The sequence below is a fragment of the Myxine glutinosa genome, chromosome 4, assembly GCF_964187855.1.
Source record: "Myxine glutinosa chromosome 4, kmMyxGlut1.1, whole genome shotgun sequence".
Classification (NCBI taxonomy): domain Eukaryota; kingdom Metazoa; phylum Chordata; class Myxini; order Myxiniformes; family Myxinidae; genus Myxine; species Myxine glutinosa.
Genome location: NC_136264.1, coordinates 64,454,480 through 64,570,680, shown reverse-complemented (window position 1 = coordinate 64,570,680; position 116,201 = coordinate 64,454,480). Strand labels below are relative to the sequence as shown.

The following is a 116,201-nucleotide window of genomic DNA, read 5'->3' as shown; positions in this document are numbered from 1 at the left end:
GTACGCCGTATCCCTGCGTGTCGTAAGAGGCGACTAAGAGGGTTGGCGTCAGGATGGGCATCCGGCCATAAAAACATTGCCTCAAAAAGAGAACCATGACAATTACAACTACATGGGGGCTAGGGTGCATCAAACGCCCCTATGTCAAGAAAACAATCTGTCCCCAATTTTATTTTGTTCCAGTCATAAAATAAAGTTCCTATGCAAAATTTGGTGAGGTTTTGATATCATCTTCTGGGTCCACCTCAGCAAATTAGATTTTGAGTCGGTAGTATCAGAGTCAGAAATTTGACACGCAGCTGTTTTGAAGTCCATAAATAAAAATGAAAGGATTGACCGATTGCTACATACAATAGCTCTTTGGAAAGGTATTATTGTGCCCTGTAGCAATATATAATCATCATAGAGATAGGGATATAATTCACTTATACACAAATAGTCAAAATCATGATTTTATTGGTATAATCATATGTATTATAGATACCAGAATGATATAATTTTTATTACAGTAGAATCATATATACACAATCTTAGCATTTATCATCTTAATACGAGTACATCTGACTGTGGATGAACATGAAAATAGAAACAAAACAAAGATACTGTAGTTTTCATGGATATTTCTGACAGTTTAGTCTTGAGCTGCTCGCTTTCGAAGATTCGGTTTCTCCTTGCGGTTGTGCTCAACAACTTGTAGCACATTTTGGTAGTGGTCTTCACTTCTGGCTGCTGAAAGGAAGTCAGAGCTAAGCTTAACTCCCCTTTCTGCAGAGTCATTCACCACATTCAAGGCTTCAACATTAGTCCATGATGTCTGGTAGGCTGCAGAGTTAGTCCATTCTTGAACATCGGTAACTAGAAATGCCCAGTCAAGCTTCAGATGATGAAATAGGTACCATGAATCTGGTCCAACAAAATCAGCCAGAGTGGTCTTCTCAGTCAAGTCATCAGGAAATCTGGGCTTTCCAAACCCAGTACCAAACCGTCCTTGTGGGTTGGTTACTGGAAAATCTGGCTGAACCTCCAGAAGTCTGTCTGCCAGAGCACGGCGATGGTCACGAGGAACAACTGAGCTGAAGAGGGCAAGTGGAACCATCTCTTCTGTGAGGTACCAGAGATGTCGTTTGAAGGCTTTCAGGGCACTTCTTGAGGTTCCAGCATTGACAGCTTCATACTGTTTCAGTTTGGAGATGAGCTGCAGGTCATTCCATGGGGCATCGGTGACAGAGGTACATGTCATCCACCAGGAGCTGTATACTAGAGTGACAAACGTGACAAATTCTCTGATCTTTGGCACTTGTTTTTCTGTGGTAATTGTACCTGCTGGAAGATCAGCGATTTGTTTTTCGAAGAGACATAATTTGATTGAGTAGAGGAGCTTCGCCATCCATCTGGCTTTATGCAGTGCACCAGGACGCTTGAAGGTTATTTGATGTTCAGCTACTTCACCATCAAGGAATACAGTACACAGATCAACAAATTCCAAATAATCATCACGTCTTAGAGATTGCTCGGTGTGACAGAGTCTGAGAACATTATTTTGCCAGTCACTTGTCAAACTTGTCACTTTGTCATTTTGTCAAAGTCACTTTGCCAGCCATCTGAAAGAAAAGGTAGTATTAGTAACAATAATGTCATTTCATAATTATGTACAACAAATAAATCAATTATCCAATTTTATTAGAGTATAGCCTAATAATTGTTTTAATCATCTTGTCTAGTTAAAAGATCTCTGTAAAGACAAGATGACTACAACATTCAGGATATTCTTTAATTTATATATTATATTTTAAAAATACTCTTCATTTAGCTTTATATCCATATTTTGAAAAAAATCATTATTTTGACTATTTGTATATAAATGAATTATATCCCTATCCCTATGATGATGATATATTGCTACAGAGCACAATAATACCTTTACAAAGAGTTATTATATGTAGCAATCAGTCAATCCTTTCATTTTTATTTATGGGCCTCAAAACAGCTGCGTGTCAAATTTCCAACTCTGATACCACCGACTCAAAATATGAAATGGTGAGGTGGACCCAGAAGATGATGTCCAAACCTTACCAAATTTTGCATAGCAACTTTATTTTATGATTGGAACAAAATAAAATTTGGGACAGATCAATCCAACATCTTTTTAAAAATAGTTGGGCGTTTGATGCACCCTAATGGGGGCAGGGTACAGCCCGAAGTGGATATCGGTTTCTGAGGTTTGGGACATGGAATGTAGGGACAATGACAGGGAGATCAGGAGAAGTGGTGGAAGTATTGGTCAGAAGAAGAGTGGACATATGTTGTGTGCAAGAGACGAGATGGAAGGGAAGTGGTGTGAATGGTGAAGGGTAGGCAGGGACAGAAATACAAGTTTGTGTGGCAAGGGTGCCTGGAGGGCGTGAATGGTGTTGGTGTCCTGTTTTCTGAGGAGTTTGTAGACAGTGTGGTGAGTGTGACTAGAGTGAGTGATAGGTTGATGATGGTGAAAATGATGATTGGAAAGCTCTTGGTGAACGTCATCTCGGGATATGCTCCGCAGGTTGGTCGAAGCGATGAAGAGAAGGACAAGTTCTGGTGTGCTATAGAGAAGCTGATGGAAAAAGTGAAAGATGGGGAAGTTGTTGTGGTAGGAGGAGACCTAAATGGACATGTGGGAAGGAGTATGGATGGTTTTGACGGAGTTCATGGGGGTTACGGATATGGTGTCAGAAATGGAGAAGGTGAAAGGATTTTGGAGTTTGCTGATGGAGCTGATTTGTTGATTTGTAATACTCAGTTCCAGAAAGAGGATAATAAGCTTGTTACATACACGTCAGGTGGGTCGACGACAACCGTTGACGACCTGATGGTGCGTAGGCGAGATAGGGGGCACCTCCGGGACACAAAGGTGATCCCGGAGGAGGAGGCTGTTTCACAACACCACTTGGTTGTCTGCGACGTAAGGGTGAAAGGTGCGAGGAGAGCTCGGCGGGTGAAGTACCAACCGAGAATGAAGGTGTGGAGGTTGAAAGAGGTGACAGTAAGGGAGGCATTAAAAGAGAGGCTGAGTAGGGTCGAGGATGATGTGGTTGAGCTTGAAAGTGGTTGGATGTCAATGAAAGCTAGTCTGTTGGGAGCCGTTGGTGAGGTATGTGGATGGACAAAAGGACCACCGAGGCACTCGGAAACATGGTGGTGGGATGATGAAGTTGGAAAGAGGATTGACGAGAAGAGGCAGAAGTTCAAGGAGTTGGCAGAAGGCGAAGGGTATGGGAGCAGAAACAGCAGAGCATGAAAGTTATAAGGCAGCCAGGAAGGCTGCAAAGAAAGAGGTAGCAAAGGCGCAGGAGGCATATAGGAAAATGTTCGGAGAACGCTTGGATTCGGAAGAGGGTCAGAAAGCAGTATTCAGGATTGCAAAGCAGATAGCGAAAGAGAGGTGTGATGTGATGGGGGTGAGTTGCTTGAAGGATGAAGTGGGACAAATCGTTGTCGAACCAGATGGAATTAAAGGAAGATGGAAAAGATATATGGAAATGCTGTTGAATACAGAGAATGAATGGGATGGCAACATAGAGAGTAACCCAGTTTTAGGACTGGCAGAGAAGATAACTGAGAAGGAAGTTGAGGAAGCGATAAAAGCAATGAAGGGTAGAAAAGCGGGAGGGCCGACTGGAGTTGTGGGAGATATGTTGAAGGCAGCAGGAAGTTGGGTGTGAAGAGAATGACAGAGATCTGTAATCTGGTGGTGAAAGAAGGCCGCATTCCAGTGGATTGGGAACTGCGTACCCTTGTCCCTCTATACAAGGGGAAAGGTGACCCTCTGGAGTGTGGCTCGTACCGAGCGATAAAGTTATTGGAGCATGGAATGAAGGTATTGGAAAGGGTGTTGGAGAGGAGGATAAGGAAGAAAGTGAAGATCGACGAAATGCAGTTTGGATTCATGCCAGGAAGAGGAACGGCAGACGCACTTTTCATTGTGAGGCAGTTGCAGGAGAAGTACATGGAGAAGAGGAAGAAGTTGTTTCTTGGGTTTGTTGATCTGGAGAAAGCATTCGATCGGGTTCCACGCAAAGTATTGACATGGGCATTGAGGAAGTTAGGAGTGGAGGAATGGTTGATCAGAGTAGTGATGGCAATGTACAAAAGAGCGCGCACAGCTGTAAGGACGAAGGACGGGAACAGTGGTGAGTTTGAGGTGAAGGTGGGAGTGCATCAGGGGTCGGTACTAAGTCCATTACTATTTGTAGCTGTGATGGAGGTGCTGGCTCAGAACGTAAAGGAGGGTTTACCGTGGGAGTTGTTGTATGCAGATGATCTGGTGTTGATTGCGGAAAGTATGGATGGACTGAAGGAAAAGATGAACACGTGGAAGGAATGTATGGAGACAAAAGGTCTGAAGGTGAATATCGGAAAGACGAAGGTGATGGCAAGTGGTAAAGCATGTGGTGAGGTGGAAAGAACTGGGAGGTGGCCCTGTGCTGTGTGTAGGAAGGGTGTCGGAGTGAACTCCATTCAGTGTACAATGTGCGCTGAGTGGGTTCATCAAAAATGTAGTGGTCTGAGAGGGTCTTTAACCAGTGTGGCAGCTATATTCAAATGTAAGGTGTGCACAGAGGGAGCTGCAGATGGAGGAAATGTTGAGTTGGATCTTGGAGATGGCGTGAAGCTGGAAGGTGTGAAAACATTTTGCTACCTCGGAGACATGCTGAATGGAGAAGGTGGATCAGACTCGGCAACGGTTGCTCGAGTGAGATGTGCATGGAAGAAGTTTCGGGAATTGAGTGGCGTGCTGATGATGAGGGGAGTGTCGTTGAAGCTGAAGGGAAAGGTGTATGCTGCATGTGTGAGAAGTGTTATGATTTATGGGAGCGAGACATGATATGGGGAATGAACGTAGAGCAGCAACGAAGGTTGGAAAGGGTGGAAATGCGAATGGTTCGACGGATGTGCGGAGTATCGTTGAGAGAGAGGAAGACAAATGATGAATTGTGAAAGATGATGGGAATAGAGCCTGTGATTGATGCTGTGAAGAGGAACAGGTTGAGATGGTTTGGTCAATGGTTGAGGAAGGATGAAAGTGACTGGTTGAGAAGAGTGATGGAAATGAATGTAGAAGGAAGTAGAAGACGGGGAAGACCGAGAAAGACTTGGCTAAAGATGGTGGAAGAAGAAATGCGGGCAAGGGGGTTAACAAGGAGAGATGCAGAAAATAGGGCAAAATGGAGAAGATTGTCATGGGGACCGCAAGACTAACCCCCGCTCTAGCAGGGAAAATGGCCTTTAAAATGCATGTTGTTGTATTCAGTATACTGAATATGTCCGTGAGGTAAGCCACATCATGCTCAATCGCATTCACTTTCTCCGATAGCTCCGTATCAATTTCCAACAGAAACTCGACCACTGTTGAGAAGAGGGCATGGAAACGGGTCAAACAAGCGCCTTTGGACAACCATCAAACTTCAGTATGCAACAGGAGCCGCTCGAATGCCTCATCGTTCTCCTGGCAAAGCTGACGAAACAGCTGATCATGCAGAGACGACGCCTTGATTTTATTCACTGCTTTGATTACTGTTTGGAGTGATGTATGAAGTCTGGTGCTGAGAGCTTTTGCTACAAGATGCTGGCGGTGCACGACACAGTGAATAGCGAACACAGACGGTACCTGGTTCTTCAGAAGCGCAATAATACCACGCTGGTGGCCAGCCATTGCTGGTGCCTCGTCCATCGCGCAAGCGAGAATGTTCTCCATCGGTATGTTCTTATCAGTAAAGTACTTCTCCAACGTTTGGAAGATGGAAGAACCTTTCGTATCGGTTTGGAGAGAGCGGGCAAACAACATTTCTTCCACCATTTCCTGATCACGGATGAAGTGAACGTAGCAGAGTAACAGAGCTTCACTGTCATGCAAAGTGGACTCATCCAGCTGGATGGCGAAGTGTGTGCTTCTCAGCTCACTACACAGCTTATCTTCTACATCTGATGACATTTCATCAATCCGCCTGGCCACGGAATCATTGCTGAGCACAATCGACTAGAGAACTGGATTCGGATCCTGGCCCATAACGGTTTTTATCACTTCCCCAACAGCTGGTTTGATCAACTATTCGCCGATTGAATACGGTTTTCCAGATCTGGCGATGAGCAACGACAGCTTATACGACGCTTCCAGTCCTTTATCCACGAGCTTTTGGCTGGCTTTGAACATCGTCGTTGCCGTGGATCGCTTCTCAAATTTCTCTTTCAGCGATTGGAAATAGCTGACCTCTGCGTGAGCCTTATCACTGTGCTTTTTACTCAGGTGCTCGCTCAGTCGAGATGGTTTCATTGCTTCATTGGACAGCGTGATACCACACAACAAACACATCGGTAACTGTTTATTCGTCGGAGATGGAATGAATCCATACTTGATGTATTCAACGGAATACTGACGACACTTTTTCTTTGAGGCCGACATCTTGAAGCCGACCGGACGTGAAGCTTTTTTGAATAACGAAATCAACACGCCAAAATGTCGAAAGACTAACACCAGCGCTAACACTGACTGTTCATACCTTGCCCAATGTCTGTGCTGGCAAGGCCAGGCTGTAAAGTTGAACCAGGCACGTTGAATAGTCCAGCACGAATAGAGTGTATTATATCCCGCATAAAAAGATTCTTGTGAAGGAGCTGCGCTCCAACGCGAGTCGAAAGAATTGACGCGACCAAAGACGGAATTCGTCCGAGTTGCTTTATTGAAACAAAACAGCTCAGGTATTCTGACAAGCCCGTTTATCGGGCAGCAATATATATACACATTTATGCCGGGGCGTTTGCCCGGGAAAACCGAGACCGGGCATGCCCGGGTGTCAAGGGCGAGTCCTGGAAAGGCGAGTCTGGACATGCCCGGGCGTCCTGGACGTGGCCTGGCAAGTCGAGGCTGGGCGTGCCCGAGCGCTCTGGGCGAGCCCTGGAAAGGCGAGAGCGGGCATGCCCGGACGCTCTGGGCGAGCCCTGGAAAGGCGAGTCTGGACATGCCCGGGCGTCCTGGACGCGGCCTGGCAAGTCGAGGCTGGGCGAGCCCTGGAAAGGCGAGAGCGGGCATGCCCGGGAAAGACGAGACCGGGCGTGCCCGGGAGGTTTGGGCGTGCCTGGGAACAGCGAGTCCGGGCATGCCCAGGAGAGGTGCGTCTGGGCCCGTCCGGCCGAGCCCGGCATGGCGATCGCGCCCTGGCCGCGTCCTGGCAGGTGCAAGGCGGTTGTGTTCATTCAGCGGGAACCGCTACACTTGCAAGCCGATTGGTTGAAATGGCACCACGTGACAAAAAATAGTGTTGTACTATTGGCCGCATTGGTGGCTAATAGTATTTCGCTGGTGTCATACACTATCATGTTTGTTGCGTAAGCATGTATGGATAAGAAAATACCTACACAACATCAGCGAATATACAACAGGCATTTTAAAGGCCATTTTCCCTGCAAGAGCGGGGGTTAGCCTTGCGGTCCCCATGACAATCTTCTCCATTTTGCCCTATTTTCTGCATTTCCCCTTGTTAACCCCCTTGCCCGCATTTCTTCTTCCACCATCTTTAGCCAAGTCTTTCTCGGTCTTCCCCGTCCTCTACGTCCTTCCACATTCATTTCCATCACTCTTCTCAACCAGTCACTTTCATCCTTCCTCAACACTTGACCAAACCATCTCAAACTGTTTCTCTTCACAGCATCCATCACAGGCTCTATTCCCATCATCTTTCGCAATTCAGCATTTGGCTTCCTCTCTCTCAACGATACTCCACACATCCACCGAGCCATTCGCATTTCCACCCTTTCCAGCCTTCTTTGCTGCTCTACGTTCATTACCCACGTCTTGCTCCCATAAATCATAACACTTCTCACACATGCAGCATACACCTTTCCCTTCAGCTTCAACGACACTCCCTTCCTTGTCAGCACGCCACTCAGTTCCCGAAACTTCTTTCTTGCACATCTCACTCGAGCAACCGTTGCCGAGTCTGATCCACCTTCTCCATTCAGCATGTCTCCTAGGTAACAAAATGCTTTCACACCTTCCAGCTTCACGCCGTCTCCAAGATCCAACTCAACATTTCCTCCATCTGCAGCTCCCTCTGTGCACACCTATTGAATGTAGCTGCCACACTGGTTAATGACACTCTCAAACCACTACATTTTTGATGAACCCACTCAGCGCACATTGTACATTGAATTGAGTTCACTCTGACACCCTTCCTGCACATAGCACATGGCCACTTCCCAGTTCTTTCCACCTCACCACATGCTTTACCACTTGCCATCACCTTTGTTTTTCCGATATTCACCTTCAGACCTTTCGTCTCCATACATTCCTTCCACTTGTTCATCTTCTCCTTCAGTCCATCCATACTTTCTGCAATCAACACCAGATCATCTGCATACAACAACTCCCACGGTAAACCCTCCTTTACGTTCCGAGCCAGCACCTCCATCACAGCTACAAATAGTAGTGGACTTAGTACTGTTGACTAATTTCTTTGTTCTACTAAATGACTACACAAACTTCCAAGAAACTCGTTTAACAAAACAGTGTTTTATTGACTTTTGAGAGTTTTGCTGTATTAATAAACGTACTAATTAGATATTAATGACGTTGTTCTGCCGGTCGTAGCTGTAGCTCCTTCTGTAGGTCTTTGTTGAACCTCGTTCAGTAGTTGACCAGTCTCCAGTTGGTTGATCAGGTCAACTGGTCTTCAGTTGTTCACTCCTCTTCAGTCACTCTCCCAGTCCACTCCCCCAGTCCACTCTTCTCTTGGTTATATAGGAACAAACTCCTTCATCCAAAAGCCTTATTTGGCTCCTTTGGCCAGCTTTCTATGTTGAGAGACTGAGAGCACTACATTATTTCTGTTCAAGAGGTCAATTCCTATGACCTGTTTGAGGGAGAATTTGCCCAGCATTTGGGTTTGTCAAAGATGAGAAAAGCTATTTCTATCAATAGCACACTTCTGTTCTGACTCCATAAATGGAACAGAGTCTATTTGGAACTGCACACATGCTGTCTTTAATTCTATTGCTCTAGTCCCATGCTCTTGGCTCATTTGTAAAGTAAAACATATTTCACTTTACACAAGATCACATTGAGATATATTCTAGCAATATTGTCAATAAGAATATTTATTCCACAACAGTCCCCGGTTTTTCTCTTTTATGTTTATATTAACCATTAATCTAAACATTACCACATTAAATATTCAAACCACTAATCTGGTAATTCAATTTCCTAAGGCATACACCATCATTCTGGAAGAATTTTGATCACAATACATTTCCTTGTTCATTGACTCTTTCTATGTTGATAATTCAATTCAACTCATTTGCATAAAGATCACAAAACATTTCACCTTTACCAAAACGCAATAATTTCAGTTCATCATTAAATAATAAAGCATCTGCAACATTTGGCAAGATGTTTGCCTTTAATCAAATATTGACTTTCTTTGTTTGAAAAAAGGGGCGGATCACTTGTGTTTGAAATTCCAGCATGAAACATTTTTTCTTCTGATGTCTTCATAACACCTACACTATTTGCATAGGATTTTCTGCTGTTGTGATAGCTGGGCAGAGTCATAGACTGACCCTGCTCTCCATGCGGCATCCTTGCCACTCTTGCTGTGAGCCATAGTAGATTTGAACAAGGCCTCCATCCAGTTGTAGTCGACTTGCCTCCTCACTCATCGTGAGCATGGAGCAAGTGTTGATGTGATGTTGATTTGCCAGCAAGATGTGGAGCAGGGATGCCGGATGCATCCGCAATGATGATGTTGGGACCATGGTACTCAATTGTCCATGGTCCATACCAGGAGCAGCAGAATCGTGCACAGCTGTTGTGAAGGAAAAGGCGCAGCCGTTCGCTTGCAGCTCCATGCTGGCTCCCTGGAAGTTGGTGAAGTAATGACACACGTCACCGTATCCCGTAGACGTTGCAGGTAAAATGTCGTCGTCCTGCAATTGCTGATGTGATGAATGTTCGAGGTATTCGAACAAAAGTAAGTGATCGCCCTTTTTCATATGTTGCAGTGTGATCCAGACAAATGGTCACATAATTTTCCCTTGGTGAAGGTAAACATCCATCTTACAAAGGAGTATTTCTTCATCATTCTTTGAGAAAGAGGGTGTATGCCAGGATTAACTTCATTTTCACAAATTTTCCTTTCTCAAACTTCTTCCCAGATGTCGTTATCACTCCATTTGGGATGTGGTCTTGTCTTTCCTTTACTTAGCCACATTTATATCTGCTCTCCACACAGATTGAATCAGATGGGGTACATTGTAACATGAAATCACTATATTTATAACAACTTCTTTTATAACAACTTTATAACAACAAAATCAAAAATTAAACTCATGCAGGTATTGTAACACAACTTCAAAGAAAATAAATGCATTAATAATGAGTATATATGATTGAAATCACAAACAGGAATATCTAATTTCCAACCAGCAAACTATGCATAATGTATTATTAGCATAGTCCTCCCCGCTTTTTGTTTTTCTTTAACAGTGTAACTTGTGGTGATATGAGTTCATCGATCTTGTAAAACGGACATAGTTCACAACATTTTGTTATGCCCTTATTTTAACTCTACTGTATTCATTTGCAAGATCACTTGATTCAATCGTTGAATCTCAGTATTCATGTCGCCATAGAAGTCTTCCTCTTGTGGTTCCACATTAATTTCCTCATTTGTTGCTTTGTTTATTTCCTCTTTTGTGGCTGCTTGCACTATCATAGTGTTGTTTGTTATCTTATTCAAACCCACCGTCACTAAGGTTTTCAAGCAAGCCACTACTAAAACTATTGCCAATATAACCAGTAATCCAATAAACAAATATTGGAGTATCTCAGCTGCTACTCCTCGTATATGTTCATACCTATAACATAATTATATGTCAATGACATTCAACATTATATACCAAACTAACAAACTTCTTAAAATGTGACTAAAGAAAAATCCCTTAATATGTAACATAAATCTGATTATGTGCCTTATCCTGATGCCCCTATCTCCCGGGGTCCATATTTGTTTCTATTCTTATCAACTTCCTATGATCTGTGAATTCGTTCCAAAATACCACAACCATAGGTTTTAACAAAGCTCTACCAAACTATTTCCAATGTGAACTCAAAATGCCAGTGCAACAATGATTTGAAGAATTAACTTCAAGGGGTCAATAAATTCATTCTAGAACCAGATCTAATTTTCCCATCCAATAGTTTGCCTTGACACATGTCATATTATAACACTTTAATAAACCTTCAGAAATGTTTCCCATCGCAACAACTTCCCTTTTACAAATAGCCATGTGTAAATTACTTATTTAACTACAATTTCCTCTCAATTTATTTGGCCTAAATGGCCGCAAAAGTGGCTGCCAACATGCAGTACCTTTTTTTTACCAAGTAAGTGCTCGTCCACATAAGACCTCTTCCAAAATGTTGTTTGTAAAAACAAATCTGGGATTTCTAATTACATGGATGCACACTCTCAGGACATTGCAGGCTGCTGCTAACAATCCATTACGATAAAATAATTCCTTTACCCACAATCAAATAATTAACACAAATTGAGGATATTATCCCTATCACATTCATTTATAGATTCATTATGTTGGATCTAGTTCTCTCTTTTCCCACTGCTATAAGGAAGAACAGTAGCTCTTATAAGTCTTTGTAATATCTCATTAAATTTACCCAGCATTGAAGAATTTATTTACTATCCATTTCCCTTCTGTTTACCAGTAACTTTGTTTAAACTCTATAACTTAATTTGATAAATCCCATGTGTACAGCTACCACTTATTGAAACCCCTACTTTTGTAGAAAATATCCAAATAAGTGGTTGTATGCTCCCTTAAAAGTTGCTCATCCATTTCATGCAACTAGTGAATACTACTGACACCAGTATGCCAATATAGGTGTGGCAGATTAACAAAATACGTTGCAGGTACATGTAACATCGTGTTCTGAGTGTAAAAAAACATAACAGCGCGTTCATGTCTGCCCCTTGGTTTTAAGATTCACAATGCATTTCCTTTTAAAACTCACTATAGTTGAATTCAGCAAGATTGTTTTTACTATGTTCCATATCATCTATGCCTAAGACACATCCATACATACAGCACAATTTATATGCTGATAAAGGTCAAGTTTATATATGTAAAAATCCATGAGCAGGGTACTCTGGAAAGTCAGTGTAAGACCTCTTCCCAATTTGGCTAATTTTGTACCCACTCATCTTTTTTATTTTTTTATGAAGCTCCTATCCATAAATAGCTGTTATTCTCATATAAATTCTATCAAAAATGGAATCCCAAAATTACTCACAATTTTACTATTAATTAATGGCTGCTCATAACCTAGCACATCAAATCTGTATATTCCATCGCCCTTGACAAAAGAGATAATGTTCATAATCAAATTATATTCCTATTTTATTTTACGAATTTTCTGGATATTCTTGTAAGATTGACACACAAAACAAAAACACAACATTGACACACAAACATACACAAACCCAAGCATTATGTATATTTGTTTGCATTGGAACCATCATTAACAGATCAAGATGGGTGTCAATTTCATTTCAATTTCGTAAAATGTATCCTTTAATGTTAGAAACGCTAATACACAAATAGACAAAAAGTTTATTTTTAGAAAACCCCTATAATGTCACATTGAAATTACACTTTTTTGGTCCCACAATAATTTATCCAAATTTGACAACACATCCATTTAGCATGTCAGTCGACCACTGACCTATCAGCATGCAAAATAATAGTCCAAAATGCCCACCTGCTGATCATGTGATGCTTGTCACTTGGTTTCCAAAAAATTTTGCAAAGCAATGTTCCACACTTTGGTAATTGTTTTGTTGTAAAAAAATTGTTTTGCCCAAAATACTCCCTAAAACGACATTTATAATTGGCAAATATGAGGCTTCCAGAATGAACTCTAATTCTGGATCTTTTAATTCATGTTCCAAAAAAAATCCAATTTTGGCATTTGATCAATTAATTATTAATTTGCTAATAAGCAAAAAGTAAAATCAATTCTTGCTCCGAAAATTTTTCAGACACAAGAAGCATCAACAGTTATTCATGTTGGTCTGATGATTTAATCTGTTGAGGCCTGTCGTCATTTGGGATCTGCAGCAATGAAGGCCTAATCGTTATCTGAGGTACCGGTAAGCACTGGTACCCTTGATCTTGGTTCGTCCTATGAACTAGTCTTCCTATTTGAATATGGACAACGTCGTTTCCAGTGTCCAATATTTCCACAATTAAAACATCGATTTCTGTCATTGGCTGGTCTGTCCACCTGTTCACTTGTTTCGCTGGGCTGCATCTCCAGATCCCTGAGTTGCCACCGCAACCTCTGGTTATCTCCTGAAACACGAAAAAATTCTCTGTACCGTCCTTTTTGGGGAGACAAATGGGAATCAGATGGGACAACTGTCACTTTTATGCCTATTTTGGAGGGCAGTTGTGCATTTATCTCCTCCAATGTATCCTTCATCGTTTTTATTTTAAGTTCTAGGTCCAATATACGTCCTTGCTGTGCCCTTTTCCTGGATTCAACATCCCAATAATGGAAGGCCAGCCAGTCTACTTTGACCTTCTGTCTCCTCCTGGCTTTCAATTCTTCTCTGAGTGTTTCCAATATGTTCCTGTCAAAAGTGCCATCCCGTGGGAATTCCCTTTCTCGTCCTTTAGTCCATTCATGCCAGGATTCCACATCTTTAAGTGATTCTGCACCATATTTCTGATACATGGAGTTGATACAAGTACCTCTTTGACTCAAGTCTAATTGACCTTGTTTATTCTTGCAGAGTCCACTTCCCATCTTTTCTGTGTGTGAGTAACACTCTATACTCACTCAATGTACCAAATAACTACTAGGACTACACAACGGACTACACCTATACCCACTATCAACTGTGTGTACTGCAAAAATCTCTGAAGTTTGTTCCACCTTATTCAGAGTAGCGTTGAATACGTTGTTTTCTAGCTTATCCCTATAAGCTCCACTCTGTGGTCTCCCAGGATCTCCACCGGATCGAAGTATCTCTCCACCTTTTCAATCGATGACTTCAGGTGATTTCCAGAGAGTCTCCCTGTCCTGTGGCTTTTCCACACCCCAATCTCACTGATCGGTGTTGCAGATGAGTGTGGATCAGTAAGTCCTGTTGAGGGGGGATCAAACAAAAATAACCACATATAATATAACGATATAACTATAGACTCACGACCTTGCTCAATTTCCAAGGTTGTCTTCACATTGATGTTTCACAAATATCTCAACGCTTCTTTCTTGAGACCGCACTTTTTATTCATCCATCAATTGACTTGATTAAATTAAATTTAAATTAAATCAGATCAGATTAAATCAATCAGATCAGAATCAATCAGATCAAAATCAATCAGATCAAAATCAGAATCAATTCAATTATGCAATTTCAATCAATTTATCAATATTAATCAATAAAATTCTAATAATAATATATAATAAAATATCATAAATGATAATATCAAAATTCACATTTATCAGTCTGATACTGAATTGAAACCAATGTCTGATACTGAACTATGATATGGGATCATTACTCTATACCTAAACCTTTTTCCAATGTTGCCAAAACAGTTCCGTCCACTGACGGGGAAATATGATCATCGGTCGTCACCTTTTGACCCATATCTGCCGTCAATTTGCCGTCAATATCATATCTGCCGTCAAATGACCCATATCTGACCCCTGATGCACTCCCACCTTCACCTGAAACTCACCACTGTTCCCGTCCTTCGTCCTTACAGCTGTGCGCGCTCTTTTGTACATTGCCATCACTACTCTGATCAACCATTCCTCCACTCCTAACTTCCTCAATGCCCATGTCACTACTTCACGTGGGACCCTATCGAATGCTTTCTCCAGATCAACAAACCCAAGAAACAATTTCTTCCTCTTCTCCATGTACTTCTCCTGCAACTGCCTCACAATAAAAAGTGCGTCTGTCGTTCCTCTTCCTGGCATAAATCCAAACTGCATTTCGTCAATCTTCACTTTCTTCCTTATCCTCCTCTCCAACACCCTTTCCAATACCTTCATTCCATGCTCCAATAACTTTATCGCTCGATACGAGCCACAGTCCAGAGGGTCACCTTTCCCCTTGTATAGAGGGACGAGGGTACTCAGTTCCCAATCCACTGGAATGCGGCCTTCTTTCACCACCAGATTGCAGATCTCTATCATTCTCTTCACACCCCAATTTCCCGCTGCCTTCAACATATCTCCCACAACTCCCATCGGCCCTCCCGCTTTTCTACTCTTCATTGCTTTAATCACTTCCTCAACTTCCTTCTCGGTTATCTTCTCTGCCAGTCCTAAAACTGTGTTACTCTCTATGTTGCCATCCCATTCATTCTCTGCAATATGTGATCATAAAAACCATGCGAAGGGGGAAAGAATGTGGTCGTTGATTGGATGGCCAATTTGCCGAATGGCGCCAGGTAACCTGTTCAGACTGCAGGAAGCCCAATGAGCGCTCCAAATCGCCGCTGCTCCTCTAAATCGCCAGTGCCCCCCAAATCATTGCCAGCACCCCCCTACCGCCCGTGGACTCTCGAGCGCCCCCCTGAAAGTTCCCAGCGCCCACTGGGGGGCGGTAGGGACCACTTTGAGAACCTATCGTGTAAATGATGATGATGATTAAGAGTAGTAGAGGATTGTGACCGCTGATGACTGGTAATACTGTGCTCAATGTCTCTATAGAGGTCATGGTACTGTGCGTCACATGTCTCTGGTTCCGTCGTCATGTCTTATGAACAATAACAATACATTAAAGTTTCTTAGTTTGACCTTTGATCTTCATTTTGACCTTGACATTGACCCCGTATCCAAAAAATAACTCCAGAAATGGACTCCCCGTACTCTGAAACCCCTAGAAAGAGGTATTACACGACCCTCTAGGTCATCGAGATCAAAAGTTGAAAATTGGCCAACATCCAAGATAGTGGCGGCCGCCATCTTGAATTCTGAGAAATGCTGAACGTTGCACAAGTAGCAACCAAGCTAATTTGACTCATCTAACTATATAGAACACATTTCCGTGAAAAAAGTTTGCAGTAGTTAACATTGCAGGGTCTCATAAAGGACATATAAGGGCGGCAACTAGACTACAGGATATCTCAATGTTTTGGATGGGTTCGGACAAAATTTGATGGATAGGTTGGGTGTGAGAAAAGAAAAGAAAGACCGTTATGTCGATTTTGTCGTTATGTCGTTATGTTCGTTATTCGATTTTGATGAAAATCCAAATTCGGATCCGGATACGATAATTTTTAATTTCTTTAAGCGAATCTTCACCATTGAGAGATGGTGGCAAAACCTCAAATATATAGCACGATATCTCAAAAAGTTGTGGATGACTTGTGACAAAACTGGGTGGATGAGTTGGTTAGGCAACGAGAACAAGCTGATTAGATTTTGGTTCAGGTCCGAATCCAGATCCGGCCTATGAGTGGGATACAAAACATAAACTGTTCATCCTGGTGGAGATATGCTCTCTACTGAGGCCCGTTATTGTTTTTGTTTGCTTTTATAGTCATCACACAGGTGCAAGATTGCTGGATGAATTGAATTTGTGGCGTGAGGTATGGCGAGAGACGCTGTGCGTGGCATGGTGTTGGCACGACAAAGTGGGGGTTTTGGGGGAAAGGAGCGATGGAGAACAGTAGGGAAGCTTGACATAAAAGCGGGGGGAGGGTATGACAGAGTGGGGGATGAGGGAGGTGCGATAGGGTGGGGAAAGGGGAGCTGAGACAAAGGGGTGAGGCGCGACGGAGCAGGGAGGGTGAGATGAAGGGATGAGCTGCGGGGAGGAGGAGCGAGGCAGAGTGGAGGGGAAAGGCAAAACAAGGCAGGGGAGAGATGCGTGGAACACGGACGGCACATAACGCATGGCATGTGATGAGGATGTTGACAAGGCACGGAAAGACTTAATAATAATAAGACTTAAGAATATGAAGTAGATGGTATTCATAGAATACTAACCCCACACAGTTTTTAGAAGGACTTCATGCGAGCCAACTCTTCTGTTTTTTTGTTTGTTTGTTTGTTTTTGCGGGGTTTTTTTCCTTTGATCCAATATGGCTGCCAGACTACACGACCTATGATGTCAAATTTACATTCTCCAACATAATTGTTGCATAGATCACACTCAATAAATTTCAAACTGATCGGATTGAGCGTTGTACTTCTCGAATTATGACATCATAATGAAGGTACTGGTGATGTCATATTTAACAACACTTATTCCCCATGCAGAGTTCTTTACAATGAGCCACATTTCAGTTTTTCTCCATGAAGCGGTTTCGGAGATATAGATGTCCAAAGTTTTTCGTTTACAAGCCGATTAGATTTTGGTTCAGGTCCGAATCCAGATCCAGCCTATCAGTGGGATACAAAACATAAACTGTTCAGCCTGGTGGAGGCATCCATTATACTGAGCGCCGTTCTAGTTTATACTTATAAAAATTTTTTAAAAGGCGAATGACATGAACATGGATGCATTTATGTTCACAGCCATATTTGAAACGAGCCCATCAGGACTTTACGACGTTCAAGGAACAGAAGCAGCGTTTCCTGTCATCCCTATCTCCGGAGGAAAAGAGTGAATTGCAAAGTTTGAGCGATGCCAAGTTGGCAAAAAATTTGTCACGCCAACGTAAGGCGGTGAGTCAGGATGTGTACTCATTTCACATGTTGAAATAAAAGGTATCTATCGATTTAACTTTCATAACTTTCAATATCCTCTGCAGATTCATGCAGCATTTTTGGTTATTCTGAGGCAACAATTTAGTTTGCCAGTGTAGATAATTGCAAGCCAAGTCTTTGTGTTACTCTGTGGGTCACAGTTGCATCTTGGTATTTGTCTTACAAGGCGTTATGTGACGTCACAAGGAATAACAGAACGTAAGTAGGATTTTTTTTATGTGCTGGCATGTGCAGGAACGTGCTGCCCTTGGAGTGCCGAAACGATTTCGAAATCCTTACATTTTCTTCTTCTCTGAGAATTATGAGAATGCTCAGGGTGTCCTACCACAAGTAAGTGACCAACTAGGATATGTTGAGGTTTTATAAGTGTTGTGGACCGCAGACTCTTTGACTAAATGTGAGTGTGAGAAATGCTTTGAAATACAGGTAGGGGACAAAAAAAATGGAAACTCCAACAGAATGTCACTTTTGTAGGGTCTTGGGACACCACGTACATCCAGGAACTGCTCGGGTCTGGAACTGTTAACTGCATGACTGGCACCATTCTTCCAGAAGGAAGTCTTCCAATTCACATCGGTTTGATTGAGACAGAAACTGCTGTTTTAGAAGCCTCCCCAACCACCCCACAAATATTCTATGGGATTGGGTGCGGAAATTGGGAGGGCCATGGATGATGGGTAATTAAGTCCTTGTGCTCCTCAAACCACCCTGTGACAACCCATTCCCTGTGGGCTGGAGCAATGTCATTGTCACTCCTCCCAGCAGGGAAGAAATGCTGCATCATGGGATGCAGATGATGACTCAGGTAACAGTACAGTGGCGTAGCACGCTGCATCAACCCTGCCTTCTTATGGAACCAGTGGACCCAAGCCATGCCAAAACAACGCTTCCCACACCATTGTGGAACTCCCAGAACCTTTTACTGTTGAAACCAGGTACTCAGGGCTGTCATCACACGTCCATTTGAAGTGAAGATGGTGAAGGATGACTCATCAGACCTTCCTCCACTGCTCAACAGTCCATTGCCCTTGCATCATTGGACCCATAAAGGAGAGTTGCCAGGTGTTATGAGTGGGTTGTGCATAGCAACCTGGCTGTGGTATTCCATCCTGAGAAGTTCCCTTCTGACTGTTTTCAACGATACAGGATGCTCAAAACCCACATTGAACTTCGCACACAATTTGTCTGCCATTGCTCTCCTGTTTCGCCTTGCAGTCCAGACTGATGCCCGTGCATCACGCATGTTGAGTATGTGCTTCCACCCACTGTTGCACTTTCATGACGTTTTTCCTCGTTTTTCCCAGGTTCACATGAATCTCGAGATAGTTCCTCTTGACATGCGAGCAATTTCCGCAGCCTTTGCTGGCGAAGCGCCTGCCGTACAACACAACAACAACAACAACATGCATTTTAAGGCCATTTTCCCTGCTAGAGCGGGGGTTAGCCTTGCGGTCCCCATGACAATCTTCTCCATTTGCCATATTTTCTGCATCTCCCCTTGTTAACCCCCTTGCCCACATTTCTTCTTCCACCATCTTTAGCCAAGTCTTTCTCGGTCTTCCCCGTCCTCTACTTCCTTCTACATTCATTTCCATCACTCTTCTCAACCAGTCACTTTCATCCTTCCTCAACACATGACCAAACCATCTCAACCTGATTTATGGGATTTATGGTTTCTCTTCACAGCATCAATCACAGGCTCTATTCCCATAATCTTTCGCAATTCATCATTTGTCTTCCTCTCTCTCAACGATACTCCGCACATCCACCAAACCATTTGCATTTCCACCCTTTCCAGCCTTCGTTGCTGCTCTACGTTCATTACCCATGTCTCGCTCCCATCAATCATAACACTTCTCACACATGCAGCATACACCTTTCCCTTCAGCTTCAACGACACTCCCCTCCTCATCAGCACGCCACTCAGGTCCCGAAACTTCTTCCATGCACATCTAACTCTAGCAACCGTTGCCGAGTCTGATCCACCTTCTCCATTCAGCATGTCTCCGAGGTAGCAAAATGTTTTCACACCTTCCAGCTTCACGCCGTCTCCAAGATCCAACTCAACATTTCCTCCATCTGCAGCTCCCTCTGTGCACACCTTACACTTGAATGTAGCTGCCACACTGGTTAATGACCCTCTCAGACCATGACATTTTTGATGAACCCACTCAGCGCACATTGTACATTGAATTGAGTTCACTCCGACACCCTTCCTGCACACAGCACACGGCCACTTCCCAGTTCTTTCCACCTCACTGCATGCTTTACCACTTGCCATCACCTTCGTCTTTCCGATGCCTGCCGTACACACACCAACAATTAATCATACCCGTTAGAATTTGATGTCTCCGCTTGTGACCTTATTGGCTCTTGATAACCGACAAGCTACAGGCCGCTTATATATATATATATATATATATATATATATATATATATATATATATACACGATGAGTGGACTGCCGGGAAGAGATTTCCATATTCCACGTGCCGGTCATGTACATGTGGTGGACCCATACTTTAAATTATCTCTTTTCAATCCCTGGAAGAAAAAAAAAATCGATATACAGTGCATAGTTATCTGTGAGCAGGATATCCCAAACCGTTATGGACATGTTTGGACGGAACTTGGTCGACAGGTTGGATGTGTGACAAGGACGAATTGATTCGATTTTGGCGAAGATCCGGATACTAGAATTTTCAATGAAGATCTGGATTTGGATCTGGATATTATAATTTTCCAAGTGATTCTTCACCATTGAGAGATAGGGCCAAAAACTATATTTTACATAATATCTCAAAGTAATGGATTGATTTGGATGAAACTTTGTGGACAGGTTGGGTGTGTGAAAGGGACCAATTGATTCGATTTTGGTGAAAATTCCTGTCTGGATTCGATAGATATATATATATATTTTTTTTTTTGCTGAATGATTCTTATCCATTGAGAGATGGGGCCAATAACGACATACAGGGTGAAACAGAAAGGACTAGATATTTTTATATACCAAACTAGATAGGTTATTGTTTACTCTTTCTCATAACGGATTAATTCGTCAGTTAAAGCTGTAAAATAAATTGGAGCTAATTGCTACATTTACGTGGTAATATTGTTGTTTAATGTAAGCCCTCTCCCTCCCACACATCTCCCTGCTCTTAAATGTTGTGTGCTCTCAAGTGTTTGTGTGCTTCCCATTCTCTTGTCTTCCGCTCCCTCTTTTTATATATTTTGTTTGTCTGGTTGATTTGTTTGTGAAGTAAATGTCAGCTCTTTCACGAGCCTCGATTCAGTATACAAAAAATGTAATTGCTCTTGGATAAATATTTAACTTACGTTTAATGAAATGTTTTTTGTAGTGAATTGTCAGATATATTAACGTTTATATGTGTACACAATCAATGGACAAACCTTGTACTCGTTTAGAAAAATACATGGATATGCACAGGCCTAATAGTAATATTGCCTGAGTTGATCTTGTTGTTTGGGTGCTGTGATGAAATAGTTCGAATGTCACTGTTTTTTGTGCACAGAATAAGGCACTCCATCTGGCTTCGGAGTGGAAGCGGCTCACTACGATGGAAAGACAGGTAATGTTGCCGGTTATATCGCCTTTTCTCTCTTTTTGCTCTTGTCTTCTATTTGCCATTGTCAGTTTAAAACATGCTTGCAAAGTAAACTCGAGCGAAGTCGGTGGCACACTATCGCAAATGCCCATGCTTCCCATTGAAAGCAAAGTTGAAAGATGGCAAAAAGTTCCACCAAGAATGACCCAATATCAAATTGTGAGTTAAAAATAATCGGTTTTGGCCCCTGTGACCTCAAGTCCCCCATCCCCTGGGCCCCAGGGCCTGGGGCATGAACCAGAGGTCAAATCCAAAACATCGTTGTGCCTGTAATGTGTTCCTATGTGCATGTGTCTTTGGGCCTCGGTGTATACGCTCCTGGATGCACGTGCCTCTGTGCACCGATGCACGCTCGAGTGCCTGTGTGAATTTTGTTTGTGCCCGTAATTGCATTTTTTGGTATTTGACCATTTGACCCCACCCCGGGATCTCAGGGGGCAGGGCCAAAATGATGCTGCTCTCACACCTTCTTGCCATGTGGTGTTCATAACCACCATGTTTTGTGAATTTCTGCACAACCATTTAGGGGGAGATAGCATGATGGACAGAGAGACAGACGGAGTTTATTACAATAGGATTTGTTGATGGAAACTAGATTTGTCGCCCACTTCCCTGCATTGCATGACGTCTTATAATTTATTTCTTTTCAAAAAGTGTGGGATATCATTTCAAACTGCACAGGTTTCACTCACATCAGCTCAAAAAAAAGATATATAAAGCAATCCAAACGAGATTCCAAACTTCAAATCACTTGTTACCTTGGATATTGGTCGTGCAACAAGTAAACAATATTGGGTGTCATCTGACATAACTTTGAGCTATATTATTAAAAGCCTGGGCCACAAGGAACATACAATTTTATATTAAAAAAAAAAAAACACCTTTAGAGGCCATTTTTCCCCGCAAGCGGGGGTTGGCCTTTTTCGGGAACCATGGTTGTTGTTGTTTTTCGGTCCCCTTTTTGAAGCAATGTTTTACGGCCGGATGCCCTTCCTGACGCCAACCCTTTTTGCCGCCTTTAACGACAAGCAGGGAATTACCAGTGAACTGGTACTCAATTTGCCGACCTCGGAAGGATGACAGGCTGAGTCAAATTTTATATGAACCAATGAAATCATTTAACAATATCCCAGTTATTTATTTTTTTATTTTTTTATTTTTTTTGTATACAGAATCGAGGCTCGTGAAAGAGCTAACATTTATTTCACAAACAAATCAAACAGACAAACAAAATATATAAAAAGAGGGAGTGGAAGACAAGATGGGGAGAGAAGGGGAAGCACACAAACACAACATTTGAGAGCAGGGAGATGTGTGGGAGGGAGAGGGCTTGGGGGGAGGAGGCGTGGGAAGGCGGTGTGGGGGGGTTGGGGGGGTGGGAGGGAGAAGTATAAAATACAAGGATACCAAGGACTTCCAGGACAGAAGTTGGTATTTCAAAAAAGTGGATTTGGGGTGAAATTAGTGGGGGTAGAAAAGATCAAGGTTTTGGATGGGGGAAGATAAGAGATGGTGGTGAACAGCTGTTTTAAAGACCTGGAGGGTGGAGTGGGATTGAAGAGAGTGAGGGAGTTTGTTCCAGAGGTGGGAGAAAAGAGGAATGAAGGAGTGAAAGTGAGCAGAGAGTCTTGATTTTGGCAGTTTAACCATAAGAGGGTTGCAGGCAGATCTTGTGCGACCTGTAGGAATATTTGGGGGACAGAGCCCAGAGAGAGCTGGGGGGGCAAGGCCAGAGAGGAGTCGGTAGAAGACGGAAAGACCACCAACCTGCCTGCGGTGAGTGAGTGAAAGGCCCTTGGAGTTAGGTTCATCGCGGGAGATTCCAATGATTCTGAACGCTTTGGTTTCAACAGCGTGAAGACGAGCTAGGTGTGAGGCAGGAGCACCAGCCTAGAGGGGAGGGTAGTATTCCATTGAGCTGCGGGATGAAAGCCTTGTATGTGGTGAGGAGCTCAGGTGTGCCAAGGAAGGACTTCGCATGACGGAGGATGCCCAGTCGGCGACTGGCTTTGGAGGCCAGATTTGAAATGTGGTTTTTCCAGGAAAGATAATGCCAGATAGTGAGACCCAAAAGCTTGAGTGACAGAACTTCTTGGAGAGGATTATTCAGAAAGTGGATGAGAGGGTTGTCCAGTCGGTCTTTTCGGAGAGACATTGTAAGAGTGTGAGATTTGTCAGGATTGAAAGACATCTTCCAATTGTTTGTCCAGTCTGTGATTTTGTCCACGTCTGCAGAGAGTGAGGAGGCTGCAGACTGCCGATCTGAGGGATGAGGAATGGAGCGACAGAGAGTAGAGTCATCAGCAAAGAGATAGAGAGGATTTTCAAGAGAGTCAGAGAGATCATTGATGAAGACCAGAAAAAGCACAGGGCCCAGAACACTGCCTTGGGGAACTCCAGACTGAACAGGAAGAGGAGATGAGAGAAACCCATTCAGGGCCACACGTTGACTACGACTAGAGAGGAAGTCCGCCAGCCATGCGTGGAGATTTCCATGGATACCAAAGGAGGAGAGTTTGGTGAGCAGGGCGGGGTGCCAGACCGTATCGAAGGCACATGATATGTCAAGGGAGACAGCTCTAATTTCCTGTTTGGCATTGAGGACCTCCATCCATTGCTGAGAAAGCAGAAGCAGCATGTCCAGAGTAGAGTGACCAGGTCTGAAACCAAATTGATGATCAGAGATCAAGCCATTGGAGAAGAGGATAGATTTCATTTCAAGAAATAAACACACCGTCTTTCCTCAAAGAAGGTTTATAGTAAATTTTAAAATTCCAAATTACAGGAAATCTGCCCACAAACAAATACGCTCATCACAGAACATGCTCATAAACAATGCCTGAAAGTGCTCCAGTAATGTAAGCCTGTAGATTGGTGAGCAAATTTTTGCAGGGGAAAATATGCTGTGTTGATAAAATATTATCGACTGCATGGATTTATTGCACGAAGAAATATGACAGCATTGCATACAACAACAATAACAATAACAATAACCCAGCCAGTATGCAATGTATGCAATGCACAGCCAGTTCGTGAAAGACTGGCCAAAAATGCATGTTCCTGTGTGCGTGCATGTGCTTGTGCCCGTTTCTGCAGGCGGGCCTCTGCGCTCGCCTATGTGCATGCGTCTGTGCTTGTGCCTTTGTGCGTGTATTTTTTTGCCTGTGTGCTTACGCACCTGAATGCATGTGCCTCTTTACCTCTGTGCACCGATGCATACTTGCGCGCTTATGTACCAGTGTATTTTGCTTTTTTCTCGTGCACACACCTGGTTTCCCCCCCCCCCCCCCTCATATAAACAATGCAGCATGCTCCTGAAGTATTTTTTTTGGTTTTTTTGTTGTGTAAAATCATGGTTATTTTTTTGCTTCAGCCACTAGTACAGCGTTAGTTTCTCCATAAGTCAATTGCATTTAAGCTGAATATATATATATATTTTTTGTTCTTACAAAAACTTGTTCATCTAAAGCCACGTGTTTTCTTTAATCATTTGTTTCTTAATCCCCGTACCCTTTTGTACTTCCTTCCCCCTTTCCCTCTTTTCTCACACATAAAATCATTGCTGACCCACAATTTTCAGAAGTACCAAAAGTTAGCAGAAAAGGACTTTACAAGATACCAGAAAGAACGAAGTGCATGGGAGGAACAGATGCTTGCTGAGGGACACCAAGCCATTCTGAAAACTCAACGAGATAAGAAAATCACAAGAACTTTCACTCAAACTGGCAAAACAACAAGAAAAACAATATCAACTGGTCAGGAAAAGGGTAAGAGCTCAGTGAAAGATCAGATGGCTAAAGAAGAGTAGAAAAGGCCTGGACATCATGCCAATCAGAAAAAAAAGGAGTCAAGGGGGCTCTTCCATGCCCTTTGCAATACAAGAATGTTTATTCCAAAATAGTGAAAGTTTGCTTGTTTGCCTTGTAGCCGACACTTAAGTTCTTCCTCCCCATGGCTTTATTATTTTTGCTTTGTTTGCTTTGTGTTTATTATATTATCATATTGTTTCCTTCTTGTCAGTTAAACCAGCTGTTATCGTTTTGTTTTTGTCACAATAAATGAACAAACCATTGATGTCGCTGCCTTTCTGGTCTGTTCATGTGTCATCTGCTAATGGAGTACTCTGTGATGGAGTGCTCCCCGACTGCTCCACAATGGAGCACACTGCAAACGAAGTACTCCGTAATGGAGTGCTCTCTCGGCTGCCCCCACAATGGAGCACTCTGTTAATTGTGGAGTAATCCAACATGGTGTGTGCGGGAGAGTACTCCACTCATTGTACTCCACTCATTGTGGAGTGCCCTATTATGAGGCGTTCGGGAGAGTGCTCCATTGATTTTTGGCCTGTCCGAGGTTGTAGGCCTGTCCGAGCCTCTTTACTGCCTGTTCTGTTCATTCATTTTCCTACCCTTCCCTTGTCCATCAATAAAGTCCATCAACCATTGGCTGCCTTGTTTCAGTGGCTTGTGGTGCAGAAGTTTGTGATTTAATAAAATTGTTCTTCTCTTCAGCTTCTTTACATTATATTGCATATATTCAGTTCAGAAAGCTTGTTGGCATAACGGTTAAGGTGGCTGACTTGAGATCTTAGGGTTTGAGTTTGAGCTCCGGCCATGCTGTTAAATAAAACGAGGTGGGTTGAGGTGGCCTGTCATCCTTCCGAGGTCGACAATATGAGAATCAGCTTATTGGTGGCAGGGGCACAGCTGCGCAGGCTGATGAAGTGTCCCATACATTATGATTTCTTCCTGTTTTTTGGGGGGGTTTTACTCAAATGTCCAGCGTCCTGTTTCAAACCTTCCCGGGACAAATGGTCTTTTCAGTCCTCCGAACAATATTTGAAAAGGGAAAGGAAATGGGGTGCTGGTGCATACGCCTCCATCATGGCAACAATATGCCATCAATAAGGCCAATTAGCAGCCAGAAACACTGCATTGGCGTCATGGGGCTAATCACACGGGACTGGGAGTGATGTGACCTTAAAGGGGCAAAACGTTCACCAAAAACATAGGAAGATGACCACAAAAAGGATGTGTGTCTTTTGTGATGAATGGCTACTTTTCACCACTTATGACTGGTTTATGAAAGATAGACAATTGTCACGGAGCTTACTGTACAGTATGCTCAGAGTTTCTCCATTTTCCGATATCAAGCTGCAGGAAGCACACACAAGGCTAAACTGAGGGTCTCCGCAACAAGACAAGGGATCAAATCTTTCTTCACTGCAAAAGACGTCAGAAGCAGAAAAGGTAAGGATAATAAACATTCTAAATAAAGTTTGGTAATTTTTTACTTTTTCACATAAAAATGTCCTGATTATCATTTTCTCACCAAACTTTAACATGAACTTTCGCTCTTTCACGAGCCTCGATCTTGTATACGAAACAAAACAAAAAAACTACCAGCATTTTTCCAATTTTTGTGTAAGTTTCCATTTGGAAACAGGATACCAGATCCGATGCACCTTGTATAAACTTGCTGGTGATCAGAAATCTGCAATTACAAACAACTTCATCGCCTACCCTGAGAAGCTGTTTGACCTAAGCCCAAACAATCCATTTTTTCCCCTAAAATGTCTCAACTTAGTGGGAGAGAACCTCCAGTTTGACAGTGGTTCAAAGCATTAAAAGTTTGAAACTTCAAGACAAGCTTTCAATGGATGGGTCTCTATGATGAATATTGAACTTGCTTACCAATGATGAAGGGTGTTGATCAAGATAAAAAGGTTTCAGAAAAATTGAAGCAGGTATTTGCAGCAAGCAAGGAGTTGACAACCTGGACACCGATTTAATTTGTCTTGAGAATGCCCCCATCACATGTTGATGTTGAGCGAATGTTCTCGCTTGTGGGATGGAAGTGAAGTGGTTGTCGGAGCAGTTGTAATGTTGATCTCATGAAAGATGAACTGCAGGTAACATGCAATGTAATGATTTCATGGCCTTTGCAAGATCAAACCCTGGTCTGCTTAGCTGCAGCAACAAATGTAAAGTAAAGGAAATAAATGTGTGGACACAACAAAGAAGCCCTGCACAAACCATCTGATATACATATGGTGTTATGCCTGAACAATTGCTCAAATTTACCTTTTGGTAGAGTTATGCTTGAGTTTTTCATCAGGTTGCAATTGCACTCTGAAACCTTGACAAAATGGTGATGTATGGTAGGACTATTCTGTATTTTGTCAAAAAGCAAAAAATGTACTTCAAGCTGTAATTGTTTTTAAATTAAAGTTTCACCCTCATATTTTGAACACTTAAACAACCCATATTGTTTGTACGTTTGCCACAATGACCTGCACATTCATTCACATTGGGGCACAAGCATTGCACAAACTTGATGGGCCGATACAATGTCTTCCTCCTGTGTTGAATGAAGTTCCTCGTAAGGAATTCCTTCTAAAGTACGATGAATAATTTTAAAATAATGCCTCCGACCACCTTCGGAGTGGAGGCATAAAAATTCACAAAACTTACAAATTCACAAAATTCACGGACAACATTGTTTCAATGTACTATTGTTTTTTACCTGCGACATGTCACAGGTCGACAAGAGCTCTGCGTGGTTGTTGGTGTTGTGCATGTTGTTGGGGGTCGATTTTTAAATTGTGCATCCATTGGTCGGAGAGTTGCCGGATTCCAACCACATTTGTCGCTTGACTCCACCCACAATTGTCACGACTCCACCCACATTTGTCGCTTGACTCCACCCACATTTGTCACTTGACTCCACCCATATTTGTCACTTGACTCCACCCATATTTGTTACTTGACCACCAATATATGTTACTTGACTCCACCCATATTTGTCGCTTGACTCCACCCACATTTGTCACGACTCCACCCACATTTGTCACTTGACTCCACCCACATTTGCCACTTGACCACCCATATTTGTTACTTGACTCCACCTACATTTGTCACTTGACTCCACCCATATTTGTTACTTGACTCCACCCATATTTGTTACTTGACTCCACCCATATTTGTCACTTGACCACCCATATTTGTCACTTGACTCCACCCACATTTGTCACTTGACAACCCATATTTGTTACTTGACTCCACCCACATTTGTCACTTGACTCCACCCATATATGTTACTTGACGCCACCCATATTTGTCGCTGGACTCCACCCACATTTGTTACTTGACTCCACCCATATTTGTTGCTTGATTCCACCCACATTTTGTCTCTTGACTCCACACACCATACTCGAATTCAGAATCACTGCTCAGATCTTTCCTCCAGGTTTTCAAAAAGACTTCACCACCATCTCGGATCACCCACCACAACCCTACCCAAACAAGCATCTTTCCTGCCAAGTTATAACCACTCCCTTCTCCACCCACCCCAACGACTTACAAAGTCTGCTTCTAATTTGTCCCTCAAATCTGCTATTTGCATTCCACACTCTTGCTCCTCTTCCTTTTGCATTGTTGCACCGTGATCCATTATGTGCCCTAGCTCTTCTATGAGCCTTGACTTTGCATACAAATTTTCCCCCAAATTCCTGCTCCAACCTATCTGAGGGACACGACCGGTGCTTCCGAGCAATGATCCAAACCATGCAGTAGCTCCACGTGTTGCGCACAAATGGGTGGTACTGTATGTTTGGGGAAAACATCCTGTGTGTGTTACAGAGACAACCACCAAGTCACAACTAGTGGGGCGGATATGTGTAAAAAGCCACCAGGATTGTGGGTTTGGTGGTAAAAGCACCAAAATTGGCATATATGTTGCCAAGATGGTACTAATTAACTTGAGATATGGTACCAAGCTGGATTTTTTCCGAGAAGCCCGTAAAGTGCGAAAATTCAAAATGGCCGCCGCCGGAATTGAAAATATCTATTAATTGCTGTATCTTTGTGAATAGTTAACATATAAACTTAAATAAAGTATCCTTTTGTATGTTTTCAGACATGCAGAATCCAATGGAACCATCATTTGGTTGAAAAAATGCATATATATCAACATAGTGGTCAACTCTATGCTAAAATTCAAAATAGCCGCCATTCGAATTGTTGATATCTACCACCCAAATCATATAATACCAAGTAAATTTGTCATAAAACATAGATCAAGTTTATTTATTAATATATTTCAGGCATAATGGCACCATCAATTAAAACAATACAAATGCATCGTGAACCACCTTCAGTTGTTGTTAAATGTTATGATTACGAGCGTCCGAATTCCCAAAAGCGACCGGTTATCAGATGAGAAAAGTAGACCGAGCAGCTAGCTATACTTGTGCAAAACAAAATCATATTTAGAACAAAGTGAAACATTTTATACATCTCCAATTATAATGTGCAGAATAACCTTTATACATTGCATACTATCAGTAGGCCCTATACATTTATACACCCATGACACCAGTACACATTGCATACTAACAATTATACCATACATTGGCGTGACATGCATTCACAGAGCAGTGGGTTTGGCAAAAATCATTATACTATTTTCATAAGTCGGAATATTTCAGCACTTCATTTATGCGTCTAGATTATGACACACTAGTATGGGGCATGGTGTGTAGAAGTGCATAATCAGTTCCTACATTGCGAACATTATGTGATATACTAGTAGCTTCTCTCCAGTGTGAATGTTCATGACGATGTACATGTCATAATGTAACAACTTTTAGTTGCCCTCATTGTGATCACAATTGTCACTGCAACGGCAGAGTGATGTACACTTAAAAGCAGCCCTGACACATTTGCAGAGTCCCCTACAACCTTTCTGACATCCACATCGCAGCAACTCTGAACAAGACGCCACAGCTTCTGGTAGTGTTGTCCACACCGGTTGCCAGCCCTGCATGGCACTCTTTTGCCAAGCACATGCCTCTGGAGATGGAACTACTGGGGAACGCACAAGGGCCTGTCCCCATACATGTCCACCCTGGTATATCGCCCGTTTTGTATGCTGTAACAGTGCTGCTCCTGTGGGCGGTATAGATTCGATGGGCCTAGCTTTGGTAGTGAAGATGTGCTTCCTGGCTGAGTCGACAGTAGTTTCTGTGCATGTGCGGTCATACAGTAGAACGACATACGTCTCCAGAGCAGACATGCAGTCGTCATTGAACTTTGATGGATCCATCGACAAAGTAGAGAATACCGGCGTCACTTCGTCGAAAGACTTCCAAATGGCAAATGCGGTCTTTTTCCCCCTGCCAGCAAACGATGATACTGTATCACAGCCTGTGAAGGCGTGAAGCATAGGAAGTGCACGTGCCTTCTACTTCCAAGCTGTGAGGCGATATCGTGAGTAGGAATGTACCTGAAATGGTTCCCAGTGCCAAAAGCGACCCACATTTCTGTGTGTTCAAGCAGTGCCACAGTTGAGACGGCCAGGACGAGCACGTCGGTGTCCACAGTTCGTAGCACGATTCTGCGATACCCTCTGTTTACGGCATCGACTGCATGAAGTAGCATTCGCGTGTCCGCCTCTTCGTGGGTACATGGTGCTAGGGATGTAGTGTCCTGGTGAACTCTTGTGCAGAGAGCACATTCTCACCGCATGTGGTGTAGATGTCCTTCTCTGACGTCAGATTTTCTACAACCTAAGATGGCCAATAAAACAAGCCTGATTAAACTGTATGTCATGACGGATATTGCACATAAAGTGATGTCGGAATTACACTCGGTCGTTATCATCCACATATTTTGAAGTGTATACTCGATGATACGTGTATATGGTTTGCGAAAAACAATCATGCAATACTGGATGGAGTCTGACCTGGTGTGCCAAGAAGTCGAATAGCTCTGTCTTGTCTGCCAATCTCAAGAACTCCTGCCAATTTCCGGGAATCTTGTTGCATGGCGCAACACGCCGCCGAACACCTTTTCCACGGTTCTCTCTCGCAGTGGATTTCAAACTGTCTTCCAGGTACACATCCCAAATGATGTCGAGTCTGTTCACGTTTCGCAGCTGCGCTTTGACGTAAGGGAGAAACACCTGTGTGGCATATTCTTGGAATGTTTTGATGCCGATGGGCTTCAGCATGTTGATGATTGCAGCACCATCCAATATGACATCAACTGATGGGGCATCTCCACATGATGTGCAGTAGTTCTCGAGACATTCGAAACTGATCATCATCAAAACTGAGCATGACATCCCGGCCTTGTTTGTATGCACGAAGCCCTGGCATGTTTGCGAGTATTCGATTTTTCAAATCAGTGGAGTGTATACGTCCACTTATTGCAACTCCCAGTTCTGCCAGTCGGTCGGTGTATAACTGTAGAAGATCCACCAGTTTGAAAACAGGTGCAATAGCCTTGTCACTCAATTTCTCTTCTATGTATCCCATAAGTTCCACCAATGCTATACCATGAGACACTCGGTCAACGTTCTCTTTTTCTCCCTGCTCTGTCTTCCTGTTGCTGGCATTGTACAATTTGACAAGACAATTGGCATGGTACTTCGCTTCCTGGGCCACAAGGTCACGAGAACTGATTTGTGCAATTAACTTTTGATCCTGCAGTTTCAATGCACATTGCCTAACCCTCTGTGTGAGTCGTGGTGTCATTGCTTCATGCAGAGGTATCGCCTCCGTTCCAGCTTCATCACAGAAGAAACTTGAAATCTTCTAGAGGATCTGTACGTTCAGCCTGCCGTAACATGTAAGGTCCTCCTAGTAGTCCTTGAGCCAACCGGCCATTTTTTGAAGTGAATGCTCCGGGGGGGGGAGTAATTCTCATTATGATTTTCCATTAGACCAATGTCTCAAGTGTCAGAAAAGGTGTGATGGACATCTGAGAACGGTAGCTTAGTGCCCGGATGGACGCCATCTTTGAAACCACCCAGCTCGAAAATGCCCATTTGGTGGGGTACATTGTTGCACGTGTATCTGGACTTCTATACTAGCTATCGATGTGCGGTTGACGACTAAATATACGTCCGATGTGTACCGTCTAAATAAAAAATAATATGAAGCATTTTGTTTTAGATTAATTATTATAAAAATCAATTATCGAAAAAAAATCATATATTTTTCAATATTTTATTATTAGACTTGTACTTTTTTTAGTGAAACAACACTGGTATGATTTTCCAAATTATGCATTGTGCTACACCGTTTATCTGTCTATAAAAATAACTCAAAAACTAAAACATATCATCCACCACGAGTGTACACAAAAAATATATGAAAAGGCATGCACTTTCCACAAACCGAAACTATGTCAGTTGGAATTTCCCGCCGATAATCAACCCACAGAACCCAGTGCCGAAAGTGACGTCAGTCTATTCTATATCTATATTCTATATTCTATATCTCAGTCTGAGATTTGTTGCGGTGACCTGATTAATTTCTGAGGGGGGGGGGGGGGGGGGTGGGTGGCTTAAGAACTAAAAGTGAACATGTTAGATGGCGCCACATACAACTCTATTATAGAGTTGTATTGTGGCGCCATCTAACATGTTCACTGACTTGGATGAGTATGTCTATGTAAGCTGGCGAGCTTTTCGGATATCGGAGTAATCTAACGTCAGTCTTTTTGTTCTTTCAGCTGAGATGGCTGGTGTCGAGGCGAAACGGGCGAAGATTGAACCTGAGTCCGGAACGTGCATCCTGTGCAGCAAGAAGTCGCCACTCTCTGAACTAAGCAAGGCAGCGGGCAACAGTTCTTGGAAGACATTGTGTGACGCAGCCGCAGTTAGAAACTTTTATCCAATTCTAAAGCTAGTCCAAGAAGGCGCAGTTGAACTTCCTAATATTCCAATATTATACCATAGGGCTTGTAGATCAGACTTCACTCACAAAAACCACCTAGCTACTTTGACCAATGCAGCTAGAAGTTCTTCAGTTGATACTGGCGATGCGGTGCGACGGCGATCATCACGGGAAGAGACAGGATCAACTTCAACGGTCTACGATGATAAATGCATTTTTTGCCAGCGTGCTTCAAAATTCATAAAAGGCAGTCGTACCCGTGAAACAGTTGTCTTGGCTGTTGAACTTCGAGCAGATAAGACAATAAGAGATGCTGCGACAGCTCGCAATGATGAGAGAGTTTTGGCATTGACTACACGAGATATGGTTGCAGCTGAGGCTCACTACCACTTCTCCTGCTATAGAAACTACACACGGCCCCAAAAACCTCAAGTAGAAACTGACATTGAAGATAATATCGAGAAAAAAGAAATGATACGATGTATATTCAATTTCATTCGCACTGACTTGTTCTTGAACCCGAGGATTGTTCCAATAGTTGATGTTGCAACAGATATCCTGTCTTCAGATACATTTTCAGTTGATGTTCGTGACTCCATCAAGAAGAATCTGCAGCGCACATTACAAAGAGAGTTTGGAGAATCGCTCATCTTCTTCAATGTGAAACACCGTGTATACTTGATGCCCGATAATCTGACAAAGCGAGAGATTGCTGCAGAGTGCGTAAACCTGAAAGCAGAAGTGAAAGCATTTGAACGAACGGACGGTGAAAGTAACATTGTGCGTGCAGCTACTTCACTGCGACACCAGATCAAAGATGCTCATTACAATGAACGTTGGCCGCCTCAGCCAGCAGAACTCACTTCAGATTACGTGAAGATACCAGATTCTCTTCGTGTATTTCTGCATACTTTGATTTGCGGGAGTGGGGGTAGCTCTGCGCGTGCCGACACACTGGTATGGTCGATGGCTCAAGATATCATCAATGCTGTACACCGGGGTACCATCAGAACATCGAAGCATGTCCTACTTCCGTGGGTCATGAAAACGCTCACCGGTAATACAGAGGTCATCAGAATATTGAATCGACTCGGGCACGGATGTTCGTACACAGTTCTGGAAGAAATCGAGACAGCGCTATGCATAGACAAATTAGCAAGTGTGGAGAAAGATACAGTACCACTTCCGTCACATGTGCACCCTTCGGTCCCGACTGTATTAGCATTCGATAACATCGACAGGCTAGAGGAATCGCTGAGTGGTGGCGGAACATCGCATCGCGTCAACGGTATCATCGTCCAACCGAAGTCGCAGTCGTGTTTGCCGCCCCAACCTCCATCGGCAGTATCCAAAGCAGATAAGAAGCGATCTATCCCGTCATCCAGCGATTTAGTTCCAATATACAGCGGTGGGAAACGAGAGGGCCCACCTGCAATCAAGCCTGCAGATCTTTCTGACACTCTTGCAGGCGCAACATCCCTTGCGCAGCGCCGAAATCACGTATGGATTATGACTCGCATGCTGGAACCATGCGACCAGACAATCAGTTCGTGGACTGGTTTCAACATCATGACTAGAGATCGTGTTCAGGTGACGGAAGATGTAGTTGGCTACCTGCCGACTATAAACGCGCCTGCCACAGATATGGCAACAGTGCAAGAAATCCTCAGAGAAGCTCTGAACATCATGTCATCACTTCAGCTTGAGCGTATACCGGTGGTGCTAGACCAGGCACTATTTGCTAAGGCGACCGAAATAGCATGGAAAGATGTCGATCGATATGGAAGAATCGTGCTCATGATGGGGAACTTCCATACCATCTGTAACTTCATGTCGAGCATTGGGAAAATGTTTGGAGATGCAGGCCTTCGGGATGTAGCTGTTGAGTCAGGAGTAATCGCTGAAGGTTCCATCAACAGGGTTCTGGAAGGCAAGCAATACAACCGTGCTGTGCGACTCCACAAGTTGATGTACGAGGCACTAATGCGCATCATTTGGAAGGGCTTCCAGGTGTGGATAGAAAGCAATCATCCTGACAAGGAACCCCAGATTCGAAGCACTGACCTCAAAATTCGCAGCATCAAGGAGGATGTTTGCCACGAGACTCTCGCTGCTGCTCTCGATGATGATTCATGTGTACAGAGCTTTGACATGTTCGCGAAATACCTACATTTTCTGCGAACCAAACATGGAGACCTGGCTCGCTTCTGGATGATGTATATTGATATGGTAGAGACCCTGCTGGGGTTGATTCGTGCGGATAGAGAAGGCGACTGGATGCTTCACTTGGCTTGTGTCAGAAGAGTGATCGCTTGGTGTTTCGCAATGAACAAGGTGAACTATGCTAGATATCTACCAGTGTACTATGCACAGATGACGCAACTCCACGAAACATGCCCCGAGTTGTACAGGCATTTCAATCAAGGCTACTTCTCCGTACAGCTTAGACCAGGGAATCCATTTGCCAGAATCGCTGTTGATCAGACAACAGAAGAAACAGTAAACAAAGATACGCAAACAGCTGGAGGAACACGAGGTTTTAGTCTTCGACAAGGGGCTGTGTCACGATACTATCTAACTGCAGAAAATCGGGCTACTGCACTGAGGCAACTACGAGAAACTATCCTTGTGAATGGCAGCGACACATCTCACGCCAAGCACCCTGACTTGTCTACTTCTCGCATCAAACGTGATGAGTCTGGCGTCACAGCTATCTGTGATCTACTGGAAAATGACTGGACCAATCCATTCGCCGATGATCCGTCATGTCTTCTCAGTATATCTACCGGAGCGGCTGCGAGGGAGGACGTTTCTAATGACCTACTCAACACCCTGCAAAAGGGGGAAGCGGCGTATCAAAGCTTCCAGAAACGTCTTGAAGAGGGAACAGGCTTTCATGACACATTGAACAAGCTAAACTTGAAGACCTTTGGTAAGATCAAGCAGAAAGTTGTGAAGGGCACAAACAAGGAGATCGTCCTGAGAGCTGACAGACAACTGTTTGCCACCATGATACTCATCGCCAAGACAAGGAACCTCGACATGCAACTTGTCCTTTGTCACCCACTAGGGCCGTTACCATGGTCTTTGGCAAACGTTGATGGGTCAATGAAAAAAACGAACAAAGCTGCACTTGCGAAACACATGGAAGGTCTTGTGGAACCAGCCGAGAACGTTGACAAGCGAAGTGCAACAATAATTGATGCGATGGCTCTCATACAAAAGATGCATGGCGAGAACGACACGTTCGAAGAACTATCTGACCGCATCCTTGCTGCAGCGCTTCACGCTGGTCAAGGCAGTGAGCGCATCGATGTTGTCTTTGACACATACACAGAAGAATCCATCAAAGCAGCTGAGCGTGTGAACCACGGTTCAAATGAAGGCATCAGTTTCAGCGAGATCAGACCCGCACACAAAATCATGAACTGGCGGCGTCTCCTTGCTTGCAGCCAGACAAAGGAGAAACTGGTTGTGTTTCTGGCGGAGTCGTGGAAACATGAAACAAATCGCGAAAAGCTAGGCAACAGAACACTGTATGTCACCTGTGGTGAAAAATGTCTGGTACTGACCCGCGATAGGTGGAAGTTGGTGCAAGCACTCGAATGTAGCCACGAGGAAGCAGACACGCGTATGTTTCTCCACGCAAAGCACGCCGCTACCCACTACAAGACGATCATCTTAGTGGCAGATGACACCGACGTTCTGATCATCAGTCTTCATCTCAGCAGAACCATCGATAGTCAGCTCTTCATCAGACGAGGAACAAAGGTTCGAGTCAGAATGATCGACGTTGGAAAGTTGGCTGCGGTATTGGGGTCTGGAGTTTGCAGTGCATTGCCAGGGCTTCATGCATGGAGCGGGTGTGACACTGTGAGTGCTCTGGCTAGCCAAGGAAAGATAAAGGCTTTGAAGCTTGTGCAAGCGAATGAGCTGTATCTTCAAGCATTCACAGATCTGGGATCTTCGTGGAATGTACCAACAGACGTCTTCAATAGCATTCAGGCCTTCACGTGTCAGCTGTACGCCAAGAACACGAAGATCGTCGGTGTTAATTCGCTCCGTTATCACATGTTCTGTGCAAAGAAGGGCCAGATCGAATCTGGACAATTGCCGCCTTGTGAAGACTCCTTGATGCAGCATATGCTTAGGGCCAACTATCAGGCGGCTATCTGGCGACGCAGCCTTGAAAACCTACCAGACGTCCCAACACCATCAGCAGGACATGGTTGGGAACTCGATGATGGCGGTTCGCTCACAATCCGATGGATGGCGGGTCTACCAGCTCCAGATGTCGTCTTGAATCTCATCTCATGCACATGCAGAAGGACGTGTCGACCGTCAGATTGCTCCTGCATACTGAATGGGTTGAAGTGCACTGTTGTGTGTAAGCTGCAGGGATGCTCCAACATGGTGCAGGATGATGCTATCGTGGCTCAGGATGCCAATGACTCTGATGGCGACTCTGATGATTAACTTTGTGTGCACTGTATATTGTATAGCATATGTTGTTCTCTATTATAATGCAGGCCAAATTGCCTGAAAATCTTTATAGACAGATAAACGGTTTAGCAAAATGTATAATTTGGAAGATCATACCGGTGTTATTTGACTAAAACATGACATGTTCAATGATACCTCCGCTTGCTTATTAGGAATATACATCGTATGGTGTTAAAATCAGCTCCATACGTCTTTCCAAACTCTAGTAATGAATAATTAATATAATTGGCGACCATTTTGAAATCCAAGATGGCCACCAAAGTGCAGATTTCCTATGTAACAATTTCCGCCTGCTTATTCGATATCGTATGGTGTTAAAATCCTCTCCGTACGACATTCCTAACTTGCGTTATCGTCAGAATAGATAATGCCAGCGGCGGCCTAAGTCATTTTATGCCTCTTTACATTTATTTGTTGTAAACTCGTGGTGGATGATATGTTTTAGTTTTTGAGTTATTTTTATAGACAGATAAACGGTGTAGCACAATGCATAATTTGGAAAATCATACCAGTGTTGTTTCACTAAAAAAAGTACAAGTCTAATAATAAAATATTGAAAAATATATGATTTTTTTTCGATAATTGATTTTTATAATAATTAATCTAAAACAAAATGCTTCATATTATTTTTTATTTAGACGGTACACATCGGACGTATATTTAGTCGTCAACCGCACATCGATAGCTAGTATAGAAGTCCAGATACACGTGCAACAATGTACCCCACCAAATGGGCATTTTCGAGCTGGGTGGTTTCAAAGATGGCGTCCATCCGGGCACTAAGCTACCGTTCTCAGATGTCCATCACACCTTTTCTGACACTTGAGACATTGGTCTAATGGAAAATCATAATGAGAATTACTCCCCCCGCCGGAGCATTACTTTTGGTCTGGCTCAAGGACTATAGGGTATCGTCAGATGTACATGTAGTAGGTTGTGAAGCTAGCTGAACTCTGGCGAGGCGACTGGCACAGCACTTCAATCGGCATGATTTGTGGCATTGGGCATGATTACGTTCCAGTGTGCTTCCAATACCATCCCCTTCATCAAGCCTACGTATGTCAATCGGTAATGGTTGGTTGCTCACTTCAAGAAATTTGCTCAAGTTTTCACCCAGAGTATCATATCCAACACCAACGTCTGTGCGTTTTGATTTCGCTGGACATTGCAGTGGTTTATCCGAGTGTTCTTGGCATAAGGCACACATACTCCAATCTATCGGTTGCCATGTGTCTACAGTTGATCTCAGTGTCTCGCCGTGAACAAGTTTGCATTTTTTCCGTGTCGACATAATTCCCGTTCACCCACCGACGAAGAGAAGAAATATAAATTATTACAACAAGAAACAATAATTCCTTTTTCTTTCCCTTAATTATTGCATGATCGTGCAGTTCGTCACAATGGATAGTATGAAGATGATGATCCACGAGGTGATGATATACATTCCTCCTGTAGGAGAGTGAGAAAGATTCATGCGAGTGCGAAAGTACTCGTCCCATGATATATTGTGGCGTACACGAAAGCCCACTGGCGTGGTGACATCATTCCGCGCACCAAGTGGGCGGCGGCCACGCCCAAGGGGTAGGCGTGGCCTCAGGATATACACCGGGCACGCAGCCCGGAGCGCGCCAGTGCTACAGTGACCTCTTTGAATAAAGAACATCAAACTTACCCCGTTGTCCGCTTCCTCCTTGGTAGCAAGTCACGCGCGTAGCACCGCGTGCCAAATTGGTGACTCCGGCATTCGAGTCAGCCGTCGCTGACTACCCGAAACCGCCGCAACAATGGCTACCAACGCGGTCTCCATCAAGCTCCCCAAATTCTGGGAGTCACAACCCGAAGTTTGGTTCCTGCAGGCGCAAGCCCAGTTCCGACTTCGAGGCATCACGGTGGACGAGACCATGTACTGCCACGTGGTCGCCGCCCTCGGGCCCGGCACGGCCACCCGCGTCGTATCGGTCCTAAGGGATCCACCTGCCGACGGCAAGTACGAGGCGGTCAAGCGTCTCCTCCTCGCCACGTTCGGCCTTACGGTGGACGCACGGGCCGATCACCTCTTGGACCTCCCCGAGATCAGGGACACGTGACCGTCGGTCCGTATGGACCATATGCTGGCGCTCATGGGTGACGAAACCCCGAACGCTCTATTCCGGGTGTTGTTTCGACGCCAGCTGCCAGCACGAGTCCGCCTCGCTTTGGCTGGTTCCGCGTTAACGGAACCCCGTGCGCTCGCTGCCGAGGCCGACAAATACTACGCGGCTTTGGCCATGCAGGCGAGTCTTGGCGCGGTTGCCGCTCCCGAGGCTCCCGAGGCTTTCCCCGATGCACCGCACCTCGTGTCCGCCGTCACGCCCCGACCACCACCGCCGCCGCCGCCACGAAGAAAACCGCGGCCTCCGACGCCGCAGCTGCCCGCCTGGTGTTTCTTCCACGCCAAGTTCGGCCACGAGGCTCGGCAGTGTCGCCCGCCGTGCTCATTCGGCAGGTCGGGAAACGGGCGAGCCGGCGCTCGGTGGCAACGGTGAGCGTCGGCAATTCCAACAGCCTTCTGTACATAACGGACACCTTGTCCGGGCGCCGTTACCTGTGCGATACGGGAGCGCAGGTGAGTGTCATTCCTGCCGGTACGTCCGACAAGCACACCGTGGGCCGAGGTCCCACGCTGCTTGCGGCCAATGGTACGTCTATACGCACGTACGGAAAACGCTGTCTCTCCCTGCGGTTCGGAGGTCAGGTTTTCCGTTGGTCGTTCGTTACGGCCGACGTGCCCATGGCACTGCTCGGCGCGGATTTCTTATGTGCTAATGGATTACTGGTCGATGTAAAGTGCAGAAGGCTTGTCCAGGCTGAGACGTTCAGCTCGCTCGCGTGTGCGCTGCCCGGCTCGTTGAGCAGCTCACAGAGCGGCTCAACGAGCAGCTCGCCGAGCGGCTTGCTGAGCGGTTCCGTTCCGGCCAGGTTCATCTGTACGCTTCCGGCAGCGGACGAATTCGCCCGCCTCCTCGTGGGTTTTCCGGCCCTCACGCGGCCGACCTTCTCAGCGGGGACCATCAAGCACGGGGTGGAACACCACATCCCCACCGCCGGGCCACCGGTCTATGCCCGGGCAGGCCGCCTCGAGCCGACGAAGCTCGCAGTAGCGAAAGCGGAGTTCGCTACGCTGGAGCGGCTCAGCATCATGCGGCGCTCCGAGAGCGCGTGGGCGTCCCCGCTCCACATCGTGCCCAAGCCCGGCGGGGGATGGTGACCGTGCGGGGACTACCGGCGCCTCAACGACGCCACCACCCCCGACCGCTACCCCGTCCCCCACATTCAGGACTTTTCCACCCGCTTGGCGAATATGTCCTTCTTTTCAAAGGTGGACCTCGTACGCGGCTACCATCAGGTCCCTGTCAGGCCGGAGGACATCCCGAAGACGGCTGTCATCACGCCATTCGGGCTTTTCGAATTCCTTCGGATGCCCTTCGGTTTGAAAAATGCGGCTCAGGCGTTCCAGCGCCTCATTGACAGCATCTTGCGCGGCTTGGATTTTTTGTACGTCTACCTGGACGACATCCTCGTCGCCAGCGGTCCCGCGAAGAGCACCTACACCATCTCCGCACGCTCTTCGAACGTCTGGGACAGCACGGCCTAATCGTGAACCCCGCCAAGTGCCGGTTCGGTGTCGCTGAAATCGACTTTTTGGGGCACTGCATCACCAGGCACGGGGCTGTCCCCCTACCGGCCAAGGTGGAGGCGGTGAAGGGGTTTCCGCGCCCCCGCACGATCAAGGGGCTCCAGGAGTTCCTGGGCATGGTTAACTTTTACCATCGGTTCCTGCCCCGCATCGCCCAGCTCCTGCGCCCCTTATACGAGGCCCTTTGAGGGAAGCCGGGCAAAGGTGACGTTACCTGGACCGAGCAGATGGACGCGGCGTTCTCGGGCGCGAAGCTCGCCTTGGCCAACGCCACCATGCTCGCGCACCCGGCGCTCGATGCACCGATCGCCCTCACCTCCAATGCCTCGGACTACGCGGTGGGCGCGGTGTACGAGCAATGGGTGCATGGAGCTTGGCAACCGCTGGCGTTCTTCAGCCGGCAGCTTCGCCCGCCCGAACGCCGTTACAGCACCTTCGACCGCGAGTTGCTTGGGCTTCATCTGGCGGACAGGCACTTCCGCCATCTGCTTGAGGGCCGTGCGTTCACGGCCTTCATCGACCACAAGCCGCTGGTTTTCGCGATGGGCAAGGTCGCCGAGCCGTGGTCGGCCCGGCAACAGCGTCACCTCGCGGCCGTGTCCGAGTACACGACGGACATCCGGCACGTCGCGGGAAAGGACAACCCGGTGGCCGATTGCCTTTCCCGGGCCGTCGCCCACGCAGTCCACCTTGGCATCGACTATGTCCGGATGGCAGCGGACCAGGCCGCCGACCCCAGGGTCCAGGCCCTGCGGATCGCCGTCACGGGCCTCCGCGTCACTGAGGTGCCCTTCGACGGCACGGGCACAGCCCTCGTTTGCGACGTCTCCCTCGGGCGGCCTCGCCCCATCGTGCCCGCAGGCTGGCAGCGCCAGGTTTTTGACGCCATCCACGGCCTGTCCCACCCGGGCACGAGGGCCTCCCAGCGGTTGGTCGACGACAAGTTTGTCTGGCATGGCCTCCGTCAGGCCGTCCGCGGCTGGGCCAGGACATGCCTCGCGTGCCAGCGCACAAAGGTGCACCGACACACCCAGGCCCCCTTGGCCCCGTTTACGGTGCCGGAACGTCGGTTCGACCACGTTCACGTGGACCTGGTGGGACCTCTGCCCCCCTCGCGGGGTTTCACCCATGTCCTCACCATGGTGGACCGCACCACCCGGTGGCCGGAGGCCGTGCCTTTGGCGGCGACGACGGCGGCAGACGTCGCGCAGGCGTTCATCGCCACCTGGGTCGCCCGGTTCGGCGCCCCCTCGGACATCTCGTCCGACCTCGGCCCCCAGTTCACCTCGGAGCTCTGGCCCGCGGTCGCGCGGGGGCTCGGGGTCCAGCTGCACCGAACCACGGCCTACCACCACCAGGCCAACGGCCTGTGCGAGCGATTCCACTGCTCGTTGAAGGCCGCGCTCCGGGCCACCCTCCGCGATGGCGGCTGGGTCGACAGGCTCCCCTGGGTCCTGCTGGGCCTCCGGACGGCGCCCAAGGAGGACCTGCGCGCATCCGCGGCGGAGTTGGTCTTTGGACAACCGCTGCGGGTGCCGGGCGAGTTCCTCCCCGACCCCACGGCACCTTGGTCCGCGGCACAGGAGCGTTCTGCGCTGCAGGAGACCGCCCAGAGGTTCGCCCCGGTGCCGACGGCGCACCACGGGCACCCTCCTACACACGTCGCCCCGGAACTTCGCACCGCGGAGTACGTCTTCTTCCGGCACGACGCCCACCGGACACCACTGCGCCCCCCGTACGATGGGCCTTTCCGCGTGCTGGAGACCGGGGTGAAACATTTCACCCTGGACATTGGCGGCACTCCTGACCGGGTCTCCATAGACCGCCTCAAGCCGGCCCACCTCGACGTGGACCACCCACCGCCGGTGGCTCGGCCCCCTCGTCGGGGCCGCCCCCCTGCGGGCGGACCCCCGGCACCGCCCAGCACCGCAGGCACGCCGCCCCCCGGTCCGGCACCCATCCCGGGTACAGCCGGGGGCATCCCACCTGGCATCCCTACACCCCGGACGCCGCCGGTCGCCAGAGGGCGCTTCGGCCGGGTCATCCGTTTGCCCCGCAAACTGGCCCTCCAGGTGCGTGGGAATTCTGGGGGGGCGCGTGTGGCGTACACGAAAGCCCACTGGCGTGGTGACATCATTCCGCGCACCAAGTGAGCGGCGGCCAAGCCCGAGGGGTAGGCGTGGCCTCAGGATATACACCGGGCGAGCAGCCCGGAGCGCGACAGTGCTACAGTGACCTCTTTGAATAAAGAACATCAAACTTACCACGTTGTCCGCTTCCTCCTTGGTAGCAAGTCACGCGCGTAGCACCACGTGCCATAATATATGCATTTTTTCAACCAAATGATGGTTCCATTGGATTCTGCTTGTCTGAAAACATACAAAAGGATACTATATTTAAGTTTATATGTTAACTATTCACAAAGATACGGCAATTAAGACATTTTCAATTGCGGCGGTGGCCATTTTGAATTTTCGCACTTTATGGGCTTCTCGGAAAAAATCCAGCTTGGTACCATATCTCAAGTTAATTAGTACCATCTTGGCATCATATATGCCAATTTTGGTGCTTTTGCCACCAAACCCACAATCATTTCACATATCTGCCCCACTAAACGTGCTCTGATCATTGGAATTTTCATAAAATCATGGATAACACAGTTTTTAATCGTAATGGTTTTATAAGCAGGACAAAAATATTTTTTAAAGGTTAATTGTGCAGGGTGGACACGAAATCCCTTTTTTTCAGGGAAGTTACTAAGCCTGGTGTGGGGGGGCCGAAGGGTTAAGGTGGCTGGCTTCGATATTGGGGTTTTGTGTTTGAGCCCCTACTGTTGTGCCGTTGAATTAACGATTCGTCAGGGTAGCGCGGTCACAGTCAGAGTGCAGATCAGTCCCCATGGACCGGCCCTTTCTCTCTCTATCTCTCCCTATCTATCTAACTCTGCCGTGGCCCTGACTTCCTGTAGGCGGGTGGCCACCATCCTGGATGTGGGTGATCGCTGGGTCACCACCATCCATCCTGGATGTGGGGGTCCCTGGGTCACCACCATCCATCCTGGATGTGGGGGGTACCTGGGTCACCACCAGCCATCCTGGATGTGGGGGGTCCCTGGGTCACCACCATCCATCCTGGATGTGGGGGGTCCCTGGGTCACCACCATCCATCCTGGATGTGAGGGATCTCTGGGTTACCACCATCCATCCTGGATGTGGGGGATCTCTGGGTCACCACCATCCATCCTGGGTGTACACCATCCTGGTTGTGCGAGTGCGGGATCGATCGGCTGGCTCCATGCCGAGAGCTTATTCGAGGGAACTGTTTTAGGGCTATTACAGCTACTACTACGACGATGAGGAGGACGTCAAGGACGAGGACCTCAGGGAAAATGCCCCAAGAGTGATTTGCAAGCAGCCTCACTTGTATACAAAGCCCTATCACTGAGTTCATTGATGTGTCCAGGCGCAAATGCCTTCAACACAAGATCCATTTTCATTATGTTCCTCAATGTTGAACAGGGAATGCCCAATTCTGAAGAACGTTTTTGCGTTGATTTATGTGGCCATCTTGAATAGGATGCTTCAACAATGTCCACGTGATGCCAACGACCAGAATGCTTTGTATTAAGAACACTCCCTGTTGAGAAAGTATTTTCCTCTCATCTCCGTAACGTCATGCTTCACGTGAGGGAGCAGGCTTCATAAACCATTGCAAATATCACGCTCATGTCTTCATAAGTCATAACTTTTTCTTTCTCTCTCTCTCTCTCTCTCTCTCTCTCTCTCTCTCTCTCTCTCTCTCTCTCTCTCTCTCTCTCTCTGTCTCTGTCTCTGTCTCTGTCTCTGTCTCTGTCTCTCTCTGTCTCTCTCTGTCTCTCTGTCTCTCTCTGTCATGAACCCACAATAAGTCTTTCTTCAATCGTAAATTCACTGGTCTGTCATTGAAGCCATACCTGCAAAATAGAACAACAAAATGGGGTAGGAAAATTGTTCATGTATCCACCCTGTACAACTTGTGGAGAGAAAAGGACGCCATGAATGCATAGGGAGGCCTCGTATAATATTGTTGTGGAAATGACTCCCAGTGGGTTAAAGATGCTTCATATAACATAGTCATTTCACAATAACCAAATCTTTTCATGCTGTACTCAAGGTAATTCGCAGCAAAAAGGCCAGAACAGAACAGATGAGAGAACGTACATTTATAAGCACTAGGGCATGCCCGTACTATATATATATCTAAAAGTATATCCCCCCCCCCCCTCTATTTACATGCAATGGTTTGGTCCAAAGCTAACGGCTTGCGAGTACGGTGACAATCCCCCCCCCTCTATTTACATGAAATGGTTTGGTCCAAAGCTAACGGCTAGCGGAGTTTGGTAAAGAAATCGCCATAGCGTGCACAAATGCGCAGGAAAGCGAAAGAATCGCAAATTAGTTTTAATTAGTTTTAAAACATAGTTTAACGGCAACATAGCGGCAACATAGTTTGCCAACGTGAAATAAATGAATACGCTCTCAAATGTACCAAAAAAAAAAAAAAACGCTACCCGTACGCTCTACCCCGCCCGTACGCCCGTAAACAAAAAAAACAACGCTCTTCGCTTCCGCCCTTCGCTCTGACTGAATTGGGAGAAATAATGCGCATAAGAAATCGAGAAATTATTATTTTCTCCGGAAGAAATCGAATTACGTACCGTAATGGCGCACGCGCTGGGCTCAGCATCAGCTCGCTCTCACATCGGCCACGCCTACGCAATAACGCGTTCTGTGATTGGATGCCGGAAGTGCAGTCCTCACTGTCCGGAAGGTCGTATATCGCAGTTACGATGAATCGCAAATTAGTTTTTATTAGTTTTAAAACATAGTTTAACGGCAACATAGTTTGCAAACGTGAAATAAATGAATACGCTCTCAAATGTGCCATCCGAGGCAGAGTGTGTCCGCCACGTTCGGCACACGCGATAGCTCGCTGCTCTCTGATTGGTTGAATCGTTTTTTGGACATAGCTCGGTAAGTAATTGTCCGATTAATATGAAACCTTGAAAAGGCACATCCTCGGGTCCCCAGCAATATACCTGGCAAGTTTCAAGTATATCGGACCGGTAGTTGTCGAGAAACAGCGGTCACAGACATACAAACAAACAAACGTACAAACAAACATACACACAGAGATTACTGGAATTATAGATAGATGTCTATGTAACAGCGACATGGATTGGTTCATCCGTCATGACGTAATTGGTATTCTGAACACCCATTGGTTGACTCAGTCACCACTATCCCTGCCCCGATTGGCTGGAGCAGAGTTGTTAGCGATGACTCACCGTTTGGATCAATACCTTGGAGGGAGGGGGGATGGGGTTCCCCCAAAGCCGGGGACTCCACTTTTTTTTTTTTTTTTTTTGTATACATAATCGAGGCTCGTGAAAGAGCTAACATTTATTACACAAACAAATCAAACAGACAAACAACCAAAGTATGTAAAAAGGGGAGCGGTAGACAAGATGGGGAGAGAAGGGGAAGCACATAAACACAACATTTGTGAGGGACATCGGGAATGTGTGGGAGGGAGAGGGCTTGGGGGGAGGCGGCGTGGGAAGGGGGGTGGGGGTGGGAGAAGTATAAACACAAGGACACCAAGGACTTCCAGGAAAGAAGTTGGTATTTCAAAAAAGACGATTTGGGGTGAAATTAGCGGGGGTAGAAAAGATCAAGGTTTTGGATGGGGGAAGATAAGAGATGGTGGTGAACAGCTGTTTTAAAGACCTGGAGGGAGGAGTGGGATTGAAGGGAGTGTGGGAGTTTGTTCCAGAGGCAGGAGAAAAGAGGCATGAAAGAGTGAAGGTGAGCAGAGAGTCTTGATTTTGGCAGTTTAACCATAAGAGGGTTGCAGGCAGATCTTGTGTGACCTTCAGGAATATTTGGGGGACAGAGCCCAGAGAGAGCTGGAGGAGCAAGGCCGGAGAGGAGTCGGTAGAAGACAGAAAGACCACCAACCTGCCTGTGGTGAGTAAGTGAAAGGCCCTCGGAGGTAGCTTCATCACGGGAGGTTCCAATGATTCTGAACGCTTTGGTTTCAACAGCATGAAGACGAGCTAGGTGTGAGGCAGGAGCACCAGTCCAGAGGGGAGAGCAGTATTCCATTGAGCTGCGGATGAAAGCCTTGTATGTGGTGAGGAGCTCAGGTGTGCCAAGGAAGGACTTCGCACGACGGAGGATGCCCAGTCGGCAACTGGCTTTGGAGGCCAGATTTGAAATGTGGTTTTCCCAGGAAAGATCATGGCAGATAGTGAGACCCAAAAGCTTGAGTGACAGAACTTCTTGGAGAGGATTATTCAGAAAGTGGATGGGAGGGTTGTCCAGTCGGTCTTTTCGGAGAGACATCGGAAGAGTGTGAGATTTGTCAGGATTGAAAGACATGTTCCAATTGTTTGCCCAGTCAGTGATTTTGTCCAGGTCTGCAGAGAGTGAGGAGGCTGCAGACTGCCGATCTGAGGGATGAGGAATGGAGCGGCAGAGAGTGGATTCATCAGCAAAGAGATGGAGAGGATTTTCACGAGAGTCGGAGAGATCATTGATGAAGAGCAGAAAAAGCACAGGCCCAGAACACTGCCTTGGGGAACTTCAGCCTGAACAGGAAGAGGAGATGAGAGAACCCCATTCAGGGCCACACGTTGACTACGACTAGAGAGGAAGTCCGCCAGCCATGCGTGGAGATTTCCATGGATACCAAAGGAGGAGAGTTTGGTGCGCAGAGCGGGGTGACAGACTGTATCGAAGGCACGTGATATGTCGAGGGAGACAGCTCTAATTTCCTGTTTGGCATTGAGGACCTCCATCCATTGTTGAGGCAGCAGAAGCAGCATGTCCAGAGTAGAGTGACCTGGTCTGAAGCCAAATTGATGATCAGAGATCAAGCCATTGGAGAAGAGGAAAGATTTCATATGCGAAGCAATGATGGATTCCATGACTCTGCTGATAATTGGGAGAAGGCTGATTGGTCTGTAGTTGCTAGGATCTGTTTTTGCACCTTTTTGTGTAAAGCGGTGATGTTGGCTAATTTCCAAGCAGATGGCAGTTGACCTTGAGCAAAAGAGAGGGTGAAGAGAACAGAGAGAGGGAGTGAAAGAGCAGAAATTTGCAGACATCCCATGGATTGCGGTCGAGGAAATACCTTTAATCTTTCCGTGTTGAAAGAGAATGAGAGAATGTACAAATTCCTTTTGACGACACAATGTAGTGTCCGTGTAATGGATGAAGGTTGCTTCTAACATACGTAGATGTAACGTACTGCGACCTCGGCTCAATATCTTGAACATATCCGCATTGTACTGGTCTGCACAATCGGGGTTGGCATTCAAGTGCCGTGCAATGTCAGAAGAAGAAGAAAAATGGCCGACGGTCCTTGAACGTTCTTGCATGCTCGTACTGATTGAGTGCTCCCAAGTTCTTCAAATCACCAATATTGATAGATAAAGGTGATATAATATAACAAATATCATGAAACATTTACATTTTGTAGTCCATTGTATAATTTAAATAAACATAAATGCAAATTTCGCATGTGGAGAAAGTAAGTACACCCCGACATTTATCGCTACTTCAAATACCTAAAATTAGAATCAGGTGCACCAGCTCAGGTGCAAATGATTAGAACATCGTTAGAGAGGATCTTGGAGGAACCTGTCTTATTTAAACTTCAGACATTTAGTTTGGTTTGCTCATTGTTGTTGAAGTGTGCGGCGTCACCTTGCCTAGATCAAAAGAGCTCTCTGAGGCCTTCAGAAAGAAGGTTATAAATGCCTACGAGTCTGGGAAGGGATTTAAAAAGATCTCCAAACAATTTGAAATCGATAATTCGACTGTTCGGAAGATCATCTACAAGTGGAGAAAATTCCAAACAACTGCCAACTTGTTCAGGCCAGGCCGCCCCAGCAAGTTCAGCGCGAGAGCAGACAGCAAGATGCTGAAAGAAGTCTCTAAGAACCCCAGAATGTCATCACGGGACCTACAGGTAGCTCTTGCCACTGTTGATGTCAAAGTGCACGAGTCTACCATTAGAAAGAGGCTGCACAAATTTGATCTACATGGGAGGTGTATCAGGAGGAAACCTTTGCTGTCCAGAAAGAACATCAGGGCAAGACTAAAGTTTGCCAATGAACACCTACGCAAAGACCAGCACTTCTGGAAGAATGTGCTCTGGGCAGATGAGTCCAAGGTAGAGCTCTTTGGCCACAGTACCAGAAGACATGTTTGGAGAAAACCAAAGACAGCATTTGACCACAAGAACCTGATTCCAACTGCAAAGCATGGTGGTGGAAATATTATGGTTTGGGGCAGCTTTGCTGCATCAGGGCCTGGGAAGCTCACCATCATAGAATCCACTATGAATTATTCATTGTACCAGAGGGTGCTTGAGGATAATGTGAGGCCATCTGTCGGAAAGTTGAAGCTCAACCGGAGGTGGACCTTGCAACATGACAATGACCCTAAATATACCAGTAAATCCACCAAGGAATGGCTGAAAAGAAAGAAATGGAGGGTTCTGGAATGGCCAAGTCAAAGCTGGATCTAAATCCCATCGAGATTTTGTGGGGGGATTTGAAACGAGCTGTTCATGCAAGAAACCCCTCAAACATCACACAGCTGAAAGAATTCTGCATGGAGTGGGCAAAAATTTCTCCCAGTCGATGTCAGAAACTGGTAGACAGTTATAAGAAACGCCCACTTGAGGTTGTTTCTGCCAAAGGGGGCAATAACACCTTTTAGAGCCAAGGGTGTACTTACTTTTTCCACATGCGAAATTTGCATTTATGTTTATTTAAATTATACAATGGACTACAAAATGTAAATGTTTCATGATATTTGTTATATTATATCACCTTTATCTATCAATATTGTTGAAATGAAGATCAAATAGCTGTATGTTGAAATATGTTGAAAAAGTCAAAACTTTACATGGGGTGTACTTACTTTTTCATGTGACTGTATATCTATATCCATACTCGTTTTTGTGTCTCCATTTTTGCTCGAGATGGCTGAATGAATCTCTGTCAAACTTTCAGAGGTTGTTCTGTAATCAGTAAGTTCTGGGATGTGTTTCAGGGAATTTTTTTTTTTTGAAGTTGTATTTTTTTTTAATCGCTCTATAATGCATAGTGCTCAAGTTTTTTTTTTAGCTTTGTAAAAGGTAATATTAAATGATACCCGCCTCCTTTCCTTCGTGGGTGTCGGGAGTTGTTATAGGCCCGCACAAAAAAAAATAGAAAAAAAATTGGATTTCTTTACAAATGTTGAGTGTCATGCAAGGAAGCAGCACGTGCACATTTTTCAAGTCTTTCATATGACTCAGCCGGGTTAGAACCAACGACCTCCCAAACACTATTACGTCACTGAGTATATTGTATTGAAAAAAAAAGAAATTAATTTTGACAAAGATAGATAAAAGTATAAAGATTTCTGCAGGGCTTACATGGTCAACCATCAACCCCGTACTGGTGAAACAACCTCAATCCAGGATTACTGCTCACTCCAATCATTTGTTCCTCTTTATTTTCCTGCCTTTGGAATGAACTTCGACATCCTCTTAAATCCCATTCTTCCCTCGAGGCCTTCAAGACAGCTGTTTGCCATCATCTCAGATCATCCCCCATCCAAAACCATGATCTTTTGTGCCCTCGTTAACCCCACCCAAATCCCTCCCAATTTCCCAGTTTCTCTTCCTCGGAGTTTCCTTATCCCTGCATGAATGGTTTGCATCTTGATCCCACTGTGTGCTTGCTCTTCCACGAGCCTCGACTATGCATACAAAAAAGGCAATTCGAAAACAAGTAAAGACATCGAAATAAAAACCGATAGATAAACTTTTTGGAATCTGCAAATAAATAGCATAATGAGAAGATTCGCTCACTCATTGGTAATTCGAAATTACGCCGTGAACGTCTCTGTGCAATCGGCCAATGACGCGAGACATGCGTCATTGCGTCGGAACAAGTCATTGGGCCGCTGAGGGGTGTTTCCTTGTCCTCGGATTGGATCGTCATCAAAGCTCCGCCTCCATGCCGTGCTTACTCGGCGTCCGATTGGTGGACCTGAGCGCCAGCTGTAAAACGCCCAATTTCCTGGAAAGGTTCATCCTTGACATGTTTACGCTCGATCTCAGCCACCATCGATGAGAGGCTTGTTGACGTTTCCACTTTTCTGAATATAATAATCGTTTTTACAGATTTTTGTTTTTCTTAAAACGGTTTCGCTGATCGAGATCGACTTTCGTTCAGCCATCCATTTTTGCTTTCTTCTTCGTTGTTTTTCTCGGATCGACCTCGTTTGAACTTCATTCGGTGGGACACCACCACCTCCGCCAACCCTCCTTTGCCATTCTTCATCGTCTTTAGGCTCTTCCAGGCCCACGTCTTCTCGGTTTACCATGCTCCGCATCCTCACTCGCGCATCGTCCGCCCTCCGTTCCGGCGCCGCACCCGCCAGCCGTTATCCGGTGCGCGGCCTCGGAGGAGCTTCGTCCGCCGTCGACTCCCAGGAGAAGGATGATCCGAACTTCTGTCGAATGGTCGAGGGGTTTTTCGATCGAGGGGCCGAGATCGTACACGACTCGTTGGTGGAGAGCTTGAAGACTCGCGAGTCGTTGGAGGACAAGACGAAGCGCGTTCGCGGAATCCTTCGGATCATCAAGCCGTGTAACCACGTGCTCAGCGTGTCCTTCCCGGTCAAGTTGGACAACGGCGAATGGGAGGTGGTGCAGGCGTACCGGGCGCAGCACAGCCAGCATCGCACACCGTGCAAGGGCGGTGAGTGAGCACTGACGATCAATGTGCTTGTTTGTTTGTGGGGACCAAACGAGCGTCTCGTGTTGCTATTTTATGTTCTTTCGGTACAAAGTGGTTGAGGAATGCTAATAAATCCAAGTAGTTGTAGTTTTAGTGGAGTAGTAGTCGTAGTAGTAAAAGTAGGTGGAGTAGTAATTGTAGTAGTAGTAATAGGTGGAGTCGTAGTAGTAGGTAGAGTAGTAGTAGTAAAAGTAGTAGTAGTTGTAGTAGTAGTTGTAGTAGTAGTAGTAAAAGTAGGTGGAGTAGTAGTAATAGTAGGTGGAGTCGTAGTAGTAGGTGGAGTAGTAGTAGTAAAAGTAGTAGTAGTAGTAAAAGTAGGTGGAGTAGTAGTAATAGGTGGAGTAGTAGTAATAGGTGAAGTAGTAGTAATAGTAGGTGGAGTAGTAGTAATAGTATAAGTAGGTGGGGTCGTAGTAGTAGGTGGGGTCGTAGTAGTAGGTGGGGTCGTAGTAGTAGGTGGGGTCGTAGTAGTAGGTGGGGTCGTAGTAGTAGGTGGGGTCGTAGTAGTAGGTGGGGTCGTAGTAGTAGGTGGAGTCGTAGTAGTAGGTGGTGGAGGAGTAGTAGGTGGAGGAGTAGTAGTAGGTGGAGTCGTAGTAGTAGGTGGTGGAGGAGTAGTAGGTGGGGTCGTAGTAGTAGGTGGAGTCGTAGTAGTAGGTGGTGGAGGAGTAGTAGGTGGAGGAGTAGTAGTAGTAGTAAAGTAGGTGGAGTAGTAGTTTGCGTATAACGCAAAACAAATCTCCTCCTCCCTCCTTCTCCCTCATTCTGCTCCTCTCTTTGCCGCTCCTGTGGACACGAGAATTGTGGGGCCTTTGGTTGTGTGTGTTGATTTCTCATGCGCTCCTGAACCACTGGAATATGAACTCTCAGTTTAGGCAACTCATAATATTACTATTAGCTATTAATATTAAGCAATTGGGAGCACTTGAAATTCGGCCTCATAATGAAAATAATGGAAAAATTTAATAATGAAAAAAACAACAGAATGAACAAGCATTGAGTATTGCGCTGCAATACATGTCCCCTACCAAAGTTCAAAGTGCCATAACTTTCTCAAAAATGATCGAATATGCAAATTTATGCATGGTTCATGCTGGTTTTCAAACTTGATCTGAGGTATGCTGAGACACGTGTGTCACGCCTTGCCTCGTTGATAAGCCCCCAAGGTCGCTCCGTGGAGCGGCCTGCATGTATTGCACTGTGTGAATTATATAAATTATTACCAACTCACGGTCTGAGGTACTAGCGATTCAAGAGATATCCATTTAAAAAAATTTTTTTTCGTTTAATTAACGATATCTGCCAAACCACGTGCCCTATCGCAAATTCCAAAAGGACATTTTAGTAGACTGACATGCTAAACAGATCTGTGAAGTTTCCCCTCGATTGGATCAAAAATGAGGGAGGGGCTCGGTTTTAAAGGTTCATGCTTAAAAACGTCATAACTCTGAAACCATGTGACGCATGACGTCATACTCGCTGACTTTTTTGTTCGTCATGGGTATGCGATTCTGCCTGCAAAGTTTGGCCTCGATCTGTTCAGCCGTTGCAGAGAAAAAGGGGTTTTCGTGTTTTCACGAAAAACAATATGGCGACCGAACCACGTGACCTGTGACGGCATAATTACCATTAAAATATTCTACAGACCGAGCCCATCATATGGTGAAAAATTGATCTCAATCGGTCCAATTATTGCAGAGAAATTGGTTTTTAAAGGAAATTAAAACTTAAAATGGCACTGAGTTGAGGATCATCAGAATTATCAGAATTACCAAAGTTCAAAGTGCCATAACTTTGTTAAAAATGATCGAAACGTCGTGAAGTTCGAACTTGACCTGTAACTTATCATGAGGAAACCATGTACCAAGTTTGAAATCATTAGCGTTAAGCGTTTAGAAAAAAAGTCCGGAAAACTGTTCTTTGCGTGACGGACTGACGGACTGACGGACTGACGGACTGACGGACTGACGGACTGACGGACTGACGGACTGACTGACTGACGGACTGACGGGCTGACTGACGGACTGACGGGCTGACTGACGGACTGACGGACTGATTGACGGACTGACGGACTGACGGACTGACGGACTGACGGACGGCGTGCAAACCTATAGTCCCCTCCGGTGTACACCGGTAGGGGACTAATAACACAACTGGTGGTTGTGTACGAGGAGTTTTTGTGTGGTAATTTTGGTTTAATACGTAGTCCACGGTGGGAAAGGACATCAAATCTCTTTTACTGTAAAGATGTACGTATGGTGGCCCTCGTAGTGTGGGGTGCTCAGCTCGTCTGTAATTCCGTTACCACCCGCCATAAGTACAGCGTAAATGGTCGTGTCCTGAGGTTCCCTGTCACTTCTTCTGTTGTTGGCACTGCACTTTGTGATTTGCATGTGCTAAAGTGTTACAAAGTACGAAACTCCCACAAATGTTTGTGCAAAACAACAAATTACGAAACTCCCACAAATGTTTGTGCAAAACAACAAATTACGAAACTCCCACAAATGTTTGTGCAAAACAAGTTTCACAATGGGGTCTAGTTCCATAATCTGTTGTGGAAGGCTGATTCAATCCTCGACCACTCCGTTACTAATAAACATCTTCACATCTGGGCGACTTCCTTCCTTAGTTTCAGTAAATGCCCTCTTGTTGTGTATTTGGCTGTAGAGAAGATGTGCTTTGGGTATACACTATACAGTGCATTCAGAAAGTATTCAGACCCCTTCACTTCTTTCACATTTTGTTATGTTGCAGCCTTATGCTGAAATCGCTTAAATTAATTTTTCCCCTCATCAATCTACACTCAATACCCCATAATGACAAAGAGAAAACAAGATTTTAGAAAGTTTTGCAAATTTATTAAAAAGAAAAAACTGAAATATCTCGTTGACATAAGTATTCATACCCTTTGCTATGACACTTGAAATTTAGCTCAGGTGCCTCCCATTTCAATTGATCATCTTGGAGATGTTTCTACACCTTGATTGGAGTCTACCTGTGGTAAATTCAATTGATTGGACATGATTTGGAAAGGCACACACCTGTCTATATAAGGTCTCACAGCTGACAATGCATATCACAGAAAAAACCAAGCCATGAGGTCGAAGGAACTGCCTGCAGAGCTCAGAGACAGGATTGTGTCGAGGCACAGATCTGGGGAAGCCTACAAAAAAATTTCTGCTGCATTGGAGGTTCCCAAGAGCACAGTGGCCTCCATCATTCTTAAATGGAAGAAGTTTGGAACAACCAGGACTCTTCCTTGAGCTGGCCGCCCGGCCAAACTTAGCAATCGGGGGAGAAGGGCCTTGGTAAGAGAGATGACCAAGAACCCGATGGTCACTCTGGCTGAGCTCCTGAGATCCTGTGTGGAGATGGGAGAAACTTCCAGAAGGACAACCATCACTGCAACACTCCCCCGATCTCGGCTTTATGGCAGAGTGGCCAGACGGAAGCCAAACAGTTCAATCTTGGTTTCATCAGACCACAGAATCTTGTTTCTCACAGTCTGAGATTCCTTTAGGTGCTTTTTTGCAAACTCCAAGCGGGCTTTCATGTGTCTTTCACTGAGGATAGGCTTCCGTCTGGCCACTCTGCCATAAAGCCCAGATCGGTGGAGTGTTGCAGTGATGGTTGTCCTTCTGGAAGTTTCTCCCATCTCCACACAGGATCTCAGGAGCTCAGCCAGAGTGACCATCGGGTTCTTGGTCATCTCTCTTACCAAGGCCCTTCTCCCCCGATTGCTCAGTTTGGCCGGGCGGCCAGCTCGAGGAAGAGTCCTGGTTGTTCCAAACTTCTTCCATTTAAGAATTATGGAGGCCACTGTGCTCTTGGGAACCTTCAATGCAGCAGAGTTTTTTTGTAGGCTTCCCCAGATCTGTGCGTCGACACAATCCTGTCTCTGAGCTCTGCAGGCAGTTCCTTCGACCTCATGGCTTGGTTTTTGCTCTGATATGCATTGTCAGCTGTGAGACCTTATATAGACAGGTGTGTGACTTTCCAAATCATGTCCAATCAATTGAATTTACCACAGGTGGACTCCAATCAAGGTGTAGAAGCATCTCAAAGATGATCAAGAGAAATGGGAGGCACCTGAGCTAAATTTCAAGTGTCATAGCAAAGGGTATGAATACTTATGTAAATGTGATATTTCAGTTTTTTATTTTTAATAAATTTGCCAAACTTTCTAAAATCCTGTTTTCTCTTTGTCATTATGGGGTATTGAGTGGAGATTGATGAGGGAAAAAATGAATTTAAACGATTTCAGCATCAGGCTGCAACATAATAAAATGTGAAAAAAGTGAAGGGGTCTGAATACTTTCTGTATGCACTGTATTTTCATCATTCCGCACATGATCGTATGAACCATTATCATGACCCCCGTTCTTCGCTGGAATAGTGAGTGCATGTTAAGGACTTTGTTGATTATGGAAGATCACTGACACTGTGGACCAGATTTGTGGTCCTCCTCTTGGCCTTCTCTACCGTCTCAGCATCCTTTCAAGTGGAGTTGTCACAGGATGTTGCCATATTCTCGGTGAGGTCTCATCAAGGTTTTTAAGAGTTGTGGCAGAGAGTCTCCCTGTGAAGTCGGTGGAATGTCCTTTTGATAACGGATTCGGCCCTAACATGTAAGCCTTGATAACTACTGTGGACATGTGTTGATGGAATACTCTTCTGGAATCTAGGTCGAGCACATCTATTGGTTTCCCCTCGTCTAGTAACCTGGTTCATTCTTCCAGCACCCAAAGTAAATGTGTGTCGCATGATTTTCCTGGCGTGAAAACAGGTTTATTGTCAACAAGCATGCCATACTCGACATGCGCTTCATCAATGCATCACGTATCGGGCTCTCCATTGGCTCTCCGATAACTGATATGAGTCTGACTGGACGATCGTTTGCTGCACTTTTTCGGCTTTTTAAAAATCTTATTTTACAAATCGGAATATCATTGCCTAGTTTCATTCATTTGAAATAACTCCCTCTTGCAGAGATTTTGCCAAGATAGTTAAAACGCTTCGGCAAAAACAGCCACCGCCTCTGAACAATCGTGGGTGGAAACCATTCGGACCTGCTGATTGGTTGGTCTTTGAAACTTTTGCCTCGCTTCCTCGGTCGTTATCTCAGCGTTCACCAAGTCGGACCCATCGTGTTGATGTAATTTTGTTGGCAGGTCATGGATATGACAGTGAAAACGCTGCTGAAGTAAGTGTTCAAGGCTTATATCTAGGTCAGTCTGAGTTAAAGATCCATCATCTCTCTCAATTGCTAATTCCATTACTGACTTTCACCTTGCTGTTGGTGTACCTCCACAAGCTTTTTGGATTTGAATTCAGGTTTTCAGTCGACTCTTCCTCAAGGACCGGATTTAATAATCCATGTTTCTTTCTGAGGGTAATTTCTCAGCCTTTTGAATCGTCTGTCGTCTACACTCCGATTCACTGTCCGCAGTCCAATTTCAATTTATTTATTTTTTCGCTTGGACATTTTCAGTGTTGTCACATAAATGCTCCTTCTTTTAAATCCTGCTTTGCTCTTAGGTACAAATTCGTTACTGCACTCTTCAGAAAAAAAAGAAAAAAAAGAAGTATCTGAACCTGTTCCGTGACTCAATGCAAATGTGATCCTTTAATTACTCTTTCCATCCAGTTGACATGAGCAATTATTGTTCATATCTTCATAATTACCTCTAGAAGTTGAAGTGGGCTTCTTTTGGCTCAAACTGCGTGTCCTTGAACAATTTTATATTCACCTCCAGCCAGATATGGTCGCTTGATCCCAGTGATGACTGATACTCGATCGATGCGATCATGTCCAATTCATTTGTTATAACAACATCCAAAACATTTGGGTTTTGACCTTCACGGTAACACACCAGTACAAGAATGTGCTTTGAATTGTGAATCGGCAGAATTGCAGGCTTGGGTTGACGGTCTGGTTGCATTTTCCAAGGGAGTTTAACTCGCAGCTTCAGAATGGGATTGATTTGGGATTCGCGGATTTCAGAATGGGATTGGAATTGGACTTTTTTCATTCAGAATGAATTTCAAAAACATTCAGAATGGGACTCACGGAGCTTCACCCACATTTATACATGAGATTTGTTGGAGAGCTTACAGACTGGCTCTTGGTGTCCTCTTCAGCAAGGCTTGCTTTAGCAATGTAGTGTGGGTATTCTGGCACATTCTTAAATGTCTTGGGAAGCATATTACTTCTCATGCCATGGTAAGCACAGCCAGGGATTTTGGGCCCCATGAAAAGATATCACAATGGGCCCCTATGAAGCACGCACGCACATTTTTCCCCGACATTTTTGTCAGGAGGTTGAAACAATGCTTATATTTCTGCATACAGAATGGAATTCACTATTTGATGCAAGACTGATACCCACACAAGAAATGTGCTAAAGGCCATCTTTTACAGTCTAAATGTAATTTTAATGGTAAGAATTACAACATACATTAACCTCTTCAATTAAAATAAATTAACATTATCATCTATAGAATGATATAACAAACAAAATAATAAAATCAGCAGCAGAGTATACATACAAGTATACATACCAAGTGTAGTGATCCAATATCCATAGCCATGCCATTTAGTTATCACTGGTCCTTGCTCAGCCTTGCACACCAAGAGCCCAGCGCCGAGCCCTGTTTCTAGCAAAGTCACTGATCAAGTCTTTGAAGTCCAGCTTTCTAGCCAACTGACTTTCAATGGACAGCATGGCAAGACTGCAAAGCCTGGTTAATAATTTAATATTGAGAATTTTTACCTAATGTTCTAATAATTTTTAGGGCCCCTGTCAGTGCAGGGCCCTTGGAATCATCCTAACTTCCCCCCACCCCCTTACAGCACCCCTGAGCACAGCACTCTTTGTCTGTATAGCACTCCTCTTTATGCCTGTGGGAACAGAATAATAGACATGTACAATGTTCATAACTCAGCTACCTGTCAGTCCCAAATAGACGCACTAAAAATAGAGGGCAACTAGAGGGCTGCGATCAGACATCGCTGTTGGTCCCCGGTATAGCCAACTCGTAATATTAGACAAATGGTAGCATTTTAAATTCTGCCTCATAATTGAAAAAAAATTATAATTAAGAAATTAAATAATGGAAAAATTAAACGATTGGAAAATGAAAAATATTTAAATAATTGAAAATTTGGGGGAAATTTTTAAGATTAAAAATAAATGGAAATTGGGGGAAATAAATAATTTAAAAAATAATTGATGGGAAAATTATTCTTTTAAAAGTGTGACACCATAGACACCAGGACTGAATCTCCCTCCCTTTGGCAACCACAATGAAGGCACATGCGACAACCACACAGCACTGTTTCTGCAGATGATGCAAATCTTCCTGTTCACCATTCCAGGCAAGTTGGTCAAAGTACAGGCTTGCACACAGTTTGGCAATTTGGTCAAATCCTCAAGGTTCTGTGAGACTTTTAAAGGTCATAACCCTATTTACACATCTCCGTCCAATAAATATTTAAAATGTAATCAAATATTGTATCATTCCGTCACTTTGTGATGTAATACATTCATTTTGCAATAGTTGGTTGAATGCCCCGCAGCATAAACTTGCGTTGGACAAAATGTTAGCTTATTGGTAGAGAATGAAATAAATACCCTGTGGGTGGATAATATTCCTTTCAACGAAAACTTTCTGATCTCTGGAATTGACCTTTAAATAGCATTACTTTATGTGCAGAGATGTGCAGGAAGGGTGTCGGAGTGAACTCCATTCAATGTCCAATGTGCGCTGAGTGGGTTCATCAAAAATGTAGTGGTTTGAGAGGGTCATTAACCAGTGTGGCAGCTATATTCATGTGTGAGATGTGCACAGAGGGAGCTGCAGATGGAGGAAATGTTGAGTTGGATCTTGGAGACCGTGAAGCTGGAAGGTGTGAAAACATTTTGCTACCTCGGAGACATGCTGAATGGAGAAGGTGGATCAGACGCGGCAACGGTTGCTCGAGTGAGATGTGCATGGAACAAGTTTCAGGAACTGAGTGGCGTGCTGAGGAGGAAGGGAGTGTCGTTGAAGCTGAAGGGAAAGGTGTATGCTGCATGTGTGAGAAGTGTTATGATTTATGGGAGTGAGACATGGGTAATGAATGTAGAGCAGCAACGAAGGCTGGAAAGGGTGGAAATGCGAATGGTTCGGTGGATGTGCGGAGTATCGTTGAGAGAGAGGAACGCAAATGATGAATTGCGAAAGATGATGGGAACAGAGCATGTGATGGATTCTGTGAAGAGAAACAGGTTGAGATGGTTTGGTCATGTGTTGAGGAAGGATGAAAGTGACTGGTTGAGAAGAGTGATGGAAATTAATGTGGAAGGAAGTAGAGGACGGGGAAGACCGAGAAAGACTTGGCTAAAGGTGGTGGAAGAAGAAATGTGGGCAAGGGGGTTAACAAGGGGAGATGTAGAAAATATGGTTAAATGGAGAAGATTGTCATGGGGCCCGCGAGGCTAATCCCCGCTCTAGCAGGGAAAATGGCCTTAAAATGCCAGTTGTTGTTTGTTGTACATGATGCGCAGAGAACAGGTTCATGTAGAGGTTTTTTATTATTAAAGTATTTTGTCAGGTTTTGGATTGTTGGATTTTTATGCTGTTAAGATGTATATGCATTAATCAAAGATAAGCTGGATGTATGGGCAAATTAAGGGGTCGAAGTCTGAGGAGTTGGAAGGAGGAGGGTAGGGGATGGGAGGTGGTATGCCGCATCTGATTTTAGAATGAGGAAGTATTCGTGTCATGCATTGTTGGTTGGTGTAAGTGATCTCCTAGTTTGCTGTGATTCCAACTGGGAAAAAGGCATTGTACTGGATTAGCAAGATGATCAAATGTGATCCTCAATTATAAAAATATCCTAATTGCACTTTTTTGAACTTGAGCTACTAGCAAAGAACCCATTCTTATGGATGGGTCATAAAAAATGTTTTTTTTTTTGTTTGTTTTTGTATACAACATCGAGGCTTGTGTAAGAGCTGACATTAAACACACAAAAAAAAACATAATAAAGGCAGTGGGAGACAATATGGGGAGAGAGGGAGGCACAAAAGCACAACAGTAGAGAACAGGGACATCGTGAGATCTGTGGAAGGGAGAGGGCTGGGAGGGGGAAGGGGTACACGGTATAAAACAAATTGACACTACTAGGAATTTCAGGAATGAAGTCGGAGATTGAAAGAGGTGGATTTGGAGTGTATTAACGAGGGTTTGAAAAGATCGAGGTTTTGGAAGGGGGGAGATGAGAGATGGTGGTGAACAGCTATTTAAAATACCTGGAGGGAGGAGTGGGATTGAAGAGAGTGTGGGAGTTTGTTCCAGAGGCAGGAGAAAAGAGGAATGAAAGAGTGAATGTGAGCAGAGAGTCTTGATTTTGGCAATTTCACCAGAAGAGGGTTGCTGGCAGATCTTGTGTGACCTGAAGGAATATTCGGGGGACAGAGCACACACAAAGCTGGGGGAACTAGGCCTGAGAGGAGTCTGTAGAAGACAGAAAAACCACATACCTGCCTGCGGTGAGTGAGAGAAAGGCACTCAGAATCGACTTTATCGCGGGAGATACAAATGATTCTAATAGCCTTTGCTTTCTACAGCATGAAGCCGAGCTAGGTGTGTGTGAGGTAGGAGCACCAGCCTAGAGGGGAGAGCAGTACTCCATCAAGCTGCGGATTAAAGCTTTGTATGTGGTGAGAATCTCATAAGTGGCCAAAAAGCTATTTCAGGAGCCTCGATCTTGTATACAAAAAAACGAAAGAAAAAAAAGGACTTCGCACGACGGAGGATGCCCAGTCGGTGACTGGCTTTGGAGGCCAGCTTGGAAATGTGATTTTCCCAGAAAAGATCATGGCTGATAGTGAGACCCACTCCTCACCCAGCTCGTACATGTCACTACTGGTCACGCCTCATCCTTTCCGGTTCATCATGTATTCATTAATATTCATGTAACTCCCAATACCACATTGACTGACAGAATTCTTCTAGAGGGTTGTTGAGAAAGTAGATGGGAGGGTTTTCCAGATGGTCTTTTCGGAGAGACATAGTGAGAGTGAGAGATTTGTTAGGATTGAAAGACATGTTCCACTTGGTTGACCAGTTTGTGATTTTGTCCAGGTCTGCAGAGAGTGAAGAGGCTGCTGCCTGTCGATCTGACGGTTGAGATATGGAGCGGCAGAGGGTGGGGTCATCAGCGAAGAGATATAGAGGCTTTTCCAGATAGTCGGAGAGATTATTAATGAAGACCAGAAAAAGCACAGTGCCCAGAACACTGCCTTGAGGAACTCCAGCCTGAACAGGAAGGGGAGATTAGAGAATTCTATTCAGGACCACACGTTGTCTGCAACTGGAGAGGAAGTCTGCAAGCCATGCATGGAGATTCCAATGGATACCATAACAGGAGAGTTTGTTGAGCAGAGCGGGGTGCCAGACCGTATCGAAGGCATGAGATATGTCAAGGGAGACGGCTCTGATTTCCTGTTTGGCATTGAGGAGGTCCATCCATCGTTGAGGCAGTAGAAGCAGCATGTCCAGAGTAGAGTGACATGGTCTGAATCCAAATTGATGATCTGAGATCAAGCCATTGGAGAAGAGGAAGGATGATTTAATATCATAAATGATGATGGATTCCATGACCTTGCTGATTATTGCGAGCAGGCTGATTGGTCTGTACTTGCAAAGATCTGTTTTTGCACATTTTTTGTATAAAGTGGTAATGTTTGCTGATTTCCAAGCAGATGGCAGATGACCTTGAGCCAAAGAAAGGGTGAAGAGAACAGAGAGAGGATGTGATAGAGCAGCAAAGCAGGATTTTAGGACCCGTGGGCTGATGCCGTCTGGTCCAGTTGCAGAATCAGTCGAGGTTTCACAGAAACTTCTCCACCTTGTCGGGAGAGAAGGACACAGAGTCCAGGAGCAGCTGCGTACGACTGGGTAAGGTGGGAACAGAGAGAGATGGGTTTGGGACACTAGATTTTTGAGGCAAACACAGATTTGAGGCATTCAGCTTTTTCACGTGCAGAGTCAGTTGTGTAGCTGTTTGAGGTAAGGGAGGGGATGGAGGGGAACAAACTCCAGAAACAGATTTGACCAGTTGCCAACAGGATTTGGAGGAGGGAGACAGGTTTGAGAGTTGTCTTGAGAATTCTTGGCGAATCTTGAGAATGCCCCTCTTCTATGATGTGTATGGCTTATTTTATTGACTTGTAATACCAGGTGGCATTGTACAATACACATTTCCATAGAGAGAATTAGGGTGCACCACCACCACCACAATCCCTGCGGGGGGGGGGATTAAAAAAAATTCTTCCCCTAAAAACACCCCGAGTACAACAAGCAGTTTTCAACTCGTTCCATCCAGCAGTTCAGGAGTGAATCGAAGTAAAACAAACAAATACACACACTGATATTTATGATATGATATTTGGTATTTCATATGATATTTAGTATGATAATTTCCCCTATTCTGTGTTGTCTATGGTTTTAATGCAGAGAGTTGGTGTGTTTTATTATGACTTGTACCCCCTCACTCCATGAACAATCATAGAGAATTCGTGGTGTCATTCCCTCTACCCCCAACCAGAGGCTGTGAAAATGTGAAAAAAATTATCATGTAAAATGTTATGTACCCTCTCCTGCATGGCTTCAAATAAAAAGACTCCAAAGGCAAAAACATTATTTTTGTGATTCATTTTGACCTTTGATCCCCTGTATAATCCCCAAAGCGAATCTAATTGATTCCCTCCGCCACCAAAGGTGGATGGAGGTTATGTTTTCACCCCTGTCCGTTTGTCCATTTGTTTGTTTGTGAACAAAATATCTCAAAGAGTTGTGGATGGATTCAGACGAAATTTGGCAGAGATGTAGTGTATGTCACAAGGACGAAATGATTATATTTTGGTGAAGATCCGGATTCGGATCCGGCTACTAGGATTTTTGAAGTGATTCTTCACCATTGGGAGATCGGGCCAAAACGATACATAGCAGGATATCTCAAAAAGTTGCGGACGGATTTGGACAAAACTTGATAGACCGGTTGGGTGTCTGACAAGGACGATTCGATTCGATTTTGGTGAAGATCTGAATTTGGATTCGGATATGAGAATTATTTAATTCTTTAAGTGATTCTTCACCATTGAGTGATATGGCCAACCAGGCGGAGGTATGCCCTCGACTGAGGGCCATTCTAGTTTTTTATGCAGTCAATAGGGGACGTTTGAAAGCACCTTTGTGCCAACTTTAATCTCCCCACTCTAATACAACTGAATAAATTTTTATATCTTAATTTTGATGTAACATACTCTCTTTACAGAATTTTGGTGCTGCCAAAGTAGTTTCTCGGCTCGGGTTATACTGGGTGGTTTGCCATTGCCTTCTCGGCGTTGTTTTTCACGCTCTATCCTTTACATGCTGAACTCCAAGTAAGGCATCACGTATCATTTAAAAAGTCTTTGGGATGACTCAGCTGGGATTTGAACCACCGACTTTCCAGACTCAGGGCAGAAGTTCTAGGAAGGCAAAATATTTTATCTTTTGGTGTTTCACCATTGACCACTTGAATCGGAAGTGGTTAAAAAAAATTGGGGGAAGGGGGTCCAAGGCAAACGTGAAGGATTGGCTGAGAAATGAAGTAATGAGTGATTGTAATTCTTGGAAATATTAAAATGTAGGAAGAACAATTGGGGAGATGGATTTCTCCATGGTAGGAGGGGAGACTTGAATATTACAAGTAATATAATGATTCCATTTTCAACGTACAGCAGGGATCCATGCAATGTGAAATGTGACCAAGTCCTTAACTCTTTTGAACACACTTTCGATTCCTACCAACCCACTTTTTGTCACCTCCAACTTTCCACATATATTTTTATTTACTTCACATACAACCTTCCATTTTTTTTGCCGTTAAAAGCCTGTCAAAAGGACAAGTTGGAGATTTTCTTAAAATTGAAGACTTCAAATATTAATCATGACTTTTCTTTCCTCTGCATGGCTTGGAATAAAAACGTACCTTTCTTTCATGATAGATGACGTGTTGTTCAGTTTTTAAAAGTACATAAACTCAGCAGTCCTCTTGATTACCACCTTTAGAGGCCATTTTTCCCCGCAAGCGGGGGTTGGCCTTTTTCAGGGACCGTGGTTGTTGTTGTTTTTTTGGTCCCCTTTTTGAAGCAATGTTTTACGGCCGGATGCCCTTCCTGCCGCCAACCCTTTTTGTCGCCTTTTTACGACAAACAGGGAATTACCAGTGAACTGGTATTCAATTTGCCGACCTCGGAAGGATGACAGGCTGAGTCAACCCCCCTGGCGTTAATTCAGCGATCGACCGGGATTCGAACCCAGGAAAGAGCGCGGCTGTCGTTCCTCTTCCTGGCATAAATCCAAACTGCATTTCGTCGATCTTCACCTTCTTCCTTATCCTCCTCTCCAGCACCCTTTCCAATACCTTCATTCCATGCTCCAATAACTTTATCGCTCGGTATGAGCCACAAATGAAAGTTTTTTTGGGCGGTGTATACTTGACTAGCAGACCGCTGCTTATATCGCTCCCAAAAATATACATGCATTACCTCATTTCCTATGCATGGGTTGTAATCAATACGTACCTTTCAATCCTCAAAACTTACCTTTTTCGGCCAGCCAAAACGTGCCTTTTATTTCATAGTGGAGACGCGTTGTTCAGTCGTCACATGTACACCATAGGCCTGAAGCCTGAGGCCTATAAGTCGTGACCAAAATGGCTGATGTATGGTATGATTTAATTTTGAGGTTAAAATTGTGGGTGGATTTCGGCCAGCCAAGCTCTGCCCTAGACAGACAAACAGACAAACAGACAGACCCTGGCACACAGACTGGTGGACAATATTATAGTGGATAAGATAAGATGTGAAAGGCTTCTCTGCTGCTATTTCTAGATTTTGTTTGATTTTAATATAATTAACATTTAAATGGTAGAGCAATATAATTTATATTGTCATTTGCATTCTGAACATTGTACTCGCAGCAGTTTTTCATGCAACTGATCCTTTAATTTTGTTTTGAAAACGAAAACAATTTTTGGCCAAAAAATAGAACTTTGTCATATCATTATTTATTATTATTATTTATTTTTTAATAATTGTTTTTTAAATTTGTTTTCTAGGAATTCGTTACAGCATGGATGTGAGCACCGATGAGGTGAAGGCCCTGGCATCACTAATGACGTACAAATGTGCAGTCGTGGGTGAGTATGTAATGCATGCCGTACATTTATTTTTGGTTCAAACATACAAAAGCTTGGTCCTTCATTCAACACGTATTCTCTCGTTTTCCATAACTTTGCTTTAATTGTTTTGAAGCTGATGAAGGTTGTCCTTTGCTGGAGGAAATATAAGATATTTAATGTCTTTTGAATCATTCATTAATAATAATTACCCAATGTAAATAGTGTTTTCAGGAGTCCTCTTCTTCTCTGTTGCTTCTTTTCAAGGCATTATTGGCTTAAAATTCTGGGTCGACCCCTATGATTCAACAACTACTGATGAAAGCACCTGGTTAGCTTATTTTGTGTTTGTCTTATTTTACCTACCTCATTGCAATCTGTACTATAGCCTGGTGTTGGCTTAGCGGTTAGGGTGCCGGCTTGGGATCCTAGGATCCTCGGTTTGAATCCCGGTCGATCGTTAAATTAACACCAGGGGGTTGATTCAGCCTGTCATCCTTCCGAGGTCGGCAAATTGAGTACCAGCTTGCTGGGCTGAATGATCCCGGTGTGTACCCCGGTTTAGAATAGGTACACCGTATCCCTGCGCATCGTAAGAGGCGAATAAGGGTTGGCGTCAGGAAGGGCATCCGGCCATAAAAACATTGCCTCAAACAGGGAACCATGATTGTCATGGGGCCCGCAAGACTAACCCCCGCTCTAGCGGGGAAAATGGCCTTAAAACGATCATTCATTCATTCATTCATTGCAATCTGTACTATACCTGATTGATGTCTGTTGGGGCACAGCACCATTGTTTTACTCAGGGTTATGTACCAGTACATGTAGAAGCATGAGTTTGCCCATACTCCCTTACCATGAAGCACAGCTATATTTTGCCTTACCATTTGCCAGCTTAATTTTTTGGACAGGTTTAGACTTAATGAGGAGCTGAACGATAGAGGGATAGAGAGCGGCAGGTTTACAGACCGATGGACGGTCTTTTATACAGATAACATAGCTGTTTACCTCCTCATCAGCTCCCCCAGCCCCCATCCATATTCATGCTCTTTTCCACCTTATTTAACTTTTCCCAAACCCACCCCATCCTTTCCAGATTTTTTTTTTCTTCCCTCCTTCTCCAACCATCTTTCCCTTTGTAGTTCCATTACTGAAATCACTGTAGAACAAGGACATGGTGAATTGGTGTATTTTTTACTTAAACTTGAATTGCAGGGACAATGGGAGACAATGGAAAGATGGGATTTACCCTGGGGTCTGATTATCATGAGCAATCGGTGATTGACGCGGTAAAGATGTCTGTTGGGGCACAGCACCATTGTCCATTTTCATCTCCACCAAGTCCGTCTCCACCGACACCCACTCTATCCTGACAAACTGCATCACTGAAATAAAATCCTGGCTTCAAATCAACTTCCTCAAGCTTAACTGTGATAAATCTGAAATAATCATCATTGGCCCAAAAACGCTCACAAAATCAACCCATAACTTTGCCCTCAACATCGACGGTATCCCAGTATCCACCTCCCCTCACATCCGGAATCTTGGCATCATCTTTGACCAAACCCTTTCCTTCGACAAATACACTAAACAGATCACAAAGTCAGCCTTCTTTCACCTGAAAAACATTGCCCGTCTCCGCTCATCCCTCTCCTCCACGGCTGCAGAAACCCTCATCCACGCCTTCATCACCTCCCGTCTGGACTACTGCAATAGCCTCCTCTATGGTTCACCCTCAAAAATCACCAATAAACTCCAATACATTCAGAACTCCGCTGCCCGTCTACTCACCCATTCCCGGACCCGTGACCACATCACCCCCGTCCTTTACAAGCTTCACTGGCTCCCCGTCCCCCAGAGAATCCAGTACAAAATCCTCCTCTTGACATACAAAGCCCTCCATAACCTGGCCCCATCCTACCTGGCTGACCTCCTCTCCAGACACACTCCCACCCGCAACCTCCGCTCTGCTGGTACCAACCTCCTGACCCCCTCCATCCGGACCAAATTCAGATCCTGGGGGGACAGGGCCTTCTCCATCGCTGCTCCCACCCTCTGGAACTCACTACCTCACACCATCAGAGACTCCTCCTCACTCAAAAAAAAACAAACAAACAAACAAACAAAAAAAAAAAACCACCGTTTAGAGGCCATTTTTCCCCGCAAAGCGGGGGTTGGCCTTTTCGGGGACCGTGGTAGTTGTTGTTTTTTTGGTCCCCTTTTTGAGGCAATGTTTTACGGCCGGATGCCCTTCCTGACGCCAACCCTTTTTGCCGCCTTCAACGACAAACAGGGAATTACCAGTGAACTGGTACTCAATTAGCCGACCTCGGAAGGATGACAGGCTAAGTCAACCCCCCTGGCATTAATTCGGCGATCGACCGAGATTCGAACCCAGGATCCTAGGATCCTAAGCCGGCACCCTAGCCGCTAGCCCAACACCAGGGATCAACACCATATCAACTCACCACATTCAAAACATCACTAAAGACCCACCTGTTCAACACTGCATTCAACATTCAACCCACAGCATTTAACCCCTGACTATCTCTTCTCCTTCTCCCTCCTTTTGCTTTAAATATTTCCCTATTGATTCTTGTCTTTTTTGCAATTGTTGTTTTCATGTATTGTTATGCATTATGTTTTCCACTCTGTCAAAGCGCCTTTGGGCTTCTGGAAAAGCGCTATACAAAATAAATGAATTATTAATATTATTATTAAAGATAAACAGACAAGCAACCTGCCCTGAACCTGTACTACAAATAAATAAACTACAAACAAACCCTTTTGGATTACATCAGCAGAGCTCGTCATGAGAAAAATGCAGGCCAATAAGTGATCACTCTCCGAAACTTTCTCCTGGCGAGCAGAGGAGAGTGATTGATTAGATTTTCTTGAAAAGTCCAAACTATTCAGTCATGGATTAATAATTGCTCTACTCATTGATGTACAACGTAGGATTTACATGCGTCTCTTGGTCATACTCTTTTATTCCAAAACACTGAGTCAGTTTATCATCCCATTTTGTAAATGTCAACATGGACACTGAATTGCCTTTCGCAATGTCTGTAAATGATTCCCAGGCACACATTGAGATTGCTGGTTTTCTGCCGCCAAATACCAGCAAAACTCGGTGAAAGGAAAATGGTGGATCAACGGTACATCGACGAGTCAAAATAGTGGGAGTGACCACGTATGCTGCATAAAACACAATGACCATTTAATACAAATATTTTACAGAATGTTTTGTCTACTTCGGGAATACTATAAATTATATATTTTGAATCCAAATAAATTACCTCATCGGAATGACTGAAGCAAATCTCGATTGGACTAACGACATATGGGCTGGAGCCTCTACACCCATGTTACAGAATGGAATGGGATTGCTGTAGTGTGGTCTCTGACAAGTAAATTACATTTACAGACCAACGCAGTGCGGTCCAGGCATGCACTTGACCGAATATCTTCGAAAGGACAAAGAAGTAAAGAAAAACAAATAAATTGATGGAGGTGAGCAACAAATTACTTGCCCCGAATGAATGCAAGGCGAGTATACGGTGTGCACGAGCGATCGATTGCCATTCATGACAAGCTCTACATCAGCCAACTCATTCTGGTTCCCACATCAACTAGATGATGCAATCCCTGACCAGAGTTGCAAATCCCCACCTGGCCTTTTGGCCTCAGCTGAACAAAGAACATTGTAGTTGAGATGTTGAGGAGCTTCTTCGACACAGTTCTATAAACGATACAGTAGTAATGTCTGAGTTATCAAACCAGTCACCCAAAAGGGATAGCAGAGTCAACCAGTCATAGTGGAGTTGGAGGTACCATAAAATGACTGGTGTGGTACAGGTTATTGCTAAGCAAGCTGTATTTTCTGGTGCGCTCTCATTTTTCATTTTGCAAAACAAGTAATATCGGATATTGAGCCAATTCCCATTTCCGAATCATAAATAATTGCAACAAACATAGGCAAGACTCTCCATGGGAGGATTGTGAAGGCCTCCCTTTGTTACACAGGTTATCCATCACATTTAGGCAGCTGAGGTTAATGTTATCCACCACAAGCTATATTCCTCTGCAGATTATTGCTGCTCATTCAACTTTAGATCAGGCCAGAGTACTAATATAATGCTTCCAACTACAAGTTGCAGACTATGTCACCTGCTTTGGATGCTGACTTTAGTGGCATTGACTGCCCCCTCCCCTCTGGAAATATTAGCAATACCCTGAAACGGCCTTGAAATCTATGCTAGTGATGCGTATATGGAGTTTGGAGCCGAGCGTGTTGCATATCTGAAATAAAAAATAATTTGGGCCATTCCATTCCTAATTCTCCCCCCAACCTCCTTCCTGACTCATTGTTGGTTCCCCTTCTGAATTTGACTTGCAATGTGCAATTTGACCCCTTTTTTTTTATTTATTTTTTTCAAGCGAGGGGTCTGCCATCTGGATTCTGACTGGCACTGGTAATCGATTTCGGGAAATATTCAGTGGTCCAATTTCTTGCAGCTAAACGCATGAAGGGTTCTGTGGACCTTGCGATTATACAGTATGTGAAAACGAAACTGAAACGTGACTGTGGTGAAGTTGCAATAGCTTTCGTGTGAGAATGCAAGTCGTGTTGTTGTGTAATAAGCACTTTCACTGTCCCAGAAAAATAGGGTACGAGCTGGCTGTATTCCTAAATCTGACATCCAATACCAAGTGCTCCAACGTGCTGAGAGCAAGTGGACGAAATCCTTTAAAGTTCTGCCGATTGTTTTGTTTTGTTTGTTTATCTTCCTCGCACCATTAGGTGCCACGGGAGTTTCATTAGCTTGGGGTTACAATCCTGCATGGGTCACCACTCTGATGCCGGATACTCAACTGAGAGTGCAGGAATTTGGAATTTGCGAAGGGTGTCGGTGATGTCCTTCACAAGGAGTGCACGTGTTATCATGGGATCTTTAATGTCCAGTAACTAATGCTGGCAGACAGGATGCCAAGTTTAACATGCATCCAAGGGATGATGCAGACATTGATGTCAACCACCAGAATGACACCGTTTGTTGCTGGGCTGTGATTCAAACCCAGGCTAGACAAATGATATGTAGCACGATATTTCAAAAAGTTGTGCATTATTTTTGACAGAACTTTGTGGATGAGTTGGGTGAGTGACAAGAGCAAGCTAATTAGATTTTCATTCAGATCCGAATCCAGGTCCAGCCTGAGTCAGTGGGATACAAAACATAAACTGTTCAGCCTGGTGGAGGTATGCGCTCTACCTAGTGCCGTTCTAGTTCGATATGTATTTTTAGACCGCTGAAAATTAGTTGAAAACTTTTTTGGGGGGATGCTTTGAGATTAGAATGTTTTAATTGGTAATTAAGGGTGGGAAAAACTAGCATAACCACTTATATTGCATAACCACCATTGCTGTTTTCATGCCCCTTCTAAATATCATCGGATATTTCGAATGTTTTCCTTTGTGTTCACAGATGTTCCATTTGGAGGTGCCAAGGCAGGAGTGAAAATCAACCCCAAAAATTACTCGGTAGGTTTCCCCTCCCTCCCCGCCACCCCACAGCTTGGGTTAGGGTTGGCCAATGCCAGATGTGGTACAAGAATGACGTGGCTTTTCTAACTCCTCTGAGTCATGGTGTTTGTTGTTTCAATCTCTTAACATGTCATGCTTTGTCTCAGTAGATGTACATTTGTAATACTTTGTTAAATATGTAGGTCAAATGACTATTAAAGGTGTTTATTCTGTAATTTATTTGCATTCGTTTTAAAGTGACTAGGGGGATTTTTATTGTTACTATTTTTCCAAAGACATATTAAGGGACAATATACGTTCGTGGAAAAATAATTCCAGCATCCCTTATTTGGGATCCACGACTGCGGTCAATTTAACCTTTTTGAGTTGTATAAAAAATAATGAAGATATTATTATTATTATTATTATTTTTGGTGCATGATTGAGGTTTGTAGAAGAGCAGGAAAAATGGAAAGGGGGAAATGCCAACAGTAGAGTAGAAATGAGAGTGAGATTAAGAGGAGGGGGAGAAAGCCACATGGGGGTGAACAAGCAGCGCACACAAGCTTAATGGAACGCACGAAAAAGAGAAGAGGAAGGGTAAAGTGTGGATGAAACAGAAAAGGATCAAACCAAACGACAAACATAAAGAGCTGAGGGGAGGGGTGGGGAAGGTCACAATAACCTGAAAAAATGGAGTGGGAATGAGTCATTTGGTGTGGAAGAGGTCATGAGTATGAATGGGGATGCCAGAGGTAGTGGTGAACAGCTACTTTGAAGCCCTGGAGGGAAGAATGGGATTGAACAGACTGGGGAGTTCATTCCACAGGTGAGAGAAAAGAGGAACGAATGAGTGGGGGTGAACAATGAGCCTGGATTTTGGGAGTTTTACGAGAAGGTGGTTGCTGGTGGACAACCGCATGTCCACCAGCAACCTTCCATGCTCTGTAGAAACATGTGGAGGACAAAGCATGGAGATGGCAGATGGTGCAAGACCAGAAATAAGCCAGAATATAAAAAAAAAAGTTTGTAATTGCAGGTACAAATTGTTTTTGTGATTGCATTCTCATAGAGATTTGAGCACAATGCTTTCAGAGATACCAGGCACAGAAAACGTCATTTTATTTACCTTTTAATTCTCAGGCTAAGATCGAATTCAGCACTTTCCTTGTAATCACAATAATGTACTGTTGTGGTGAAAATAATCTGAACTTTTTAACAACATGCATGGCACCTGCTTCAAACAGGACAATGAGCTGGAGAGAATCACACGACGCTTCACCATCGAGCTCGCAAAAAAGGGTTTCATTGGTACGTGGTAAACAGGGTCTTGATGGACTCCATGTGGGAGCTTGAGGGGAGTTGGCCCGAGAGGCTTGAAAGTTTTAAACCTTTAATCAAGACTCACAAGTGTTAAAAACAAAAGTCTAAATGCAATGTTTCCCTGGGATTAAAATACAAACGTTGTATTTAAATGTTTACGTTTTTGTATTAGCTCTCTAATCCTCGCTGCTGTAATCCTAATAGAGATTGAGAAGTAAAATCAATAAACCGGCCTTGTTTTATTTCTTTCCCGAGAGTGTCTGTGGTTCACAGAGGACATTTTAAGTCTGAAATGCAAGACAATGATGTAAGGACACATCACTAAAAGTATTGAAATTTATTTTCGAAACACAAATTATATGCAAACAAGAGTCAAAAATAGGAGCTTGTCGGAGAGCTAGAACATTTAATGGATCAGAATTTAACAGAACAAGCAGAACTGCAGGCGAGGGGGGAATCGCCAACAGCAGGGTTGAGGGACAAAATAGAGGGAAACTTGGACAAATAAGGGACTTGCGGCAAAATGGATACAGAACAAGATGGCCTTTGATGTAAGTTTGGTGATTGCTCCTCTATGAAAGGTTTTGGTAGATGGTCAGGCCATTGAGTTCCAGGGACTGCACCTCCTCCTTGTGGCCATGCAGGGAAATGGATTAGATAGTTTGTTTGCCAATCCTTATGGAGAAGTGTGTGACTTTCTGGCATTGATGTTCCAAGTTGCTGTCCAGTTGCTCATTTTATTTAGCTTTGAGGAAAAGGATTCTGCAATGGCTGGCCTTTCACAAGAATGATTTATCGTTCCACCCATTGAGTCGTAGGAAAAATGCTAAAAAAATAAAATCGGATACATTGGTTTTCAAGAAAATCAAATAGCTCATTGACAGTGGTCAAGAATAACATTAGGTCCTAATATGTTTCCCTAGCTTGAAGGGAAAGATCATAGAAAAGCGCACCATCAAGGGCCATCAGCTGTTTCCATTCATTGATTCAGTGAATCTGGCAACCAGGCAACCACTCGAGCAGGTGGTCCTGAATGCCAAAATAAGATCACTCGGAAATCGAGGCTGGATGCCAGAGTTTTAGGCTCGAGAGATGACCCTAACATATTGCGTGGGATTCAGGGCATCTTCCACTGCAGTATCAGAGGGATAACCAGGTTGGAAGCCAAACTGGTTGTCATATATTATCCTGTTAGAGAAGAGAGTGTACTTGATGTCAGCTGCAATGATTTACTCCATTACTTTGCTTATGATGTGGAGAGGATTGATATGTCTATCGTGAGGGGATCTGTTTTGGAACTATTCTGATGGATAGGAGTGATGTTTGCAACTTACCTAAATTGAGGAAGTTGCACATCCAATAAGAACCTTTGAAGGAGAGAGGGCAAGGGTCAGAGGGTATAATAGAACTGAATGTTAGAGCACTTGTTCCGAGCCGAGTTAAAGTTAGAGGTGCCGAGCTGGTGATATACTTCTCCAATATGGTGTGCGAGACGGTGCTTGAGGCAATCTTCTGCAATGGGGGAAAGGGTGTGTACAGTAAGAAATACATTTGAGACCTTTCCTTTTAAAAACCCTGCTTTTTTCTGGAGGAGTGCCCAGCATGACTGTTAGAAGGGAAGGAATGGAAGAGAAATTTGTACCAGATAGGCCTGACCAGCTCCCACCAGGCTTTGGTGGTTGATTATATGCGGGAGGATTTGGTCCACGAGTGAACTTTGTTTGGTTCGGGCTCTTCGTAGGATAGAGGCTCAATGGTTCAGAGCTGTGTGGAGAGCCTGCGGGTTACCATGAGTAGAGTTTGGCTCTGGGAAGAGAATGCAAGTTTTATTTATTGTGATTGCCTCACTGCACATCATCAGTTTGAGGAGGTTGCCCACACAAGAAGAACCTTTGAGAAGACACTGTGTGCCATGGGGGTCGGGTTGATGGACAGAAAGGTGGGATGGGATGAACGTGTGAAGAGGAATTGATTAGTTGTAAAATAAATGAAAGGAACAGTCATTGTTCATTGCTGATGTGATTTTGGACCAGTCCCTTTTTTTTTTTTTTGTGTACAATATCGAGGCTTGTGTAAGAGCTAACATTAATCACATAAAAACAAACTGACACATAGAACATATAATAAAGGGAGTGGGAGACAAGATGGGGAGAGGGAGGGAAGCACACAAGTACAACAGTAGGCAACGGACATCGGGAGATCTGTGGGAGGGAGAAGGCATGGGAATGGGGGGTGGGGTGGGAGAGGTAGGAGAGGTATAAAACATAACCTCTATCCACCTTTGGTGGTGGAGGTAATAAAATGAAAAGACCAGACAATTCCAGATGGTATTCTCATCTTTTAAAGTAGATGTATTTGAGTTAAGAGTTTCTTGATGTTCCAGTTTGATCTGTTTTTTTTCTATTAACTTTGTCATTGGCACAAAAGGTGGTTTGTGATGTTTCTTTAAGTTGTCTTTCTTCTTTCTTGCTTATCAACTGGAAACCCCTCGTGCAATGAGCAGCAACATATTTTCTCGAATATAATTGGAGTTTATTGTGAGGCTTAGAAGCAATATATGACATGTTTGGATGTGCATGTATTGCAAAATGACTTGTGAACATGTTTTGCCTAATTCCGTACCCAAGGATGACTGTGCATATGATTATGTTGCTCTACTGTGCGTGTCTAACTCGTGTGTATTTCAGGCCCCGGGATAGATGTTCCAGCACCGGACATGGGTACAGGGGAAAGGGAAATGTCCTGGATTGCGGATACCTTTGCCAACACTATGGGTCATATGGTAAGGGCTAGGGGGGGAGCAAGGGAGCGTTTGTTAAAAGTTTACATCCTTTATGATATGATATGGTACAACCGACCTCACAGGTTGAAGTAAGGCATCATGATCAGTGTATTTATTTGCAAACAACCTTTTATTTATGTTTATAGGATTAGTATATAAAACTATCAATGCGAGTCATTCATTGGATTTCTGACAAATGGAGAACACTTAAATAAGAGCCGTGATCAACCATGGTCTTCCATCGTCTACCTGATCATGGTTTATAAGTTACCTTTCTTATGTACTGCAATTGTACCTCCACTGTAAAATGGTGGTGCAACATCGGGTGGCAGAGGTTGGATTTGTCTACAAAGAGGGAAAAATGTATCCATTTTTAATTGTGTTTCTCAATGAAGATCTGTATCAAATCTACTTTCATAATGCAGATGTTCATATTTATTTTAAACATTACTGGATGGGATAATAAAAAAGTGAATGTTGAGCTTTGCCTACGTGTGCAACTTTTCAAATGCAAGTGGATCTTGAGAATAAATACGTGAATCCTGTTTTCCTCCTTTAAGGATATACATGCGCATGCATGTGTTACCGGCAAGCCTATCACACAAGGTGGCATCCACGGGCGAATCTCCGCGACGGGTCGTGGAATTTTTCACGGAATCGAGAACTTTATCAACGAGGCAACGTACATGGGTACAATTGGTTTAACCCCAGGATTTGGGGATAAAACCTTCATTATACAGGTATGAAAAACAATTTACCACATCTACCATTTATGATTGAAACACTTCTTGAAAAGTTGTATGCTTCATGAAAGATTTTTTTTTTCTACACACGATTTACATCCCGTACAAAATCATGATCTTTTCTACACACGTTAAACCACCACACACCCCTCCCAAAATTCTGCTTATGTTATCCGTATTGTCCACCCCTTGCGTTCTCCCTTACCACTCATCGTTACCTGCATCCCTTGGTTGTCCTTCTCCATCTTGTTCCTCCCTCCACCCTGCTGTTGGCGTTTCCCCTTTTTCCTGTTGTTCCCTTTATGTTGTCCTTGCTCTGATATGAGCCTCAGTTTTCTAAGCATTTCTCTTGCAGATATGATATATATATTTAGCCTGGTGTTGGCTGAGCGGTTAGGGTGCCGGCTTGGGATCCTAGGATCCTGGGTTTGAATCCCGATTGTTCGCTAATTTAACACCAGGGGGGTTGACTCAGCCTGTCATCCTTCCGAGGTCGGCAAATTGAGTACCAGCTTGCTGGGATGAATGATCACGGTGTGTACCCCAATTTAGAATAGGTACACCGTATCCCTGCGCATCGTAAGAGGCGACTAAGGGTTGGCGTCAGGAAGGGCATCCGGCCATAAAAACATTGCCTCAAAAAGGGAACCATGATTGTCATGGGGCCCGCAAGGCTAACCCCTGCTCTGGCGGGGAAAATGGCCTTAAAACGATCATTCATTCATTCATTCATATGATATATATATTTGCACACAATTGGCTGCCTTTTAACAAAGAAAAATGATAACTTCTCAGAGGAAGTTTGTTTTTTTCCATGCCATATGACTCACTTCTGTCTGCAATTCCTTATTGGCTCTTGCAAGCTAATTTTATACGTCCTCAGATTGTAGATGAAACAAGGGCGACTGTAGTTTATACAGACGCCTACTTGAATAGATGTCTGCCTTTTGGTCTATAGTCGAAAGGGGTGTTCTACCATTTTGGTGGTGTATCATAATTATACTCACTCTATTTCTTTTTCCTCGTACCTAAACCATAATTTCTTATTCCTGCAGGGTTTTGGCAATGTGGGGTTACACACGATGCGTTACCTACATCGCTTTGGAGCACGTTGTGTCGGTGTTGGTGAGATTGACGGAGCGATTTACAATGAAGAGGGTATAGATCCAAAGGAGCTGGAGGATTACAAACTGGTACTGCCCCACTGGCTATGCTCAACCTGGTGTCTTTTCATTTCCTGTTACAGTCAAGTTAACATTTGAGACGTTTCTGATATTGTGCTTGTGTTTTGCCCTCTACTTTTATGCCATGTGATGTGCAGGTGTGTTAGCTCATGTTGGCAGGCTGACATAATAATCGGGATTAATTTCTGGGAAAACCATGAAACTGGACAAAGTATAAATTTTTATTTATTTATTTCCCTATGCCAATTTTGCAGTCTCGCATTGGATGCAATAGTCCTGTATTTCCGTTTTCCCACCAGTCTTCGTAAGTGAGTGTTTTACATCAACTGAAAATGTCAATATTGGCTGCGTTTACTGCAGTGTAAGCACATTAAGTAGGTGGCATCAAGAAACTGGTGAACTTGAATGCATTTGCAAAAACAAAATGTATGTCACATGTTGCAAAATACATAGGTTTTTTAACATTCCTGAAAAGTATGGCAATAATATTCCAAAACTTCATTTATATGAAAAACTAGAACAATGCGACTGTGTCGCCAATATGCCTCCGCATAGTCCCTCAACGGGTAGATGCCATCACTCTGCATATGTATGAGTGGGGGATCACGTTTGTGAAGTTTCGTGTTGATTGGATAAGGTTCGTTTTTCTGTCCAATATGGCTGCCAAACACGTGACCTATGACATCATTTTCAAACTATGCAACAGTGCTGTTCGATGGTATCTGTAAAATTTGGCATCGATAGGGTGAGCGGTTTCAGATTTATCATTTAATACTTTCCTTCAATCCAATATGGCTGCCAAACCATGTGACCTATGATGTCATAAATTTAATATTTCAATACAAATCGGTCATAGATTATGTGCATGTTATTTCACATTTTTAGGATAAGGAATTCGATTAAAACATTTTTGGCTGGTATACCACTTCACCTATGATGTCACCATAATTATCATGCTTTTGTTCCCCCATTGGGAATACTTGACAATGTGGCAAGTTTCAAATTTTTCCATTCAGCGGTTTCCGAGAAATACTTTTTTAATTTGCTTTTAAGCCAAGATTGCTGCCATACCACATGACCTACAATCACATGAAAAAGTAAGTACACCCCATGTAAAGTTTTGACTTTTTCAACATATTTCAACATATAGCTATTTGATCTTCATTTCAACAATATTGATAGATAAAGGTGATATAATATAACAAATATCATGAAACATTTACATTTTTAGTCCATTGTATAATTTAAATAAACATAAATACAAATTTCGCATGTGGAAAAAGTAAGTACACCCCGACATTTATCACTACGAATACCTAAAATTAGAATCAGGTGCACCAGTTCAGGGGCAAATGATTAGAACATCGTCAGATAGGATCTTGGAGGAACCTGTCTTATTTAAACCTCAGACATTAAGTTTGGTTTGCTCTTTGTTGTTGAAGTGTGCGGCGTCACCATGCCCAGATAAAAAGAGCTCTCTGAGGCCTTCAGAAAGAAGGTTATAGATGCCTACGAGTATGGGAAGGGATTTTAAAAGATCCAAACAATTTGAAATCAATCAATCGACTGTCTGGAAGATCATCTACAAGTGGCGAAGATTCCAAACAACTGCCAACTTGTTGAGGCCATGCCGCCCCAGCAAGTTCAGCCCGAGAGCAGACCGCAAGATGCTGAAAAGTCTCGAAGAACCCCAGAATATCATCATGGGACCTACAGGTAGCTCTTGCCACTGCTGATGTCAAAGTGCACGAGTCTACCGTTAGAAAGAGGCTGTACAAATTTGATCTACATGGGAGGTGTGCCAGGAGGAAACCTTTGCTGTCCAGAAAGAACATCAGGGCAAGATTAAAGTTTGCCAATGAACACCGAGGCAAAGACCAGCACTTCTGGAACAATGTGCTCTGGAAAGAAGCGTCAAAGGTAGAGCTATTTGGCCACAGTACCAGATGACATGTTTGGCGAAAACCAAAGACAGCATTTGACCACAAGAGCCTGATACCAACTGTAAAGCATGGCGGTTGAAATATTATGGTTTGGGGCAGCTTTGCTGCATCAGGGCCTGGGCAGCTCACATCATAGAATCCACTATGAATTCTTCATTGTACCAGAGGGTGCTTGAGGATAATGTGCGGCCACCTGTCGGAAAGTTGAAGCTCAACCGAAGCAACATGACAATGACCCTAAACATACCAGTAAATCCACCAACAAATGGCTGAAAAGAAAGAAATGGAGTGTTCTGGAATGGCCAAGTCAAAGCCCGGATCTAAATCCCATTGAGATGTTGTGGGGGGGTTTGAAACGAGCTGTGCATGCAAGAAACCCCTCAAACATCGCAGAGCTGAAAGAATTCTGCATGGAGGAGTGGGCAAACAAATTCTCCCAGTCGATGTCAAAGACTGGTAGACAGTTATAAGAAACGCCTACTTGAGGTTGTTTCTGCCAAAGGGGGCAATACCACCTATTAGAGCCAAGGGTGTACTTACTTTTTCCAAATGCGAAATTTGCATTTATGTTTATTTAAATTATACAATGGACTAAAAATGTAAATGTTTCATGATATTTGTTATATTATATCACCTTTATCTATCAATATTGTTGAAATGAAGATCAAATAGCTGTATGTTGAAATATGTTGAAAAAGTCAAATATTTACATGGGGTGTACTTGCTTTTTCACGTGACTATGACCACATTTATCATATAAACATTCTGCATGGGTGTCATTCCTACCCTGAAAGGTTCGTCTCAATTGGACATGGTTGCTGAGAAAAACGAGGTTTAGCCCTGACGTACAGACGGACGGACAGACAACCCGAAAATATGCCCCCGGCGACTTTGTCGGCATAGGCATAATAATTAATGGATGTCCACAGTCTTTTTCCTGTCTAAAAAATTTATTACAACAGGACTTTGAGGACAACCTGTAATTATCACACTGAACAATATCTGATGCTGCACGGTATATGATGTCATTCCATGGTATACAATGCTTTGGCTTGAGGTGTGATAATAATGTGTTCCCTCGTAAGGAACGTGTAGTTTCAGAATGCAAGAGGGGTCTGTTCGGCTCCAACAAGCCTGTGCAATGGTAGCCAACTTGTAGTTTGTCTGTGCGCTATCCTTTTAAATTCAGAGCATCATTGAAGGAAGCAGCACGTACCATTTTCAAGTGTTTCGTATGAGTGGGCCGGGGTTTGGATTCTCCAAACCATTATTCCATGTTCAGTAAATGCTATTCTTTGTCGACAATGCCCAGTTGGCATTAACTTGGAAATGTGCCCTTTCGAGGACACGCACTCAATGTGTAATGTACATCATCTAAGGTTTATAAGTTAAAAAGGTCTTTTTCCAGCTTTTGTAGTTTTTCTGACATTGAACAGAGCTTGCTGAAGTGCAAAAAACTTGTGCAGGTTCAATGACATTTATATTTCTCTTTGCTTCCTCCTTTGCATTTGTAGCATTAAAATTCTTATTTTTGTTTTCTATGGCAGCAAAATCGCACAATAGTGGGCTTCCCTGGTGCTCGAGCTTACTTGGATCCCATACTTGAGGCACCATGTGACATACTGGTGCCAGCTGCTGGGGAGAAACAACTGACATTGAGCAATGCTCACAAGATCCAGGCAAAGGTATTGTCACATAGACAGCAACCTCCCCACAATACGCAACCACAATGGAGGTGATTACTGTTGCACCCTGAAGCTGTTGCTGTTTTGCTTTGGACAATGCCGAGCGAGTGGGTCACGTTGGCCTATGATCCAGCGGGGTCTGTTACTGCTTTGGTTATTAAACAGGATTACAAAAAATGTAATCCTTCTGGGAAGCCAAATTAACCCAATTGTTGGCACGACAATATGGCGTCAATATGAGGCAAACACTTTCTTAAAAAATAAATTATTCAGAACAGACATGACTGAGTCCCAATATACATACTAAAACAAAAAAAGAGGAAAAGCACCACAAAAAACTCCCTTGGTGCAAAACGACACACACACACACTCACTCACACTCACTCACACACACTCTCACACTCACTCACACACTCTCACACACTCTCACACACTCTCACACACTCTCACACACTCTTACACACTCACAACCGAATCCAATTTGTAAACCAGAGAAGTTATCCGGAACCCACATAAAAATAAAAAATTCCAAACAAGGTGTGACTGGAAGATGTCACACATGAAACCGAAACAGTAACAAATACAGCCACAGCTAATGAGTTTATAGAACACGATACCCCACACCGTGTTAAGTAAATGGAGAAGGGCCTTGCCATTCATGTGGGTTCATTCCTGAAAATTATTGTAAACTGCAAATCCACAAACTTAGGGGTAATGGGGAAAACAGGGTTAGGGGCTTCAACTTTAAAATTGTCCAAACTGTACCCTTAATGAACATGTTTGTGTATTGTTTTTTTTATTTTGCTAATTATTTTCATGAATGAAAGAGTTATTAAGAACATAAAATAAAGTATTATTATTATTTCGCATGCATCCTGAGGCTGCTGGTTACATCATTGCTGGGAGCCCCGTTTCCAGTGAGATGGTACTCATTTTGGTGACCTCGGAAGGATGACAGGCTGAGTCAACCCACCTGGTATTATTTAGCAGCACAACCAGGAGCTCAAACTTGAGACTTTAAGATATTAAGCCAGCCACCTTAACCGATAAACCAACAACAGGCTTATTTTCCTGTATTAAGAACATAAATAAAGGTTATTTTCTTGAATTATTAAGACGAGTGAGGTACCCATACTACGCATGGGTGGGAAGCCAGAAGCAAACAGACAATGCAGAAACAGTGAATCTTAAAGCATGAAACCAATAAATTCCACATTCCTGTAGCACCTTCAGTCGCACGTCAGACATGGACAGCAAGTTCGTGAAGGACTTCCATGAAAAACGTACCCGTTCGCAAACAAACGGGTACCTTTGTTATTTACCCAGTCGATGGCGCATCTGCATATGGCGATATTTTTTTCATATGGATATATTTTTTTCAAACCCCTTTATAGCAGCTTTTGAAGAAATATTTAGAAAGATGAATTGGGAAGAAAAAGGAATAAATATTCACAGAAAAAGTTAATCACTTAAAATTTCTTCATCTCTCGGTTTTGTTTGCTGCTGTGGTGCTGCCATTGTTATGTTTTGTGTACTCCTTATATGTCCTTCTAGAGGGTTCTGTTTCAGACGCTCATATAAAAGGACACGGAGCCGTTAGTAGTTCAAGCAATCCATGTTCCGCGTCCGGCACTCCCGGCCCGGAGGTGACTCCGGAAGTACATGTGCACAGTACACTGGGCGGTGTTATCAACACAAGCTAACACCTGTAACATCTCCCTTTTTTAACATTACTAATATCATGTGATGCAATCTATTCTACCAAAATTTCGAAAAGAGATGTAAACTGGTAACACAACATAACAATATTCTGGCTAAATTATAACATAGGATTATGCCAGGAGCTGAACATTTCCACCAATCAATGACATCGAATCAATAACTAAATGTCCTTGCTGTTACTTGTAACAGTTCACAGATCAAGTCTGTTTGGGGCTTTTGACAGTCTTCCACTGCGGGAGAAAACAGGGCTCTGGTGTGAGAGAGGCTCTTTGACCATCGCTGGTGTTGAGGGTGTGCTGCAGGTCCTCCCTGCTGGTGTGCTCACTCTCACCAAATTCTTCTTAGCATTGCAGCCCTCAGGCTCAATGGCAGTTTTGTCTTCACTTTGCACATCCGGTCTTGTGATGCTCTGGTTGTGCCTTTCCTCCGCTAGCAAATCCGAGGGCTGTCCATAACAGGGAGGTGGTGCTGACTCAGCTACTCTCAGGTCCACGCGATTGCGGCGATACAGGGCACCCACCACATCCACGAGATAGGAGCGTGGGGCAACCTGTTGCACGCAGGTTCCTATTTTCCAGCGACCAGTTCGGTCTCCAGGCAGGGGTTTCATACGGATGCACTCACCAACTTTTAGTTCAGGTAAGTCTCTGGCTGACCTGTCATAGCCGAGCTTGGATATCTGCTTTTTTTGACGCAGTTTCTCCAAAACACCTGGCACCACACAAGGCTCGAGCAACTTGTTGGTCACAGGTAAAGGTGTTTTCAGCCTTCTTGACATCAAGCGCTGCGCTGGGCTGCTGTCCATGCCCTCAGTTGGTGTGTTCCTCCACTGGAGTATGGCCTTCCAGGGGTCATTGCCATCACATGTAGCTTTCTTGCACAGGTTCTTTACGATTTTGACGGCAGACTCAGCTTTGCCATTGGCCTTTGGGTGTCGTGGAGAGGATGTGAGATGCTCGAATTCCCATTCGATGGTAAAGAGTCTGAATTGCTCGCCTGCAAATTGAGGCCCATTGTCAGAGATTACACGGTCCGGTTGACCGTGACGTGCGAATTGTGCCTTGCATCGCCGGATTGTTGTCTCAGCAGACAGGTCTGGGAGCAGCTCAATTTCCCAGAAGTCAGAATAGTGATCGACCATCAGGAGGAAGTCTTTCCCAATGTACTTGAATAAGTCCATGCTGATGATCTGCCAGGGCCGTGTGGGCAACTCGTGCGATATCATCGTCTCCTTTTGCTGCTCATGTGCATATTCATTGCACACGGAACATTTACTGACAAAGTCTTTGATCTCTGCTTGCATGTTTGGCCAGAAGAGAGTATCGTGTGCTTGCCTGTAGCATGCTTCCCCTCCAATGTGGCTGGAGTGGATTCGTGCCAGCATCTCTGGGCGCAAAGACTTCGGTATGATAACTCTCTGACCTTTGAACAGCACACCATTCTGCACACTGATTTCATCTCTGCATAGCCAATAATCTCTAACAGCAAGAGATGTCTCTCTCTGGTCAGGCCACCCGGCCAAGACAACAGCTTTTAGTGCTTGCAGGTATTTGTCTCTGTATGTATGCTGTCTGATCTGGAGCAGGCGTCGATCAGTGACGTTCAGGTAATCTGCCTGATTGATCTGCTCCACATCATACTGCTCCTGCTGCATACTACAAACTGTGTGTCGCTCATGTTCCACATTGGAAGTACTGACCGCTGCTGTTGCCCTGCTGAGCATGTCGCTGATATACATTTTAGGCCCAGGCTTGTACACAACCCTGAGGCTGTAGTTCTGGAGTGTGAGCAGCATGCTCTGGAGTCGCTTAGGTGCGCTTAGGAGAGGCTTGCTGAAAATGGCAATGAGCGGCTTGTGATCAGTCTCTGCCGTGATCACTTCCCGGCCATACAGATAGTGATGGAAGCGTTGACAGGCAAACACTATGCTCAGGCATTCTTTTTCGATTTGTGCATAGTTTTGTTCCGTCAGCGTTAGCGCCCTTGGTGCAAATGCAACCGGTTGTCCCTCTTGCATGAGACAGCACCCCAGTCCATTTTGGCTTGTCACTTTGTATAGTGACTGGCTTTGAGATGTCATAGTACCTTAATACAGGCATCATGGTGACCAGGCGCTTTATTTCCTGCACTGCAGCATCGTGTTTCGGTAGCCAATGCCATATCGCACCCTTGTCCAGCAGTCTCCTCAATGGCTCACAAACCTCAGAAAGGTGTGGCATGAATTTGGCAAGGTAGGTCACAAAGCCAATGAAACGCTGGACCGCCTTCCCATCTGTTGGGTGTGACATTTCCAGAATGGCTCTTACCTTGTCAGGATCAGCCGTCAGGCCATTTGAAGACAGTACATGTCCATGGAAACGGACCTTTGCTACCTTGAATTGCAGCTTCTTCAGGCCAAGTCTTACTTTAATGTGCCTGCAGCGGTCCATCAGCGCCAGTAACTTTGCATCATGGTCATTATCTGCCTCGTCATCTGTATCCCCGCAGCCACCAATGAGGATGTCATCTGCAATGGGCTCTACTCCATCTAGCCCAGCCAATAGCTCATGCTGCTTGTGTTGGTACACCTCTGGTGCTACGGAGACTCCAAAAGGCAGTTTGAGCCACGGTTTCCTGCCCCAGGGAGTCCAAAATGTTGTCATGTAACTGCTCTTCTCGTCTAGCTTGCATTGTAAAAAGGCATCACGTGCATCTATGAGTGTGAATACCCGTGCCTTTGGTAATTTGTATAAGACATCTTCAAGTGTTGGCATGAGGTAGTGAGATCTTCGCAGTGCTTGGTTCAAAAACTTTGGATCTATGCAAATTCTCAGCTTCTCAGGCTTTTTTACTATGACCATGTTACTTATCCAGTCTGTCGGATCGGTCACAGTGGTAATGTGCCCATCTGCCTCATGTCTGTCCAGCTGTGCCTTCACGGCGGACTTCATGGCCACGGGTACATTGCGTGGGGAGCACTGGACTGGACGGATTTTGGCGTCCAGTTCAAAATGTATTTCTCCTGGAACTGACTCTATTGGCCCATTGAAAACATCGTTGTACATGCTTATGAGCTGTTGTTTGGTCAAAGGCCTAGTCAGGTGGTGCTCCATTTTGTGCAGTTCAGCAGGGACAGTGAAGTGCATCAGTCCCAAGTGCTCACATGTGGAGCCTGACAACAGGGGTTTCTGACTGACCTCCACAATTTCAAACTCAAGCTTGTGTGTTCGTCCACATATTACACACTTTGTTTTGAAAAGTCCCAGTGACTTCAACAACTCGCCAGAATACAACTTCAGTCTCGTGTTACTTGGTAAGAGTCGCGCTTTCGGTGCGAGATTCATCTTGTCTTTACGGCTCATTACGTTGCACGTTGCCCCAGAGTCAAGCTGGCATTGCTGTAACTTGGTATGCAGTTGTAGTGTGATGAACCATTTTTTCCCTCTCGACCTCAAAGCACCGATGCACTCGCTTGTGTAAATGAAATTGCCACTGTTATCATCTTCCTCTTCAGATTCAGTATTTTCCACCTTGTGCAGCTGCCCTGCTGCGGGCCTTCTCGTGCTCTTAAAGCATACTTTGGCAAAGTGATTAGCCGTGCCACATAACCTGCATGCCTTACCATAGGCTGGACAGTGTTCTCGTCCTCGTCTGTGTGCATTGCCACAGTATTTACATGTGGCCCGGTCGTCTGTCGACATGCTGGGAGGGTGGTCGTTTTGCCTTGTTGCTTTTGGAGGGCCGGTCCTGCTGCACTGTTGCCTCGTTGTGACATTGACACTGTCGATCAGTGGCTTTTCCTGCTCCATTGTTTTCATCCGCATGTCCATGAGCTCCGCTGCCCGGCATGTCTCGATGGCTGTGTTTAGGGTTAAATCCCGTTCCCTCAGGAGGCGACGGCATGTACTCTCATTAGCAATGCCGAGAACGATTTTGTCTCTAATCAACTCGTCCTTCAATAAGCCATATTCACAAGATGCCGCTTTCTCTCTGAGACGCGTAACAAAATTGTCAATCGATTCTCCCTCTTCTTGCTTACAGCTGCCGAACACGTATCGTTCAAAAATCACGTTTATTGCCGGCTTGAAGTACGTCTCCAACGCAATTAGTATGGCCAACACGTCTTTCTCCTGCTCGGCTGAGAGATTCAAGTTGTGCTTATAAACATGACGACATTCGCTGCCCATCACCATTCTCAGAGTTGCCGCTTGCACTTCCTCTGGCTTCTCATTCAGACCGGTTGCGAGTAGATAATCCTCAAATTCAGCTCTAAAATTGTCCCAATTACTGCTCCAGTCACCACTCATTTTCATCGTGTCCGGGGGTGGAATGTTGGCAGCCATGTTGATCAAGGCCTATGCCCGAGGCGTTTCAGCACAGCACGTTGCGGCGGGAGGTCACAGTTATTCACTCACTTTTGTACACGCGGTGGTGCTTGAAGGAGTCCGTTATGGGGTAACTTGCATCAAGCCACTTCTGTCACCATGTTTCAGACGCTCGTATAAAAGGACACGGAGCCGTTAGTAGTTCAAGCAATCCATGTTCCGCGTCCGGCACTCCCGGCCCGGAGGTGACTCCGGAAGTACATGTGCACAGTACACTGGGCGGTGTTATCAACACAAGCTAACACCTGTAACAGGTTCCGTAGAATAATAAATGTTACCGTTGGAACCGCTGCATGAAGCTTCCTTTCCTTCTTCTTCTTCCATCCAAGAAAGAAGGCTTTTAGAACGGATACCTTATGATTAAACAGACACAAATTTTGTTCCAAGTAAATCGATTATTTGCTTTACAACAAATAAATCGATCATTCTATTTCCAATGGTACCATTTTTATTATTACTAGGGCATGCCCGTACGTGGGTGCCCGTTCCTTGCCAAAAAAAAAAAAAAACGCTACCCGTACGCTCTACCCCGCCCGTACGCCCGTAAACAAAAAAAACAACGCTCTTCGCTTCCGCCCTTCGCTCTGACTGAATTGGGAGAAATAATGCGCATAAGAAATCGAGAAATTATTATTTTCTCCGGAAGAAATCGAATTACGAACCGTAATGGCGCACGCGCTCGCCTCGGCTCGCTCTCACATCGGCCACGCCTACGCAACGCGTTCTGTGATTGGCTGCCGGAAGTGCAGTCTTCACTGTCCGGAAGGTCGCAAATCGCAGTTACGATGAATCGCAAATTAGTTATAATTAGTTTTAAAACATAGTTTAACGGCAACATAGTTTTCCAACGTGAAATAAATGAATACGCTCTCAAATGTGCCGTCCGAGGCAGAGTCTGTTCGCCACGTTCGGCACACGTGATAGCTCGCTGCTCTCTGATTGGTTGAATCGTTTTTTGGACATAGCTCGGTAACTACTTGTCCCGATTAATATGAAACCTTGAAAAGGCACATCCTCGGGTCCCCAGCAATATACCTGGCAAGTTTAAAGTATATCGGACCCGTGGTTGTCGAGAAACAGCGGTCACAGACATACATACATACATACATACATACATACATACATACATACATACATACATACATACATAGATTACTGGAATTATAGATAGATGTCATCGCATCTCGATTCTCAAAAAGATGAACTTATAAAATGGGTCGTGGTGTCCAGATGTCAGTCCGTCCGTCCGTTAACTTTTTACTATTTTTGCTACTCCTTCCTTGTCACCTGGTTGATTGTCCTGAAACTTCACACATGATTACAATACAGTATCCTGCACAATTGTTCAGGCCCTGAACTTTTGATCCCTACTCGTCTCTTATTTACCAACCAATTGCTCTGAAACCCGAAACAGCCCTTCTACTCGATGGCCCACACAATCGCTCAGACTTCGATTTTTTTGACTTTGTATCATAGGGGCTCCCAGGGGGAGTGGAAGTTACCACCTGAAACTTCAGATTCCTACTCGTCCCTTATTTACCAACCGATTGCTCTGAAACCCAACACAGCTCTTCTACTTGATGGTCTGCAGGATCACTGTCTTCGATTTTTTTTTTCTTCATATTTTTCGATTTGGATTATTGGGACTCCCAGGGGAGATTCCCCCAAATCATCAGAGGTGTGAACTACAATCTCAAGAGATGACCATCAGCCCACTGACCCTTCAGAGACAGGGGGAACCCTTCAGAATGAAGCGTTACATGGACGGCCGTTTCCCTTTTTAGTAATAGATAAAAGGTCCAGTGCAATCTCCACCGATCTGGGCTTTATGGCAGAGTGGCTGGACGGAAGCCTCTCCTCAGTGAAAGACACATGAAAGCCCGCTTGGAGTTTGCAAAACAGCACCTAAAGGATTCAGACTGTGAGAAACAAGATTCTGTGGTCTGATGAAACCAAGATTGAACTGTTTGGCTTCCGTCTGGCCACTCTGCCATAAAGCCCAGATCGGTGGAGTGTTGCAGTGATGGTTGTCCTTCTGGAAGTTTCTCCCATCTCCACACAGGATCTCTGGAGCTCAGCCAGAGTGACCATCGGGTTTTTGGTCACCTCTCTTACCAAGGCCCTTCTCCCCCGATTGCTCAGTTTGGCCGGGCGGCCAGCTCTAGGAAGAGACCTGGTTGTTCCAAACTTCTTCCATTTAAGAATTATGGAGGCCACTGTGCTCTTGGGAACCTTCAATGCAGCAGAAATTTTTTGTAGTCTTCCCCAGATCTGTTCCTCGACAAAATCCTGTCTCTGAGCTCTGCAGGCAGTTCCTTCGACGTCATGGCTTGGTTTTTGCTCTGATATTCATTGTCAGCTGTGAGACCTTATATAGACAGGTGTGTGCCTTTCCAAATCATGTCCAATCAACTGAATTAACCACAGGTGGACTCCATTCAAGGTGTAGAAACATCTCAAATATTATCAAGAGAAATGGGAGGCACCTGAGCTGAATTTCAAGTGTCATAGCAAAGGGTATGAATACTTATGTCAATGTGATATTTCAGTTATTTCTTCTTAATAAATTTGCAAAACTTTCTAAAATCCTGTTTTCTCTTTGTCATTATGGGGTATTGAGTGGAGATTGATGAAGGAAAAAATGAATTTAAACGATTTCAGCATAAGGCTGCAACATAACAAAATGTGAAAAAGTGAAGGTCCGAATACTTTCTGAATATACTGTAGATATTATTAATTATTTATTAGATTAATTATTATATTATTTATTTAATATTAATTATTTTGTTGGAAATTATTAATTGGCCTTTCGTGCAAAATGAGCACGTTAGATTTTTCATAACTACAAGAATGAGAGAAAACTGTTGCATCGGAATACCACTTAACTACTAGTTAATACGACTTTACTCGACCGTTCTAGCTCGGATCAATCTATACTATGATGGATGTCTGTTTGTGTCACCATTTTTCTCAGAGATGGCCAAATGGATCTTCATTGAACTTAGAGGTTCACCAGTGAGTAATGATGAGTGTTTTCGGCCAAAAATATATATTTTTAACGTTTTGAAACAGTTTTTTTTTTTTGCAGATGATTGCTGAGGGTGCGAATGGTCCAACAACACCCAAGGCAGATGCTATATTTCTTCAGAGGAACATCCTGGTTATACCTGTGAGTATCGCATAAATCGACAATCGCTCAGTATTTGTTACTTTTGTCTATAATTGCACACTTTTGGTTTTATTTTCAGCATCACGTTTTTGATGTGCCATTATTTTTGTAGGATATGTACTTGAATGCAGGCGGTGTGACTGTTTCATATTTTGAGTGGTTGAAAAATCTGAATCACGTGAGCTATGGCAGGCTCACATTCAAGTACGAGCGAGACTCAAACTACCATCTCCTCCGTAAGCACTGCATCCCACCTCCAAACACTACATTACCTGAATTTTTTGTTTTATCTTCGTTCTCCTCCTTTCCTTTCTATTCTTCATTTTGATCCTATTTTTGTTGATATGTAGCACGGGTTATCTTTTTAAACCTGTTGTACCTTCTGACCATCTTGGTCATGTAGTGCCTAATTTGATCTCATGACCAGCTGCATTTTGTAGTTGGGATTTTAAAGCTGTGGGTTGTACATAGACCGTGGAACGTATGAATCCTTTTGAGTTTGACCATTCTGAACCACACAAAATATGCATTAAGCACTTCATAGGATTTCCTTCAATGAGAAGGATATTTGGAAGCAGTGTGAATTTATTTTTGTGAGGCGTGATTACCTAAGTTCAGTTATTCTCACCAAACACGCATTCAGCCAGAAAGTTTTCCTCAGCAATTTCTTAATGACATCTGAAATTGAAGCCCTTTTTTATTTACTTATTTATTTAAAAAAAAAATTCTCATGCAATGAAAATACAATAACACCTGCTTTATGTGTATTGATACTGTTTTGATGACCCTGATGGAGGTCACCATGACCGCCATGACCGTCACCATGACCGCATGACCGATGGATCGCTGATGTTTGATAATACCCTGGTGTTGGGCTAGCGGCTAGGGTGCCGGCTTAGGATCCTAGGATCCTGGGTTCGAATCCCGGTCTAATCGCTGAATTAACACCAGTGGGGTTGACTCAGCCTGTCATCCTTCCGAGGTCGGCTAATTGAGTACCAGTTCACTGGTAATTCCCTGTTTGTCGTTAAAGGCGGCAAAAAGGGTTGGCGTCAGGAAGGGCATCCGGCCGTAAAACATTGCTTCAAAAAGGGGACCGAAAAACAACAACAACCACGGTTCCCGAAAAAGGCCAACCCCCGCTTTGCGGGGAAAAATGGCCTCTAAAGGTGGTTTTTATACTGTTTTGATGAATTGTTATATTTTCAAAATAGGGAAATTGGTTGTGGCAGATTAAAATTCCATTGTCTACAATTAACATAATTTTCCAAAATAGTCATCCGATTTGGTATTTAATAATATTTGCATACTGTGGAATGATGTGGCTATCGATTATCGAACAATAATTACCTCCGCCACCGAAGGTAGATGGAGGTTATGTTGTCACTCCTGTCTGTCTGTTTGTGAACAGGATATCTCAAAAAATTGTGAACAGATTCAGATGAAATTTGGTGGACAGGTTGGGTGTATGACAAGGACGAAATGATTAGATTTTGGTGAAGATCTGTACCGTATCTGGATTCGAGAATTTTTTTGAAGTGATTCATCACTATTGTGAGATTGGGCAAAAAACGATATATAGCACAATATCTCAAAAAGTTGTGGATGGCTTCGGACGAAACTTGGTGGACAACCATGTTGTTAAGCAGCCAGTGTGCCTCCATTTTAAGTCGTTCTGCATCCTTACTCACAATTTATATGGCCACCATTAACCCTTCCTAACCCAAAGCCTTTTATGTTGCAGTGTTTCCTCTCTCTCTCTCTCTCTCTCTCTGTCTGTCTGTCTGTCTGTCTGTCTGTCTTTCTTTCTTTCTCTCTCTGTCTGTCAGTCTCTCTGTCTCTGTCTCTGTCTCTCTCTCCACTTCTGTTCCTTCATTCCATTGCTATTTGTATCCGAGTTGCCCTGCTGCCTGCAACTATTGGATGCAAATAGCAGGATAACTCAAAGCCTGCATCACCTTGCTCTTCCATGAGCCTCGATCTTGTGGAGAAAAACAAAAAAATGATGTGAAATAGTTTTCATGTGGAGAAGATATTGTGGAAGAGGATGGGTGAGCACATGAGGTAATGATGGCCAACACATTTAAAAGACTGAAGTGAGGAGGGTAAGACAATGAACAAAGGGAGACTATTCCACAATCTGTAGAATATGGGAAGCCTAATGAATGCAGATGGTAAACCTGCTTGTACTTGGCAAGCATGAGCAGTTGAGGGTTTCTTGAGGAATATGTTTGGCCTATATTAGCTACGAGATGGTAGAGGTTGGAGAACGCATGGGGAGCAAGGCCATATGTAAGCTTGTATACATTAGAGAGCCCACAAATATGTCACCGGTAGAAGAGTGGCAGTCCAGTCCCTGGTAATCCAATCTGCCTTTCGTTTTGAGATTCCAAAAGTGTGGAAGGCCTTGTTTTTTGCTGCCTCAAGAGGAGCAAGGTAATACGTGGGGCCCCACTCCATGCTTTCCACACTTGTGAACATGGAGTATTGGCCTCCATACATAGGCCAAAAACTTTCCCTGGTAAATCTCAAAAAAGGTGGAGGAAAAATTGGGGCAGTCGGGGTAAAACTGGAGGTAGAGGTAGAAGAAGACTAAATGGTGCGAGATGCTGGATTTTAGGATTTTCTTTTGGAAATACAGTACCGTATTATCATTTTCTTTAGGTCTGCATTTATAAGTTGCTTATCGTGTAGAAAGAACATCGATGGTTATTTGTCACTAATATTTATTTGTTCTTCTTCATATAATCCTGAAAAATGAACATTTTACATGTATCCTCTTTGGGTGAATAGTTTTTCTTCTTTAACTAGTTTTAGATGTATTACAAGTTCAGTTAACAATCCCTCTTACTTTTATGGAGCTAATTATATTGTATGGCTACCACCTGTTATTCCTAACAATCTAATCTTAATTTATCATGCCCATTGCTCTTTCTTTATGGTCTTAGGCTCTGTGCAGGAGAGCTTAGAAAATCACCTGAAATCACCATTTCCTGTAGCACCGACGGATGCTTTTCAAGCTAGAATTGCTGTGAGTAGCTTGCCTTTGGAGGACACTATCTATATTGGTGATGGTGTTGCCTGACAGGTTGGGATTGAGGTGGTTCTTGGTACCTTTGCTTTGCTTTCTCTCGGATTCTGTCTACCCTGTGTGTTGGGACGATCTTAGTATTGTTGCTTACCATTTCTCACAAAGACCAAGCATTATGCCAAGTAAATTGGCAATCAAAATCCATGCTGCTGCCCACGGACTCGCTCTACGCTGTTATGCACTACTGGCAGGGAACCGTGGAAATTCCTCGTAATGTAAAATGTGAGCAACAATATTATGCAAAGAACAGTTAAATAACATGTGAATTTAATATTGTCGATCTATGTGTTCTCTAAAAATAATGCTTAATCAAATCAACCCCCACCTCCCCTTCTCCACCTCTGTGCAAATCCTCAACCCCCTCTGTGCAATTGCCACTCAAGTGATTGTGAGTAGCCTAATTGTGTTAATAAAATGATCCTAAATTAATCATCTTCCTCATGATCCATATGTATTGTAACAGTGGACTGTGGGGTGGACACGAGGTCAAATCTTCCACCCGGACGATCACCAATGTGGACATCACCAATTTAGTGACGGATTGTTCTCAGAGACCATCCGCTAGGATAGCCGGACAGATCCTTTCTTCAGTTTCCAATGTACAGAACCACAAACAAGGCCTATCAACTGCAGTGGTGTCTCCATTTAAAAAGGACTGGGGCTGATCGAACCACTGGGAAACTTACTGCAACTTACAACGTACTGCAATCTTTACCCTCCTAACAAGTTTTACGCCAAATTTCCAACGTCCGTGTTGAACTACCACCACGCCACGGTTTTAATTGCCAAATCCACAACCGCATACCAGGCCGACATGCCAATGGTGAGAAACAGGTTTCATAATAATAATAAAAGGAAAGAGGGATAGGGAGAACAAGATACACGTATCACAATTATTATTTATACAATTGATCCCAGGTGCCCGCTACATCGATGCCTTGTGTCCTTACTCATTCACACCACGAGGATTCAGGCAGGGAGAGGTAACGAGACACAGAAAAAAAAAGAAAGAACCTGATCCACTCGCGATGCCTGTGTGGGGTTGCCGTTGGCGGTGGCTGGGGTGAGGGGAGGAATACCAAGATGGAAAATCTTCTTCGTGGGAGAGAGAGAGAGAGAGAGAGAGAGAGAGAGAGAGAGAGAGAGAGAGAGAGAGAGAGAGAGAGAGAGAGAGAGAGACATGTCTGGCCAAATGCCTCTTGGCACACCTCTTGGCCTGGTATCGAGTCCTTTATTCTGCTAGAATTCAATGGGGCTTGTGGAGCTGATCAAAATGGTTTATTAAAGCTGTTCATTTAAAAGGAACACAGAATATGGAGGGAATGATTTTAAAAATTAGACTCGACAGTGGGGAGCTTCTCGGCACATTATGGTTGAGGGGTCATGGTGATCAGCTCCGAAAACAAACTTCGACACCTGCTCTATTGGTTTTACACAGAAACCACACACTTGTGCTGAACATTTATTAATGGCATAACTCATATATCTTACACCTTTTACCCACCTATTCACCTTCCCATGACGATATGCAGTGCATTCAGAAAGTATTCAGACCCCTTCACTTTTTTCACATTTTATTATGTTGCAGCCTTATGCTGAAATCGTTTAAATTCATTTTTTCCCTCATCAATCTACACTCAATACCCCATAATGACAAAGAGAAAACAGGATTTTAGAAAGTTTTGCAAATTTATTAAAAAGAAAACCCGAAATATCACATTGACGTAAGTATTCATACCCTTTGCTATGACGCTTGAAATTTAGAATATGACAGTAAATAGATGGAATAATAAACAAGAGTGTGGTTTATTTGAGCGTTGTTTGAAGATGTGATGTGATATGCCATTCAGCTCTTTCCTCCAAGCTTTGTTCTATTCATTTTGCTGTTCTGTTCATTCCTGAGGTCTTTTGTCAACAACCGCATGTGGTTCTTCAAATGTGAGTTTATTAAACATTTTGAGCTGTTCTTCAGTAGAAAATGAGATAAAACAAAAATGTATTTGAGTGACCAAGCCTGCCATGAACCTAAGTTGTGCTTGATTTGTGGAGCCAGGGCGAGATTTATAACAGTGAAATTTGCCCGTTGGATGCCTAAAAACTTGTTTTTCAACTCAACAAAGTTTACTTTGTTTTTGTTGATTATGATATATAATTTCAGAATGTGGGTCATCCAAACCATTCTTGCATGTAGTTTCGCTTGGTGATTTGGAGAATTCCCATCTTGGATATTGCATCTTACAGATGTGAGAACCTGTGACAAAGGAGACTATAAGGGTTGTATTTTGGAGGCTACATCAGAAATGGAGGTAGGTAGGGGGCCTGGATTAAGATGGTTTAAATAGCATTTACCTGACCAGTGAGGAGATGAGTGAGGTTTAATGTTATTATGTACTCCATCTGTAAAAATTTAATTCTAATATCAGGATATTTAACAAAATTTAAAAAGAACACACTCTTAAACATGCAAAATAACACACTCTTAAACATGCAAAATAACACACTCTTAAACATGCAAAAGAACACACTCTTAAACATGCAAAATAACACTCTTAAACATGCAAAAGAACACACTCTTAAACATGCAAAAGAACACACTCTTAAACATGCAAAAGAACACGCTCTTAAACATGCAAAAGAACATGCTCTTAAACATGCAAAATAACGCACTCTTAAACATGCAAAAGAACGCACTCCTAAACATGCAAAATAATGCACTCTTCAACATGCAAAAGAACGCACTATTAAACATGCAAAATAACACACTTAAATATGCAAAAGAACGCACTCCTAAACATGCAAAAGAACACACTCTTAAACATGCAAAAGAACACACTCTTAAACATGCAAAAGAACACACTCTTAAACATGCAAAAGAACACACTCTTAAACATGCAAAAGAACACACTCTTAAACATGCAAAAGAACACACTCTTAAACATGCAAAAGAACACACTCTTAAACATGCAAAAGAACACACTCTTAAACATGCAAAAGAACACTCTTAAACATGCAAAAGAACACAATCTTAAAACATGCAAAAGAACACACTCTTAAACATGCAAAAGAACACAATCTTAAAACATGCAAAAGAACACACGCTTAAACATGCAAAAGAACACACTCGTAAACATGCAAAAGAACACACTCTTAAACATGCAAAAGAACACACTCTTAAACATGCAAAATAACACATTCTTAAACACCCCCGCTGATATATCTTCGATGCGATGATCTTAAACACACCGATATATTAAGCCGATAAACCTTAAACGATAAAAGTTTATCTGTTATTTAAATACTGTACTTGTTGATTAGGTTTTGATTGCACGTTAAATAATCACTCTTCGAAAATTGGTGAATAACTTTGAACAGGTGATCATCACACGATTAGCGATTCTACACGCGTTTAACTCTTAACTGCCTTTCGTAAATTCAGCCCTTAGTATCCAGTTCTGTATCCAGATCTTCACCAGAATCGAATCGATTTGTTTGATTTAAACCCGTCCATAATGTTTTGAAATATCCTGCTATAAATATGTTTTTTTGGCCCTTTCTCTCAATGGTGAAGAATCGTTATTCAAAAAAAAATTCATTCTAATATCAGGATATTTAACAATATTTAGTCAAATCGTCCTCGTCACACACTGAATTTCTTCCGAATCCAAGTTTCTTCTGAATGCTTCCACAACCTTTTGAGATATCACAGAGAAATAGACAGATAGTCTGGGATCCGAGACCTCAAAATTAGATTTTGAAGTGACACCCCTGCTATAAAATGTTTGACCCCCTAGATCATGTCTGTGGGGGTGTTAGCCACCAGAAAAGTGACTTTAGCAAGGTAGTTTGGATTGCGCGAATTCTGAAGGGACATTTTTTAACTTGGGGCGTCAACTGTAAAAAAGCAAGAAATTTAGGGGTAGGGGAAATTCAATTGACCATATATCCCATAATACAGGGGTGAGTGCAACAAATTACCACTCATTCTTTTTGTTATAAAGTTGGCTTTTATATGAGACATGATTCAACGTGATTGGACCATCCATGAGGTCAGCAGAGGTCAAAAGGTCACGGAAAGTGGGTTAAGCTAAAAGTTTTGCTCCTTTAGTAAATAAAATCACATTTTTCCTACTTCAAGCTCAATATAGCCAAACTTTTACACCCAAAATATGTTGTTTGTACCCCTCTGATGTTTTTGGGAAAGAAATGCCCCGACTGAACTTAACTTACTGGCATGTATGTCACTTTAGATTTGCATAACTTTAAAAAAATCACCAAAATCGGGCATTCACACTATCTATTTGCACGGTACTCTTCAACATGTTTTAAAACGACAAGTCATACCACATACTGTCTGGAAAAGTGTCATTACCTCTATTTACTCATCATCATCACCGTCATCAGTCAGAAGCCGTCCACATTTTTCTCTGTCGCCATTGCAGGCACATGCAATGATGCATGGTACTCCAGCTTTCGCACAAGGGCAATTCCTCAGGCAGTTCGGTTTCTTCTTACATTTGCAGTACTTCAACTTCGCAGCAGAAGGCTTTGATGGCTTGCTCTTCATGACAGGAATTAACCTGTCACCATCCACCATCCTGCCATACTCTTCAGGTGGAAGAAGCACTGGATTGCTGAGTGAAGCTTGCTTGTATAAGCTGATCTGACAAAGGCTCCTGAGAACGTGGAAGTGAAAAGCATCTTCTGTTGGAGGAAGGGAGCGCAGATCTAGTTTGCCAGATGCAAACAAGTGGGCGCGGAGCTTATCCAGGGATGAATACCCTGGCTTGCCGTAGAGATCACAAAAGAAGCTTCGTGCTTCAGTTATCACCTGATCATGTGCAGAAGGTCCGGATTCATGTCGGATGAAATTGGACAACGCTGGCTGTTTGTCAACATGCTGGAGTGCGACTTTCACTGCTCACTTCTTACCCCGTTTGAAAGGATAGCTCACCGAATCACAACCTGACAGAATGTAGGAGATGAGCAGTGTGTCTGTGAGTGCCAATACGTCCTTTCCAACTGCTTTGGCCAACCCATTCACCAACTCATGGATGGGGAGGAACAGATCATCCTTTTCCACCCATAACTCAACAACGTTTGTCAACCGAGGGAAATGATACATTGACAAGACGATGATATCTGTATCTGTAGCCTGAATGACAACTACGCTGTTGTCACAGCTAGCAATGTGAGCAAAGATTCTGGTGTCCGCCTCCTCGTGGTTAGGGCAGTACAGCTCATCAACATTGGTATGTTCCGTCTGCGTCACACGAGTTGCCTGGGCGTTGACCCCAAGGACCAGGCAGAAGCCATCAGCCCAGGATGACTCCTGGGACCAACGTGAAGCAAGATACGACAGCAGATTGGTCTTGTTACAAGGGTTTGACAGGAATGTGTTCCAATCAGGGATTTTCATGATGTCCGCTGGAACAAACTCTGGCAAGTTGGTATTTGACTCCCGTCTCTGGCCTTCATCCCCTTTTTGACTCTTTAACCCAAAATCATATTGATCGCCCACGAAATGCACTTCAGTGCAATGTCTGGGTTTCATGTTCAAGAGTTTGTTCCTGTACCTTTCCTGAAGTTGGTCAAATGTACTCGAACCAAGTGTGTTGAACCGCTGGATGAATGCCATTGCATCGACTACATAAACTGCATCAGATGCAGAAGGAGGCAACTCTTTTAACGGTTCCCATGACTCGGCAACCTCTGCCTGTAGAGTGGATAGATAGTTGGATTTGCAACCTTTGCGCATGGAAAATCCATTCTTCTCTGGCTCAAACAACGAGGGAGGGTACTCTAGCCATTCGTAACTAAATGCCTCAGTCCGTGCCTCATCACTCAGGTCCTGTGCGAAACAAAGTGCCCTTGTCACTGCACTCTCCTCTCTGATGACTTCTTTCACAGTGTCCATCTTTTTCTTACTTTTCTTCAGATGCGTGGCGAATGTTTCTATCTTCGGTTGGACAATCTTGTCTGCATTCGTCGTCGTGGCAGCATCCATTGCCTCCAAGCCTAGACGTTTGGCATCTACCAGGGTAGTTGCTGCAAGAATCTGACCTGTGGATATGTTCATTAGTTTATCTGTCGCAAGTGAAGGATCGAATGGGTTTTGCATCTTCTCTTCCATGGTCCGTTTGATCTGCAACACGGCTTCCATGTCGTCTTTCCTCAGCTTCTCGTGGTGGTCAGATTGTGGCGAGGCCATGTGTGCCATCTGTTTTACACTTTCAGAGACAGAGGTCATGAACGGTAGAGCCTTGATGTACTTTTCTCGTGCTGATTCAGACTGTGTTATCTATCTATAATTCCAGTAATCTCTGTGTGTCTGTCTGTGTGTCTGTGTGTCTGTGTGTCTGTGTGTCTGTGTGTTTGTCTGTGACCGCTGTTTCTCGACAACCACGGGTCCGATATACTTGAAACTTGCCAGGTATATTGCTGGGGACCCGAGGATGTGCCTTTTCAAGGTTTGAAATTAATCGGACAAGTACCTACCGAGCTATGTCCAAAAAACGCTTCAACCAATCAGAGAGCAGCGAGCTATCACGTGTGCCGAACCGTTAATGCAATGCAAGCGTTAATGCGTTAATGCAAGGCTTTTCTTTTTTTCCCTCTTCTCTTTCTACTTTTCCTTGCGATTAAATTGCAAACAGCCAAAATACGTTGGCGCTAATTGAATAATTGGCCATTAACACTAAAATAATCGTAACTGCGATATGCCAACTTCCGGACAGTGCAGCCTTCCATGTTGTTGTTGTTTGCAGCAGCTGTTTGCAGCAAGGCAAGGCTTTTCTTTTTTTCCCTCTTCTCTTTCTACTTTTCCTTGCGATTAAATTGCAAAAAGCCAAAATACGTTGGCGCTAATTGAATAATTGGGCATTATGTTTTACAACTAATAAAAACGAATTTGCGATTCATTCGCTTTCCTGCGCGTTTGTGTACGCGATGGCGATTTCTTTACCAAACTCCGGAAGCCGTTCGCTTTGGACCGAACCATTGCATGTAAATAGAGGGGGGGGATTGTCACCACTCGCAAGCCGTTCGCTTTGGACCAAACCATTTCATGTAAATAGGGGGGGGGATATAATTTTAGATATATATATAGTACGGGCATGCCCTAGTCTATCTATAATTCCAGTAATCTCTGTGTGTATGCGACCGCTGTTTCTCGACAACTACCGGTCCGATATACTTGAAACTTGCCAGGTATATTGCTGGGGACCCGAGGATGTGCCTTTTCAAGGTTTGAAATTAATCGGACAAGTAGTTACCGAGCTATGTCCAAAAAACGATTCGACCAATCAGAGAGCAGCGAGCTACCGAGCTATGGCGATTTAGCCGTTCGCCGTTCGCTTTGGCTTTGCGAATGGACCAAACCATTTCATGTAAATAGAGGGGGGGGGGGGGTTCTACCGTACTCGCAAGCCGTTCGCTTTGGCTTTGCGAATGGACCAAACCATTTCATGTAAATAGAGGGGGGGGATATAATTTTAGATATATATATAGTACGGGCATGCCCTAGTACCCTTAAAGAGGCTTGTTTTGCCTTCCATATTGTAGGTCTGTTCAAGGGCAAGGTCTGTCCACACACCATTAAAGTCTCCTGCAGTCTGGTGAACTGTGAATTTGCCAGCTGCAAACTCCTCGTGCACTTCTGGTGCTGTTTCTGGAAGCTTTTGCATCTCACTGAGATAGATCGGAAGGCAGGACATGTACTTACTAGGGTCGGAAGCAATGGTATAGGGTAGCATATTCTGTACCTCTTGTAAGTGCTGTTGCCACAGCCCAGCTCTCTCAGCATGGATGTAACGCCTTAGGATAAGCACCATGTCTATGTACATGCTCCAAAGATGGGCTGTCACTCCTAATCCCTTCTCAAAATCTCCCCAGAGCGACTCCAGTGACTCTCGGCATTTCATGACTTCCTTCATGAGTGCAGCAAATTCGTCCTTCTCTTTCCTGTCAAAGGCATTTCTAAGACTTTCAAGCAGAGACGAAAGCAAAGAAAGTGTCTCCTCAGTCTTCTCGAACAACAGCCATTTCTCAAATGCCTCCCACTTCAGCATGAACAATGCCTCACTCAACCATGAATGATAACGGACCATCTTATAATAAATCTTTTCCTGCCATGACTTTATTGGCTGTACCTCGACCACAGATATCACTAGAAACCAGAATGTCCTCTATGCCACTCTCCATTATGAAAAATCCAATAGATCCCAAGAGGTTCTGGGCAATATGGAATCATCCAAGTCGAACAATAACATCTTTGTACTTTTCCGATTCCTTCCTAAACAACCCCTTTACTATGGCATATATCGCCTGGTCATAAGTCACCACCGTCTTAGCCTAACCCATCTTAAGACTCAAGGAGACAAAGTAGTCCAATGAGGTCTGGACTACATCTGCGTTGGTTGGGTTTTGTGGAAGCAATGGTCCATAACCAATCTTTGTTTTCTCTGTATGTTGCCCAGAACTGTATTCAAAGAAGCTGCTCCATGTCAGGCTACCAGTGTCCTTGTCGTTTTCACCCGTCAACTGTGTTGGATACATCCTCAGTAGGAACCAAACGATGTTCTTGTCAGCTAGAAAGCAGGCTTCCCCCTTGTCATCATGAGGAAGTTCAATATCACGTAATGACCTAGCCTGTCTTCTGTCCTTCAGTGTCAGTTTACTACTTACTGGAACGAATTTGTCTGGTTCACTGATAGTCAGTTTCCTGGTTTTCTTAAGGGGCACTGCCCCCACTACCTCCCCACTTCCTTCTCCCTCAAATGTGTACTGATAAATTATATTTGTTGTAGCATCAAAACTACCACCATCTTGTGTCTCTGAATGGAAGTTTAAGTTATCCAATGCGTAGTGGGTAAAGTGTCCTGGTGTGATGTTTGTTGGAATGAACAACCCTTCCCTTTCTTCTCGTTCAGAAACATCATTGGCGGCTGTTGTGATGTCGCTGAGCAGTGGGATAACTGATGCAGTGTCCAAATTTGTTAATCATTGTCACAAGGTTTTTACTACGTGTTTGCTTCAGAATATGTAGAGCAACACCGATGTGTTTGGGAAGTGGCTGCCTGCTAAGACATCCTACAATGTCCTGTGCCAAATTCAGTACCTTCTCTTCATCATCTTTGGTAAGCTCGACTTTGCCATCTTCACCGAGACACTCATCTCCCTCTGTTAGTAACCATGCCAAGTGATTGTACAAGTCGACCGGGACTTGACTAGAGGCACCTTCATATGATATTTCAATTTCATCACTGACTGGGATTGCACACCCTACCTTTCCGAATTTTTTCACTTCAGCTCTCAAGTGTTTTGCCACGCGGTATGAACTGTTTGACACATTTGTGAGCAGTACCTCCTCTTCCTCGTCATCTGGAAGAAGCTCACACTCATCTAATTCAGTCTGCAGAGAGACTACTTCATCACAGAGCTCTTTGACGGTCAAAGAAGATGCACATATTAACGTATCTCTACCCTTCAATGTGATGACCTGAATGTCAGACTCAAAGTGCTTCAACAATCGCTTTTTCAACCTATCAGTTCTGTAGGGTTTCTTACTGACTACATCCTGTTGTGAGAGAAGTTCCGTAAATCTATTGGTCAGCTGGCCAAGGTGGTAGACATGCTTGTTAATAAGAAGTCCAGGTGAAATTTCTGAAACAAGCATTTGGAAGCCTTTGTCATATTCAGTGACACCTTTACTGTCACATGTCTGTTCCGAAGCTTTACATCGTCTGTTCATAAAATTGTTCATACACCTCAAGTGATAGCGGAAATCGTTAGCTATGAGGTCAAGACAATAATCACCATGGCCTTCAATTTTCAAAAGGACCGCCTCATCCCTCAACACCTTTGCCTTATCATGGATTGACTTCTGCCTGTCAACTGTGCTGACTAAAGTTAATGTCCTATCGCCTTTGGAATCGCGTTCCCTTTCACACAGGAAACACACTGCCTTAAAGTCCGTTAAACTCCTCCTGCCCTCCCGTTCACCTGATGTTTCTCCTTGCTCGGCTTTAAACCATTTGGCGGATACTAGATTGTCCAAAGTCCGTTTGAGGGTGTAACTACTGCGGCATTTTTCGTGACACATTGGTCCTTTTGAAAGAAATTGGTCCTGATTCTGCAGATCGTCCCACACTCTGCTGTAAACGTCATCCTTCCTTATTTCCACCGCGTTCTTGAATGTTGTGAACCCTCTCTTCGTCAGGTTATACAGAGGTCCCTGATCATCTGTTGTACTTTGGCAGACGATACATTTTGAATAGTCACTTACACTAGAAGAGAGTTTGCGTTTGTTTCCTTTACCAGCTATCACAGCCACAGGTCCCATCTTTATACGCCAGGGGTCAGCACCTGTAAGAAATAAAAAGACACTCTAAGACTTAATACAATCCACAAATGGAACAAAATTAATAATGTTGTATTCACATCAGGCGAATCTTCGGGCGAACCTGGTGCCAGGCCAGAATGAAACATATTCCCCATGCCACACAAAACCAATCAACACCATCACGTGTAGTAAATCAGGGTCGACTGTGAAATATATTAGATTCGTAAATATCATGATTTCACAACGTTATAACATTTCAAGATTCAATGAGGAAACTAGTCAAATTTACCTATACTTTTCTCTCGAACGCTAGTAAACCGATAATTGCTTGAATGACAGGAAAACATGTGGAAAATAATCAATGAGGAAACTAGTCAAATTTACTAAGACTTTTCTCTCGAACGCTAGTGAACCGATAATTGCTTGAGTGACAGGAAAATATGTACAAAATATTCCTAACTATATAATGTTCTTATCTAACTATTTTGAGGGGGGGGGGAGGGGGAAAGGGGAGGGGGGAGGGGGAGGGGGAAAAGGGGGGAGGGAGGGGGAGGACGGAGGGGGAAGGGAGGGGGATGGATGGATGGGGGAGGGGGAAGGGGAGGGAAGGGGAGGGCCAGTCAACAATGACGTTGCAGTTCTCATGGTCGGAGAGCAGCACAACAATCACGACATCGTCCTGCATCTTCGCAAGAGCACGAAGCGGATTTTGGAGACTCACCGATCCTGTGACCCACGCCCTCCAGTACCGGTGTTGCCGGGCGGGGGAAGGGAGACCCGTACATTCCCAACCCGTACATTCGCCCTCTCGACTCAAGCTCGTATTCGAAATCGAAAGGGGAAATCCTTCATATTCGAATTCGTAAACACGAAATATGAATTAAAATTTAAATCATATCGCACAAAATCGACACAAAACACGATCGCATAAAGGTGAAAAAACGTAATTGCTTTTCGCCCTGAATTACGTGCAAACGTGTGACGGGATGGAACATCACGTGATCGCTCTGAGCGAATCAGCGAGCTGTTCTGGCACTGGCTGAGATTAGCGGGTACTTCGCTGAAATGCGCTGAGGTAAATATGAATAAAAAATATGGATCTCGTCAAATATGGTCTCGGCCATGTTCGTCCCAGGCTCAATGGCCATGTCTATGCCAAATATCAAGCACGTGAGCCTCTCCGTTTCGGAGTCTATCGGTAACAACACACACACACACACACACACACTCACACACACACAGTGTTTTATATATATCGATGTAGCGGAAGGTGGCGTCTTATCTGTGAATCCTCAGAGGCAATAAATTCCTTTGGGAAAAGCTCTCCGTTTTTGTCTCTGGTTAACGTCACTGTTCTCTTGGCTACATATGAATGAAATATTTTGTTGCACAATTTTCTCTCGATAATTCCATATATATTTTTTAATTAGCGTGAATTAGTTCAGTTAGGCGCTTCAACCTGCTGCATATTTACAAGTCTTAGAACCAATTTTGGCAGATATACAAATTCAATGTCAACCATTTCTCTCACCTCTGGTGGCGACTGTTTAAAGCCACTTATCGACCAGGATATAAAAGTAGTTTCCTTACCCGTTTGGAAGAATGCTTTGTTTTGGGTAAGAGCTACAGAGTAGCCTTGGAGCTTTTTTTTTTTTTTTTTTTTGTATACAGAGTCGAGGCTTGTGAAAAAGCTAATTAATCAAACAAACAAATCAAACAAACAAGCCAACAAAGTATATAAAAAGGGGAGCGGTCGACAAGATGGGGCGAGAAGGGGAGGAAGCACACAAACACAACATTTGAGAGTAGGGACATCGGGAGATGTTTTTGGAGGGAGAGGGCCTGGGGGGAGGCAGGATAGGTATAAAACGCAAGGACACCAAGGACTTCCAGGAAAGACGTCAAAAGTCACCTCAAAAAAGAGGAATTGGGGTGAAATTAGCGGGGGTAGAAAAGATCAAGGTTTTGGATTGGGGAAGATAAGAGATGGTGGTGAACAGCCGTTTTAAAGACCTGGAGGAAGGAGTGGGATTGAAGAGAGTGAAGGAGTTTGTTCCAGAGGCGGGAGAAAAGAGTAATGAAGGAGTGAAAGTGAGCAGAGAGTCTTGATTTTAGCAGTTTAACCATAAGAGGGTTGCAGGCAGATCTTGTGCGACCTGCAGGAATATTTGGGGGACAGAGCCCAGAGAGAGCTGGGGGAGCAAGGCCGGAGAGGAGTCGGTACAAGACGGAAAGACCACCAACCTGCCTGCGGTGATTAAGCGAAAGGCCCTCGGAGATAGCGTCATCGCGGGAGATTCCAATAATTCTGAACACTTTGGTTTCAACAGCGTGAAGACGAGCTAGGTGTGAGGCAGGAGCACCAGCCCAGAGGGGAGAGCAGTACTCCATTGAGCTGCGGATGAAAGCCTTGTATGTGGTGAGGAGCTCAGGTGTGCCAAGGAAGGACTTCGCACGACGGAGGATGCCCAGTCGGCGACTGGCTTTGGAGGCCAGCTTGGAAATGTGGTTTTCCCAGGAAAGATCATGGCAGATAGTGAGACCTAGAGTCCCTGTATAAAGAGAGTTGCGCCATGCGCTGACCTGAGATTTCTGGTCACGTGATTTCGTGGCGCCATTTTGTGTCTAACTTCACCGTGCGTGAACGTCAGCTTGGTACGGGAATGTTGTTTATTGCCAAACAAAATGACTGGTTGTTCTGCTTTTGGTTGTTCAAACCAATCTGGGAAATATAAGATGTATAGATTTCCAAGTGATAAAGTCAGAAGACAAATTTGGGAAGCGAAAGTCAGACGAAAGAGCTGGAAAGCGATCGACTCCTCGAGACTCTGCCAGGTAGGCCCACGCCGCTTGATGATCGATGTTCAAAAGCAATTCTATCTGCTCGGTTTTTTTTTGGTTGTCTGTCCGTTGAAAACCATTTTAAAGGGAAGTGATTTGTGTTTGTTTATAATCTTCAAGGAGCTGACCAAAAATGCATTTCCGTGGGAAGAACCCTGCTCAATTTTTTTCGGGTAGTCCTAGCGGTCCGCATATTGTCATTGATTGATGAAATGTCCCGGTACAGTGACATTGCCTGGTCTGCGGTTGGGTAGTCTGCGGGCAATGTCACTGTACTTTTTCAGAGGGAATTAATTTTGATTTTATAGGGGTGGGAAACCCATGGTCCGTTTTGTTTTCAGTTGTCTGTCCGTCCATTCAAAACTTATTCCGAGGCAAGTTATTTTTTTGGTTTAAAATCTTTAGCCTAATCGGCAATCATAAAAGCAATTTTAGGGGGGGGACCTGCTCAATTTTTTGCGGGTTGTGCAGCCATCCATACGTCCAAAATTTGACGAGTTATTGTTTGCTTTGTACAGTGCTCATGCGTCTTGTGAGGGGGATGCTCACTTGTGAGGAGTGAACGGAGTAGTGATGAGTTTTACTTGTGAGGAGTGAACGTAGTGGGATGAAGTGTTGGTCTGGTCAGAGTGTTGTATTACGGGCAGAGTTTTCTTACGGTCTGAATGTATGAATCATGTTCTGTACTGAATGTATGAACCAAGTTTTGTACTGAATGTTTACTGTGTTGGCCTCATCGTGTTCCTGGTGAAATTAAACAAGTTATGGTGAATACGACGTCTTATCTGTGCTTTTCCATATCTGTTCGACTCGACGAACCGTGAACACTGCAGGTATTTTTAAAAGTTTTTTCTCTGTTTAATTACGGCTGGCGCAGTCGAAAATTAAGTGTTAATTAAGTCGCCAGCTATAAAAAAAACCACCTTTAGATTAAGTTTAATTAAGTCGCCAGCTATGAAACATATTAATCGATCAGGCAATATCCATCAGAGTTCTGGGCAAGGGTGTAGTAATAAATGAACGTTTCAATCTTACTAGATGCCGATGACGTTTTCCTTATGTCAGAGACAGAAGCTGACTTGCAGCTTGTTAAATCATTACAATGGAAATTGAATATAAATGTCGATAAAACTAAAGTTGTACACTATAGAAATATGGCAATACCACGTACAGAATTTGTTTTAAGTGTGTTAGACTATATGTCGGCTGGAAGTCCTACACCGGAATTGCTCTCGGCACCCTTTAAAAAATATTGGATATGCCCACACTCCTTTCTAAAAGTTATTAAAATTCAGAGAACGACAGCATTGGTTTGTCTTACTTTATAATGTTAGCTCTTATATGCAGTGTTGGCTTGTAATATGCATTGCCATACCACTTTTAATATCACCACACAGCTCTTTTTCATGGCAATAGCTGAGTTTTTGACAAAACAAATATCACCTGTATGTAATAATAAGACTAAATATGTGTAGTAAATTTTTTTTTAGCAGGTTTAGAATATATCACCCCATATCGCGAATGTACATGTATATCTAATCCGACACACTTAGACACAAAATGGCGTCCAAATTTGAGTTGACACAACTCTCTATATAGAGGGACTCTAGTGAGACCCAAAAGCTTGAGTGACAGAGCTTCTTGGAGAGGATTATTCAGAAAGTAGATGGGAGGGTTGTCCAGTCGGTCTTTTCGGAGAGACATCGTAAGAGTGTGAGATTTGTCAGGATTGAAAGACATGTTCCACTTGTTTGCCCAGTCTGTGATTTTGTCCAGGTCTGCAGAGAGTGAGGAGGCTGCAGACTGCTGATCTGAGGGATGAGGAATGGAGCGGCAGAGAGTGGAGTCATCAGCAAAGAGATAGAGAGGATTTTCAAGAGAGTCAGAGAGATCATTGATGAAGACCAGAAAAAGCACAGGGCCCAGAACACTGCCTTGGGGAACTCCAGCCTGAACATGAAGAGGAGATGAGAGAAACCCATTCAGGGCCACACGTTGACTACGACTAGAGAGGAAGTCCGCCAGCCATGCGTGGAGATTTCCATGGATACCAAAGGAGGAGAGTTTGGTGAGCAGAGCGGGGTGCCAGACCGTATCGAAGGCACGTGATATGTCGAGGGAGACAGCTCTAATTTCCTGTTTGGCATTGAGGACCTCCATCCATTGTTGAGACAGCAGAAGCAGCATGTCCAGAGTAGAGTGACCTGGTCTGAAACCAAATTGATGATCAGAGATCAAGCCATTGGAGAAGAGGAAAGATTTCATATCCGAAGCAATGATGGATTCCATGACTTTGCTGATAATTGGGAGAAGGCTGATTGGTCTGTAGTTGCTAGTATCTGTTTTTGCACCTTTTTGTGCAAAGCGGTGATGTTGGCTGATTTCCAAGCAGATGGCTGTTGACCTTGAGCAAAAGAGAGGGTGAAGCGAACAGAGAGAGGGAGTGAAAGAGCGGAAGAACAGGATTTTAGGACCCGTGGGCTGATGCCGTCAGGTCCAGTTGCAGAATCAGAGTCGAGGGTTGACAGAAAGTTTTCCACCTTGTCAGGAGGAAAGGACACGGAGTCCAGGAGCAGCTGGGTACGACTGGGTGTGGTGGGTACAGAGAGGGATGGGTTTGGGACACAAGATTTAGAGGCAAACACAGAGTTGAGGCATTCAGCTTTTTCACGTGCGGAGTCAGCTGTGTAGCCGTTTGAGGTAAGGGAGGGGATGGAGGGGGAACAAACACCAGAAATAGATTTGACCAGACGCCACCAGGATTTGGAAGAGGGAGACAGATAAGAGAGTTCGGTCTTGAGAACGGAGAGATATTGTTTCCTGGCTCTCCTGAGGGTGGACACACACTTGTTTCGGGATTTGTGAAAGGAAATGAGATTTCCTTCCGTTGGATTTGCTTTCCAGGAGACGACGGCAAGTTGTTTCTGGGCAACAGCCTCACCACAAGATTCCGTGTACCATGGACGGGAGGAAGGGTATGACAACTGAAGACGAGATGGGATAAATCTGTGCATGAGAGAGAGCAATTTACTTTGGAAGAATTCCCAGGATGAGTTGATGTCAGAGGGGATAGAGATGGGAGACCAGTCCAGATGATTGATGGCTGCTTGAAGACCATGCCAGTTGGTCTGAGTGAAATGCCAGACTCGTCGACACTGAGCAGGCTACCTGAGAATGGTCAGAGAGATGTCCACTTTAACAAGCACATGATCAGATGATCCGATTGGAGCAGAAGAAGAGCAGCAGACATTTTCAGGGAAGTTAGTCATAACCAAGTCCAGAAGAGAAGATGCTCCGTTGACTGAGATCCGGGTCGGGAATTGACAGATTGTGTCAGTCCCAGTGAGTCGCAGAAGTCCTTTGCTGAGGAGCCATGGATGGTGAGAGAGGTACCCACACCCAGCCAACTGGCATGGTGACAATTGAAATCACCACATATGAGGAAGAGAGTTGGGATGAGTCGATAGAAGTTGGTCCATATTATCAGACAGCGAGATGTAGATGGAGTCATCACTGTTTATTGGACGGTACAACACACATATGAACAAGAGGTGGGAGGGAAGGGGAAGCCGTAGCCAGAGGTATTCCTGGGGGTGAGGTGGAGAGAGTGCAGTGCAGGGCGAGTGAGGAAGAGAGTTTTTGATAAAGATAGCAACCCCACCTCCAGGACGAGGCTCAGGTCTATCATACCCGAGGAGGGAGTAACCGGGAGAGATACTAAGGAATCAGAGACATCATGAAGGAGGAAAGTTTCTGTTAAGCAGATCACGTCTGGTTTGACAGAAGCAACCTGTATGGAGAGATCAGTTAAGTTTGAACGAAGGCCCCGGATGTTTGAGGTCCATACTGTTAATGAAGAGGAAGGGGGAGCATCGGATACAGAACAGGGGGGAGGAGGGGTACGGTAAGATGTGGAAGCGGTGGAAGAGGTAGGGAGAGCTGTTGAAGGTGTGTCAGATATTTCAGAATAGCTCGGAGAAAGGGAAGGATGGGGCGGACAAAAGGTTTGATGATTGGGTGAGGCACAATGAGGTGTTATTTGAGGAGGGGGAAGAGCGAGGCAGAAGGTTGGGGGAGATGGAGGTGAGAGTTGGAAGGCGGAAGAAGCGGGGAGGACGCTTTGAGGAGGGGGAGTGAGAGGGGGGAAATTGAGAAGAAATGAGGGTGGGGAGATTTGAAGGGGAGGGGCGAGGGGAGGGATTTGAAAGGGATGGGATATGGGGGAGATTTGGAGGGGAGGGGTGAGGGAGGAGTCTGGGAGGGGCGATGGGGAGTCTTGGAGGGGAGGGGTGAGGGGGTAGTTTAGGAGGGAGGGGGCAAGGTGGGAGATTTGAAAGGGATAGGTGATGTGGAGGATTAGGAGGGGATGGGAAAGGGGGAAGATTTGAAAGGGATGGGTGATGGGGAAGATTTGGAGGGGAGGGGTGATGGGGAAGATTTGGAGGGGAGGGGTGAGATTGGATTTTAGAAAGTGTACGATTAATGGGAAACGAACATTTATTGCAAAATGAGTTTCTTGTGACCTTCGAGTCAAAAATACATTTAAGGACGCTGGATGGAGGATGGAGTGCAGGAGAGTTTAGGGAATGTAGAAAAAAGGCACTATAAGAGATGGAATTTTTTTTGGGGATGAATAGATTTGGTGAGCAAGTCGAAAGCAGCCTTTTAAAGAAGAAGAAGTAGAAAAAGGTGTTATAATATACGACGGAATACAGAACTTGAGGGGAAAGTGTAAACATTGAAGGTTAATAACAGTGAAAACTATCTGGGGAAATGGGGGAGAAACACGTGGTCGAAGAACGAACTAACGAATAAGAACGAATAAACGAATGAGAACAATGACTAAGAACAGAGAAGGAAATGTTTTTTCTTTGTTTTTTTTTTTGAGTTGAGATTTACACAAGCAAGTAGGCTATGGGGTGAAAAGACTGGGAAAAGCAGAGAACGAAAGGTATTGGAGCACAAACAACGGACCGCTGAGAGAAAAACAAAGCCTCAAGGTTGTACACTGTGCAAGGCCTCAAAATATACGACATGAATTAACACGATTTTCTATACAGGTATGAGAGATTTGCACCCAAAATCTTCCTCGGGACACAATATACGTACACACACCATAAAATAAATACAGTTATAACGAAAATACAAATGGGAACAATTTATTACTTAACTTCGATTTTGATGGAGAGCTGCGAATAAACGAAACCTCGCCGGCAAGACCGGAAGCGGAAGTCAACTGAGGATAATGACTGTACCTGAGTTGCTGTGTTGTCATGATTTACACCAATCATAATACAAACAATTATTTTGCACAAATTTATCTATCGCTGCACTAACACAGGCAGTTTTTACAGCAAAAACAACATCGCACAAACACCGTGACCTCAAAGGTGGATTCTGTGAAAGTGAACTGCTCTCCTAGTTTTGGCCTTCAGTCTCCAACTGACTGTTGTTGCGCTTCATTAGTATTGGCTTCGATCACTTCCATAATTATTTCCCTTTTTCACAGACTAAGACCCCACCTTCAGTGGCTCTGGTGGACATGGCACCTGGTCCAAATGGGTTTGGATAGGCAGCATAATTACCTTTTTGTGTGCATTTCATTCCTTTTGAAAGGTTTTAAGGTCAAACCAATGTAAATGTCATTTAATCAGAAACTGAGAGTACAACAACTTACCTCTTCTTTTTAACTCAACTGGACTATGTCCAGCTGAGTTTTTGTCGACACCCAGTGTCTGTCTGTCTGTCTGTCTGTCGTCTGAAAACAATTCGACGTCTACGCTCTAAAAATCACAAATATTGATTAAATTTGATGAAACTTGTTATGCAGCCTCTTTAAGACATAAACTAGTTTGGGATTGCATTTGGGCATTGCACGCCCAAAAATGGGCGTGGCAGGGCGGCCATATTGAAAAATAAATTTTTGTCAATCTGGTACTTCCTAATGTAGCTCGAAGGCTGAAACTTGGTGTGTAGACAGTATGTAACAAACCTCAACACATATATTGCGGGTTTTGATGATGTCCGAAAAATGACCTCGTCGTGACCTATGACATGACTTGATCCATACACATCAGTTTGGACGACGTCCAAGCTCCAAAAGTCACAAATACTGATCAAAATTTGATCAAACCTTCAACGTTACTGTACCTCTTTAGCACATATAAACTATATAGTTTGTGGTTCTATTATGCATATTCTAACCATATTGATATAGACCAGTTGAGTTCAGGTTCCCTGGAACCTCTAGTTCAGTTTTCTTTTCTTTTTAAAAAAAATTTTGTGCATCTTTAAATGGCTGATAAAACTATGGCAACCAACATTATTTATTTATTGCAGAATTCAGGTTTGCCTTTGACGACTTTAAAAAACATCCTTGTACTTTGTTGAGGTATTGGTTCAAAGGAAGGAGTTATTGGTACATCAATGGCCTTTGCACCAATTCGTGATGGGTAACACAGCAGCTTGCTACCACCATCCAACTCATGATTCCATTCCTGTGGCAGGCTCGGTGCAAGAAAGCCTGGAGCGTAAGTTTGGCAAACATGGTGGACAGATTCCCATAGTACCCTCTGGGGAGTTCCAGGCTCGCATTGCCGTGAGTACCACACCCATTCATTCCCTTGTGGTGTGGCATTTAACCAACCTTTATTACCAGACATGGATGTGCTAGTCTCAACCTCTTATCAGGTTGTGCCAACAAATTAATAACCCGCTGCAGTACCCGGCTTGTGATCAAAAATTAACCAGTGCTAGTCTCATCTTGCTTGCCCATCCCTCACTGCATCATTAAAATACTCTCTAATACCGTAGTTTTGGTTTTGAATTCATAGTAGGAATGCCAAACCTGTTGCTGCTGCTGCTGCTTCCGCTACTACCTCCGCTACTACCTCTGCTGCTACACTTGCCACTGCTGCTGCTTCCGCTACTACCTCCGCTACTACCTCTGCTGCTACACTTGCCACTGCTGCTTTGTCTCGTTTGTTTCAGCCAGCACGCACTTCCTTTTCTGGTTCACATTTTTTTTGCCTATTCAATGCTGTTTCTCCTTGATGACTTCCATCATGCCTCTTTTGCATCCTCATATTGTTTAATTTCCCTCCAATCGTCTTAGGGTGCATCTGAAAAAGACATTGTGCATTCGGGTCTTGCCTACACCATGGAGCGATCTGCCAGGGTAAGTATCACTCACACTTTATTTTGTGATTGGTTCATTTATTAATATAGGTTTGGGTAAGGCCAACAATTGTTTTTAAATCTCTTTAGGAGAAACCATTGAGTTACTTTTCAGTCGTGGTTCGGTCACCATTCTATGTGTTGGTGTCCAGGAAGTTAGGTATGTCAGACAAAAGCTTTTGCTCCAAAACCACCTCTCTGGCTTGAGGGAATACCTGAAGACCAAAAATTATGGGTCGTTGTTTATACGACTTTCAAGTGCAATGAAAATACCCAAAAAAATTTTTTTTTCTTCTTCAGGAATGGCGACTGTGTTCTAATAACCACACAATACTTCAGTCTGGATGTTTAGTTATGTCAAAGCAAAAGTTTCCCTGATCTTGTATTTTGGAGTGAAGATAATGATGTACCATGTGTAAAATATAACTAGTTGATCAACATATCTCTTGCTTTGTAATCTTTTTATTTTTATTTTTTTTAATTATTACTATTTTCCTACCCATAGCAAATAATGCGAGTTGCCATGAAATACAACCTGGGCCTGGACCTGCGCACTGCAGCTTATGTCAATGCAATTGAAAAAGTTTTTCAGGTGTACAAGGACGCGGGCATCACCCTCTGAACCCTCGGCGTGATATCTTCTCGTTATTGGTGATCTAGAAACATCCAAAGTTTTCTGCTCCCGTCTCTCCAATTCCACCATCCCCTTTTGACTAATCTATCTTCTCTTTCTGGAACTTGTCACCCTAATCCTGAGCTGCATCAATGTTCTTTTTCGTAGCAATATTTCCATTATTTTCCTTTTCTTTTTCATTTCTGCTTCCAAACTCCTAAATATGGCTTGTGGCCTGTGAGGAACTATCCCATTCCCCCATCATGATATGTAATCGAAAGAACATCACCATCACAATGACAGCCTTAACTTACATCAGGGTGCTCTGGTGATTTTGACGATGAAGTCTTTCCTTGGGTGTTCAAACTGTTAACATCTACAGTCGACATGTATTTGTTTTCTGCAATATTTTTTATGTGACTGTATGCTGTACCTCCATTTTTACTTGCAAAATAATGGGGAATCTTGGTGAATGGCTAAATTTTGTTATCAAAGGCAATGCCAAAGTTTTGACCCGTATCGCATGACTTGCTTGTCGTCCATCGGGTGCTTTTTTATTTTATTTTTAATCCTGTGGACATTGTGGATATCGGTGCATTACATTTTAATGCTTTTTTTTCCTTTTTTTAAAAAGGATATCTTCATTGAGAATTTTATTGAAAGTGTGAGTGCCATCAAATGTAACTCGATTCATGTCTCACTAGAATGTTAGTGTTTTCAAAAAGGTTATTTTGTTGTTCGACTGGACATCTCGCTTGGCCAGATGTAGTTTTCTAATATCACTTAAAATATGTCGGTCCGTCTTCATTTTGTCCAGGTGAAGTAATTTGCACAGCAAAATATTTTTTGCAGGTCTTGCTCTGTTCGCATCATTTAACTTTTACAATTTTTTGGTTGCCACAGGAAATTTAAGCTTTTACTTTTAATATATTTTGCTTTTTGCAGTTGTGTAAGAAAGATGTTCGAAAGTCTTGCATTGTAATATATATATATATATGAACGTGTTGAGCACTTATTGATGGAGAAATAATTTTTCATTTATTTCTGGATTGCTGCTGCTTTTGGGTTTTTGAACTGGAGCTATGACCTTGCATGAATCCAAAATAAAGACCCGATGTGCCGAGGAAGGCTTGTTTCTGAAGGGACGGGAGAGGGTATTGTGTTCCATCAGCGAGATATTTCGTCGGTCAACAACATTGGAGCCTCCTGGATGACATTCTTTTATGTTGCACCAGAACTGGTCTGAAAGAAGTTTGAGGAGTTGTCAAATGCAACGTTAACAACATTCTACAATCTACTTTCACCACAAGTTGACGTTTTACCTTGAATATGCATTATGTCAGTTATCCATGCCCATTTGCTTGCACTGCC

General features: G+C 44.1%; 2 protein-coding genes across 3 annotated transcripts in view; both read left to right on the top strand.

The window, feature by feature from the left end:
• TFAM (transcription factor A, mitochondrial) overlaps positions 1 to 25,855 on the top strand; it is a 65,217-nt gene extending 39,362 nt beyond the window's left edge. Inside the window, exons 4-7 of the mRNA XM_078775815.1 lie at positions 17,594 to 17,743; positions 18,020 to 18,115; positions 21,319 to 21,375; positions 24,992 to 25,855. Of these exons, the coding sequence (XP_078631941.1) occupies positions 17,594 to 17,743; positions 18,020 to 18,115; positions 21,319 to 21,375; positions 24,992 to 25,219 (531 nt within the window). The 3' untranslated portion in view covers positions 25,220 to 25,855. The remainder of the gene's footprint in view (positions 1 to 17,593; positions 17,744 to 18,019; positions 18,116 to 21,318; positions 21,376 to 24,991) is intronic.
• A 25,489-nt stretch (positions 25,856 to 51,344) lies between these two features.
• LOC137424717 (glutamate dehydrogenase, mitochondrial) lies at positions 51,345 to 115,953 on the top strand. 2 transcript variants are annotated; one of them, XM_068112460.2, is made up of 13 exons: positions 51,345 to 52,080; positions 66,272 to 66,352; positions 71,818 to 71,873; positions 73,103 to 73,166; positions 75,866 to 75,960; positions 76,521 to 76,700; positions 77,759 to 77,896; positions 81,378 to 81,515; positions 90,690 to 90,770; positions 90,883 to 91,006; positions 93,719 to 93,801; positions 114,156 to 114,218; positions 114,723 to 115,953. In XM_068112460.2, the coding sequence occupies exons 1-13, from the start codon at positions 51,702 to 51,704 to the stop codon at positions 114,837 to 114,839; spliced, it is 1,599 nt and encodes a 532-aa protein (XP_067968561.2). In that variant the 5' UTR covers positions 51,345 to 51,701; the 3' UTR covers positions 114,840 to 115,953. The 2 variants fall into 2 exon arrangements, with proteins under 2 accessions (XP_067968561.2, XP_067968560.2); XM_068112459.2 differs by lacking the exon at positions 93,719 to 93,801 and adding an exon at positions 113,548 to 113,639 and having other exon boundaries at positions 51,369 to 52,080.
• The last annotated feature ends 248 nt before the right edge of the window (positions 115,954 to 116,201 follow it).

Excerpts from the sequence above, each read along its gene's own strand:
- LOC137424717 (XM_068112459.2), top strand. The coding sequence starts at position 51,702 with ATGCTCCGCATCCTCACTCGCGCATCGTCCGCCCTCCGTTCCGGCGCC. Across the intron at positions 71,874-73,102 it reads TCAACCCCAAAAATTACTCG|GACAATGAGCTGGAGAGAAT; the intron begins GTAGGTTTCCCC and ends TGCTTCAAACAG. Across the intron at positions 81,516-90,689 it reads CTCACAAGATCCAGGCAAAG|ATGATTGCTGAGGGTGCGAA; the intron begins GTATTGTCACAT and ends TTTTTTTTGCAG.